Source organism: Oncorhynchus gorbuscha, linkage group LG18 (genome assembly GCF_021184085.1).
Source record: "Oncorhynchus gorbuscha isolate QuinsamMale2020 ecotype Even-year linkage group LG18, OgorEven_v1.0, whole genome shotgun sequence".
Taxonomy (NCBI): Eukaryota; Metazoa; Chordata; class Actinopteri; order Salmoniformes; family Salmonidae; genus Oncorhynchus; species Oncorhynchus gorbuscha.
The window spans coordinates 82,859,387-83,003,565 of record NC_060190.1 but is presented as its reverse complement, the minus strand read 5'-3'; the positions used below and the strand labels follow the sequence as shown (position 1 = coordinate 83,003,565).

At 43.7% G+C, this 144,179-nt stretch overlaps 2 protein-coding genes across 2 annotated transcripts in view; both read right to left on the bottom strand.

The window, feature by feature from the left end:
* Positions 1-31,964: 31,964 nt before the first annotated feature.
* LOC124003912 (phosphatase and actin regulator 3-like) lies at positions 31,965-125,973 on the bottom strand. Its single transcript, XM_046312562.1, has 12 exons — positions 125,572-125,973; positions 79,855-80,004; positions 79,601-79,774; positions 79,149-79,277; positions 76,150-76,368; positions 73,495-73,723; positions 72,482-72,696; positions 63,854-64,007; positions 40,953-41,008; positions 36,947-37,149; positions 36,740-36,816; positions 31,965-33,550 (listed from the first exon to the last, which is right to left on the bottom strand). Exons 1-12 carry the CDS (start codon positions 125,696-125,698, stop codon positions 33,535-33,537), a joined length of 1,749 nt encoding a protein of 582 aa, XP_046168518.1. The 5' UTR covers positions 125,699-125,973; the 3' UTR covers positions 31,965-33,534.
* An 8,647-nt stretch (positions 125,974-134,620) lies between these two features.
* Positions 134,621-144,179, bottom strand: part of acot8 (acyl-CoA thioesterase 8) — a 12,609-nt gene continuing 3,050 nt past the window's right edge. Inside the window, 5 exon segments of the mRNA XM_046311716.1 lie at positions 134,621-136,128; positions 136,550-136,741; positions 138,222-138,379; positions 138,671-138,723; positions 138,725-138,897. Coding sequence (XP_046167672.1) covers positions 135,995-136,128; positions 136,550-136,741; positions 138,222-138,379; positions 138,671-138,723; positions 138,725-138,897 — 710 coding nt within the window. The 3' untranslated portion in view covers positions 134,621-135,994.

Genomic DNA, 144,179 nt, shown 5'->3' with positions numbered 1-144,179 from the left:
TTATATTATGACAGACCAGCTAGATCTATTATATTATGACAGACCAGCTAGATCTAGATCTAGATCTATTATATTATGACAGACCAGCTAGATCTATTATATTATGACAGACCAGCTAGATCTACTGTCTCTATTATATTATGACAGACCAGCTAGATCTATTATATTATGACAGACCAGCTAGATCTATTATATTATGACAGACCAGCTAGATCTACTGTCTCTATTATATTATGACAGACCAGCTAGATCTACTGTCTCTATTATATTATGACAGACCAGCTAGATCTATTATATTATGACAGACCAGCTAGATCTATTATATTATGACAGACCAGCTAGATCTACTGTCTCTATTATATTATGACAGACCAGCTAGATCTACTGTCTCTATTATATTATGACAGACCAGCTAGATCTATTATATTATGACAGACCAGCTAGATCTACTGTCTCTATTATATTATGACAGACCAGCTAGATCTATTATATTATGACAGACCAGCTAGATCTATTATATTATGACAGACCAGCTAGATCTATTATATTATGACAGACCAGCTAGATCTACTGTCTCTATTATATTATGACAGACCAGCTAGATCTACTGTCTTTATTATATTATGACAGACCAGCTACTGTCTTTATTATATTATGACAGTCTTTATTATATTATGACAGACCAGCTAGATCTATTATATTATGACAGACCAGTTACATCTACTGTCTTTATTATATTATGACAGACCAGCTATTATGACAGACCAGCTAGACCTACTGTCTCTATTATATTATGACAGACCAGCTAGATCTACTGTCTATTATTTTATGACAGACCAGCTAGATCTATTATATTATGACAGACCAGCTACATCTACTGTCTTTATTATATTCTGACAGACCAGCTAGATCTACTGTCTCTATTGTATTATGACAGACCAGGTAGATATACTGTCTCTATTATATTATGACAGACCAGCTAGATCTACTGTCTCTATTATATTATGACAGACCAGCTAGATCTATTATATTATGACAGACCAGCTAGATCTATTATATTATGACAGACCAGCTAGATCTATTATATTATGACAGACCAGCTAGATCTATTATATTATGACAGACCAGCTAGATCTATTATATTATGACAGACCAGCTAGATCTACTGTCTCTATTATATTATGACAGACCAGCTAGATCTATTATATTATGACAGACCAGCTAGATCTACTGTCTTATTATATTATGACAGACCAGCTAGATCTACTGTCTATTATATTATGACAGACCAGCTAGATCTATTATATTATGACAGACCAGCTAGATCTATTATATTATGACAGACCAGCTATATGACAGACCAGCTACTGTCTCTATTATATTATAGACCAGCTAGATCTACTGTCTACTATTATTTATGACAGACCAGCTAGATCTACTGTCTATTATATTATGACAGACCAGCTAGATCTACTGTCTTTATTATATTATGACAGACCAGCTAGATCTACTGTCTCTATTATATTATGACAGACCAGCTAGATCTATTATATTATGACAGACCAGCTAGATCTATTATATTATGACAGACCAGCTAGATCTATTATATTATGACAGACCAGCTAGATCTACTGTCTCTATTATATTATGACAGACCAGCTAGATCTATTATATTATGACAGACCAGCTAGATCTATTATATTATGACAGACCAGCTAGATATACTGTCTCTATTATATTATGACAGACCAGCTAGATCTATCTCTATTATATTATGACAGACCCAGCTAGATCTATTATATTATGACAGACCAGCTAGATCTATTATATTATGACAGACCAGCTAGATCTACTGTTATTATATTATGACAGACCAGCTAGATCTACTGTCTTTATTATATTATGACAGACCAGCTAGACTGTCTATTATATCTGACTGTCTTTATTATATTATGACAGACCAGCTAGATCTATTATATTATGACAGACCAGCTATATCGACTATTATATACTATGACAGACCAGCTAGATCAACTGTCTACTATTTTATGACAGACCAGCTAGATCTATTATATTATGACAGACCAGTTACATCTACTGTCTTTATTATATTATGACAGACCAGCTAGATCTACTGTCTCTATTATATTATGACAGACCAGCTAGATATACTGTCTCTATTATATTATGACAGACCAGCTAGATCTACTGTCTCTATTATATTATGACAGACCAGCTAGATCTATTATATTATGACAGACCAGCTAGATCTATTATATTATGACAGACCAGCTAGATCTATTATATTATGACAGACCAGCTAGATATACTGTCTCTATTATATTATGACAGACCAGCTAGATCTATTATATTATGACAGACCAGCTAGATCTATTATATTATGACAGACCAGCTAGATTATGACAGACCAGCTATCTGTCTCTATTATATTATGACAGACCAGCTAGATCTACTGTCTTTATTATATTATGACAGACCAGCTAGATCTATTATATTATGACAGACCAGCTAGATCTACTGTCTCTATTATATTATGACAGACCAGCTAGATCTATTATATTATGACAGACCAGCTAGATCTACTGTCTTTATTATATTATGACAGACCAGCTAGATCTACTGTCTTTATTATATTATGACAGACCAGCTAGATCTACTGTCTATATTATATTATGACAGACCAGCTAGATCTATTATATTATGACAGACCAGCTAGATCTACTGTCTTTATTATATTATGACAGACCAGCTAGATCTACTGTCTCTATTATATTATGACAGACCAGCTAGATCTACTGTCTCTATTATATTATGACAGACCAGCTAGATCTATTATATTATGACAGACCAGCTAGATCTATTATATTATGACAGACCAGCTAGATCTATTATATTATGACAGACCAGCTAGATATACTGTCTCTATTATATTATGACAGACCAGCTAGATCTATTATATTATGACAGACCAGCTAGATCTATTATATTATGACAGACCAGCTAGATCTACTGTCTCTATTATATTATGACAGACCAGCTAGATCTACTGTCTCTATTATATTATGACAGACCAGCTAGATCTATTATATTATGACAGACCAGCTAGATCTATTATATTATGACAGACCAGCTAGATCTATTATATTATGACAGACCAGCTAGATCTATTATATTATGACAGACCAGCTAGATCTACTGTCTCTATTATATTATGACAGACCAGCTAGATCTATTATATTATGACAGACCAGCTAGATCTATTATATTATGACAGACCAGCTAGATCTATTATATTATGACAGACCAGCTAGATCTATTATATTATGACAGACCAGCTAGATCTATTATATTATGACAGACCAGCTAGATCTACTGTCTCTATTATATTATGACAGACCAGCTAGATCTATTATATTATGACAGACCAGCTAGATCTATTATATTATGACAGACCAGCTAGATCTACTGTCTCTATTATATTATGACAGACCAGCTAGATCTATTATATTATGACAGACCAGCTAGATCTATTATATTATGACAGACCAGCTAGATCTATTATATTATGACAGACCAGCTAGATATACTGTCTCTATTATATTATGACAGACCAGCTAGATCTATTATATTATGACAGACCAGCTAGATCTACTGTCTCTATTATATTATGACAGACCAGCTAGATCTATTATATTATGACAGACCAGCTAGATCTACTGTCTCTATTATATTATGACAGACCAGCTAGATCTACTGTCTATATTATGACAGACCAGCTAGATCTATTATATTATGACAGACCCAGCTAGATCTATTATATTATGACAGACCAGCTAGATCTACTGTCTCTATTATATTATGACAGACCAGCTAGATCTATTATATTATGACATCTAGTCTATTATATTATGACAGACCAGCTAGATCTAATAGCTTCTATTATATTATGACAGACCAGCTAGATCTACTGTCTCTATTATATTATGACAGACCAGCTAGATCTATTATATTATGACAGACCAGCTAGATCTCTCTATTATATTATGACAGACCAGCTAGATCTACTGTCTCTATTATATTATGACAGACCAGCTAGATCTATTATTATATTATGACAGACCATTATATTATGACAGACCAGCTACATCTACTGTCTTTATTATATTATGACAGACCAGCTAGATCTACTGTCTCTATTATTATGACAGACCAGCCAGCTCTATTATATTATGACAGATCTACTGTCTCTATTATATTATGACAGACCAGCTAGATCTGTCTCTATTATATTATGACAGACCAGCTAGATCTATGACAGACCAGCTAGATTATGACAGACCAGCTAGATTATACTGACAGTCTAGATCTATTATATTATGACAGACCAGCTACTGTCTATTATATTATGACAGACCAGCTAGATCTATATATATTATGACAGACCAGCTAGATCTACTGTCTCTATTATATTATGACAGACCAGCTAGATCTACTGTCTTTATTATATTATGACAGACCAGCTAGATCTATCTACTGTCTCTATTATATTATGACAGACCAGCTAGATCTATTATATTATGACAGACCAGCTAGATCTACTGTCTTATTATATTATGACAGACCAGCTAGATCTACTGTCTATTATATTATGACAGACCAGACCAGTCTCTATTATACTAGACAGACCAGCTAGATCTATGTATTATATTATGACAGACCAGCTAGATCTACTGTCTTCTATTATATTATGACAGACCAGCTAGATCTGTCTTTATTATATTATGACAGACCAGCATCTACTGTCTTTATTATATTATGACAGACCAGCTAGATCTACTGTCTTTATTATATTATGACAGACCAGCTAGATCTATTATATTATGACAGACCAGCTAGATCTACTGTCTTTATTATATTATGACAGACCAGCTACATCTACTGTCTCTATTATATTATGACAGACCTATTATATTATGACAGACCAGCTAGATCTATTATATTATGACAGACCAGCTAGACTGTCTCTATTATATTATGACAGACCAGCTAGATCTATTATATTATGACAGACCAGCTAGATCTATTATAGACCAGCTAGATCTATTATATTATGACAGACCAGCTAGATCTACTGTCTCTATTATATTATGACAGACCAGCTAGATCTATTATATTATGACAGACCAGCTAGATCTATTATATTATGACAGACCAGCTAGATCTATTATATTATGACAGACCAGCTAGATCTATTATATTATGACAGACCAGCTAGATCTATCTAGATCTATTATATTATGACAGACCAGCTAGATCTACTGTCTCTATTATATTATGACAGACCAGCTAGATCTACTGTCTCTATTATATTATGACAGACCAGCTAGATCTATTATATTATGACAGACCAGCTAGATCTATTATATTATGACAGACCAGCTAGATCTAGATCTATTATATTATGACAGACCAGCTAGATCTCTATTATATTATATTATGACAGACCAGCTAGATCTATTATATTATGACAGACCAGCTAGATCTACTGTCTTTATTATATTATGACAGACCAGCTAGCTGTCTTTATTATATTATGACAGACCAGCTAGATCTACTGTCTTTATTATATTATGACAGACCAGCTAGATCTGCTGTCTTTATTATATTATGACAGACCAGCTAGATCTACTGTCTTTATTATATTATGACAGACCAGCTAGATCTGCTGTCTATTATATTATGACAGACCAGCTAGATCTACTGTCTCTATTATATTATGACAGACCAGCTAGATCTACTGTCTATTATATTATGACAGACCAGCTAGATCTATTATATTATGACAGACCAGCTAGATCTACTGTCTTTATTATATTATGACAGACCAGCTAGATCTACTGTCTCTATTATATTATGACAGACCAGCTAGATCTACTGTCTCTATTATATTATGACAGACCAGCTAGATCTATTATATTATGACAGACCAGCTAGATCTACTGTCTCTGACAGACCAGCTAGATTATTATATTATGACAGACCCAGCTAGATCTACTGTCTTTATTATATTATGACAGACCAGCTAGATCTACTGTCTTTATTATATTATGACAGACCAGCTAGATCTACTGTCTATTATATTATGACAGACCAGCTAGATCTACTGTCTTTATTATATTATGACAGACCAGCTAGATCTACTGTCTCTATTATATTATGACAGACCAGCTAGATCTATGTCTTTATTATATTATGACAGACCAGCTAGATCTATTATATTATGACAGACCAGCTAGATCCTTATGACAGACCAGCTAGATCTATTATATTATGACAGACCAGCTAGATCTATTATATTATGACAGACCAGCTAGATCTACTGTCTCTATTATATTATGACAGACCAGCTAGATCTATTATATTATGACAGACCAGCTATTATTATATTATGACAGACCAGCTAGATCTATTATATTATGACAGACCAGCTAGATCTATTATATTATGACAGACCAGCTAGATCTATCTATTATATTATGACAGACCAGCTAGATCTATTATATTATGACAGACCAGCTAGATCTATTATATTATGACAGACCAGCTAGATCTACTGTCTCTATTATATTATGACAGACCAGCTAGATCTACTGATGTAGATCTATTATATTATGACAGACCTATTATATTATGACAGACCAGCTAGACTCTGACAGACCAGCTAGATCTACTGTCTTATATTATGAGACCAGCTAGACTATTATATTATGACAGACCAGCTAGATGACAGACCACTGTCTCTATTATATTATGACAGACCAGCTAGATCTATTATATTATGACAGACCAGCTATCTACCTATTATATTATGACAGACCAGCTAGATCTATTATATTATGACAGACCAGCTAGATCTATTATATTATGACAGACCAGCTAGCTATTATATTATGACAGACCAGCTAGATCTATTATATTATGACAGACCAGCTAGTACTGTCTCTATTATATTATGACAGACCAGCTAGATCTGTTATATTATGACAGACCACTAGATCTATTATATTATGACAGACCAGCTAGATCTACTGTCTTTATTATATTATGACAGACCAGCTAGATCTACTGTCTCTATTATATTATGACAGACCAGCTAGTCTTTATTATATTATGACAGACCAGCTAGATCTACTGTCTCTATTATATTATGACAGACCAGCTAGATCTAGCTGTCTCTATTATATTATGACAGACCAGCTAGATCTGTCTCTATTATATTATGACAGACCAGCTAGATCTATTATATTATGACAGACCAGCTAGATCTATACTGTCAGACCTATTATATTATGACAGACCAGCTAGATCTATTATATTATGACAGACCAGCTAGATCTATTATATTATGACAGACCAGCTGTCTCTATTATATTATGACAGACCAGCTAGATATACTGTCTCTATTATATTATGACAGACCAGCTAGATAGATCTATTATATTATGACAGACCAGCTAGATCTGACAGACCTGTAGATTATTATATTAGATCTATTATATTATGACAGTCTAGATCTATTATATTATATTATATTATGACAGACCAGCTAGATGACAGACCAGTTACATCTACTGTCTATTATATTATGACAGACCAGCTAGATCTACTATTATATTATCAGACCAGCTAGATCTATTATATTATGACAGACCTATTATATTATGACAGACCAGCTAGATGTCTATTTATTATGACAGACCAGCTTATTATTATATTATGACAGACCAGCTAGATCTACTGTCTCTATTATATTATGACACAGACCAGCTAGATCTACTGTCTCTATTATATTATGACAGACCAGCTAGCTAGATCTATTATATTATGACAGACCAGCTAGATCTACTGTCTTTATTATATTATGACAGACCAGCTAGATCTACTGTCTTTATTATATTATGACAGACCAGCTATTATGACAGACCAGCTAGATCTATTATATTATGACAGACCAGCCAGCTAGATCTCTTATTATATTATGACAGACCAGCTAGATCTATTATATTATGACTGACCTTCTATTATATTATGACAGACCAGCTAGATCTACTGTCTCTATTATATTATGACAGACCAGCTAGATCTACTGTCTCTATTATATTATGACAGACCAGCTAGTCTATTATATTATGACAGACCAGCTAGACTGTCTCTATTATATTGTATATTATGACATTATATTACTGTCTATTATATTATGACAGACCAGCTAGATCTATTATATTATGACAGACCAGCCATCTACTGTCTTTATTATATTATGACAGACCAGCTAGATCTACTGTCTATTATATTATGACAGACCAGCTCTATCTATTATATTATGACAGACCAGCTATTATATTATGACAGACCAGCTAGATGTCTCTATTATATTATGACAGACCAGCTAGATCTACTGTCTCTATTATATTATGACAGACCAGCTAGATCTCTATTATATTATGACAGACCAGCTAGATCTACTGTCTCTATTATATGACAGACCAGCTAGATCTAGATCTATTATATTATGACAGACCAGCTAGATCTACTGTCTCTATTATATTATGACAGACCAGCTAGTCTCTATCTATCTATTATATTATGACAGACCAGCTAGATCTATTATATTATGACAGACCAGCTAGATATACTGTCTCTATTATATTATGACAGACCAGCTAGATCTATTATATTATGACAGACCAGCTAGATCTATTATATTATGACAGACCAGCTAGATCTATTATATTATGACAGACCAGCTAGATCTACTGTCTATTATTATATTATGACAGACCAGCTAGATCTATTATATTATGACAGACCATCTAGATCTATTATATTATGACAGACCAGCTAGATCTATTATATTATGACAGACCAGCTAGATCTATTATATTATGACAGACCAGCTAGATCTATTATATTATGACAGACCAGCTAGATCTACTGTCTATTATATTATGACAGACCAGCTAGATCTGACAGATCTATTATATTATGACAGACCAGCTAGATCTACTGTCTCTATTATATTATGACAGACCAGCTAGATCTACTGTCTCTATTATATTATGACAGACCAGCTAGATCTATTATATTATGACAGACCAGCTAGATCTATTATATTATGACAGACCAGCTAGATCTATTATATTATGACAGACCAGCTTTATTATATTATGACAGACCAGCTAGATCTACTGTCTCTATTATATTATGACAGACCAGCTAGATCTACTGTCTCTATTATATTATGACAGACCAGCTAGATCTACTGTCTCTATTATATTATGACAGACCAGCTAGATCTATTATATTATGACAGACCAGCTAGATCTATTATATTATGACAGACCAGCTAGATCTATTATATTATGACAGACCAGCTAGATCTACTGTCTCTATTATATTATGACAGACCAGCTAGATCTATTATATTATGACAGACCAGCTAGATCTATTATATTATGACAGACCAGCTAGATCTACTGTCTTTATTATATTATGACAGACCAGCTACATCTGCTGTCTTTATTATATTATGACAGACCAGCTAGATCTATTATATTATGACAGACCAGATCTATTATATTATGACAGACCAGCTCGATCTACTGTCTCTATTATATTATGACAGACCAGCTAGATCAACTGTCTACTATTTTATGACAGACCAGCTAGATCTATTATATTATGACAGACCAGTTACATCTACTGTCTCTATTATATTATGACAGACCAGCTAGATCTATTATATTATGACAGACTAGCTAGATCTATTATATTATGACAGACCAGCTAGATCTATTATATTATGACAGACCAGCTAGATCTACTGTCTCTATTATATTATGACAGACCAGCTAGATCTACTGTCTATTATATTATGACAGACCAGCTAGATCTATTATATTATGACAGACCAGCTAGATCTATTATATTATGACAGACCAGCTAGATCTACTGTCTCTATTATATTATGACAGACCAGCTAGATACTGTCTCTATTATATTATGACAGACCAGCTAGATCTATTATATTATGACAGACCAGCTAGATCTATTATATTATGACAGACCAGCTAGATCTATTATATTATGACAGACCAGCTAGATCTACTGTCTCTATTATATTATGACAGACCAGCTAGATCTACTGTCTCTATTATATTATGACAGACCAGCTAGATCTACTGTCTCTATTATATTATGACAGACCAGCTAGATCTATTATATTATGACAGACCAGCTAGATCTATTATATTATGACAGACCAGCTAGATCTACTGTCTCTATTATATTATGACAGACCAGCTAGATCTATTATATTATGACAGACCAGCTAGATCTATTATATTATGACAGACCAGCTAGATCTACTGTCTCTATTATATTATGACAGACCAGCTAGATCTACTGTCTTTATTATATTATGACAGACCAGCTAGATCTACTGTCTTTATTATATTATGACAGACCAGCTAGATCTACTGTCTTTATTATATTATGACAGACCAGCTAGATCTAGCTGTCTTTATTATATTATGACAGACCAGCTAGATCATCTACTGTCTTTATTATATTATGACAGACCAGCTAGATCTACTGTCTTTATTATATTATGACAGACCAGCTAGATCTACTGTCTTCTATTATATTATGACAGACCAGCTAGATCTATTATATTATGACAGACCAGCTAGATCTATTATATTATGACAGACCAGCTAGATCTATTATATTATGACAGACCAGCTAGATCTATTATATTATGACAGACCAGCTAGATCTATTATATTATGACAGACCAGCTAGATCTATTATATTATGACAGACCAGCTAGATCTATTATATATTATGACAGACCAGCTAGATCTATTATATTATGACAGACCAGCTAGATCTATTATATTATGACAGACCAGCTAGTCTCTATTATATTATGACAGACCAGCTACTGTCTCTATTATATTATGACAGACCAGCTAGATCTATATTATATTATGACAGACAGACCAGCTAGATCTATTATATTATGACAGACCAGCTAGTCTCTATTATATTATGACAGACCACTAGATCTACTGTCTCTATTATATTATGACAGACCAGCTAGATCTATTATATTATGACAGACCAGCTAGATATACTGTCTATTATATTATGACAGACCAGCTAGATCTACTGTCTCTATTATATTATGACAGACCAGCTAGATCTATTATATTATGACAGACCAGCTAGATCTATTATATTATGACAGACCAGCTAGATCTACTGTCTCTATTATATTATGACAGACCAGCTAGATCTACTGTCTTTATTATATTATGACAGACCAGCTAGATCTACTGTCTTTATTATATTATGACAGACCAGCTAGATCTACTGTCTTTATTATATTATGACAGACCAGCTACATCTGCTGTCTTTATTATATTATGACAGACCAGCTAGATCTATTATATTATGACAGACCCATCTACTGTCTTTATTATATTATCTACTGTCTCTATTATATTATGACAGACCAGCTAGATCTACTGTCTCTATTATATTATGACAGACCAGCTAGATCTATTATATTATGACAGACCAGCTAGTCTCTATTATATTATGACAGACCAGCTAGATATACTGTCTCTATTATATTATGACAGACCAGCTAGATACTGTCTCTATTATATTATGACAGACCAGCTAGATCTATTATATTATGACAGACCAGCTAGATCTACTGTCTCTATTATATTATGACAGACCAGCTAGATCTATTATATTATGACAGACCAGCTAGATCTATTATATTATGACAGACCAGCTAGATCTATTATATTATGACAGACCAGCTAGATCTACTGTCTCTATTATATTATGACAGACCAGCTAGATCTACTGACAGACCTCTATTATATTATATTATGACAGACCAGCTAGATCTATTATATTATGACAGACCAGCTAGATCTATTATATTATGACAGACCAGCTAGATATACTGTCTACTGTCTCTATTATATTATGACAGACCAGCTAGATCTACTGTCTCTATTATATTATGACAGACCAGCTAGATCTATTATATTATGACAGACCAGCTAGATCTACTGTCTTTATTATATTATGACAGACCAGCTAGATCTACTGTCTCTATTATATTATGACAGACCAGCTAGATCTACTGTCTTTATTATATTATGACAGACCAGCTACATCTACTGTCTTTATTATATTATGACAGACCAGCCAGTCTATTATATTATGACAGACCAGCTATCTCTATTATATTATGACAGACCAGCTAGATCAACTGTCTATTATATTATGACAGACCAGCTAGATCTATTATATTATGACAGACCAGCTAGATCTACTGTCTTTATTATATTATGACAGACCAGATCTAGATCTACTGTCTCTATTATATTATGACAGACCAGCTAGATCTACTGTCTCTATTAGATATACTGTCTATTATATTATCTAGATATACTGTCTCTATTATATTATGACAGACCAGCTAGATCTACTGTCTCTATTATATTATGACAGACCAGCTAGATCTATTATATTATGACAGACCAGCTAGATCTATTATATTATGACAGACCAGCTAGATCTATTATATTATGACAGACCAGCTAGATCTACTGTCTTTATTATATTATGACAGACCAGCTAGATCTACTGTCTTTATTATATTATGACAGACCAGCTAGATCTACTGTCTTTATTATATTATGACAGACCAGCTAGATCTGCTGTCTTTATTATATTATGACAGACCAGCTAGATCTACTGTCTTTATTATATTATGACAGACCAGCTACATCTGCTGTCTTTATTATATTATGACAGACCAGCTAGATCTAGCTGTCTTTATTATATTATGACAGACCAGCTAGATCTACTGTCTTTATTATATTATGACAGACCAGACCAGTATACATCTACTGTCTATTATATTATGACAGACCAGCTAGATCTACTGTCTCTATTATATTATGACAGACCAGCTAGATCTATTATATTATGACAGACCAGCCAGTCTAGATCTATTATATTATGACAGACCAGCTAGATCTATTATATTATGACAGACCAGCTAGATCTACTGTCTCTATTATATTATGACAGACCAGCTAGATCTATTATATTATGACAGACCAGCTAGACTGTCTCTATTATATTATGACAGACTAGATCTAGATCTATTATATTATGACAGACCAGCTAGATCTATTATATTATGACAGACCAGCTAGATCTATTATATTATGACAGACCAGCTAGATCTACTGTCTCTATTATATTATGACAGACCAGCTAGATCTATTATATTATGACAGACCAGCTAGTCTCTATTATATTATGACAGACCAGCTAGATCTATTATATTATGACAGACCAGCTAGATCTATTATATTATGACAGACCAGCTAGAGTCTTTATTATATTATGACAGACCAGCTAGTCTGTCTATTATATTATGACAGACCAGCTAGATCTACTGTCTCTATTATATTATGACAGACCAGCTAGATCTATTATATTATGACAGACCAGCTAGATCTACTGTCTTTATTATATTATGACAGACCAGCTACATCTGCTGTCTTTATTATATTATAACAGACCAGCTAGATCTATTATATTATGACAGACCAGCTATATCGACTACCTCTACTATACTATGAGACCAGCTAGATCAACTGTCTCTATTATATTATGACAGACCAGCTAGATCTATTATATTATGACAGACCAGCTAGATCTACTGTCTTTATTATATTATGACAGACCAGCTATATTATATATTATGACAGACCAGCTAGATATACTGTCTCTATTATATTATGACAGACCAGCTAGATCTACTGTCTCTATTATATTATGACAGACCAGCTAGATCTATTATATTATGACAGACCAGCTAGATCTATTATATTATGACAGACCAGCTAGATCTACTGTCTTTATTATATTATGACAGACCAGCTAGATCTACTGTCTTTATTATATTATGACAGACCAGCTAGATCTACTGTCTTTATTATATTATGACAGACCAGCTAGATCTACTGTCTTTATTATATTATGACAGACCAGCTAGATCTACTGTCTTTATTATATTATGACAGACCAGCTACATCTGCTGTCTTTATTATATTATGACAGACCTGCTAGATCTATTATTATGTCAGACCAGTTACAACTACTGTCATTATTATACTACGACATACCATCTCTTTTTTTCTGTCTCCATGTCACAACACACAAACTAGATCTACTGTCTCCATATTATGACAGACCAGCTAGATCTTGATATGACAGACCAGCAGATCTAGGTCTTTATTATATTATGACAGACCAGCTGGATCACTGTCTCTATTATATTATCAAAGATAATTGCGTAATTATTATATTATGACAGACCAGCTAACGTAGTCTTCATTATATTATGACAGACCACTGATTAGCTGCACTGGATTATATATGACAGACTCAGCTGATCGACTTGATTAGTGTAGTGTTAGCTAGCTACATAGCTGTCTTTGCTGTCTTTATCAGACCAGCTAGATTCCAAGATAATTGTGTTGTTTAGGTTTAGTGTGACAGAGTGTTAGAGTGATTATCTTAATTTATGACAGACCAGCTAGCCAGCTATTTGTCGTCCTTAACGTAGGAGACCAGCTGCTAGCTAGCCAACAGCTATCTATATGACAGACAGCTAGCCAACGTCTACTATTATATGACTCACAGACCAGGTCGCATTCACAGGTAGTATCACATTTTCATTTCATTTCATTACAGTACAACGGTTTGATTTGTTTGATCGCAGATCTATTATATTATGACAGCTACATAGCAGTCTTTGTATCAAAGATAATTGTGTAGTCTAGAGCGATTTTATATTATGACCAGCCAGCTATTGTCGTTCTTTTATTACGACAGACCAACGTAAACAACACTACCAGCTAGCTAGCCAGCTATTATGAGATAGCAGCACTGCAGAAACTATTATACTTATGACAGACCAGACTTGATTAGTGTAGTGTTAATTATGACAGACCCACTGCCAGCTAGCCTACAAAGTCAACAACGCAGCCACTGCCAGCTAGCCTACTTCAGCAGTACTGTATCATTTTAATCATTTTAGTCAATAAGATTCTTGCTATGTAGCTTAACTTTCTGAACAGACCAGCTAGATCTACGTGTAGTCCACTTGTCATTCAATCTCCTTTGCATTAGCGTAGCCTCTTCTGTAGCCTGTCAGCTATGTGTCTGTCTATCCCTGTTCTCTCCTCTCTGCACAGACCATACAAACGCTCCACACCGCGACAGACCAGCGGCCACTGTCCTATTATATGGTGGTCCCAGCGCGCACGACCCACGTGGAGTTCAGGTCTCCAGTAGCCTCTGGAACTGCCGATCTATTATGTCAACAAGGCAGAGTTCATCTCATTATATGCCTCCCTCCAGTCCCTCGACTTCTTGGCACTAATTAAACATGGATCACAGACAGTTACACTGCTACTCCTACTATATTATGACTCTTCGTCCGCCCACTATTATATTATGACAGACCTGAGAGCTTCTGGTCAGCGGGGTGGTGGCATTATATTATGGATCCTCATCTCTCCCAAGTGGTCATTCTTCTTTTCCCCTTACCATCTGTCTATCGCCTCCTTTGAATTCCATGCTGTCACAGTTACCAGCCCTTTCAAGCTTAACATCCTTATCATTTATCGCCCCCAGACCAGCTTCTATCTGCTGTCTCTCGGAGATTATCATGACAGACCAGCTTGATGCCTTGATAAGCTCCTTTCCTGAGGACGGCTCACCTCTCACAGTTCTGACAGGCTAGATCTATTATACCTGACCCCACGTCTATATTTGACTCATTCCTCTCTGCCTCCTTCTTTCCACTCCTCTCCTCTTTTGACCTCACCCTCTTATATTTGACAGACCCCCTACTATTATATTAGACAGGCAATACGCTATTATATTATGACAGACCTCATCTTTACTAGATGCTGTTCTTCCACTAACCTCACCAGCAGACTCCCCTCCATTATATTCTCAGACCACTAGTATCCTATTTCCCTCTCGCTCTCATGACAGACCACCTATTATACTGACCCCTAGATCTCGGATGGTATGACAGACCAGCCGTCCCAGACCCTAGATCTATATTATGACAGACCAGCTACTCTCTCCTCTTCCATCCTATCATCTCTTCCCTCCGCTCAAACCTTCTCCAACCTATCTCCTGATTCTGCCTCCTCAACCCTCCTCTCCTATTATATTCTGACAGACCTTTGACTCTCTATGTCCCCTATTATATAGGGTCAGACAGACCAGCTCGGTCCTATTCCCGCTCCGTGGCTCGATGACTCATTGCGAGCTCACAGAACAGGGCTCCGACAGCAGCCGATCGGAAATATGACAGACCAAAACTCGCCTCCCTGCGGATTATGGCATCCTTTCGCTCCCTCCTCTCTACATTTTCCTCCTCTGTCTCTGCTGCTAAATTACTTTCTACCACGCTAAATTCCAAGCATCTGCCTCTAACCCTAGGAAGCTCTTTGCCACCTTCTCCTCCCTCCTGAATCTCCTCCCCCTTATGACCCTCTCTGCAGATCTACTGTCGTCATTACCATTTTGACAGACCAGGTCGACGACATCCAATCCTCGTTTGCTAAGTCAAAGACCGACACTGTCGCTGGTTCTGCAGACCACTGTCCTACCCTGTGCTCTGACCTCTTTCAGACCCCTCTCTCTCCAGATGAAATCTGCGTCTCTATTATATTATGACAGCCGCCCAACAACCTGCCCGCTTGACCCTATCCCCTCCTCTCTTCTCCAGACCATTTCGGAGACCTTCTCCCTTACCTCACCTCGCTCATCAACTCATCCCTGACCACTGGCTACGTCCCTTCCGTCTTTATATTATGACGAGAGTTGCACCCCTTCTGAAAAAACCTATTATACTGACAGATCCCTCCGATGTCAACAATTACAGACCAGTATCCCTTCTTTCTTTTCTCTCCAAAACTCTTGAACGTGCCTATTATCCTTGGCCAGCTCTCTAGCTATCTGTCTCTGAATGACCTTCTTGATCCAAATCAGTCAGGTTTCAAGACTAGTCATTCAGACCAGAGACTGCTCTCCTCTATATCACGGAGGCAGCTCCGCACTGCTAAAGCTAACTCTCTCTCCTCTGCTCTCATCCTTCTAGATCTATCGGCTGCCTTCGATATATTGTGAGACCATCAGATCCTCCTCTCCACCCTCTGACAGACCAGTTGGGCATCTATTATGACAGACCAGCTAGATTGCATCCTACCTGACAGACGCTCCTACCAGGTGGCGTGGCGAGAATCTGTCTCCTCACCACTAGCGCTCTCACCACTGGTGACCCCCAGCTCTGTTCTAGGCCCTCTCCTATTATATTATGACAGACCAAGTCACTTGACTCTGTCATAATCTCACATGGTCTCTCCTATCATTGCTATGCAGACAGACACAACTAATCTTCTCCTTTCCCCCTTCTGATGACCAGGTGGCTAGAATCGCATCTCTGCATGTCTGACAGACCAGACATATCAGTGTGGATGACGGATCACCACCTCAAGCTGAACCTCGGCAAGACAGACCAGCTGCTCTTCCTATATTAGGACAGACCAGTTCCATGATCTCGCCATCACGGTTGACAACTCCATTGTGTCCTCCTCCCAGACCAGCTAGAACCTTGGTGTGATCCTGGACAACACCCTGTCGTTCTCTACCAACATTATGACAGGCCCGTTCCTGTAGGTTCATGCTCTACAACATCCGACAGACCAGCTAGACCCTGCCTTACACATGACAGACCAGCTAGGTCCTAATGACAGGCACTTGTCATCTCCCGTCTGGATTACTGCATACTTGCTGTTGGCTGGGCTGACCCTGCCTGTGCCATTAAACCCCTTCATTACTCATCCAGAACGCCGACAGCCCGTCTGGTGTTCAACCTTCCCAAGTTCTCTCAGTCACCCCGCTCCTCCGTTCTCTCCACTGGCTCTATTATAGTTGACAGACCAGCATCCGCTACAAGACCATGGTGCTTGCTCTATTATATTATGACGGAGCTGTGAGACAGACGGCACCTCAGTACCAGACCAGGCTCTATATTATGACAGACCCTACACCCAAACAAGGGCTGTCTGACGTTCATCCATATTCTGACAGACCCTGCTCGCCTCCAGACCACTGAGGAAGTACAGCTCCCGCTCAGCCCAGTCAAAACTGTTATTGCTCTGGCCCCCAATGGTGGAACAAACTCCTCATTATGACAGGACAGCGGAGTCAATCACCACCTTATGACAGACACCTGAAACCCCACCTCTTGACAGAATACCTAGGATAGGATAAGTATTCCCTCTCACCCCCCTTTAAGATTTAGATAAACTATTGTAAAGTGACTGACCACTGGATGTATAAGGTGAATGCACCAATTTGTAAGTCGCTCTGGATATTAGAGCGTCTGCTAAATGACTTAAATGTAAATGTAATGGATCAGCTAGACACCGTCACCATTATGACAGACCAGCTATATTATGACGTCTTGAGTGGGGGCTATTATATAGACAGACCAGGGGATGCCTTATATTCGGGCAGACCAGCTAGATCAACTGTCCCTAGAATGACAGACCAGTGGGTCATCAACGGAATGAGAAAGAGTTAGACTAGCAGTATAATTTGAATGGGTTAAACTGATTCATGAGTTGGGGATAGAGGATGCATCTGTCATTAGGAATGTTTCATAGTAACATGTCAAACTGACCCTTTACAGAAATAGCTCGCCACAAGGTTAGAATATGACTCAGCGCTAAAGCTGACCTGTTCCTGAAAAGAGTATATAAGCAGAATGCCTCCCTTAAAATAAATCCTCTTAGGGATAGGCGGGACACAAATGTCTCTATCTCTATTATATATTATGACAGTCTAGCTATACCTACTGTCTCTATTATAATATGACAGACCAGCTAGATCTACTGTCTCTATTATAATATGACAGACCAGCTAGATCTACTGTCTATTATATTATGACAGACCAGCTAGATCCACTGTCTCTATTATATTATGACAGAGCATCTAGATCTACTGTCTCTTATATTATGGCAGACCAGCTAGAACTGCTGTCTCTATTATAATTTGACAGACAAGCTAGATCTACTCTCTCTATAACATGACATACCAGCTAGATCTACTGTCTCTATTATATTATGACAGACCAGCTAGATCTACTGTCTCTATTATATTATGACAGACCAGCTAGATCTACTGTCTCTATTGTATTATGACAGACCAGCTAGATCTACTGTCTCTATTGTATTATGACAGACCAGCTAGATCTACTGCCACTAATATAATATGACAGACCAGCTAGATCTACTGTCTCTATTATATTATTACAGACCAGCTAGATCTATTATATTATGACAGACCAGCTAGATCTATTATATTATGACAGACCAGCTAGATCTATTATATTATGACAGACCAGCTAGATCTATTATATTATGACAGACCAGCTAGATCTATTATATTATGACAGACCAGTTACATCTACTGTCTCTATTATATTATGACAGAACATCTAGATCTGTCTCATTATATTATGACAGACCAGCTAGATCTACTGTCTCATTATATTATGACAGACCAGCTAGATCTACTGTCTCTTTATTATGACAGACCAGCTAGATCTACTGTCTCTTATATTAAGACAGGCCAGCTAGATATCCTGGCTCAATTATATTATGACAAATCAGCTCAATCTACAGTCTCTATATTATGACAGAGCAGCTAGATCCACTGTCTCTATTATATTATGACAGAGCATCTAGATCTACTGTCTCTTATATTATGGCAGACCAGCTAGAACTGCTGTCTCTATTATAATTTGACAGACAAGCTAGATCTACTCTCTCTATAATATGACATACCAGCTAGATCTACTGTCTCTATTATATTATGACAGACCAGCTAGATCTACTGTCTCTATTGTATTATGACAGACCAGCTAGATCTACTGCCACTAATATAATATGACAGACCAGCTAGATCTACTGTCTCTATTATATTATTACAGACCAGCTAGATCTACTGTCTCTATATTATGACAGACCAGCTAGATCTACTGTCTATATTATATTATTACAGACCAGCTAGATCTACTGTCTCTATTATATTATGACAGCCAGCTAGATCTACTGTCTCTATTATATTATGACAGACCAGCTAGATCTACTGTCTCTATTATAGTGACAGACCAGCTAGAGTGTCTGTATGTTTCTATTATATTATGACAGACCAGCTAGATCGACTGTCTCTATTATATTATGACAGACCAGCTAGATCTACTGTCTCATTATATTATGACAGACCAGCTAGATCTACTGTCTCTTTATTATGACAGACCAGCTAGATCTACTGTCCTTATTGTATTTAGGCAGACCAGCTCGATCTACTGTCTATTATATTATGACAGACCAGCTAGATCTACTGTCTCTATTATAATATGACAGACCAGCTAGATCTACTGTCTCTATTATATTATGACAGACCAGCAGGTTCTACTTTCTACCTGTTGTTGTTATGGTGATATTATTTATCAACCCTTCTACCTGCTGTTATGGTGATACTTGGCCAGGTCGATGAAGACGGCTGCACGGTACTGTCTTTTATCGATGGTGGTTATATTGTTTAGTACCTTGAGCGTGGCTGAGGTGCACCCGTGACCGGCTCGGAAACCAGATTGCACAGCAGAGAAGGTACGGTGGGATTTGAGATGGTCAGTGACCTGTTTGTTGACTTGGCTTTCGAAGACCTTTGATAGGCAGGGCAGGATGGATATAGGTCTGTAACAGTTTGGGGCCAGGGTGTCTCCCCTTTGAAGAGGGGGATGACTGCGGTAGCTTTCCAGTCCTTGGGGATCTCAGACGAAATGAAAGAGAGGTTGAACAGGCTGGTAATAGGGGTTGTGACAATGGCGGCGGATAGTTTCAGAAATAGAGGGTCCAGATTGTCAAGCCCAGCTGATTTGTACGGGTCCAGGTGTTGCAGCTCTTTCAGAACATCTGCTATCTGGATTTGGGGAAAGGAGAAGCTTGGGCGAGTAGCTGCGGGGGGGGGGTGGCGGAGCTGTTTCCGAGGTTGGAGTAGCCAGGATGAAGTCATGGCCAGCCGTTGAGAAATGCTTGTTGAAGTTTTCGGTTACCATGGATTTATCGGTGGTGACCGTGTTACCTAGCCTCAGTGCAGTGGGCAGCTGGGAGGAGGTGCTCTTGTTCTCCATGGACTTTACAGTGTCCCAGAACTTTTGGGAGTTAGTGCTATAGGATGCACATTTCTGCCTGAAAAAGCTGGCCTTTGCTTTCCTGACTGACTGCGTGTATTGGTTCCTGACTTCCCTGAACAGTTGCATATCGCGGGGGCTGTTCGATGCTATTGCAGTCCGCCACAGGATGTTTTTGTGCTGGTCGAGGTCAGTCAGGTCTGGAGTGAACCAAGGGCTATATCTGTTCTTAGTTCTGCATTTTTTTTAACAGAGCATGCTTATCTAAGATTGTGAGGAAGTTACTTTTAAAGAATGACCAGGCATCCTCAACTGATGGATCAATATCCTTCCAGGATACCCGGGCCAGGTCGATTAGAAAGGCCTGCTCGCAGAAGTTTTTTTGTTGAGCGATTGACAGTGACGAGGGGGTAACCTTAACACACTGCGGCTCCGTAGCGGATACAGGCAATGAGGCAGTGATCGCTGAGATCCTGGTTGAAGACAGCGGAGGTGTATTTGGAGGGCCAGTTGGTCAGGATAACGTCTACAGACCTGGTCGGTTCCTTGATGATTTGTGTGAGATTGAGGGCATCTAGCTTAGAGCTTTGTCAGCTCGGGGGTTTGAACTTGCAACCTTCTGGTTACTAGTCCAACGCTCTAACCACTAGGCTACCCTGCCGCCCTGGTGTCCAGGGCACAGCTGGGGGCTGAGAGGGGTCGGTACTATGTATCAACCTTTCTACCTGTTTTTATGTTGATAGCCTCAGATATGAGGTTTACATCTAATTGTTGTATAAGATGAATGAGTGAGGATGATACTGTTTATAAAATTGTGTAATGTGATTTTTGGACTGTTTAATGAAGGAAACTAATTCCCTTTAGAGGATACCAATGGACGACAGCAAGTTGTAAGAAATGTTCAGTTCAACTGAAGAAAGGTAACGAGTGGAGGACAGAGGAGCCTCTTAAAGAAGAAGTAAGTTACAGGTCTGTGAGAGCCAGAAATCTTGTTTGTAGGTTACCAAATACTTATTTTCCACCATAATTTGCAAATTCATTAAAAATCCTACAATGTGAATTTTTTTTCTCATTTTGTCTGTCATCGTTGAAGTGTACCTATGATGAAAATTACAGGCCTCTCAACTTTTTTGCACAATTGGTGGCTGACTAAATACTTTTTTGCCCCACTGTATATTGATTGCAATTGTTCCCGAATGAGTGTTCATGTGCAAAGGATTAGCATTTCAATTGTTATAATTATCAACTCTAGTGACTTCTCAGCTGACCCCTCTCCCCCTTTTGTCCGATGCCGGTTTAGCCCACTAGGGCACATTCTCCTATAATTTCTTGTAACCATATTTCCTTTGTTTGTGTGTGCACTTCTGTGATTGTTTAGTTAGTAAATAAATAAATAAATAAATAAATGATTTAAGACAACTGATGTATGGATGACTCATAGTGAAGACTGGGTTTGTGCAGATAACCAACAATTTACAACGTTTGGAATGAAGCTAACGTGAGGTAAAGTAAATAATTAATTAATCAGAAGACTATTGATCAGATATGAAAATATCTGAAAGGTTATATTAGGAAATTATAACTATGTAATCTGAATATTTTCCTTGGTGCCCCGACTTCCTATTTAATTAAAGTTACATGATTAATCAGTTTAATCGCGTAATACTAATTACAGAGAATCTTTGGTAAAAACGAAGTCTTATTGATAGTAAAGACATGACAACATTATATTAAGTGGCATTGTCTATAGTGGCTATTGATACATGTATTACATAAAGATGGCAATATGCAGTAGATGGTATAGAGTACAGTATATAAATATGAGATGAGTAATGTAGGGTATGTAAACATTATATTAAGTGGCATTGTTTAAAGTGGCTCGTGATAATGTTTTTATATGTATGGCAGCAGCCACTCAATGTTAGTGGTGGCTGTTTAATAACCTGTTGAGTGTAGGTGGCAGTATTTGGATTTTTGGATGAAAAACGTACCCAAATTTAACTGCGTATTTATCAGGCCTAGAATCTAGAATATGCATATAATTGTCAGATTAGAATAGAAAACACCATAAAGTTTCCAAAACTGTCAAACTATTGTCTGTGAGTATAACAGAACTGATATTGCAGGCGAAAACCTGAGGAAAATTCAACCAGGAAGTGGCCTCTATTTTGAAAGCTCCATGTTCCATTGAATGCCTTCCCTCCATTTTAAGGGATATCAACCAGATTCCTTTTCCTATGGCTTCCCCATGTTGTGAACCGTCTTTGGACATAGTTTCAGGCTTTTATTTGGAAAAATGAGTAAGAAAGATCACATTGCGTCAGTGTATAGCTGGGTGTCCCCAGAATGTTGCTTGTGCAACAGTTTTGAGCAGCCATTGTGTCTCTCTCCTATTGACGAAGCTAAAGTATATTATCGATGATATATTGAAAAAACAGCCTGAGGCTTGATTATAAAAAACGTTTGACATGTTTCTGTGGAGATTACGGATACTATTTGGAAATTTCGTGAGCGTTCGCGCCTAACGCGCCAAACAAATGGAGGTATTTTGGATGTAAAAATAATCTTTATGGAACGAAAGGAACATTTAATATTTATTGTGTAACAGAGTCTCGTGAGTGCAAACATCCGAAGATCATCAAAGGTAAGCAATTTAATTTGTTGCTTTTCTGACTTTCGTGACAATCTACTTGGCGGCTAGCTGTTTGTAATATTTTGACTACTGAGAGAGATGTTCTTACATAAACGCTTGGATAGCTTTCGCCGAAAAGCTTTATTGAAATCTGATACGCCAGGTGGATTAAAAACAAGCTAAGCTGTGTTTTGCTATATTGCACTTGTGATTTCATGAAAATTAAATATTTTTAGTTTGAAGTTGGCACTCTGCAATCCAGCTGATGTTGACATAAATGATTTGTTTTAAGTCTGATGGCCTTGAGATAGAAGCTGTTTTTCAGTACCAGCTTTGATGCACCTGTACTGTTTTCGCCTTCTAGATGATAGCGGGGTGAACAGGCAGTGGCTCGGGTGGTTGTTGTCCTTGATGATCTTTATGGCCTTCCTGTGACATCGGGTGGTGTAGGTGTCCTGGAGGGCAGGTAGTTTGCCTCCGGTGATGCATTGTGCAGACCTCACTACCCTCTGGAGAGCCTTACGGCTGTGGGCGGAGCAGTTGTCGTACCAGGCGGTGATACAGCCCGTCAGGATGCTCTCGATTGTGCATCTGTAAAAGTTTGAGTGCTTTTGGTGACAAGCCACATTTCTTCAGCCTCCTGAGGTTGAAGAGGCGCTGCTGCGCCTTCTTCCCCACGCTGTTTGTGTGGGTGGACCAATTCAGTTTGTCCGTGATGTGTACGCCGAGGAACTTAAAACATTCTACCCTCTCCACTACTGTCCCGTCGATGTGGATAGGGGGGTGCTCCCTCTTTCCTGAAGTCCACAATCATCTCCTTTGTTTTGTTGATGTTGAGTGTGAGGTTATTTTCCTGACACCACACTCCGAGGGCCTCTTCCCTGTAGGCCGTCTCATCGTTGTTGGTAATCAAGCCTACCACTGTAGTGTTGTCTGCAAACTTGATGATTGAGCTGGAGGCGTGCATGGCCACGCAGTCGTGGGTGAATTAGGAGCAAAGGAGAGGGCTCAGAACGCACTCTTGTGGGGCCCCTGTGTTGAGGATCAGCGGGGTGGAGATGTTGTTACCTACCCTCACCACCTGGGGGCGGCCCATCAGGAAGTCCTGTACCCAGTTGCACAAGGCGAAGTTGAGACCCAGGGTCTCGAGCTTGATGACGAGTTTGGAGGGTACTATGGTGTTAAATGCTGAGCTGTAGTCGATGAACAGCATTCTCACGAAGGTATTCCTCTTGTCCAGATGGGTTAGGGCAGTGTGGTTGCGATTGCATCATCTGTGGACCAATTGGGGCAGTAAGCAAATTGGAGTGGGTCTAGGGTGTCAGGTAGGGTGGAGGTGATATGGTCCTTGACTAGTCTCTCAAAGCACTTCATGATGACGGAAGTGAGTGCTACGGGCGGTAGTCGTTTAGCGCAGTTAGCTTGCTTGGGAACCGGAACAATGGTGGCCCTCTTGAAGCCCTGGTTAAAATCAGTGGTCCGCGCGAATGCTGCCATCTAAATAAAGACACCTTGGTCTCAGCATTGACTCCCTGTCTAAATAAAGACACCTTGGTCTCAGCATTGACTCCCTGTCTAAATAAAGACACCCTGGTCTCAGCATTGACTCCCTGTCTAAATAAAGACACCTTGGTCTCAGCATTGACTCCCTGTCTAAATAAAGACACCTTATTACTGCACTATAAACACAAGCATTTCACTACACTCACATTAACATCTGCTTACCATGTGTTTGGGACAAATAAAATTTGGTCTCAGCATCGACTCTGTCAAAATAAAGGAAACATTTTTTTAAAATAAATATTTGGGGTTTTAGGCTGGATTTCTGTATATGCACTCTGTGACAATTGCTGATGTAGAAGGTCTTTATAAATAAATACATTTGTTTGATTGATTCCAAAACAAATCTTTTTCGATCCCTACCTCACATCCACTCAACTCCCAGTCATTACTGCAAGCAATCAGGGTTCTTGGTTTGTGTTGGACACGTTAGAGAGCATCTTTCCCTCCATCCCACTCACCTCTCTGGTCCAGGCTGCTCCATATACAGGCCTAGCTAGTCATGACTGTGAGCAGTGAGGGGTCTGTGTGTGTTGGTGAACAGGGAAACTGCTGGACAGTACACAGATGATTGGTCTGACACATTCTGTTGATCTAATAAGAAACGTAATGAAAAACAAACCATGGACTAAAATAAGTTCCAGTACTGGTGCTGTTTATATTTAGTAGCCGGAACTACACCTTTATTCTATCATAGACAGTAGAAAATCTGAGGTATTCTGTACTGGTGAGTTCCGGCCCAATTCAACACTGGGTTAGAGAGTACCTGTTTGTTCCGGCCCAATTCAACATTGGGTTAGAGAGTACTGATGTGTTCCGGCCCAATTTAACACTGGGTTAGAGAGTACCTGTGTGTTCCGGCCTAATACAACACTACGTTAGAGAGTACCTGTTTGTTCCGGCCCAATTTAACACTGGGTTAGAGAGTACCGGTGTGTTCCGGCCCAATTCAACACTGGGTTAGAGAGTACCTGTTTGTTCCGGCCCAATTCAACACTAGGTTAGAGAGTACCTGTTTGTTCCGGCCCAATTCAACACTGGGTTAGAGAGTACCTGTTTGTTCCGGCCCAATTTAACACTGGGTTAGAGAGTACCTGTTTGTTCCGGCCCGATTCAACACTGGGTTAGAGAGTACCTGTGTGTTCCGGCCCAATTCAACACTGGGTTAGAGAGTACCTGTTTGTTCCGGCCCAATTCAACACTGGGTTAGAGAGTACCTGTGTGTTCCGGCCCAATTCAACACTAGGTTAGAGAGTACCTGTTTGTTCCGGCCCAATTCAACACTAGGTTAGAGAGTACCTGTTTGTTCCGGCCCAATTCAACACTGGTTAGAGAGTAAACTGCTCTGAGACTGTAATTAGGGATTAAAGACTAATATATTAGGTGTGTGTTATGTTGGACAGGGAAGCTGCCATCTGTCGTTCTGTAACAGGCTACATACACAGCGTATTGTCTACAAACTACTTCTGCTAACATTCTCAGCCAACCAGTGCAGAGACAAACAACAACCAAGGAGAATAGTAGGTAGCTAGCTAAGATCTTCAGTCAGCAGTCAAACTGTCTAGTAATATACGCCGTGAAAAACAGTAACACCGCACCTAACCTGCTATAAGGTGCTGAAGACTAGTGGAGGCTGGTGAGGGGAGGACGACTCATAATAATGAGAGGAATGAAACACATAGAAACTACGTTGTTTGACAAATTCAGACAGTTCTGAATATATGATTGTTTTGGTGTCCTGTCCAGCCATGGTTTAGAGACGTCATGCTTAGTGACAGGCGTTCAGAAAGAGAATTATATAATAAAGTTATAACTCTCAATTTCCATTAAAGAACCATCACCACTACAGGTACTATTCAACAGCCCAACCATTGATGTAGTGGTAAAAAGATAGATGGGTAAACATTGATTGGCGTTAGCGGTGAATAAAGTAACGTTCCCTATATTTACAGAGAGAACAGCATTAATCCTCCAATAAACCACTGAGATCCACTCACCTTATTAAAGACCCCTCCAACCACCTTAATGAAGACCATCCACCCACCTTATTAAAGACCCTCCAACCAACCACCTTATTAAAGACCCCTCCAACCAACCACCTTATTAAAGACCCCTCCAACCAACCACCTTATTAAAGACCCCTCCAACCACCTTAATGAAGACCCTCCAACCAACCACCTTAATGAAGACCCTCCAACCACCTTAATGAAGACCCTCCAACCAACCACCTTAATGAAGACCCTCCAACCAACCACCTTATTAAAGACCCCTCCAACCACCTTAATGAAGACCCTCCAACCAACCACCTTATTAAAGACCCCTCCAACCACCTTAATGAAGACCCTCCAACCAACCACCTTAATGAAGACCCTCCAACCACCTTAATGAAGACCCTCCAACCAACCACCTTAATGAAGACCCTCCAACCAACCACCTTATTAAAGACCCCTCCAACCAACCACCGTATTAAAGACCCTCCAACCAACCACCTTATTAAAGACCCCTCCAACCACCTTAATGAAGACCCTCCAACCAACCACCTTAATGAAGACCCTCCAACCAACCACCTTATTGAAGACCCTCCAACCAACCACCTTATTAAAGACCCTCCAACCAACCACCTTATTAAAGACCCCTCCAACCAACCACCTTATTAAAGACCCCTCCAACCACCTTATTAAAGACCCTCCAACCAACCACCTTATTAAAGACGCTCCAACCAACCACCTTATTAAAGACCCTCCAACCACCTTATTAAAGACCCCTCCAACCAACCACCTTAATGAAGACCCTCCTACCAACCACCTTAATGAAGACCCCTCCAACCAACCACCTTATTAAAGACCCTCCAACCACCTTAATGAAGACCCTCCAACCAACCACCTTATTAAAGACCCCTCCAACCAACCACCGTATTAAAGACCCTCCAACCAACCACCTTATTAAAGACCCCTCCAACCACCTTAATGAAGACCCTCCAACCAACCACCTTAATGAAGACCCTCCAACCAACCACCTTATTGAAGACCCTCCAACCAACCACCTTATTAAAGACCCTCCAACCAACCACCTTATTAAAGACCCCTCCAACCAACCACCTTATTAAAGACCCTCCAACCACCTTATTAAAGACCCTCCAACCAACCACCCTCCAACCAACCACCTTATTAAAGACCCTCCAACCACCTTATTAAAGACCCCTCCAACCAACCACCTTAATGAAGACCCTCCTACCAACCACCTTAATGAAGACCCCTCCAACCAACCACCTTATTAAAGACCCTCCAACCACCTTAATGAAGACCCTCCAACCAACCACCTTATTAAAGACCCCTCCAACCACCTTAATGAAGACCCTCCAACCAACCACCTTATTAAAGACCCCTCCAACCACCTTATTAAAGACCCCTCCAACCACCTTATTAAAGACCCCTCCAACCACCTTATTAAAGACCCCTCCAACCACCTTAATGAAGAGCCTCCAACCAACCACCTTATTAAAGACCCCTCCAACCAACCACCTTATTAAAGACCCCTCCAACCACCTTAATGAAGACCCTCCAACCAACCACCTTAATGAAGACCCTCCAACCAACCACCTTAATGAAGACCCTCCAATCACCTTAATGAAGACCCTCCAACCAACCACCTTATTAAAGACCCCTCCAACCACCTTAATGAAGACCCTCCAACCAACCACCTTATTAAAGACCCCTCCAACCAACCACCTTATTAAAGACCCCTCCAACCAACCACCTTATTAAAGACCCTCCAACCACCTTAATGAAGACCCTCCAACCAACCACCTGAAGACCCTCCAACCACCTTAATGAAGACCCTCCAACCAACCACCTTAATGAAGACCCTCCAACCAACCACCTTATTAAAGACCCTCCAACCACCTTAATGAAGACCCTCCAACCAACCACCTTATTAAAGACCCCTCCAACCACCTTAATGAAGACCCTCCAACCAACCACCTTAATGAAGCCCTCCAACCACCTTAATGAAGACCCTCCAACCAACCACCTTAATGAAGACCCTCCAACCAACCACCTTATTAAAGACCCCTCCAACCAACCACCGTATTAAAGACCCTCCAACCAACCACCTTATTAAAGACCCCTCCAACCACCTTAATGAAGACCCTCCAACCAACCACCTTAATGAAGACCCTCCAACCAACCACCTTATTGAAGACCCTCCAACCAACCACCTTATTAAAGACCCTCCAACCAACCACCTTATTAAAGACCCCTCCAACCAACCACCTTAATGAAGACCCTCCAACCAACCACCTTATTGAAGACCCTCCAACCAACCACCTTATTAAAGACCCTCCAACCAACCACCTTATTAAAGACCCCTCCAACCACCTTATTAAAGACCCCTCCAACCACCTTAATGAAGAGCCTCCAACCAACCACCTTATTAAAGACCCTCCAACCAACCACCTTATTAAAGACCCTCCAACCAACCACCTTAATGAAGACCCTCCAATCACCTTAATGAAGACCCTCCAACCAACCACCTTATTAAAGACCCTCCAACCAACCACCTTATTAAAGACCCCTCCAACCACCTTAATGAAGACCCTCCAACCAACCACCTTAATGAAGACCCTCCAACCAACCACCTTATTAAAGACCCTCCAACCAACCACCTTATTAAAGACCCTCCAACCAACCACCTTATTAAAGACCCCTCCAACCAACCACCTTATTAAAGACCCCTCCAACCACCTTATTAAAGACCCTCCAACCAACCACCTTATTAAAGACGCTCCAACCAACCACCTTATTAAAGACCCTCCAACCACCTTATTAAAGACCCTCCAACCAACCACCTTAATGAAGACCCTCCTACCAACCACCTTAATGAAGACCCTCCAACCAACCACCTTATTAAAGACCCTCCAACCACCTTAATGAAGACCCTCCAACCAACCACCTTATTAAAGACCCTCCAACCACCTTAATAAAGACCCTCCAACCAACCACCTTATTAAAGACCCTCCAACCACCTTATTAAAGACCCCTCCAACCACCTTATTAAAGACCCTCCAACCACCTTATTAAAGACCCTCCAACCACCTTATTAAAGACCCTCCAACCACCCCTCCAACCAACCACCTTATTAAAGACCCTCCAACCAACCACCTTATTAAAGACCCTCCAACCAACCACCTTATTAAAGACCCCTCCAACCACCTTATTAAAGACCCCTCCAACCACCTTATTAAAGACCCCTCCAACCACCTTAATGAAGACCCTCCAACCACCTTAATGAAGACCCTCCAACCAACCACCTTATTAAAGACCCCTCCAACCACCTTAATGAAGACCCTCCAACCAACCACCTTAATGAAGACCCTCCAACCAACCACCTTATTAAAGACCCTCCAACCAACCACCTTATTAAAGACCCCTCCAACCACCTTATTAAAGACCCCTCCAACCACCTTAATGAAGACCCTCCAACCAACCACCTTATTAAAGACCCCTCCAACCACCTTATTAAAGACCCCTCCAACCACCTTAATGAAGACCCTCCAACCAACCACCTTAATGAAGACCCTCCAACCAACCACCTTATTAAAGACCCTCCAACCAACCACCTTATTAAAGACCCCTCCAACCACCTTATTAAAGACCCCTCCAACCACCTTAATGAAGACCCTCCAACCAACCACCTTATTAAAGACCCTCCAACCAACCACCTTATTAAAGACCCCTCCAACCACCTTATTAAAGACCCCTCCAACCACCTTAATGAAGACCCTCCAACCAACCACCTTATTAAAGACCCTCCAACCAACCACCTTATTAAAGACCCCTCCAACCACCTTAATGAAGACCCTCCAACCAACCACCTTATTAAAGACCCCTCCAACCACCTTAATGAAGACCCTCCAACCAACCACCTTATTAAAGACCCTCCAACCAACCACCTTATTAAAGACCCTCCAACCAACCACCTTATTAAAGACCCCTCCAACCACCTTAATGAAGACCCTCCAACCAACCACCTTATTAAAGACCCCTCCAACCAACCACCTTATTAAAGACCCCTCCAACCACCTTAATGAAGACCCTCCAACCAACCACCTTATTAAAGACCCCTCCAACCACCTTAATGAAGACCCTCCAACCAACCACCTTATTAAAGACCCTCCAACCAACCACCTTATTAAAGACCCTCCAACCAACCACCTTATTAAAGACCCTCCAACCAACCACCTTATTAAAGACCCTCCAACCAACCACCTTATTAAAGACCCTCCAACCAACCACCTTATTAAAGACCCTCCAACCAACCACCTTATTAAAGACTCTACAACAACAGCAGTTCTTAAAAAGTCAACTTGTATTGTGCAGACGATAAATAGTGCTTACAAAGGTGCTTTAGACCACGTGTTAAACTCATTCCACGGGTGGCTGTGTCTCTGAAGGTTCTCTCTCCACCCTTGGACTTGATTGATGAATTAAGGTCACTATTTAGGTCTTAATTGAAAGGAAAAAAACTAAAACCTGCAGACACTCGGCCCACCGTGGAATGAGCTTGATACCCCTGCTTTAGACAGACATGGTTACCAACAACATTAATAACACTGTCAGCCCATAGAGAGAGATGCCTGGGTGCTGGAGGGGAGACTAGCGTTTAGGGTCGCAAAATCCTGTCACTTTCCCAAAATCCCCAGGTTTTTCAGAAATCCTGGTTAGAGATTCCTGGAATCAGGAGAGAATAAATGAAGCATAAAATCCTGAAACCCTTCAACTGGAATTTTCTGGAATTTTGCAACCTTTTAACTAGTGTTTCTGAAGAGGAGAGGAAAGGGTTCGTTGGTCACATGCACCACATCCTTTGTCTGCCATCGTTCTTTCAGCTTTCAAAGAGTCTGTTATAAAATAAGGAATAAGGTGACATTTCGGACGCATTCCAATGTGTCTCCTCCGTCCTCTAACATGGAGAAACAAGGTGTTGAGGAAAATGTTCAGATGGTCCTCTGAAGGAGATGTGCTGTTTCCTCTGAGCAGGTTGGAGGAGGAGCCAGCCTGATCTCTGTCTCACTGCACTTTCCGTCGAGTCTTTATCCATTTGGTGTTTGGAATACATCGGAAAATGACTGATCCAATCAGATTCCTCTCAGAAACAGTGATTGGTTGAAGGTGATGCAATCGCTGATAAGTACGTTTTGAATACTGCCTCTCGTCACAGACATAGGCTCAAACTGAGGAGGAATGTGAGATTGGTGCGTGAAGGTAAATAGAATGGTGAATGCAGCGATCAGGCTGGTTCCTCCAGGTTGGAGGCTCCTCGTAGTTCCTCCTGTGGCTGTTCCAAGGATCCACTATGAAACTAGACCCCAAGCACTCACAGTCAACGTTATTTATTTCAGTTTATTCCACAGCGGCAGTCTCAGGGATGTACTCTTTCATCCTTTAGCCTTCTTCGTAGGTTTATTTTTAACCTTCACCACACCAAGAGAAAGTCTGAGAAACATTTGTTGCATGGCAATAGTTTTCTGATTCTTTTAGACTGCTGGTATGGAGTGAAAAGAGAAACAACTCTAACAACTAACAAGTGCTGTCATCTTTTTCATTCATCTTTTTCTCATTGGTTGACGTCTAGGAGAAAGCGACCAGAGACGTTTTGATAGCTCCTTTAAGAGAATATCAGTCTGATGTCTCCTGTGATCTTTCCTGGGCGCCAGCTCTAGAGACATAGCCTCCATGGTGACACACAGAGAGACAGCCTCCAAGTTGACACAAAGACAGACAGATATCTGTAGGTCGAACATCCGGGAACTAGCCCACATATCAAGACAGGACAGTCTGGGGCCGTGGGTAGGAGCCTGGGAACACTGTCATATGGTCTTCACTGATAATTGGACCACCCAGCTTCTGCAGAAGAAACCACCACTACACTACGGCCGATGGAACCTAGAAACAGGAGAGAGGAGAGAGAGAGGAAAGAGAGAGAGAGAAGAGGAGAAGAAAGAGCGGGCAGTCAGTGTTAGATGAACTGATCCATTCCCAGAAATACATCAATCAGACACCTATTAATAACTGAACGGACTGAAGGTGATCTATTAACTGAACGGACTGAAGGTGATCTATTAACTGAACGGACTGAAGGTGATTTATTAATAACTGAACGGACTGAAGGTGATCTATTAATAACTGAATGGACTGAAGGTGATCTATTAACTGAACGGACTGAAGGTGATCTATTAATGACTGAACGGACTGAAGGTGATCTATGAATAACTGAACGGACTGAAGGTGATCTATTAACAACTGAACAGACTGAAGGTGATCTATTAATAACTGAACGGACTGAAGGTGATCTATTAATAACTGAATGGACTGAAGGTGATCTACTAATAACTGAACGTGATCTATTAATAACTGAACGGACTGAAGGTGATCTATGAATAACTGAACGGACTGAAGGTGATCTATTAACAACTGAACAGACTGAAGGTGATCTATTAATAACTGAACGGACTGAAGGTGATCTATTAATAACTGAATGGACTGAAGGTGATCTACTAATAACTGAACGTGATCTATTAATAACTGAACGGACTGAAGGTGATCTATGAATAACTGAACGGACTGAAGGTGATCTATTAACAACTGAACAGACTGAAGGTGATCTATTAATAACTGAACGGACTGAAGGTGATCTATTAATAACTGAATGGACTGAAGGTGATCTACTAATAACTGAACGTGATCTATTAATAACTGAACGGACTGAAGGTGATCTATTAATAACTGAATGGACTGAAGGTGATCTACTAATAACTGAACGTGATCTATTAATAACTGAATGGACTGAAGGTGATCTATTAATAACTGAACGGACTGAAGGTGATCTATTAATAACTGAACGGACTGAAGGTGATCTATTAACAACTGAATGGACTGAAGGTGATCTATTAACAACTGAATGGACTGAAGGTGATCTATTAATAACTGAACGGACTGAAGGTGATTTATTAATAACTGAACGGACTGAAGGTGATCTATTAATAACTGAACGGACTGAAGGTGATCTATTAATAACTGAACGGACTGAAGGTGATCTATTAACAACGGAACAGACTGAAGGTGATCTATTAATAACTGAACGGACTGAAGGTGATCTATTAACAACGGAACAGACTGAAGGTGATCTATTAATAACTGAACGGACTGAAGGTGATCTATTAATAACTGAATGGACTGAAGGTGATCTATTAACGACTGAATGGACTGAAGGTGATCTATTAACGACTGAACGGACTGAAGGTGATCTATTAACGACTGAACGGACTGAAGGTGATCTATTAATAACTGAACAGACTGAAGGTGATCTATTAACTGAACGGACTGAAGGTGATTTATTAACGACTGAACGGACTGAAGGTGATCTATTAATAACTGAACGGACTGAAGGTGATCTATTAATAACTGAATGGACTGAAGGTGATCTATTAATAACTGAATGGACTGAAGGTGATCTATTAATGACTGAACGGACTGAAGGTGATCTATTAATGACTGAACGGACTGAAGGTGATCTATTAATGACTGAACGGACTGAAGGTGATCTATTAACGACTGAACGGACTGAAGGTGATCTATTAATAACTGAACGTGATCTATTAATAACTGAACGGACTGAAGGTGATCTATTAATAACTGAACGGACTGAAGGTGATCTATTAACGACTGAACGGACTGAAGGTGATCTATTAATAACTGTACGGACTGAAGGTGATCTATTAATAACTGAACGGACTGAAGGTGATCTATTAACGGAACAGACTGAAGGTGATCTATTAATAACTGAACGGACTGAAGGTGATCTATTAACAACGGAACAGACTGAAGGTGATCTATTAATAACTGAATGGACTGAAGGTGATCTATTAACGACTGAATGGACTGAAGGTGATCTATTAACGACTGAACGGACTGAAGGTGATCTATTAACGACTGAACGGACTGAAGGTGATCTATTAATAACTGAACAGACTGAAGGTGATCTATTAACTGAACGGACTGAAGGTGATTTATTAACGACTGAACGGACTGAAGGTGATCTATTAATAACTGAACGGACTGAAGGTGATCTATTAATAACTGAATGGACTGAAGGTGATCTATTAATGACTGAACGGACTGAAGGTGATCTATTAATGACTGAATGGACTGAAGGTGATCTATTAATGACTGAACGGACTGAAGGTGATCTATTAACGACTGAACGGACTGAAGGTGATCTATTAATAACTGAACGTGATCTATTAATAACTGAACGGACTGAAGGTGATCTATTAATAACTGAACGGACTGAAGGTGATCTATTAACGACTGAACGGACTGAAGGTGATCTATTAATAACTGTACGGACTGAAGGTGATCTATTAATAACTGAACGGACTGAAGGTGATCTATTAATAACTGAACGAACTGAAGGTGATCTATTAATGACTGAACGGACTGAAGGTGATCTATTAATGACTGAACGGACTGAAGGTGATCTATTAATGACTGAACGGACTGAAGGTGATCTATTAATAACTGAACAGACTGAAGGTGATCTATTAACTGAACGGACTGAAGGTGATTTATTAATAACTGAACGGACTGAAGGTGATCTATTAATAACTGAATGGACTGAAGGTGATCTATTAATAACTGAACGGACTGAAGGTGATCTATTAATAACTGAACGGACTGAAGGTGATCTATTAATAACTGAACGGACTGAAGGTGATCTATTAATAACTGAACGGACTGAAGGTGATCTATTAATAACTGAACGGACTGAAGGTGATCTATTAATAACTGAACGGACTGAAGGTGATCTATTAATAACTGAACGGACTGAAGGTGATCTGTCCTCAGTGCTGGACAGAAACTGAATAGAATAGTTAGGTAATGGTCATCTGTGGAGAGGCAATCCAGGATTTTGTAACTGTGTCAGATAGAAAGGGGGTATAGCGACGGCAGGGGAAGGGAGTGGAGAGCTCAGACTAACTCCCTCTGTAGAGGAGGGGAGCAGGCCAGACCCTAAACAGTCTAGGATAGTAAAACCAAAAGCACACACACACACACAAAACCACCCTCACATACCTTGTCAGGTGCTTGCTGGAATTGTGAACCTCCATCTCGTTACTCTTGAACTCATTCAGCTCCTTTCTTATTGCTGCCTGGAGAACACATCAACAACAACCATGTCAACAACAACCACATCAACAACAACCATGTCAACAACAACAGGTGGTAGAGGTGAAAACAGGAGCTCAGCTGTTTATGTGTGTCTGTGCGAGTTGAGCTGACCTTGTCTGAAGCAGACAGCCTGGTCCAGGGTTTATCTGCCCTGCGGTCGTAGTCCTGAGCCTTGGCCACCTCAACATAGTCACTGAAACGAATCAGTATCTTCCTGTCCCTTAACTCATCTACTGTAGGACGCTGGTTCAACTTCCTGTTGAGTCTCAGTTTGATCTCCCTCCTCTCCTCCTGCTCTGACTGGTCATTCCTCTCTGGAGATGAAACAGGAAGAACAACAGGTCAGAAACACAGTGCAGGAGGAGAGAGATGGAGGGAGGAGAGAGATGAAGGGAGGACAGAGATGGAGAGAGATGGAGGGAGAGAAATTGAGAAGAGAGATGGAGGGAGGAGAGAGAGATGGAGGGAGGAGGGAGAGAGATGGAGAGAGGAGAGAGATGGAGAGAGCTGGAGGGAGGAGAGAGATGGGGAAGAGATGAAGGGAGGACAGAGATGGAGAGAGATGAAGGAGGGCGAGAAATTGAGAAGAGAGATGGAGGGAGGAGAGCGAGAGATGGAGGGAGGAGAGAGAGAGATGGAGAGAGGACAGAGATGGAGAGATGGAGGAGAGAGATGGAGATATGGAGGAGAGAGATGGATAGATGGAGGGAGGAGATAGATGGAGGGAGGAGGAAGATGGAGACAGATGGAGGGAGGAGGAAGATGGAGGAGACAGATGGAGATGGGAGGAGGAAGATGGAGGAGACAGATGGAGAGGAGATGGAGGAGACAGATGGAGAAGAGATGGAGGAGACTGATATAGAAGTGATGGAGGAGACAGATGGAGAAGAGATGGAGGAGACAGATGGAGGAGACAGATGGAGAAGAGATGGAGGAGACAGATGGAGAAGAGATGGAGACAGATGGAGAAGAGATGGAGGAGAGAGATGGAGAGAGCTGGAGGGAGGAGAGAGATGGGGAAGAGATGAAGGGAGGACAGAGATGGAGAGAGATGAAGGAGGGCGAGAAATTGAGAAGAGAGATGGAGGGAGGAGAGCGAGAGATGGAGGGAGGAGAGAGAGAGATGGAGAGAGGACAGAGATGGAGAGATGGAGGAGAGAGATGGAGATATGGAGGAGAGAGATGGATAGATGGAGGGAGGAGATAGATGGAGGGAGGAGGAAGATGGAGACAGATGGAGGGAGGAGGAAGATGGAGGAGACAGATGGAGATGGGAGGAGGAAGATGGAGGAGACAGATGGAGAGGAGATGGAGGAGACAGATGGAGAAGAGATGGAGGAGACTGATATAGAAGTGATGGAGGAGACAGATGGAGAAGAGATGGAGGAGACAGATGGAGGAGACAGATGGAGAAGAGATGGAGGAGACAGATGGAGAAGAGATGGAGACAGATGGAGAAGAGATGGAGGAGACAGATGGAGAAGAGATGGAGAAGAGATGGAGAAGAGATGGAGGAGACAGATGGAGAAGTGATGGAGGAGACAGATGGAGAAGTGATGGAGGAGACAGATGGAGGAGACAGATGGAGAAGTGATGGAGGAGACAGATGGAGAAGAGATGGAGGAGACAGATGGAGAAGTGATGGAGGAGAGCGATGGAGAAGAGAGAGATGGAGAAGAGAGAGAGATGGAAAAGAGAGATGGATAGAGGAGAGGTGGTGGAGAGAGAGAGAAGAGAAGGAGGAGACAGATGGAGGAGACAGATGGAGAAGTGATGGAGGAGACAGATGGAGGAGACAGATGGAGAAGAGATGGAGGAGACAGATGGAGAAGAGATGGAGGAGACAGATGGAGAAGTGATGGAGGAGAGAGATAGAGAAGAGAGAGAGAGATGGAGAAGAGAGAGAGATGGAAAAGAGAGATGGATAGAGGAGAGGTGGTGGAGAGAGAGAGAAGAGAAGGAGAGAGGAGAGAGAGGTGGAGGGAGGAGAAAGGGGAGTAGGATAGTCTACATTGACCCGTGCATTTCATCTTCTTGTCATGATGATGTAGTTATGATCATCCACACTGTCTGATCGCTGACATTGATCTGAGACTGGACCCTGACATTGATCTGAGACTGGACCCTGATCTGAGACTGGACCCTGACATTGATCTGAGACTGGACCCTGATCTGAGACTGGACCCTGACATTGATCTGAGACTGGACCCTGACATTGATCTGAGACTGGACCCTGACATTGATCTGAGACTGGACCCTGACATTGATCTGAGACTGGACCCTGACATTGATCTGAGACTGGACCCTGACATTGATCTGAGACTGGACCCTGACATTGATCTGAGACTGGACCCTGACATTGATCTGAGACTGGACCCTGACATTGATCTGAGACTGGACCCTGACATTGATCTGAGACTGGACCCTGATCTGAGACTGGACCCTGGCATTGATCTGAGACTGGACCCTGACATTGATCTGAGACTGGACCCTGACATTGATCTGAGACTGGACCCTGACATTGATCTGAGACTGGACCCTGACATTGATCTGAGACTGGACCCTGGCATTGATCTGAGACTGGACCCTGACATTGATCTGAGACTGGACCCTGGCATTGATCTGAGACTGGACCCTGACATTGATCTGAGACTGAACCCTGACATTGATCTGAGACTGGACCCTGACATTGATCTGAGACTGGACCCTGATCTGAGACTGGACCCTGATCTGAGACTGGACCCTGACATTGATCTGAGACTGGACCCTGATCTGAGACTGGACCCTGACATTGATCTGAGACTGGACCCTGACATTGATCTGAGACTGGACCCTGACATTGATCTGAGACTGGACCCTGACATTGATCTGAGACTGGACCCTGATCTGAGACTGGACCCTGACATTGATCTGAGACTGGACCCTGACATTGATCTGAGACTGGACCCTGACATTGATCTGAGACTGGACCCTGACATTGATCTGAGACTGGACCCTGACATTGATCTGAGACTGGACCCTAACATTGATCTGAGACTGGACCCTGATCTGAGACTGGACCCTGACATTGATCTGAGACTGGACCCTGACATTGATCTGAGACTGGACCCTAACATTGATCTGAGACTGGACCCTGACATTGATCTGAGACTGGACCCTGACATTGATCTGATCTGAGACTGGACCCTGACATTGATCTGAGACTGGACCCTGATCTGAGACTGGACCCTGATCTGAGACTGGACCCTGACATTGATCTGAGACTGGACCCTGACATTGATCTGAGACTGGACCCTGACATTGATCTGAGACTGGACCCTGGCATTGATCTGAGACTGGACCCTGACATTGATCTGAGACTGGACCCTGACATTGATCTGAGACTGGACCCTGACATTGATCTGAGACTGGACCCTGATCTGAGACTGGACCCTGATCTGAGACTGGACCCTGACATTGATCTGAGACTGGACCCTGACATTGATCTGAGACTGATCGCTGACATTGATCTGAGACTGGACCCTGACGCTAGGCCAATTGTACCCCGCTTCACGGTCGCGGCCAGCTGCAACACAGGCCGGGATCAAACCCGGGTCTTTAGTGACGCCTCATCGGGAGGCACTAACAAAGTTGTTTTAAATTGTTTCATTTAAAAAAAGAAACAAATGGAGTATAAACTTTAGTGTCGTAGTTCCATGCAACATGTATTCATCACCATGGCAATACATTCAACACTGAAGTCATTTAGAGATTTAGTCATGTTGCGTTGAAGTAATTTAGAGATTTAGTCATGTTGCGTTGAAGTAATTTAGAGATTTAGTCATGTTGCGTTGAAGTAATTTAGAGATTTAGTCATGTTGCGTTGAAGTAATTTAGAGATTTAGTCATGTTGATTTGAAGTAATTTAGAGATTTAGTCATGTTGATTTGAAGTAATTTAGAGATTTAGTCATGTTGCGTTGAAGCCCACCCGGCTCATCTGGAGAGTCGATACAGACAGTGGGACAGTTTCACTTATTAAAACTGATAATAAACTATGATCCCTTATAAAGTATCATGTTTGTTATATCCTCTCGTTTTAATCGATTATAAACGATGTATCATGATCCAATACTCACGTTTGAGGATGTTCCGACTCTCCAGCTCCTCTACCGCGGGTCTCTGGCTCAGCCGCCTGCGGAAAAACACTAGAATCACATTCTGAACCATGATGTTGTTGTCTGTTCCCCCCCACGGTCCTCCAGTCAGGTCACAGTCTCTGACAGACTCTACTAGCAGCAGCAGAGGTCAAAGATGTCTGAGTCGGCGTGCAGAACCGCTCCAGGATCCTCACTTCCTAGTTACCATCTGGAGTCTAGAAACCCTCTTCTGTGACTGAACCGAGAGCGCCTCCACATCGGGGTAGAATGCAAGGCGCGTTTTATCACGTTTCAAACACAAAGTCACGATTGCAGAATATTTGTCCAGTTTTAGAGCGTTCTTTTCCCTTCAATAAATATTTCCCAAGTGCAAGATAAAACAGTAAGGATAGTTTGAGCGTGACTGGAAAGTAAAACTATAAATCTGTATGATCCTGTCCAGGAAGATGAAGGACTGAGCTCAGTTAGTGTCTGTAGCAGAATGCGGAGTGTCCTGCTCGGTTCTCTCCTCTAACTATTCTGTCTGGCTACTGACGCTGTGCTGTCCGATGTAGTGGAGTAAAGTGCTTAGGCAAAAATACTTTAAAGTACTACTTATCTCATTTGTTTTGTCTGTACTTTACTATTTATATATTTTTGACATCTTTTACATTACATTTCTAAAGAAAATAATAATCCCTCTTCTGGTCCTGTCCCTGGTTCTGTCCCTCTTCTGGTCCTGTTCTGGTCCTGTCCTATTCAGGTCCTGTCCCTGGTTCTGTCCCTCTTCTGGTCCTGTTCTGGTCCTGTTCTGGTCCTGTCCCTGGTCCTGTCCCTCTTCTGGTCCTGTCCCTGGTCCTGTCCCTGGTTCTGTCCCTCTTCTGGTCCTGTCCCTGGTTCTGTCCCTGGTTCTGTCCCTCTTCTGGTCCTGTCCCTGGTCCTGTCCCTGGTTCTGTCCCTCTTCTGGTCCTGTCCCTGGTTCTGTCCCTGGTTCTGTCCCTCTTCTGGTCCTGTCCCTGGTTCTGTCCCTGGTTCTGTCCCTCTTCTGGTCCTGTCCTATTCAGGTCCTGTCCCTGGTTCTGTCCCTCTTCAGGTCCTGTCCCTGGTTCTGTCCCTATTCAGGTCCTGTCCCTGGTCCTGTCCCTCTTCTGGTCCTGTCCCTCTTCTGGTCCTGTCCCTGGTTCTGTCCCTCTTCTGGTCCTGTCCCTGGTTCTGTCCCTCTTCAGGTCCTGTTCTGGTCCTGTCCCTCTTCTGGTCCTGTCCCTGGTCCTGTCCCTCTTCTGGTGCTGTCCCTCTTCTGGTCCTGTCCCTGGTTCTGTCCCTCTTCTGGTCCTGTCCCTGGTTCTGTCCCTCTTCAGGTCCTGTTCTGGTCCTGTCCTATTCAGGTCCTGTCCCTGGTTCTGTCCCTCTTCTGGTCCTGTCCCTCTTCTGGTCCTGTCCCTCTTCTGGTCCTGTCCCTGGTCCTGTCCCTCTTCTGGTCCTGTCCCTGGTCCTGTCCCTGGTCCTGTCCCTCTTCTGGTCCTGTCCCTCTTCTGGTCCTGTCCCTGGTCCTGTCCCTCTTCTGGTCCTGTCCCTCTTCTGGTCCTGTCCCTGGTTCTGTCCCTCTTCTGGTCCTGTCCCTGGTTCTGTCCCTCTTCTGGTCCTGTCCCTCTTCTGGTCCTGTCCCTGGTTCTGTCCCTCTTCTGGTCCTGTCCCTGGTCCTGTCCCTGGTCCTGTCCCTCTTCTGGTCCTGTCCCTGGTCCTGTCCCTCTTCTGGTCCTGTCCCTCTTCAGGTCCGGTCCCTCTTCTGGTCCTGTCCCTGGTCCTGTCCCTCTTCTGGTCCTGTCCCTGGTCCTGTCCCTCTTCAGGTCCGGTCCCTCTTCTGGTTCTGTTCTGTCCTGTCCCTGTTCCATATGGGCCCTGGTCAAAAGTAGTGCGCTTTAAAGATAATACGTTACCATTTGGGATGCAAGTCCAGTCTATATAAAGCCCAGCATATGTCCCAGCCCAGCCCTGGCAGAGAGAGGTGGAGCAGAACACCTGGGTTACAGAACTGAAATAGAACAGCTATTCTGAACAGCTATTCTGAGGGCTCAGCTGTGACTAAGGCACTGCACGGTAGGGACCACTGAGACGTGTGTTTATGTGTGTGGGAGTGTGGACAGGATGTGTGTTTATGTGTGGGTGTGGACAGTAGGGACCACTGAGACGTGTGTTTATGTGTGTGGGAGTGTGGACAGTAGGGACCACTGAGACATGTGTTTATGTGTGTGGGAGTGTGGACAGTAGGGACCACTGAGATGTCTACACACAACAAGAGTACCATGTGCTGAATAGGACAACATGGTCTAACAAGAATATAAATCTTAATGGGACAACATTTCTACGCCCTAATTTTCATCCGCCTTCCATCCCCATGGGCTAGGTCAGTCTTCTGTATGCGACCCTGCAGCCCATCCCGTACCACCGGCCCTCGTGCCTTGAACCTTGCGCACTTTCAGTGGATACAGCTGGAGAACTGCAAGACAATCCCATTGTGTGCCACTCGGGAGCCATGACCAATATGACCAATATATATTGTCCTGCTAATAACAGGGTTGATAATATATCTGCGGGAATATCCAATGGCTTTTATATAATTCTAAATTAATAATAATAATAATAATCGCTTTGTTTAAAAAATAACAATATTTTGGAAATTATTTTGTTTTCAATTAACGCAAAACAAGCGAGGAAAAAAAGGCTGTTGTTGAACACGGGATGAGACATTGTTACTAATATTTACTGTTGGTTTATGTTGCCCTTCACTGTCAGTTAGAGACACAGTAGGACCCAAAAGCAGAATCAGTGCTCTAACTCCCTCTTGTGGTGGTCTGGAACAATGAAGTGGTGACGCAGGGTACCGTACTAAACCACAAATTACCTCTAAGTCCTGCAGCATAATCGCAAAACTTTTAGTGGAGCAACCATTGTACAACCGAGAATAACTATTGGATATCAGAGAGACGTCAACTTACCAGCACAACCAGTATTACTACCAGGAATACGACTTTCCCAAAGTGGATCCTTTATCTGCATCTCCCAGGGCATTCAAACTGATTCCAGAGGCCGACCCAAAACAATGGCGCCAGAGGAGAGGATGCCGGGGCGGTCTTGTATTGAGAGTTCGGATGCGCGCACACCACCCACCGCTCCCGAGTACATTACTCGCTAATAACCAGTTCCTAGTTAACAAAGTCGCCGAAATCAGGGCAATAGATGCTTTCCACATCACCAAGTCAACAATAGGCTACTATTTCCTGTCTCTTTCCATATCCAGGATTGTAACATACTCTGTTTCACGGAAACATGGCTAGCTGGGGACATGCTGTCGGAGTCAGTACAGCCAACGGGATTTTCAGTGCATCGCGCCGACAGGAATAAACATCTCACCAGTAAGAAGAAGGGCGGGTTGTATGTTTCATGATTAACCTCTTGCTCCTACCTGACACACAGGCGTCCCATCTAGACATCTGGAAATGCAAATGCGCTACGCTAAATGCTAATAGTACTAGTTAAAACTCAAACGTTCATTAAAATACACATGCAGGGTATTGAATTAAAGCTACACTCGTTGTGAATCCAGGCAACAAGTCAGAATTTTTCAAATGCTTTTCGGCGAAAGCATGAGAAGCTATTATCTGATAGCATGTAACCCCGAAATACCTGAAGGGGACGTAAACAAAATAATTAGCATAGTCGTCGCTACACAAAACGCAGAAATAAAATATAAAACATTCATTACCTTTGACCATCTTCTTTGTTGGCACTCCTAGATGTCCCATAATCACTATTGGGTCTTTTTAAATCGGTCCATATATAGCCTAGATATCGATCTATGAAGACTGTGTGATCAACGGAAAAAAATAGCGTCTTATAACGTAACGTCATTTTTTTTTATTAAAAAAGTTGACGATAAACTTTCACAAAACACTTCAAAATACTTTTGTAATGCAACTTTAGGTATTAGTACACGTTAATAAGCGACCAAATTGATCACGAGGCAATGTATATTCTTTAGCTGTCCATCTGGAAATAATGTTCGGGTAAATCTCAACCAAAATATCCGGTCGGAGACCTGAACAAATGGCTTGTCTCTTCTTCGTTTGACCAAGAAACAAAGCCTAGGCAAATGACAAGACTGTTGACATCGTGTGGAAGCTGTAGGTATTGCAACCTCAGCCCCATTTATTGTGGTTCGCCTTTATCAATGGGTTGAAGTGGCGGATGGATATATTTTTCCATTTTCAGTGATCAGATTTTCCTGCACTTTTCGATGAAACGCACGTTCTGTTATAGTCACAGCCATGATTTAACCAGTTTTATAAACATCTGAGTGTTTTCTATCCACACGTACTAATCATATGCATATACTATATTCCTGGCATGAGCAGCAGGGCGCTGAAATGTTGCGCGATTTTTAACAGAATGTTCGAAAAAGTCATGGTGTATTTGTAACAACATACATGAACTCAAGTCCACCTGACCTACAATTCCTCACAATCAAATGCCGACTGTATTATCTCCCAAGAGAACTCGGATTCAATGCTTCAAGATTGCGTCGATCACTTGGACTGGGAAATGTTCCGGGCAGCCTCAGAGAACAACATTGACATATACACTGACTCTGTGAGCAAATTTATAAGGAAGTGTATAGGAGATGTTGTACCCCACTGTGACTATTAAAACCTTCCCTAACCAGAATACAAACAGTGTAGTTATTCCCTCCATAAGCCAATCAAACAAGCAAAGTGTCAGTATAGAGACAAAGTAGAGTCGCAATTCAACGGCTCAAACACAAGACGTATGAGGCAGGGTCTAAAGATAAATCACGGATTACAAAAAGAACACCAGGCCCGTCGCGGACAGACGTCTTGCTTCCAGATCAATCAAACAACTTCTTTGCTCGCTTTGAGGATCATACCACTTTCACCTTATCTGACACCTGGACCCACTTCAGTTTGCTTACTGCCCGAATAGGTCCACAGCCAATGTAATTGCCATCACACTGCCCTATCCCATCTTGAGAAGAGGAATACCTATGTAAGAATGCTGTCCTTTGATTACAGCTCAGCATTCAACACCAGAGTACCCTCCAAACTCATCATTAAGCTTGAGTCTCTGGGTCTTGAACCCACCCTGTGTAACTGGATCATGGACTTCCTGACAGGCCGCCCCCAGGTGGTGAAGGTAGGAAACAACATCTCCACTCCGCTGATCCTCAACACTGGGGCCCCACAAGGGTGTGTTCTCAGCCCCCTCCTGTATTCCCTGTTCACCCACGACTGCGTGGCCATGCACGCCTCCAACTCAATCATCACGTTTGCAGATAACACAACAGTGGTAGGCTTGATTAACAACAACGACGAGACAGCCAGGAGGTGAGGACCCTCGGAGTGTGGTGTCAGGAAAATAACCTCTCACTCAATGTCAGCAAAACAAAATAGATGATCGTGGACTTCAGGAAACAGCACAGGGAGCAACCCCCTATCCACATCGACGGGACAGCAGTGGAGAAGGTGGAACGTTTTAAGTTCCTCTGTACATATCACCGACAAACTGAAACGGTCCACCCACACAGACAGTGTGGTGAAGAAGGTGCAACAGCGCCTCTTCAACCTCAGGAGGCTTAAAAAGATGGTAGAATAGATAGTATCTATTCTTTACTATCTATTCTACCATCTATTCTTTACTATCTATTCTATACCAACTATTCTTTACTATCTATTGTATCTATCTATTCTTTACTATCTATTATTTACTATCTATTCTTTACTATCTATTGTATCTATCTATTCTTTACCATCTATTCTATTATCTATTGTATCTATCTATTCTTTACTATCTATTCTATACCAACTATTCTTTACTATCTATTCTACTATCTATTCTTTATTATATATTCTTTACCATCTATTCTACTATCTATTGTATCTATCTATTCTTTACGATCTATTATTTACGATCTATTATTTACCATCTATTCTATACCATCTATTCTATACCAACTATTCTATACTATCTATTGTATCTATCTATTCTATACCAACTATTCTATACCATCTATTCTATACTATCAATTCTATACTATCAATTCTATACTATCAATTCTATACTATCAATTCTATACTGTCTATTCTATACTGTCTATTCTATACTATCAATTCTATACTGTCTATTCTATACTATCTATTCTATACTATCTATTCTATACTATCAATTCTATACTGTCTATTATTTACCATCTATTATTTACCATCTATTCTATACTATCTATTCTATACTATCTATTCTATACTATCTATTCTATACTATCAATTCTATACTGTCTATTCTATACTGTCTATTCTATACTGTCTATTCTATACTATCTATTCTATACTATCAATTCTATACTGTCTATTCTATACTGTCTATTCTATACTGTCTATTCTATACTGTCTATTCTATACTATCAATTCTATACTGTCTATTCTATACTATCTATTCTATACTATCTATTCTATACTATCAATTCTATACTGTCTGTTCTATACTGTCTATTCTATACTATCTATTCTTTACTATCTATTGTATCTATATATTATTTACCATCTATTCTATACCATCTATTCTATACTATCAATTCTATACTGTCTATTCTATACTGTCTATTCTATACTATCTATTCTTTACTATCTATTGTATCTATCTATTCTTTACCATCTACTCTATTATCTATTGTATCTATCTATTCTTTACTATCTATTCTATACCAACTATTCTTTACTATCTATTCTACTATCTATTCTTTATTATCTATTCTTTACCATCTATTCTATTATTTATTGTATCTATCTATTCTTTACTATCTATTCTATACTGTCTATTATTTACCATCTATTCTATACCATCTATTCTATACCAACTATTCTATACTATCTATTGTATCTATCTATTCTATACCAACTATTCTATACTATCTATTCTATACTATCAATTCTATACTATCAATTCTATACTGTCTATTATTTACCATCTATTATTTACCATCTATTCTATACCATCTATTCTATACTATCTATTCTATACTATCAATTCTATACTATCAATTCTATACTATCAATTCTATACTGTCTATTCTATACTATCAATTATATACTGTCAATTCTATACTATCTATTCTATACTATCTATTCTATACTGTCTATTCTATACTGTCTATTCTATACTATCTATCCTTTACTATCTATTGTATCTATCTATTATTTACCATCTATTCTATACCATCTATTCTATACTATCAATTCTATACTGTCTATTCTATACTGTCTATTCTATGCTATCTATTCTTTACTATCTATTGTATCTATCTATTCTTTACCATCTATTCTACTATCTATTGTATCTATCTATTCTTTACTATCTATTCTACTATCTATTGTATCTATCTATCTTAGCCTCCTGTCACTGCTCATCAATATATTTTCTATATATTCTCATCCCATTCCTTTACTAGATTGTGTGTGTATTGGGTTTTGTTAGATATTAGCTTTTGTTGTGGAATTGTTAGATATTACCTGTTAGATACTGCTGCACTGTCGGATCTAGAAGCATAAGCATTTCGCTACACTCACAATAACATCTGCTAACCATGTGTATGTGACCAATAACATCTGCTAACCATGTGTATGTGTCCAATAACATCTGCTAACCATGTGTCCAATAACATCTGCTAACCATGTGTATGTGACCATTAACATCTACTAACCATGTGTATGTGACCAATAACATCTACTAACCATGTGTATGTGTCCAATAACATCTGCTAACCATGTGTATGTGACCAATAACATCTGCTAACCATGTGTATGTGTCCAATAACATCTGCTGACCATGTGTATGTGACCAATAACATCTGCTAACCATGTGACCAATAACATCTGCTGACCATGTGTCCAATAACATCTGCTAACCATGTGTATGTGTCCAATAACATCTGCTAACCATGTGTCCAATAACATCTGCTAACCATGTGACCATTAACATCTGCTAACCATGTGTATGTGTCCAATAACATCTGCTGACCATGTGTATGTGACCAATAACATCTGCTGACCATGTGTCCAATAACATCTGCTAACCATGTGACCAATAACATCTGCTAACCATGTGACCAATAACATCTGCTGACCATGTGTATGTGACCAATAACATCTGCTGACCATGTGTCCAATAACATCTGCTAACCATGTGACCAATAACATCTGCTAACCATGTGACCAATAACATCTGCTAACCATGTGACCAATAACATCTGCTGACCATGTGACCAATAACATCTGCTAACCATGTGACCAATAACATCTGCTGACCATGTGTCCAATAACATCTGCTGACCATGTGACCAATAACATCTGCTAACCATGTGTATGTGACCATTAACATCTGCTAACCATGTGTATGTGACCATTAACATCTGCTGACCATGTGACCAATAACATCTGCTAACCATGTGTCCAATAACATCTGCTAACCATGTGTATGTGACCATTAACATCTGCTGACCATGTGACCAATAACATCTGCTAACCATGTGTCCAATAACATCTGCTAACCATGTGTATGTGTCCAATAACATCTGCTAACCACGTGTCCATTAACATCTGCTAACCATGTGTCCAATAACATCTGCTAACCATGTGTATGTGACCAATAACATCTGCTAACCATGTGTATGTGACCAATAACATCTGCTAACCATGTGTATGTGACCAATAACATCTGCTGACCATGTGTCCAATAACACCTGCTGACCATGTGACCATTAACATCTGCTAACCATGTGACCAATAACATATGCTAACCATGTGTATATGACCAATAACATCTGCTAACCATGTGTATGTGACCATTAACATCTGCTGACCATGTGACCAATAACATCTGCTAACCATGTGTGACCAATAACATCTGCTAACCATGTGTATGTGACCATTAACATCTGCTGACCATGTGACCAATAACATCTGCTAACCATGTGTCCAATAACATCTGCTAACCATGTGTATGTGTCCAATAACATCTGCTAACCATGTGTCCATTAACATCTGCTAACCATGTGTCCAATAACATCTGCTAACCATGTGTATGTGACCAATAACATCTGCTAACCATGTGTATGTGACCAATAACATCTGCTAACCATGTGTATGTGACCAATAACATCTGCTGACCATGTGTCCAATAACACCTGCTGACCATGTGACCATTAACATCTGCTAACCATGTGACCAATAACATATGCTAACCATGTGTATGTGACCAATAACATCTGCTAACCATGTGGCCAATAACATCTGCTAACCATGTCCAATAACATATGCTAACCATGTGAATGTGACCAATAACATCTGCTGACCATGTGACCAAAACATGTGAATGTGACCAATAACATCTGCTGACCATGTGACCATTAACATCTGCTAACCATGTGAATGTGACCAATAACATCTGCTAACCATGTTACCAATAACATCTGCTAACCATGTGTATGTGACCAATAACATCTGCTAACCATGTGTATGTGACCAATAACATCTGCTAACCATGTGTATGTGACCAATAACATCTGCTAACCATGTGTATGTGACCAATAACATCTGCTAACCATGTGTATGTGACCAATAACATCTGCTAACCATGTGTATGTGACCAATAACATCTGCTAACCATGTGTATGTGACCAATAACATCTGCTAACCATGTGTATGTGACCAATAACATCTGCTGACCATGTGTATGTGACCAACAACATCCGCTAACCATGTGTATGTGACCAATAAAATGTGATACCACTACTATAACCAGTCACTACCACCACTATAACCAGTCACTACCACTACTATAACCAGTCACTACCACTACTATAACCAGTCACTACCACTACTATAACCAGTCACTACCACTACTATAACCAGTCACTACCACTACTATAACCAGTCACTACCACTACTATAACTATAACCAGTCACTCCCACTAGTCTAACCAGTCACTACCACTACTATAACCAGTCACTACCACTACTATAACCAGTCACTACCACTACTATAACCAGTCACTACCACTACTATAACCAGTCACTACCACTACTATAACCAGTCACTACCACTACTATAACTATAACCAGTCACTACCACTACTATAACCAGTCACTACCACTACTATAACCAGTCACTACCACTACTATAACTATAACCAGTCACTACCATTACTATAACCAGTCACTACCACTACTACAACCAGTCACTACCACTACTATAACCAGTCACTACCACTACTACAACCAGTCACTACCACTACTACAACCAGTCACTACCACTACTACAACCAGTCACTACCACTACTATAACCAGTCACTACCACTACTATAACCAGTCACTACCACTACTATAACTATAACCAGTCACTCCCACTAGTCTAACCAGTCACTACCACTACTATAACCAGTCACTACCACTACTATAACCAGTCACTACCACTACTATAACCAGTCACTACCACTACTATAACCAGTCACTACCACTACTATAACTATAACCAGTCACTCCCACTAGTCTAACCAGTCACTACCACTACTATAACCAGTCACTACCACTACTATAACCAGTCACTACCACCACTATAACCAGTCACTACCACTACTACAACCAGTCACTACCATTACTATAACCAGGCACTACCATTACTACTGTAGTCACTACCACTACTATAACCAGTCACTACCACTACTATAACTATAACCAGACACTACCACTACTATAACCAGTCTCTACCACTACTATAACTATAACGAGTCACTACCACTACTATAACCAGTCACTACCACTACTATAACCAGTCACTACCACTACTATAACCAGTCACTACCACTACTATAACCAGTCACTACAACTAGTATAACCAGTCACTACCACTACTATAACCAGTCACTACCACTATAACTATAACCAGTCACTACCACTATAACTATAACCAGTCACTACCACTACTATAACCAGTCACTACCACTACTATAACGAGTCACTACCACTACTATAACCAGTCACTACCACTACTATAACCAGTCACTAACCAGTCACTACCACTACTATAACCAGTCACTACCACTACTATAAACCAGTCACTACCACTACTATAACCAGTCACTACCACTACTATAACCAGTCACTACCACCTATAACCAGTCACTACCACTACTATAACCAGTCACTACCACTACTATAACCAGTCACTACCACTACTATAACCAGTCACTACCACTACTATAACTATAACCAGTCACTACCACTACTATAACTATAACCAGTCACTACCACTATAACTATAACCAGTCACTACCACTACTATAACCAGTCACTACCACTACTATAACCAGTCACTACCACTACTATAACCAGTCACTACCACTACTATAACCAGTCACTACCACTACTATAACCAGTTACTACCACTACTATAACCAGTCACTACCACTACTATAACCAGTCACTACCACCACTATAACCAGTCACTACCACTACTATAACCAGTCACTACCACTACTATAACCAGTCACTACCACTACTATAACCAGTCACTACCACTACTATAACTATAACCAGTCACTACCACTACTATAACTATAACCAGTCACTACCACTACTATAACTATAACCAGTCCCTACCACTATAACTATAACCAGTCACTACCACTATAACTAAAACCAGTCACTACCACTACTATAACCAGTCACTACCACTACTATAACTATAACCAGTCACTACCACTACTATAACCAGTCACTAACATTACTAATTTAGTCACTACCACTACTATAACTATAACCAGTCACTACCACTACTATAACCAGTCACTAACATTACTAATTTAGTCACTACCACTACTATAACTTATTTCACAACCATAAATACTTTAAATCAAGCAAGCAAGCATACCACATTTTCTACAGGAAAAGTATTGTTGTAGTTATAGATAAAAATACAGACTGAACAAAAACATAAATGAAACATGCTGTTTCCATGTTTTATTAGTTGAAATAAAAGATCACAGAAATGTTCAATATGCACAAAAAGTCTCAAATTTTGTGCACAAATTAATTTACATCCCTGTTACTGAGCATTTCTCCTTTGCCAAGATAATCCATCCATCTGACAGGTGTGGAATATCTAGAAGCTGATTGAACAGCATGATCATTACACAGGTGCACCTTGTGCTGGGGACAATAAAAGTCTATTAGAAAATGTGAAGTTGTGTCACACTACACAATGCCACAGATGTCTCAAGTTATGAGGGAGTTATGAGGAATGCCCACCAGAGCTGTTGCCAGAGAATTTTGTTAATTTCTCTACCAAAAGTCGCCTCCAACATCATTTTAGAGAACTTGACGGTACGTGCAAAAGACCTTACAACCGCAGACCACGTGTAACCACACCAGGCCAGGACCACCACATCCGGCTTATTCAACTGCGGGATCATCTGAGACCAGCCACCCGGACAGCTGATGAAACTGTGGGTTTGAACAACCAATGAATTTCTGTACAAACTGTCAGAAGCTCATCTGCGTGCACGTCATCCTCACCAAGGTCTTAACCTGACTGCAGTTTGGCATTGTAACCAACTTCAATTAACAAATGCTCCTTCTATGGGCAATGGCACGCTGGAGAAGTGTGCTCTTCACGGATGAATTTGTTTTCAACTGCACCAGGCAGATGGCAAACAGCGTGTGTGGCGTCGTGTGGGCGAGTGGAGTACCCCATGGTGGAGGTGGGGTTATGGGAATAACCCATGGACAATGAACACAATTGCATTTCATCAATGGGAATTTCAAAACAGTACCTCAAAAAAATGCTCCTCCTCACCTCGACCCCCCCTCAAACTAGCCACTTTAACTATGCCACTTTGTTTACATACTCATATGTATATACTGTACTCGATATCATCTACTGTTTCTTGCCTATGCTGATCTGTACCATCACTCATTCATATATCTTTATGTACAAATTCTTTATCCCCTTACACTGTGTATAAGACAGTAGTTTTGGAATTGTTAGTTAGATTACTTGTTGGTTATTACTGCATTGTCGGAACTAGAAGCACAAGCATTTCGCTACACTCGCATTAACATCTGCTGACCATGTGTATGTGACAAATACAATTAGATTTGATTTGATTTGCAGCCCTGTTGATGAGAATGGGGGTGTGCTCAGTCCACTTTTTCCTGAAGTCCACAATTATCTCCTTTGAGATGATTGTGGATTGAGATTGCATCATCTGTGGATCTGTTGGGATGGTATGCGAATTGGAGTGGGTGTAGGGTTTCCGGGATGATGGTGTTGATGTGAGCCATGACCAGCGTTTCAAAGCACTTCATGGCTACGGACGTGAGTGCTACGCGGTGGTAGTCATTTAGGCAGGTTACACTTTCTTGGCCACAGGGACTATGGTAGTCTGCTTGAAACAGGTTGGTATTACAGGTCAGGGAGGAATTGAAAATGTCAGTGAAGTCACGTGCCAGTTGGTCGGCACATGCTCTGAGTACACGTCCTGGTAATTAATCTGTCCCGCAGCCTTGGGATTGTTGACCTGTCTAAAGGCTTGCTCACATCGGCTAAGGAGAGCATGATCACACAGTCTTCCGGAACAGCTGGTGCTCTCATGCATGCTTGAGTGTTGCTTGCCTCGAAGCGTGCGCAAAAGGCATTTAACTTGTCTGGTAGGTTCGCATCACTGGGCAGCTCACGGCTGGGTTTCCCTTTGTAGTCCGTAATAGTTTTCAAGCCCTGCCACATCCGACGAGCGTCAGAGCTGGTGTTGTAGGATTCAATCTTAGTTCTGTATTGGTGCTTTGCCTGTTTGATGGTTAGTCTGAGGGCATAGCGGGATTTCTCATAAGCATCCAGATTTGTGTCCAGCTCCTTGAAAACAGCAGCACTAGTCTTTATCTCAGTGCGGATGTTGCCTGTAATCCATGGCTTCTTGTTGGGATATGTGCGTACGGTCACTGTGGGACGACGTCGTCGATGCACTTATTGATTAAGTCAGTGACTGATGTGCTATACTCCTCAATGCCATTGGATGAATCCAAGAACATATTCCAGTCTGTGATGCAACACAGTCCTGTAGCGTTGCATCCGGGTCATCTGATCACTTCCGTATTGAGTGAGTCAATGCATTGGTTTACGCTTGTAAGCAGGAATCAGGACGATAGAATTGTGGTCAGGTTTGTCAAATGGAGGGCAAGGGAGAGCTTTGTATCCATCTCTGTGTGTTGAGTAAAGGTGGTCTAGAGTTGTTTTTCCTCTGTCTGCACATGTGACATGCTGGAAGAAATGATGTAATAAAACGGATTTAAGTTTCCCTGCATTAAAGTCCCCGGCCACTAGGAGCGCCACCTGGATGAGCATTTTCTTGTTTTCTTATGGCAGCTGAGTGCATTAGAGTTGGTTGAGTGAATTCATAGTGCCAGCATCAGTTTGTGGTGGTAAATAGACGGCTACGTAAAATATGGATGAAAACTGTCTGTGTAGATAGAGTACTTCATGAAAACTGTCTGTGTAGATAGAGTACTTCATGAAAACTGTCTGTGTAGATAGAGTACTTCATGAAAACTGTCTGTGTAGATAGAGTACCTCATGAAAACTGTCTGTGTAGATAGAGTACCTCATGAAAACTACCTCAGGCGAGCATCGATGATACTTTAATATTATACATCTTCTGCCGATCTACCATTCCAGTGTTTAATTGCTATATTGTAATTACTTCGCCACCATGGCCTATTTATTTCCTTAACTTACCTCATTTGCACTCACTGTATATAGACTTTTTGTTTTCTTTTGTTCTACTGTATTATTGACTGTATGTTTGTTTATTCCATGTTTAACTCTGTGTTGTTGTATGTGTCGAATTGCTACGCTTTATCTTGGCCAGATCGCAGTTGCAAATGAGAACTTGTTCTCAACTAGCCTACCTGGTTAAATAAAGGTGAAATAAAAAATAAAATAAATAATAGACTTAGCGCACCAGCTGTTTTTGACAAATAGACACCCCGACCCGTTTTCCCGACCCGTTTTCCCCGACCCGTTTTCCCCGGCCCGTTTTCCCCGACCCGTTTTCCCCGACCCGTTTTCCCCGACCCGTTTTCTTACCAGACGTAGCTGTTCTGTTCTGCCGATGAACGGAAAACCAACTGTCTGTGTTGAAAAAGTATTCTTCCAGTTCTAGGTGAGTATCCGCTGTTCTGATGTCCAGAAGCTCTTTTCGGTCATAAGAGATGGTAGCAGCAACATTATGTACAAAATAAGTTACAAACAATGCGGAAAAACCCCCCACAAAATAGCAGCCATCCCATCCGGCGCCAATATGATAGAATGTAAATGTAAGATAACGTGACGAGATTCTGAGGTCCACTGTCGTGCCATTCATCCAATGTTTTAGCACGATAATGCACAACCACATTTCACAAGGATCTGCACGGATCTGCACACAATTCTTGGAAGCTGAAAATGTCCTAGTTCTTCCATGGCCTGCATACTCAGACATGTCACCCATTGAGCATGTTCGGGGTGCTCTGTATTGACAAGTATGACAGCATGAGGCAAATGGTGGTCAAACCAGAAACGAACGGATTTCCTAATCCACGCTCCTAACTCTTTTTTTTAAGGTATCAGTGACCAACAGATGCATATCTGTATTCCCAGTCAAGTGAAATCCATAGATTAGGTGCTAACACATTTATTTCAATTGACTGATTTCCTTATTTGAACTGTAACTCTGTAAAATCTTTTAAATTCTTGCGTGTTGCATTTATATTTTGATCCAGTGTAGATAGTAAGGTCTAAACTTAAGGACACTTTGCCAGTCTCACATAGGACACGGTACATAGCCAAATAAGAGAGAGGAGACGGGGAGAGGAGAGGTCTGGTATTACTGAGACACAGCTATAGGAGAGGATACCTCTGGTATTACTGAGACACAGCTATAGGAGAGGATACCTCTGGTATTACTGAGACACAGCTATAGGAGAGGATACCTCTGGTATTACTGAGACACAGCTATAGGAGAGGATACCTCTGGTATTACTGAGACACAGCTATAGGAGAGGATACCTCTGGTATTACTGAGACACAGCTATAGGAGAGGATACCTCTGGTATTACTGAGACACAGCTATAGGAGAGGATACCTCTGGTATTACTGAGACACAGTCAGAGGAGAGGATACCTCTGGTATTACTGAAACACAGCTATAGGAGAGGATACCTCTGGTATTACTGAGACACAGCTATAGGAGAGGATACCTCTGGTATTACTGAGACACAGCTATAGGAGAGGATACCTCTGGTATTACTGAGGGTAGAGATGTAGATCACTGCGGTAACAGCAAGATTCCACAACAAAACAAGAATGAGAGAGTCAATCAGGGAGAAAATACAATCTACCACCCTGCATACCCGCCTCCATCTCCCTCCTTTTCAGCGAGGGGAGGAGAGCAGCGGTGCTGTGACATAGAGGAGACATTGATTAGGGCTGTGTGACATAGAGGAGACATTGATTAGGGCTGTGTGACTTAGAGGAGACATTGATTAGGGCTGTGTGACATAGAGCAGACATTGATTAGGGCTGTGTGATATAGAAGAGACATTGATTAGGGCTGTGTGACAGAGGAGACATTGATTAGGGCTGTGTGATATAGAGGAGACATTGATTAGGGCTGTGTGACATAGAGGAGACATTGATTAGGGCTGTGTGACAGAGGAGACATTGATTAGGGCTGTGTGACAGAGGAGACATTGATTAGGGCTGTGTGATATAGAGGAGACATTGATTGGGGCTGTGTGACATAGAGGAGACATTGATTAGGGCTGTGTGATATAGAGGAGACATTGATTAGGGCTGTGTGATATAGAGGATACATTGATTAGGGCTGTGTGATATAGAGGAGACATTGATTAGGGCTGTGTGATATAGAGGAGACATTGATTAGGGCTGTGTGATATAGAGGAGACATTGATTAGGGCTGTGTGACATAGAGGAGACATTGATTAGGGCTGTGTGATATAGAGGAGACATTGATTAGGGCTGTGTGATATAGAGGAGACATTGATTAGGGCTGTGTGATATAGAGGAGACATTGATTAGGGCTGTGTGACATAGAGGAGACATTGATTAGGGCTGTGTGACATAGAGGAGACATTGATTAGGGCTGTGTGATATAGAGGAGACATTGATTAGGGCTGTGTGATATAGAGGAGACATTGATTAGGGCTGTGTGACATAGAGGAGACATTGATTAGGGCTGTGTGATATAGAGGAGACATTGATTAGGGCTGTGTGATATAGAGGAGACATTGATTAGGGCTGTGTGATATAGAGGAGACATTGATTAGGGCTGTGTGATATAGAGGAGACATTGATTAGGGCTGTGTGATATAGAGGAGACATTGATTAGGGCTGTGTGACATAGAGGAGACATTGATTAGGGCTGTGTGATATAGAGGAGACATTGATTAGGGCTGTGTGACATAGAGGAGACATTGATTAGGGCTGTGTGACATAGAGGAGACATTGATTAGGGCTGTGTGATATAGAGGAGACATTGATTAGGGCTGTGTGATATAGAGGAGACATTGATTAGGGCTGTGTGATATAGAGGAGACATTGATTAGGGCTGTGTGATATAGAGGAGACATTGATTAGGGCTGTGTGATATAGAGGAGACATTGATTAGGGCTGTGTGATATAGAGGAGACATTGATTAGGGCTGTGTGACATAGAGGAGACATTGATTAGGGCTGTGTGACATAGAGGAGACATTGATTAGGGCTGTGTGATATAGAGGAGACATTGATTAGGGCTGTGTGATATAGAGGAGACATTGATTAGGGCTGTGTGACATAGAGGAGACATTGATTAGGGCTGTGTGACATAGAGGAGACATTGATTAGGGCTGTGTGATATAGAGGAGACATTGATTAGGGCTGTGTGATATAGAGGAGACATTGATTAGGGCTGTGTGACATAGAGGAGACATTGATTAGGGCTGTGTGACATAGAGGAGACATTGATTAGGGCTGTGTGATATAGAGGAGACATTGATTAGGGCTGTGTGATATAGAGGAGACATTGATTAGGGCTGTGTGACATAGAGGAGACATTGATTAGGGCTGTGTGATATAGAGGAGACATTGATTAGGGCTGTGTGACAGAGGAGACATTGATTAGGGCTGTGTGATATAGAGGAGACATTGATTAGGGCTGTGTGCCGCAGTATTTCAGCTGAGCTGACATCTACAAAGCTATATATAGCACACCAGGATTCCCTTCCCCTCTTCACTTCTCCCCTTGTCTCTGCAATACACTAAACTGTATTCCCCAGCCATACAGATGTTCTAACAGCATAGCAGATACAAAATACTGACATCTCCCAGGTGATGACGAGGACGCATGACATTTATCATGTCAATTTAATGCAGTCAAATATTTTTCCCCAGGTGATTTTGAACCAGACGAGTGTGGCTGACTGCATCTGTACACACACACACACACACACACACACACACACACACACACACACACACACACACACACACACACACACACACACACACACACACACACACACACACACACACACACACACACACACACACACACACACACACACACACACACACACACACACACACACACACACACACACACACACTAATGGTTTTGACTAGAGGTTATTGTTTTTTATGGAAGGGTTTTGACAGGAGTTCCAGGTAGGTTGTGCCTACTAGAGAAAATATTGATTTCTCCTTTTTGTTTGGAAGGGAATGAGTCGTCTCATCTGTCAAGTCTACACCAATAAAAAGGACTCATGTAAAGGTCAGGACATAAACCCTTAAAACATTGGAAATAACTTCAAAACAACTTCATTATTTTGCGTGGGTTGTATTACCAACATAAATGATCACACACATAATAATATAACAAACAACGAGCTCTGGTTTCTCAAGAAAAGTCTGTACCCCGGTAAAGGAGTTCAGTGGACTCAAGTGACCTTAGTCACGCAATGTTTGTCCATTCATGAAGAGGAGCATAAACCCAGTCTCAATCACACAATCAAAATATCAAACTCTTTTACAACACAACCATAAAGAGTATCAAATCTCAATAAATCTTCAACTACAACTGACCACATAACTCATCAAGGTACAGATCATACTAAAACAAATTAAATACCATATGCAAAATATATGTAGTCAATCGGTCAGTCAGACAATCCATTCCGCCAACAAATCTCCAGCAAGAAAGGCCCCGAAGAACCAGCAGAGACTAACAGATGTGTAATCCAAAAGGAAGCAATGAGTGGATCCGATGCTGGTTAAACTTGAGACAAGGCTACAAAGCAGACTTTTAAATACAACAAAACAAACGGAGTAAAGACGCTTCGGAACTGAGGGTTGAACACTTCCTCTTTCGCACCACCATCACAACCCCCTTTTGTGCAGCTGATGCTGGCCATTTAATTGGGAATTAAAGAGGAAGTGCCCTATTGGAAGGAGAAGCACTGAGACGGATCAGACAAATTCCGGGCCATCACACACCCCTTCCCCTGGAAAAAGCCAACCATTGCCCTGGAAGGCACATCATAGTCGCGGAAACCGAGAAAAGTCTCCTCACTTTCCTCTTCAAACATATCCAGGACCTTGTGGCGCTCCCGCTCCTCAGCTGAGGGGTCACAGGCCTTAAGGCGTGAGACTTCTGGGTCTGGGAATCCGGGGAAAAGTCTCCTCACTTTCCTCTTCAAACATATCCAGGACCTTGTGGCGCTCAATTTCCTCCAATTCCTCAGCCGAGGGATAACAGGCCTTAAGGCGTGAGACATCGTGCATATCTTCACCTGTGTCCTCTTTCACCACTCGGTAGTTCAGAGGGCCCATCTGCTCCACAATCCTATATGGTCCTTGCCATTTAGGAGCGAGCTTGGCCGAGAAGAATTGTTCAGCTTTTGAGTAAGGATGAGAGCGAAGTCACACCCGATCACTAACCTGGAACTGCATGTCTCGTCTGTTCTTAGAATTTCTCTTCTGCTTGAGTCGAGCCTGGATCATGTTCTTTGAGACAAGAGCTCTCAAGTCATGGAGATTGACTACCTGATCATAGCATGCAGAGTCTGGAGTAACCTCCTGGGGCTGTAGCACCATATCCAAGGGTCCTCCGAGGGGATGACTCAGGTTCAGCTCTGCGGAGGTGACTCCAGTGGACTAATGCACAGCAAAATTCAGGGCAAATCAAAACGTGAAGGTGCTTGTCCCAGTGTTTGTGCCGGGTCCCTACATCCGAAGCAACCATTGTCTTCAAGGTTCGATTAACCCTCTCGGTGAGGTTGGTTTGTGGGTGATAGGCTGTGGTCAACTTATGTCTCAGGTTCCATCTTTGGCAGGTCTCCTCAAAGAGATCAGATACTAATTGGGAACCTCGGTCAGACAGGATGTAATCAGGCACTCCAGCGAGTCAGGATCTATTTTGTGAGGATGTTAAAACCTCTTAAGCCCACCCGACACGCAGGCGTCCCATCTAGCCATCAGGAAATGCAAATGCGCCACGCCAAATGCTAATAGCACTCGTTAAAACTCAAACGTTCATTAAAACACACATGCAGGGTACTGAATTAAAGCTACACTCGTTGTGAATCCAGCCAACAAGTCAGATTTTTAAAATGCTTTTCGGTGAAAGCATGAGAAGCTATTATGTGATAGCATGCAACACTCCGAAATACCTGAAGGGGACGTAAACAAAATAATTAGCATAGCCGGCCCTACACAAAACGCAGAAATAAAATATAAAACATTCATTACCTTTGACGAGCTTCTTTGTTGGCACTCCTATATGTCCCATAAACATCACTATTGGGTATTTTTTCGATTAAATCGGTCCATATATACCCAAAATATCGATCTATGAAAAGTGTGTGATCCAGAAAAAAACACCGTTTTAAAACGCAACGTCATTTTTTTAAATTAAAAAAGTCGATGATAAACTTTCACAAAACACTTCGAGATACTTTTGTAATCCAACTTTAGGTATTAGTAAACTTTAATAATCTATCAAATTGATCACGGGGCGATGTGTATTCAATAGCTCCACGTCTTGAACTCGTGGTCGAAAATTTCTCCTCCAAAACATCCTGTCGGAGACCGGAAGGAATGGGGTCTGTCTTCCTCGTTTGACCAATGAACAACCTCCAGGAAATTGCCAAGACTGGTGACATCGTGTGGAAGCTGTAGGACTTGTAATCTCGGCGCCATCTAATTTGCTGTGCCATAGACAATACATGCAAGTGGCGCATTGATATTTTTTCCACTTTGGTGATCAGTATTCCTTGGGCTTTTCGACGAAACACACGTTCTGTTATAGTCACAGCCGTGATTTAACCAGTTTTAGAAACGTCAGAGTGTTTTCTATCCACACATACTAACCATATGCATATACTATATTCCTGGCATGAGTAGCAGGACGCTGAAATGTTGCGCGATTTTTAACAGAATGTTCGAAAAAGTAAGCCCTAAGCTTAAGTGGTTTTAAAGACGGTCCTCGCTGTGGCCTGACGAAGGGCAAAGAGCTCCACCCGCTTGGAATAGTAATCAACAAAAACAAGCATGTACACATTCTGATTGGCGCTTCTAGGAAACGGACCCATCAAATCCACTCCTAACATTTCCCAAGGTCGGGTAACCACAGGTTGCGGCAACTTGCCAGCAGGCTTTCTACCTTCTGGTTTGTACATTTGACAAACCTGACAGTTGTGTGACTTCACATCCATGCTCAGATGTGGCCAGTACAGTAATGCTTGCAACCTCTTGTAGGTTTTGAACCTGCCCAAATGACCAGCTAATGGTTCTTCATGGAAGTGTTGCAGCAGTTGAAGGCGTAGAGGTTCATGTATGTACATTTGGTAGAGTGTTCTGTAGTTGTACAAATCAGTACACTTTGTCTTCAATGTTGGTCAGCTTGGTGGTAGGATTTGACCATCTTTTCAATTCAATTCAATTCAATTCAAGGGCTTTATTGGCATGGGAAACATGTGTTAACATTGCCAAAGCAAGTGAGGTTGATAATATATAAAGTCAAATAAACAATAAAAATGAACAGTAAACATTACACATACAGAAGTTTCAAAACACACAGTGTCTATCTTCCAGGAAAGTCTGGTACAAAGCCTGTACTTCTGTACTTCTGGATCATCCTGTTGGGCTTCCATATGGCCTCATCAGAGTTTTGAGTTTTGAGTGAGTCTCGACTGCTAGACAGGACAGTAGCACATGTTGATTATTATTATTTAAATGATGTTAATATTGTAAATCTCATTACATTACATTACATTTAAGTCATTTAGCAGACGCTCTTATCCAGAGCGACTTACAAATTGGTGCATTCACCTTATGACATCCAGTGGAACAGTCACTTTACAATAGTGCATCTAAAACTTAAGGGGGGGGGGAGAGGGATTACTTATCCTATCCTAGGTATTCCTTAAAGAGGTGGGGTTTCAGGTGTCTCCGAATCTCCAAAGTAAGCTTTGACAGTATGTGTACATTATTGCTTTATGCCAATAAAGCAAACTGAATAGAGAGAGAGAGAGAGAGAGAGAGAGAGAGAGAGAGAGACTCTAGGTCACACTGTGTGTGTAAATAACTCACTTGGCCATGTGATAGATAGATAGATAGATAGATAGATAGATAGATAGATAGATAGATAGATAGATAGATAGATAGATAGATAGATAGATAGATAGATAGATAGATAGATAGATAGATAGATAGATAGATAGATAGATAGATAGATAGATGACTCACTTGGCCAGCTTGGTCTCTATGTGCTGTCGTGTCTCCTGTCTCTCCAGGTCTGAGCGAACAGGGAAGATGTTTCTGTCCTCCAGCTCCTGTTGACTGGGCCGGTTACGAAGCTTCACCGTTAACAACTCCTTACGCATCCGCCGCGGCAGGGTGCCTACATATACACACACACACACACACACACACACACACACACACACACACACACACACACACACACACACACACACACACACACACACACACACACACACACACACACACACACACACTGTAACTCTATTGATAAAGACAGTAAGTATCGGGGCTGGGTGCCCGTCAGTGTTATAACCAGTTATAACCATTTATTACCCATTATTACCACAGTAAGTACCGGGGCAGGGTGCCTGTCGGTGTTATAACCAGTTATAACCATTTATTACCCATTATTACCACAGTAAGTACCGGGGCAGGGTGTCTGTCGGTGTTATAACCAGTTATAACCATTTATTACCCATTATTACCACAGAAAGTACCGGGGAAGGGTGCCTGTCGGTGTTATAACCAGTTATAACCATTTATTACCCATTATTACCACAGTAAGTACCGGGGCAGGGTGCCTGTCGGTGTTATAACCAGTTATAACCATTTATTACTACAGTAAGTACAGGGGCAGGGTGCCTGTCGGTGTTATAACCAGTTATAACCATTTATTACCCATTATTACCACAGTAAGTACCGGGGCAGGGTGCCTGTCGGTGTTATAACCAGTTATAACCATTTATTACCCATTATTACCACAGTAAGTACCGGGGCAGGGTGCCTGTCGGTGTTATAACCAGTTATAACCATTTATTACCCATTATTACCACAGTAAGTACCGGGGCAGGGTGCCTGTCGGTGTTATAACCAGTTATAACCATTTATTGCCCATTATTACCACAGTAACTACCGGGGCAGGGTGCCTGTCGGTGTTATAACCAGTTATAACGATTTATTACCCATTATTACCACAGTAAGTACCGGGGCAGGGTGCCTGTCGGTGTTATAACCAGTTATAACCATTTATTACCCATTATTACCACAGTAAGTACCGGGGCAGGGTGCCTGTCGGTGTTATAACCAGTTATAACCATTTATTACCCATTATTACCACAGTAAGTACCGGGGCAGGGTGCCTGTCGGTGTTATAACCAGTTATAACCATTTATTACCCCTTATTACCACAGTAAGTACCGGGGCAGGGTGCCTGTCGGTGTTATAACCAGTTATAACCATTTATTACCCATTATTACGACAGTAAGTACCGGGGCAGGGTGCCTGTCGGTGTTATAACCAGTTATAACCATTTATTACCCATTATTACCACAGTAAGTACCGGGGCAGGGTGCCTGTCGGTGTTATAACCAGTTATAACCATTTATTACCCATTATTACCACAGTAAGTACCGGGGCAGGGTGCCTGTCGGTGTTATAACCAGTTATAACCATTTATTACCCATTATTACCACAGCAAGTGTCAGAACCATTATTCCAGCAGTCTGAGCTAACATAAGGTCTTTTAAACGTCTAGGGGATTGCTGTTAGCATGAGGTTGTAAGTAACAAGAACATTTCCCAGGACATAGACATATCTGATATTGGCAGAAAGTTTAATTCTTGTTAATCTAACTGCACTGTCCAATTACAGTGAAAGAATATGCTATTGCTTGAGACGAGTTATTATTAAAACTTATTAGGGCAGTCTTGATACAAAAATACAAAAATGTTGAGCGGAAATGCAATGGTTCATTGGATCAGTCTTAAACGTTGCACACACACACAAAATCTAAATTGCACATGAATTGAAATAATACATTATGGCCTTTCTCTTGCATATCAAAGATGATAGTACAAAAAAATACAAAAGAACGCCTGTTTTTTTACAGATCTATTGTCCAGATCTACCAGATCTATTGTCCAGATCTACCAGATCTATTGTCCAGATCTACCAGATCTATTGTTATGTTCTACTACATTCCTTTCACATTTACACAAACTTCAAAATGTTTCCTTTCAAATGGTACCAAGAATATGCATAATCGTTGCCAAATGTGCTTCATTTAAAGGTAAAATAATGGTTAAAATCCTGGGTAAAATCAAATCAAATCAAATGTATTTATATAGCCTTTCTTACATCAGCTGATATCTCAAAGTAATGTTCTAAAAACCAGCCTAAAAACCCAAACAGCAAGCAATGCAGGTGTAGAAGCACGATGGCTAGGAAAAACTCCCTAGAAAGGCCAAAACCTAGGAAGAAACCTAGAGAGGAACCAGGCTATGAGGGGTGGCCAGTCCTCTTCTGGCTGTGCCGGGTGGAGATTATAACAGAACATGGCCAAGATGTTCAAATGTTCATAAATGACCAGCATGGTCAAATAATAATAATCACAGTAGTTGTCGAGGGTGCTGCAAGTCAGCACCTCAGGAGTAAATGTCAGTTGGCTTTTCATAGCAGATCATTAAGAGTACCTCTACCACTCCTGCTGTATCTAGAGACAGAGACAGCAGGTCTGGGACAGGTAGTATGTCCGGTGAACAGGTCAGGATTCCATAGCCACAGGCAGAACAGTTGAAACTGGAACAGCAGCACGCCCGGGTGGACTGGGGACAGCAAGGAGCCATCATGTCAGGTAGTCTTGAGGCATGGTCCTAGGGCTCAGGTCAGATGAAACTGGAGCAGCAGCACACCCAGGTGGACTGGGGACAGCAAGGAGCCATCATGCCAGGTAGTCTTGAGGCATGGTCCTAGGGCTCAGGTCCTCAGAGAGAAAGAGACTTGCTGGGACCAAAATTGGCATAATGACCAGTTACCGAAGGAAATTTCAGAACGGCGTGAAGTCCTGTATCCCATTTTATCCCATTTTCAAGGAAAATAGATTAAAAGGGAAACGAGTAACTCTCGTCGTCAATAAACGATATATTGATAACCAGTTGTTCAGAGACACAAAGACTACTCCATGGTTATTTTAAACAGCCAGTTGTTCAGAGACACAAAGACTACTCCATGGTTATTTTAAACAGCCAGTTGTTCAGAGACACAGACTACTCCATGGTTATTTTAAACAGCCAGTTGTTCAGAGACACAGACTACTCCATGGTTATTTTAAACAGCCAGTTGTTCAGAGACACAGACTACTCCATGGTTATTTTAAACAGCCAGTTGTTCAGAGACACAAAGACTACTCCATGGTTATTTTAAACAGCCAGTTGTTCAGAGACACAAAGACTACTCCATGGTTATTTTAAACAGCCAGTTGTTCAGAGACACAAAGACTACTCCATGGTTATTTTAAACAGCCAGTTGTTCAGAGACACAAAGACTACTCCATGGTTATTTTAAACAGCCAGTTGTTCAGAGACACAAAGACTACTCCATGGTTATTTTAAACAGCCAGTTGTTCAGAGACACAAAGACTACTCCATGGTTATTTTAAACAGCCAGTTGTTCAGAGACACAGACTACTCCATGGTTATTTTAAACAGCCAGTTGTTCAGAGACACAAAGACTACTCCATGGTTATTTTAAACAGCCAGTTGTTCAGAGACACAAAGACTACTCCATGGCTATTTTAAACAGCCAGTTGTTCAGAGACACAAAGACGACTCCATGGCTATTTTAAAAATGACCAAGTTCTTATAGACCAGGAAAATAATGAAACACAATTCTAGCCCGGTTATGGACTGTAACAATACAATAAAACATATGGCTTTTCTATTTATCTTCACATATAACTAACTGGAACACAAAACCACTAATTCAACATGGTGAAGATAAAAACTCAGTAAACAGAAGGCACAGTATGTGTGGATGGTGTGGTGTGTGTTTTTTTATGTTTGGAAAAGTGTTGCGTTGAGTGAGAAAGGAAATGGTTGCATATCCCAGAACCAATGTATTATTGTGAGCGGGGGTGTGAGAGGGTTTCAATGTTGTTCAGATGATGGATATACTTTTTATAATGACTTATACGTCTTATTTATTGTCCTATCATAGTGGAACAGTGTTTTAAAATAAATTATACATTTGATTAATTTATTGTTCTATCATGGGGAACTACATTTTTAAAATATACTATATTTAAAATGTATTTATTTATGGTCCTATATTGATGGTACGGTCCACAGCCCTATACCCTAGACACCCACCTGAACGACCCAGATACTGAGGAGAAGTCCTAATGTAATGGTACGGTCCACAAACCTATACCATAGACACCCACCTGAACGACCCAGATACTGAGGAGAAGTCCCTAACTGTTTCATGGGCCTGCTATAAGCAGTCTGTATGCAGCCAAAATGCAGTCAGAGACCTAGAGCAGCACTGCCCCCTCAAGATTCTGAGCCTGCTTGGCAGAGTTGGTCCTGCCACTCCTATATAAATGGTAGATTATCAGACACGGAACAAGAAGGTCTGATATCAGTATTACTGAAACAGGACCCAAGTGGTATATAGAAAGATCCAGTCCATTTAAAAAATTGGAGACCTCTTACACTTCACTCCTAGCAAAATGCTTGGCCCATAGAATTTAAAAAGTATTGTCAGATATTATTCATCCTAATCAGACAGGTTATTTACATGGACGATACATTGGAGAAAATATAAGACAAGTACTGGAAACAATAGAATACTATGAAATATCGGGGACACCAGGCCTGGTTTTCATAGCTGCTTTTGAAAAGGCTTTTGATAAAGTACGACTGGAGAGTATATATAAATGCCTAGAATATTTTAATTTTGGGCAATCTCTTATAAAATTGGTTAAAGTTATGTATAGTAACCCTAGGTGTAAAATAGTAAATAATGCCTACATCTCAGAAAGTTTTAAACTATCTAGAGGAGTAAAACAAGGTTGTTTTTTTATTTCACCTTTATTTAACCAGGTAGGCTAGTTGAGAACACCTTTATTTAACCAGGTAGGCTAGTTGAGAACACCTTTATTTAACCAGGTAAGCTAGTTGAGAACACCTTTATTTAACCAGGTAGGCTAGTTGAGAACAAGTTCTCATTTGCAACTGTGACCTGGCCAAGATAAAGCATAGCAGTGTGAACAGACAACAACACAGAGTTACACATGGAGTAAACAATTAACAAGTCAATAACACAGTAGAAAAAAATAGTCTTTGTGCAAAAGGCATGAGGAGGTAGGCGAATAATTACAATTTAGCAGATTAACACTGGAGTGATAAATGATCAGATGGTCATGTGCAGGTAGAGATACTGGTGTGCAAAAGAGCAGAAAAGTAAATAAATAAAAACAGTATGGGGATGAGGTAGGTAAATTGGGTGGGCTATTTACCGATGGACTATGTTCCTGTACCCAAGAAAGCAAAGGTTACTGAACTAAATGACTATCGCCCCGTAGCACTGAAATCTGTCATCATGAAGTGCTTTGAGAGGCTAGTTAAGGATCATATCACCTCCACCTTACCGGTTACTCTAGACCCACTGCAGTTTACTTACCGCCCCAATAGATCCACATATGATGCTATCGCCACCACTCTGCACACTGCCCTATCCCATCTGGACAAGAAGAATACCTATGTAATAATGCTGTTCATTGACTACAGCTCAGCATTCAGCGCCATGATACCCTCCAAGCTCATCATTAAGCTTGAGGCACTGGGTCTCAACCCCGCCCTGTGAAATTGGGTCCTGGACTTCCTGACAGGCCGCCCCCAGGTGGTGAAGGTAGGAAACATCACCTCCACTTTGCTGATCCTCAACACAGGGGTGTGTGCTCAGCCCCCTGCTGTACTCCCTGTTCACCCATGATTGCGTGGCCTCCAACTCAATCATCAAGTTTGCAGACGACACAAGAGTGGTAGGCCAGGGCCTGCAGAGTGGCGCAGCGGTCTAAAGCACTAATCAGTGCTAGAGGTGTCACTACAGGTGCTTGTTCGATCCCGGGCTGTATTGCAGCCGGCCGCAACCAGGGGACCCATGAGGCGGCGCGCCATTGGCCCAGCATCACCTGGGTTAGAGGAGGGTTTGGCCGGCTGGAATGCCTTTGTCCCATCGCGCTCTAGTGACTCCTTGTGACGGCCTGGCACATGCATGTTGACTTCAGTCGCCAGCAGTATGGCGTTTCTTCTGACACATCCAAGTTAAGAGAGCAGTGTGTGAAGAAGCATTGCGGCTGGCGGGTACGTGTTTTCGAGCAGTTGCATGGCACTCGACCTTCGCCTCTCCCGAGTCCAGTACGTGGAGTTGCAGTGATGGGACAAGACTGTAACTACCAATTGGATATCACTAAATACAAATACAGAAAAAGATGATTACCAACAATGCCTACAGGGAGGAGATGAGGGTCGTGGCGGAGTGTGGTTCCAGGAAAACAACCTCTCACTCAATGTCAACAACAAGGAGCTGATTGTGGACTTCGGGAAACAGCGGAGGGAGCACGACCCAATGCGTTCCACATTGATGGGAACGCAGTGGAGAAGGTGGTAAGCTTCAAGTTCCTCGGCATAAAACATCACTCACAATCTGAAATGGTCCACCTACATAGACAGTGTGTTGAAGAAAGTGCAACAGCGCCTCTTCTTCACGAGGCTGAAGAAATTTAACTTGGCCCCTAAGACCTTCACAAACTTTTATAGATGCAGCATTGAAAGCATCCTGTCCGGCTGTATCACCGCCTGGTACGGCAACTGCACTGTCCGCAACCACAGTGCTCTCCAGAGGGCGGTGCGGTCTGCCCACCGGTTACTCATCCCTGCACCTTAGAGCCCTATCATGGGACACTGGTCACTTTAATAATGGAACACTGGCCACTTTAATGATGGAACACTGGCCACTTTAATGATGGAACACTGGCCACTTTAATAATGGAACACTGGTCACTTTAATAATGGAACACTGGTCACTTTAATAATGGAACACTGGCCACTTTAATAATGGAACACTGGCCACTTTAATAATGGAACACTGGCCACTTTAATAATGGAACACTGGCCACTTTAATAATGGAACACTGGTCACTTTAATAATGGAACACTGGTCACTTTAATAATGGAACACTGGCCACTTTAATAATGGAACATTGGCCACTTTAATGTTTCCAACCTGTGTTACTCATTTCATATGTATATACGGTATTCAAGTCCATCCTATTCAACCATTGCTGTATCTATACTATTCTATCCTACGTATTCTACAGATATACTACATATTATATCCACCTACTGTCCATAGTCTATACATCCTATCATATATATTATACAGTATATATACACTACATGATCCACGTATTCCACAGATATACTACATATTATAGAGATATACCATCTACAGATATACCATATATTCTATCCACCTACTGTCCATAGTCTATACATCCCATCATCAATGTTCCCTCAAAATCATGTCGCCACTGAGCTAATTTCAGGCCTGCTGAGCCCAAACTTGAACGTTGTGAAGATTCTTAGCAACTTCCAGCGCACATTTTGAAAAAACCTGCCGGGCTTGACATTAATAACCTGTTTCTCCACGTGTCCTTCAGACAAGGAGGTGACTGAACATGTTGTTTGGTGAAAGAAAATATTTTACAAAATACAATGCATTATTATTCCCTTACCATTATTACAGAGAATCAGACATGATGCTAAGACCTACTGACAATGCATTATTACAGAGAATCAGACATGATGCTAAGACCTACTGACAATGCATTATTACAGGGAATCAGACATGATGCTAAGACCTACTGACAATGCATTATTACAGAGAATCAGACATGATGCTAAGACCTACTGACAATGCATTATTACAGAGAATCAGACATGATGCTAAGACCTACTGACAATGCATTATTACAGAGAATCAGACATGATGCTAAGACCTACTGACAATGCATTATTACAGAGAATCAGACATGATGCTAAGACCTACTGACAATGTTCGTTTATGGAGATTGCATGGCTGTGTGCTCGATTTTATACACCTATCAGTAATGGGTATGGCTGAAATAGCCGAATCCACTAATTTGAAGGTATCTCCACATAACTCTGTATATATAGGAGAGGAGAGATACTCTGAGGACTCAGAGAGTTGAGGACACAATGCACTACAGCAGCACAGCCAAACACTGATTGGCTGAAGGTGTGTTTCTATGTGTGTGTGTTTGTGTGCTTCTATGTGTGTGTGTTTGTGTGTGTGTGCATGTGTGTGTGTTTGTGTGCGTGTGCGTGTGCATGTGTGTGTGTTTGTGTGCATGTGTTTGTGTGCATGTGAGCATGTGCGTGTGTTTCTGTGCGTGTGCGTGTGTTTCTGTGCGTGTGCATGTGTGTTTGTGTGTTTGTGTGTGTGTTTCTGTGCGTGTGCATGTGTGTGTGTTTGTGTGCATGTGTTTGTGTGCATGTGAGCATGTGCGTGTGTTTCTGTGCGTGTGCGTGTGTTTCTGTGCGTGTGCATGTGTGTTTGTGTGTATGTTTGTGTGCGTGTGTTTCTGTGCGTGTGTGTGTGTTTGAGTGTGTGTTTGTGTGTGTGTGCTTCTGTGCGTGTGCATGTGTGCGCGTTTGTGGGTGGGTGGGTAGGTGGGTGGGTGGGTGGGTAGGTGGGTGGGTGGGTGGGTGGGTGCGTGTGGGTGTGGGTGTGGGTGTGGGTGTTTACCGGAGATGACGGAGTCGTTCCAACGGTCAGGATCGTCTAGACGTCTGTTCTCCTTGTTCTCATCTGACTCTCTCTCTCTCTCCTTCTCCCTCTCCTTCTCTCTCTCCTTCTCTCTCTCCGAGGCTCCAAACAGCTCTTTCTCCACGCTGGCTGTATGCAACAGATGACCGTCGGACCGACGCTTCGGAGAAGAGTGTATCTCATTTGGTTGGAAACTGGAGGACAACAGAGCACATAGATCCCTTCAAATAAAAGGGGGGATTGATCTGGCAACTGAAGGGCTGCTGGGTTCACATCCTAACAATCCTCAACCGTTGTGGCCTTGAGCAAGGCACTTTACCCTACAACAACATGCTTTCCATCCATCTACCTGTCCTGTCTGTGTTTGGTGATTGATTGATTGATTGATTGGTGTCCTACCTGTGCTGTCTGTGTTTGGTGATTGATTGATTGATTGGTGTCCTACCTGTGCTGTCTGTGTTTGGTGATTGATTGATTGATTGGTGTCCTACCTGTGCTGTCTGTGTTTGGTGATTGATTGATTGATGTCCTACCTGTGCTGTCTGTGATTGGGGTCTTACCTGTGCTGTCTGTGTTTGGTGATTGATTGATTGATGTCCTACCTGTGCTGTCTGTGATTGGGGTCTTACCTGTGCTGTCTGTGTTTGGTGATTGATTGATTGGTGTCCTACCTGTGCTGTCTGTGTTTGGTGATTGATTGATTGGTGTCCTACCTGTGCTGTCTGTGTTTGGTGATTGATTGATTGGTGTCCTACCTGTGCTGTCTGTGTTTGGTGATTGATTGATTGGTGTCCTACCTGTGCTGTCTGTGTTTGGTGATTGATTGATTGATGTCCTACCTGTGCTGTCTGTGATTGGGGTCTTACCTGTGCTGTCTGTGTTTGGTGATTGATTGATTGGTGTCCTACCTGTGCTGTCTGTGTTTGGTGATTGATTGATTGGTGTCCTACCTGTGCTGTCTGTGTTTGGTGATTGATTGATTGGTGTCCTACCTGTGCTGTCTGTGTTTGGTGGCCTGGGCGCGATGGAGCTCCTCAATGATGCAGCTGGGTGGTGGTGGGGGGTGCAGCATCCCCAGGTGGGGAGAGCCAGTAGGCGTGGTGATCCGTCCTCTCAGCAAGGAATCCGGGGAGGTTCTGGGCAGAGTGAAGGTCCTGGGGAAAGTGGCTGGAGACTTCTTCCTCTCTGGGTTAGCACCCGACTTAGGGAAAGGGTGAGGACCTGGAGAGAGTATTATAATAATATAATGTTACTGTTACTCTGTTGGTAAATATAATGGTGAAGGTCCTGGGTAGAATGGTTGGAGATCTCTTCATGGGATATGACCTCTTATCAGACAGTGTTACTCTGTTAGTAAATATAATTGGTGAAGGTCCTGGGTAAAATGGTACAGACATTATGATTGGAGACCTCTTCATGGGTTGAGGACCTGTCTGTTATCAGACATCATGGTTGGAGACCTCTTCATGGGTTGAGGACCTGTCTGTTATCAGACATTATGGTTGGAGACCTCTTCATGGATTAGGTTGAGGACCTGTCTGTTATCAGACATTATGGTTGGAGACCTCTTCATGGATTAGGTTGAGGACCTGTCTGTTATCAGACATTATGGTTGGAGACCTCTTCATGGGTTAGGTTGAGGACCTGTCTGTTATCAGACATTATGGTTGGAGACCTCTTCATGGGGGTTGAGGACCTGTCTGTTATCAGACATTATGGTTGGAGACCTCTTCATGGATTAGGTTGAGGACCTGTCTGTTATCAGACATTATGGTTGGATTAATTATTATTTTAAAAATTCACTCATCAATCTAAACACTATTCTCCATAATGACAAAGCAAAAACAAGTACAATTTTTTGTGCAAATTTATACTAAACTGAAATACCTTATTAACATAAGTATTCAGACTCTTTGCTATGAGACTCAAAAATGAGCTCAGGTGCATACCACATTCCAGTGATCATGCTTGAGATGGAGTCCACATGTGTAAATTCAATTGATTGGACATGATTTGGGAAGGCACACACTTGTCTATATAAGGTCCCACAGTTGACAGTGCACGTCAGAGCAAAAACCAAACCATGAGGTCGAAGGAATTGTCTGTAGAACTACGAGACAGGATTGTGTCAAGGTACAAAAAAAAATATGCAGCATTGAAGGTCCCCAAGAACACAGTGGCCTTCATCATTGATAACTGGAAGATGTTTGGCCGCCAGGCCAAACTGAGCAATCGGGGGAGAACGGCCTTGGTCAGGGAGGTGACCAAGAACCTGATGTCACTCTGACAGAGCTCCAGAGTTCCTCTGTGGAGATGGGAGAATCTTCCAGAAGGAAGAAGGACAACCATCTCTGCAGCACTCCACCAATCAGGTCTTTATGGTAGAGTGGCCAGACGGAAGCCACTCCTCAGTAAAAGGCACGCCAGCCCACTTGCAGTTTGCCAAAAGGCACCTAAAGGACTCTCAGACCATGAAAAATAAGATTCTCTGGTCTCCTACATGTACAAATCCCTTTGACTAACCTGTACACCCCGCACATTGACTCGGTGACCCCTGTATACAGCCTCATTGTTGGTATTTTATTATTACCTTTTTCAATGTTTTATTTTTTACTTATATTTTTTAATAAACAATTACTTAGCTCTATTTTCTTAAAACTGCATTGTCGGTTAAGGGCTTGTAAGTAAGCATTTCACAGTACACCTGTTGTATTTGGCGCAAATGACAAATAAAATACATTTTTATGAAACCAAGATTGAACTCTTTGGCCTGAATGCCAAGTGTCACATCTGGAGGAAACCTCTTACCATTCCCTATGGTGAAGCATGGTGGTGGCAGCATCATGCTGTGGGGATGTTTTTCAGCGGAAGGGACTTGGAGACTGGTCAGCATCAAGGGAAAGATGAACGTACAAAGTACAGAGAGATCCTTAATAAAAACCTGCTCCAGAGTGCTCAGGACCTCAGACTGGGGCGAAGATTCACCTTCCAACAAGACAACAACCCTTCCTCACACAGCCAGGACAAGTCTCTGAATGTCCTTGAGTGGCCCAACCAGAGCCCGGACTTGAACCAGATCGAACATCTCTGGAGAGACCTGAAAAAAGCTGTGCAGCAACGCTCCCCATCCAACCTGACAGAGCTTGAGAGGATCTGCAGAGAAGAATGGGAGAAACTCCCCAATTACAGGTGTGCCAAGCTGGTAGCATCATACCCAAGAAGACTTGAGGCTGTAATCACTGCCAAAGGTGCTTCGACAATGTTTTGAGTAAAGGGTCTGAAAACTTATCTAAATGTGATTTTATTTATAATTTGTTTTTCAAAAATGATTTGCTTTGGCATTATGGGGTATTGTGTGTAGATTGATCATTTTAGAATAAGGCTGTAATGTAACAAAATGTGGACAGAGACAAGGGGTCTTAATACTTTCTGAATGCACTGTATACAGTATTTATATATATATATATAAATATATAACATACTAGCCTGGTGGAGAGGTATAAGATACTATGATGATCTGTGATAGTTCAACCCCCTGTCAGCCCAGCTTGGACCGTATTAAGCCAGCAGTATGAGGCTTCTTAGCGTTTGCTATCAGGCAAACAGGCCAGTAACAGAGGCTAGCTAGAAGCTGATATGAGACTTACCCTCTAGACTGCCCAGCCTGGTCAGTAGTTTGGGCCGGTTGGGGGGTGGCGGGGTGCCGGCCCGGCAGGATGGGGGGTCCATTGGGTGGGGTGTCTCCTGTCCCCCTCCTGTCTCAGCCTGTCCCAGAGTATTGTCCACACAGGAGTCGCAGAGGGACGCATCCTCCTCACTCTGGCTCGGGAGGGCCACCATCACAATATCCTCTGTCAGGTCCACCACTGAAACAAACAATATCATCATGTTGTTTCCTGCTTGGCCCTCCTATGTTGAACATAATAAACGGCTCTCTATCCACTGGATGTGTACCAAACTCACTAAAAGTGGCAGTAATAAAGCCTCTCTTGAAAAAGCCAAACCTTGACCCAGAAAATATAAAAAACTATCGGCCTATATCGAATCTTCCATTCCTCTCAAAAATTTTAGAGAAGGCTGTTGCGCAGCAACTCACTGCCTTCCTGAAGACAAACAATGTATACGAAATGCTTCAGTCTGGTTTTAGACCCCATCATAGCACTGAGACGGCACTTGTGAAGGTGGTAAATTACATTTTAATGGCATCGGACCGAGGCTCTGCATCTGTCCTCGTGCTCCTAGACCTTAGTGCTGCTTTTGATACCATCGATCACCACATTCTTTTGGAGAGATTGGAAACCCAAATTGGTCGACACGGACATGTTCTGGCCTGGTTTAGATCTTATCTGTCGGAAAGATATCAGTTTGTCTCTGTGAATGGTTTGTCCTCTGACAAATCAACTGTAAATTTCGGTGTTCCTCAAGGTTCCGTTTTAGGACCACTATTGTTTTCACTATATATTTTACCTCTTGGGGATGTTATTCGAAAACATAATGTTAACTTTCACTGCTATGCGGATGACACACAGCTGTACATTTCAATGAAACATGGTGAAGCCCCAAAATTGCCCTCGCTAGAAGCATGTGTTTCAGACATAAGGAAGTGGATGGCTGCAAACTTTCTACTATTAAACTCGGACAAAACAGAGATGCTTGTTCTAGGTCCCAAGAAACAAAGAGATCTTCTGTTGAATCTGACTGTGAAGGACCTCGGCGTTACTCTGGACCCTGATCTCTCTTTTGAAGAACATATCAAGACCATTTCGAGGACAGCTTTTTTCCATCTACGTAATATTGCAAAAATCAGAAACTTTCTGTCCAAAAATGATGCAGAAAAATGAATCCATGCTATTGTCACTTCTAGGTTAGATTACTGCAATGCTCTACTTTCCGGCTACCCGGATAAAGCACTAAATAAACTTCAGTTAGTGCTAAATACGGCTGCTAGAATCCTGACTAGAACCAAAATATTTGATCATATTACTCCAGTGCTAGCCTCTCTACACTGGCTTCCTGTCAAAGCAAGGGCTGATTTCAAGGTTTTACTGCTAACCTACAAAGCATTACATGGGCTTGCTCCTACCTATCTCTCTGATTTGGTCCTGCCGTACATACCTACACGTACGCTACGGTCACAAGACGCAGGCCTCCTAATTGTCTCTAGAATTTCTAAGCAAACAGCTGGAGGCAGGGCTTTCTCCTATAGAGCTCCATTTTTATGGAACGGTCTGCCTACCCATGTCAGAGACGCAAACTCGGTCTCAACCTTTAAGTCTTTACTGAAGACTCATCTCTTCAGTGGGTCATATGATTGAGTGTAGTCTGGCCCAGGAGTGGGAAGGTGAACGGAAAGGCTCTGGAGCAACGAACCGCCCTTGCTGTCTCTGCCTGGCCGGTTCCCCTCTTTCCACTGGGATTCTCTGCCTCTAACCTTATTACAGGGGCTGAGTCACTGGCTTACTGGGGCTCTCTCATGCCGTCCCTGCAGGGGGTGCATCACCTGAGTGCGTTGATTCACTGTTGTAGTCGGCCTGTCTGGGTTGGCGCCCCCCCCCCCCTTGGGTTGTGCCGTAGCGGAGATCTTTGTGGGCTATACTCAGCCTTGTCTCAGGATGGTAAGTTGGTGGTTGAAGATATCCCTCTAGTGGTGTGGGGGCTGTGCTTTGGCAAAGTGGGTGGGGTTATATCCTTCCTGTTTGGCCCTGTCCGGGGGTGTCCTCGGATGGGGCCACAGTGTCTCCTGTCCCCTCCTGTCTCAGCCTCCAGTATTTATGCTGCAGTAGTTTGTGTCGGGGGGCTAGGGTCAGTTTGTTATATCTGGAGTACTTCTCCTGTCCTATTCGGTGTCCTGTGTGAATCTAAGTGTGCGTTCTCTAATTCTCTCCTTCTTTCTTTCTCTCTCTCGGAGGACCTGAGCCCTAGGACCATGCCCCAGGACTACCTGACATGATGACTCCTTGCTGTCCCCAGTCCACCTAGCCATGCTGCTGCTCCAGTTTCAACTGTTCTGCCTTACTATTATTCGACCATGCTGGTCATTTATGAACATTTGAACATCTTGGCCATGTTCTGTTATAATCTCCACCCGGCACAGCCAGAAGAGGACTGGCCACCCCACATAGCCTGGTTCCTCTCTAGGTTTCTTCCTAGGTTTTGGCCTTTCTAGGGAGTTTTTCTAGCCACCGTGCTGCCTCTAATATTACAGGGGCTGAGTCACTGGCTTACTGGGGCTACTACACCTGCATTGCTTGCTGTTTGGGGTTTTAGGCTGTGTTTCTGTACAGCACTTTGAGGTATCAGCTGATGTACGAAGGGCTATATAAATACATTTGATTTGATTTGATCATCAACAACACAGTCCTCTGTCAGGTCCACCACGGAAACAAACAATATCATCATCAACAACACAGTCCTCTGTCAAATTATTGATATTAAAAGTTTTCTTGTAAATCTGAAATGAATCAGCTGGCTTACTGTGGTTCTGATCTCATATCATTGTGCCTTTATAAGATGCCATACATAATATGACTGCAGAGGTTCAAGAAAACAGCCGACACTGCACTGCAGTCCTAACTCAAAATTTGGGGGACATTTGTCCTACCTGTAGAGGGGTCAGAGGTTAGAGGTCGGAGGTCAGAGGTCGTACCTGTAGAGGGGTTGTCTTCGTCGCTGACCAGGTCCTCTGAGGTGGTTGCCAGGGGAGCCAGAGGTTCCTCCTCCTCTGTATCTGATTGGCTGGGAGGGTCCTCTACACCCCCACACGCCTCACAACACTCTAAACACACACACAGACACACAGACACAGGAGTTATACAGAAGTTTATCGGCATGAAAGTATTAACATTTTTATTACTACAGTGGGTTGTGTGTGGGAGTGTGTGTGTGTGTGTGTGTGTGTGTGTGTGTGTGTGGGAGTGGTGTTTTTATTATTAGTGGTGTGTGTGTGTGTGTGGTGTGTGTGTGTGTGTGTGTGTGTGTGTGTGTGTGTGAGTGTGAGTGTGTGTGTGTGTGTGTGTGTGTGTGTGTGTGTGTGTGTGTGTGTGTGTGTGTGTGTGTGTGTGTGTGTGTGTGTGTGTGTGTGTGTGTGTGTGTGTGTACCTGGCTCAGTCCCCTCTAGGCCCCTCCTAACCAGTTGGTCTGGGCTCTCCAGGCCCCTCCTAACCAGTTGGTCTGGGGTCTCCAGGCCCCTCCTAACCCGTTGGTCTGGGGTCTCCAGGCCCCTCCTAACCAGTTGGTCTGGGGTCTGTGGTACCGCTGCCTTCCTCTCTACAGCTGAAACACACAGAACAATATCAGCAGGTTCATCACACATACATTCCGTTAGATAAAAGTCAAGCGTCCATCTTGGTCACCTGAGGAGTTCTGCTGCTTCTTTTTCCTCCACTTCCAGGGTTTAAAGATCCGTCCCAGACTGGCCAGTTTACTGTTCATCCTTACCGGAGGGGTCCGCACCCCCGAGACCACACCCCCCAGAGCACCCTCCCCCTGCTGCTGTTCCATCACTGAGAGGTGAGAGGGAGGAGGAGAGGAGAGGAAGGGAAGAGAAGAGAGCTCAGATTTAACCCAGCATCACCTATAGGACTAACAGGGAACTGTTAGAGGGTAGTGCGAATGGCCCAGCACATCACTGGGGCCAAGCTTCCTGCCATCCAGGACCTCTATACCAGGCGGTGTCAGAGGAAGGCCCTCAAAAATTGCCAAAGATTCCAGCCACCCTACTGTAATCATAGAATGTTTTCTCTGCTACCACACGGCAGGCGGTACCAGATCGCCAAGTCTCGGTCCAAAAGGCTTCAGCTTCTACCCTCCAAGCTATAATACTGTTGAACAGCCAATCAAATGGCTACCTGTTTGCATTGTCCCCACTCCACCCCCCATTTTTACGCTGCTGCTCCTCTCTGTTAATTATCTATGCATAGTCCCTTTACCTATATCTACATATTACTTGAATTACCTCAACAAAAAAAAAAACTTAGAACATCCAACCAAAAGCACGGAGACCCAAATAATGGTGAATTACGCCTTCATTACTGTGAGACTTTGAAACTCTATAAACGTAACATTCGGAACCAAAAAAGCACAGTTCAACAGCAAGCAGCTGACACTAACTGAGGAGTCCATAAACACAACCTGAAGGAAAATTCAAACTAGAGGAATTAGCGATACAAAATGGGGACATATGGACAACCCATTTAAAAACCCTCTACAACATCGTTCAAATTGATGCAAACGCAGAACAATGTCAAATTCATGGGAAGTTCAATGTATTCGAAAAAGCTAGAAAGGACAATCAAAATCAATTGGATTCCCCAATTTACTGACCAGGAGCTCTATAACAAATTTCAGGCACTCACATTTTTTAAAGCATGCGGACCTGATGGTAACCTAAATAATTTCAGGTTCTGCCCCGAATCCAAAAGACTGCTGAACAGCTTGAACAGCTTCCCCCAATCCTTAACATTGTTGAACAGCTTCTACCCTCAATCCATAAGGCTGCTGAACAGCTAATCACATGGATACCCGGACTATCGTATAAATGGATACCCGGAATATCGTATAAACCCAAGATGGCTTAGCAGTAGGACGTGTGTATTTGTCTTTGTCTTATCCCGTGTCTTATCCCGTGTAAATAGCCAGTCTTTTTTGTATATAACTTAATCTCACTTTCTATCTACGAACTAAATATACTTTCCTGTAACCCGCCTCACCCAATGTGGTAGGGTTCTGCAATTTTTATTCCTTATAACTGGAACTTCCATCAGGATCAAGCCAGCTAACTAGCTATTAGTCTTTGTTAGCCACGGCTAGCGGTCTTCACCTTTTTCTCAGTCACCAGCCAGCCTTAGCTCGGACAAAACCTACCAGTCTGCACAGCGCGATATCAACCCAGAGCATATCAGACTGTTTCTCTCTACCACATCACCGGATTCCTGCCGCTCTGGATCATTACACCGGATCATCGCAGTTAGCTAGCTGCAAACGTCTGGCTACTGTTAGCTAACGGTCCCGAAGCAAGCACCAGCTAGCCTTGAGCTTTTCACCCTATGATCACTCGGCTACACAGCTGAAGCCTCCTGGACTGTTTCAATAACACGGTACCTCATTTTGTTCACCTGTCGGCCCCAGCCTCGAACTCAGGTCCTGTAGGTATCTAACTGACCCTCTCTGCCCATTCATCACCATTTACCTGTTGGCCCCAGCCTTAAACTCAGGTCCTGTATGTAGCTAACTGGCGTGCTCTGCCCAATCATCGCCATTTACCTGTCGGCCCCAGCCTCCAACTCAGGTCCTGTATGTACCTCACTGACCCTCTCTGCCCATTCATCACCATTTACCTGTTGGCCCCAGCCTCCACCTCAGGTCCTGTACGTATCTAACTGACCCTCTCTGCCCATTCATCACCATTTACCTGTTGTTGTCATAGCTCTCCTAAGCAACACCTGTGATTGCTTTATGCCTCTCTCTAATGTCAAAATGCCTTGTCTACTGCTGTCTTTGCTTGTTCTTATTGTTCTATTTCACTGTAGAGCCCCCAGGCCTGCTCAAAATGCCTTATAAAGCTCTTTTGTCCCACCCCACACATATGCGAAGACCTCACCTGTCTTAACTGACACCACCAGAGACAAAACCTCTCTCATCGTCACTCAACACTTAGGTTTACCTCCACTGTACTCACATCCTACTATACCATTGTCTGTACATTATGCCCTGAATCTATTCTACCACGCCCAGAAATCTGGTCCTTTTATTCTCTGTCCCCAATGCACTAGACGACCAGTTCTTATAGCCTTTAGCAGTACCCTTATCTGTTCCTCTGGCGATGTAGAGGTTAACCCAGACCCTGTAGCCCCCAGTTCCACTCCCATTCCCCAGGTGCTCTCATTTGTTGACTTCTGTAACCGTAAAAGCCTTGGTTTCATGCATGTTAACATCAGAAGCCTCCTCCCTAAGTTTGTTTTATTCACTGCTTTAACACACTCCGCCAACCCTGATGTCCTAGCCGTGTCTGAATCCCGGTTTAGGAAGGCAAAACAAAAATTCAGAAATGTCCATCCCCAACTACAACATGTTCCTCCAAGATAGAACTGCCAAAGGGGGTGGAGTTGCAAACTACTGCAGAGATAGCCTGCAGAGTTATGTCATGCTATACAGGTCTATGCCCAACAGTTCGAGCTTCTACTTTTTTTAAATCCACCTTTCCAGAAATAAGTCTCTCACTGTTGCCGCTTGTTATAGACCCCCCTCAGCCCCCAGCTGTGCCCTGGACACCATATGTGAATTAATTGCCCCCCATTTATCTTCAGAGTTTGTACTGTTAGGTGACCTAAACTGGGATATGCTTAACACCCAGGCCATCCTACAATCTAAACTAGATGCCCTCAATCACACACAAATTATCAAGGAACATACCAGGTACAACACCAAATCTGTAAACATACCTCTGCTGTCTTCAACCTGGATCTCAGCGATCACTGCCTCATTGACTGCGTCCGTAATGGGTCCGTGGTCAAACGACCACCATCACCGTCAAATGCTCCCTAAAACACTTCAGCGAGCAAGCCTTTCTAATCGACCTGGCCCGGGTATCCTCAAAAAATGTAGAACTAAGAACAGATATAGCCCTTGGTTCTCTCCAGACCTGACTGCCCTTGACCAGCACAAAAACATCATGTGGCATACTGCATAAGCATCGTATAGCCCCCGTGATATGCACATTTTCAGTGAAGTTAGGAAACAATATACCCACACAGTTAGGAAAGCAAAACCTAGCTTTTTCAAACAGAAATGCGCATCCTGTAGCACTAACTCCAAAAAGTTCTGGGACACTGTAAAGTCCATGGAGAATAAAAGCACCTCCTCCCAGCTGCCCACTACACTGAGGCTAGGAAACACTGTCACCACCGATAAATCTACGATAATCGATCATTTCAATAAGCATTTCTCTACGGCTGGCCATGCTTTCCTCCTGGCTACCCCAACCTCGGTCAACAGCTCTTTGCTCCCCCCACAGCAACTTGCCCATGCCTCCTCCATTTCTCCTTCATCCAAATCCAGAAAGCTGATGTTCTGAAAGAGCTGGAAAATCTGGACCCCTACAAATCAGCTGGGCTAGACAATCTGGACCCCTACAAATCAGCTGGGCTAGACAATCTGGAACCCCTACAAATCAGCTGGGCTAGACAATCTGGACCCCTACAAATCAGCTGGGCTAGACAATCTGGACCCCTACAAATCAGCTGGGCTAGACAATCTGGACCCCTACAAATCAGCTGGGCTAGACAATCTGGACCCCTACAAATCAGCTGGGCTAGACAATCTGGAACCCCTACAAATCAGCTGGGCTAGACAATCTGGACCCCTACAAATCAGCTGGGCTAGACAATCTGGACCCCTACAAATCAGCTGGGCTAGACAAGACAATCTGGACCCCTACAAATCAGCTGGGCTAGACAATCTGGACCCCTACAAATCAGCTGGGCTAGACAATCTGGACCCCTACAAATCAGCTGGGCTAGACAATCTGGACCCCTACAAATCAGCTGGGCTAGACAATCTGGACCCCTACAAATCAGCTGGGCTAGACAATCTGGACCCCTACAAATCAGCTGGGCTAGACAATCTGGACCCCTACAAATCAGCTGGGCTCAGACAATCTGGACCCCTACAAATCAGCTGGGCTAGACAATCTGGAACCCTACAAATCAGCTGGGCTAGACAATCTGGACCCCTACAAATCAGCTGGGCTAGACAATCTGGACCCCTACAAATCAGCTGGGCTAGACAATCTGGACCCCTACAAATCAGCTGGGCTAGACAATCTGGACCCCTACAAATCAGCTGGGCTAGACAATCTGGACCCCTACAAATCAGCTGGGCTAGACAATCTGGACCCCTACAAATCAGCTGGGGACAATCTGGACCCCTACAAATCAGCTGGGCTAGACAATCTGGAACCCCTACAAATCAGCTGGGCTAGACAATCTGGACCCCTACAAATCAGCTGGGCTAGACAATCTGGACCCCTACAAATCAGCTGGGCTAGACAATCTGGATCAGCCCTACAAATCAGCTGGGCTAGACAATCTGGACCCCTACAAATCAGCTGGGCTAGACAATCTGGACCCCTACAAATCAGCTGGGCTAGACAATCTGGACCCCTACAAATCAGCTGGGCTAGACAATCTGGACCCCTACAAATCAGCTGGGCTAGACAATCTGGAACCCCTACAAATCAGCTGGGCTAGACAATCTGGCCCCCTACAAATCAGCTGGGCTAGACAATCTGGAATCCCTATTACCAGCCTGTTCAACCTCTCTTTTGTATCATATGAAATCCCTAGACTGGAAAGCTGCCGCGGTCATCCCCCTCTTCAAAGGGGGAGACATTCTAGACCCAAACTGTTACACACCTATATCCTACCCTACCTTTCTAAAGTCTTCGAAAGCCAAATTAACAAACAGATCACCAACCATTTTGAATCCCATCGTACCTTCTCCGCTATGCAATCTGATTTCCAAGCTGGTCATGGGTGCACCTCAGCCACGCTCAAGGTCCTAAACGATATCATAACTGCCATCGATAAAAGACAATACTGTGCAGCGGTATTCTTTGACCTGGCCAAGACTTTCGACTCTGTCAATCATCGCATTCTTATCAGCAGACTCACCAACCTTGGTTTCTCAAATGAATGCCTCGCCTGATTCACCAACTACTTCTCAGATAGAGTTCAGTGTGTCAAATCGGAGACACGTGTTGGCCGGACCTCTGGAAGTCTCTATGGGGGTATCACAGGCTTCAATTCTCGGGCAGATTCTTTACTCTGTATACATTAAAGATGTCGCTCTTGCTTCTGATTCTCTGATACACCTCTACGCAGACGACACCATTCTGTATACTTCTGGCCCTTCTGTGGACACTGTGTTAACACACCTTCAGATGCGCTTCAATGCCATACACCACTCCTTCCATGGCCTCCAACTGCTGTTAAATGCAAGTAAAACTAAATGCATGTTCTTCAACCGATCGCTGCCCACACCCACCCGCCCGTCGAGCATCACTACTCTGGACGGTTCTGACTTAGAATATGTGGACAACTACAAATACCTAGGGGTCTGCTTAGACTGTAAACTCTCCTTCCAGACTCACATTAAGCATCTCCAATCCAAAATTAAATCTAGAATCGCAACAAAGCAGCCTTCACTCATGCTGCCAAACACACCCTCATAAAACTGACCATCCTACCGATCCTTGACTTGGGCGATGTCATTTACAAAATAGCCTCCAACACACTTCTCAGCAAATTGTATGCAGTCTATCACAGTGCCATCCATTTTGTCACCAAAGCTCCATATACTACCCACCACTGCAACCTGTATGCTTTCGTTGCCTGGCCCTCGCTTCATATTCGTCGCCAAACCCACTGGCTCCAGGTCATCTATAAAAGTCTTTGCTAGGTAAAACCCAGCCTTATCTTATGCTTATCTTATGCCTTATCTTATGCTTCTACACCTGCATTGTTTGCTGTTTGGGGTTTTAGGCTGGGTTTCTGTACAGCACTTTGAAATATCAGCTGATGTACGAAGGGCTATATAAAGAATTTTGATTTGATTTGATTTATCTCAGCTCACTGGTCACCATAGCAGCACCCACCCATAGCACACGCTCCAGCAGGTATATTTTACTGGTCATCCCCAAAGCCAACTCCTTCTTTGGCCGCCTTTACTTCCAGTTCTCTGCTGCAAATGACTGAAACGAACTGCAAAAATCCCTGAAGCTGGAGTCTTATGTCTCCCTCACTAACTTTAAGCATCAGCTGTCAGAGCAGCTTACCGATCATTGCACCTGTACATAGCCCATCTGTAAATAGCCCATCCAACTACATCATCCCCATATTGTTATTTTTTGTTGTTGTTGCTCTTTTGCACCCTGGTAGTAGTAGTACCCAGTGGTATTGCACATTCATCTTCTGCACATGTATCACTCCAGTGTTTAATTGTTAAATTGTAATTATTTTGCCACTATGGCCTATTTATTGCCTTACCTCCTTAATCTTACCACATATGCTCACACTGTATATAGATACTTTCTACTGTATTATTGGCTGTATGTTTGTTTACTCCATGTGTAACTCTGTGTTGTTGTATGTGTCGAACTGCTTTGCTTTATCTTGGCCAGGTCGCAGTTGCAAATGAGAACTTGTTCTCAACTAGCCTACCTGGTTAAATAAACTAGCCTACCTGGTTAAATAAAGGTGAAACTGTCTGCATCTGGGTCTTCTCCTGAGCCTTGACAAGCAGGACATAATTAGGCCAATAACCACTAATAATGAAAACTCAAAAAATAGCAATTCAGTTTTGGAAACATCTAAAATACAGTGGCCCCCTCTCATATCATTACCATGCCCTGCAATACCAAGAGCTGAGCAAAGAAAAGACTCCCCCTATCCAGCTAGTCCTGGGCTGACTAGAACATTGAATCAATCCGAATAAACCAAATTACAACACAGTCAAAACAAAACAACATTACCTTTTGGGAAACACAAGCACAAAGCAAAATGCAGTGCTATCTGGCCCTAAATTGACAGTACACCATGGCTAACTATTTGACCATGGTTACTGTTCAAAACCTTAGAAAAACCTTGACAAATTGACAAAAGCCTTGCCATTGAGAAGCCTGGTTCCCTGTAGAGGAATGGTTGTGCAACCACTGCTCCACAGCAGAACCTGAGACATAGCTGCATTTTCTGATCAATTTTTTTTTTAAATATAAAACAATTAGATTGTCATTTCCTCAAATTTGAAAGCATTATTCAAGGTTTCAAAGACCTCTCTGATGAGAATAGGCTACCCATCCTGTTGGGGGAAGATGCAGATAGCTGTGGGTTGGCAGCGCACTACATTGCTGCCTGACATAAGATGAGTAAGACAGACCAACCAACCTTATCATTATTGTCCATTCAGAGCCATTTGCATTGCTAGTTATAGCCTAATGTTAGCTAGGGAGCTAACATTGAACCTAGTTAGTTAGCTATAGCTACCTTCAGATTCATGCAGGGTAGTAATGTTTTGAGTTGGGATTATGATTCATTGTTAAGATAGATATATTTTTGTCTCAACAAAAGACTCTACTATGTAAGTAACCTTTCACTATATTGTTTACACTTTCTGTATCCTGGTGTTAAAATACAACACTTATGTTATTTTGGACCACCAGGCTGCTGATGTCACACAGCATTTGTCTCATTACTTTTCATAACAACAACAACAAGTTTTATGTTGGGCGACAATAGAATGTTCATGATGTCACTGCGACAATTTTATGCAGACATGTCGATAGACGTAGCATAAACTAGCCTTTAGTGTCGAAATCTTTGGTTGTTTAGTACACTACTGTACTCAAGAGATGGGTGGGGCTAAGGCTTAAGAGGGTGTAAACGATGATGAATGGGTGTAGACAAAAGAAGAGCTCTCCAGTAGGTACCAAAACATTCCAGGGACATTTTCTCAAAAGTGGGGTTACAAGGTTATCAACTTTCAAAGCAGAATGACTTTCCCATTGTTCCACAACTGTAGTGTATGACATACAATGTTTTATCTCTGAGTCCATACTTTTTTCCAATGTAAAAATAAAAATACAATTTGCTACATAAGACCAAATCGAGCCGGTCGGTCACATATGTACATTGTTTAGTCATGCAAATAAAGCTAATAGAATCTAATTTAATTGAGAGAGAGAGAGAGAGAGAGAGAGAGAGAGAGAGAGAGAGAGAGAGAGAGAGAGAGAGAGAGAGAGAGAGAGAGAGAGAGAGAGAGAGAGAGAGAGAGAGAGAGAGAGAGAGAGAGAGAGAGAATTCTCTCCTTCTCTCTTTCTTTCTCTCTTCGGAGGAGAGAGAGAGAGAGAGAGAGAGAGAGAGAGACAGAGATCTCACCTGCTTTGGCAATGTTAACACGTTTCCTATGCCAATAAAGCCCCTTGAATTAAATTGAATTGAGAAAGAGAGAGAGACCTTGTAATCTGTAATAGGAACATGTAGAATCTCTTCAGCGACAGGCTCTATAATGACCAATCAATATTCTGGGAATCATATCTGTCTCTGTGGTCCAGACCTGTTAGAGAACAGTCAACATGGGATGTGCCCTAAACCCTAATACTTATGAATAAAACAATTAGCTACCAAAGCTACTCGCAGGATTGGTTTTAACTCTTGAGGTCACTATGGTCTCGACCAATTTAGGAAAATTCTCCTTTAGTTTTAGTGCCACCCACTGTTGGAATAACCTACAAAAATCCTTATATCTTGATTCCCTGATGCCACTAGGGCAGTTTACGACTCTGGTGTTGAATGAATTCATTGAGAATTGCATTTTTTTTCCGATTGATTGTAGTGCAGTGGAGGCTCCTCAGAGGAGGAAGTGTAGGACCATAACAATACAAATTGTGAAACAAATAGATAAAGCTACACTAAATATAATCACGTCACTAAATAATTGATTAAAACACTATTTGGCGAAGAAGTTATACAGTAGTTCTACAGTAGCCTTAACAGCACTCTGTTTGGTAGCACCATGGTGAACAGCTAGCTTCCATCTTCCTCTGAGCACATTGACTTTGACACAAAACCGAGGAGGACCTCCTCCAACCTATCTGTCATGCAGGTGAAAGAGGACCCAAAAGCGACTTAACAGAAACAGAGTTTATTTAAGTCCAAACAGGGAATAACAGAAATCCTCTAGTCTGTAGAGGGGAATAACTGGAGAAGCGGCCACAGACTGCAGGTCGCTTCGGGTAGGCGCAGGCCGTAGTAGACAGAGACACCTGCTCACACGCAGCATCTGATGAAGGCAAAAACACGACAGGACAGGGCGATACACAATCACAGCAAAAACACGACAGGACAGGGCGAAACACGACAGGTTACAGGGCAATCACAGCATGGTGAATACTAAACAAGGAACCGACGGGACAGGAACGGAACACAAAGGAATAAATAGGGACTCTAATCAGGGGAAAGGATCGGGAACAGGTGTGGGAAGACTAAATGATGATTAGGGGAATAGGAACAGCTGGGAGCAGGAACGGAACGATAGAGAGAAGAGAGAGCGAGAGAGTGAGAGGGGGAGGGGGAGAGAGAGGGATAGAAAGAGGGAAAGAACCCAATAAGACCAGCAGAGGGAAACGAACAGAATGGGGAGCACAGGGACAAGACATGATAATAAATGACAAACATGACACTATCAGAGTTCTTGCAGCATGAACTGATTTGTTGTCCACCCAATCAGAGGATCAGAGAATTAATCTAGTAATGAAAGCGTAAGCTACAGCTAGCTAGCACTGCAATGCATAAAATATGGTGAGTAGTTGACTCAAAGAGAGAGAAAGTTGAACAGTTTTGAACAAATTCATTTCTTCCAAAATGAAGGAGAAGCAAGAGAGAAATAGAGAGATCTTGTTTTTTTCACTTTCAGTTTCCCTTCCACAGCTAGCTAGTTTAGCCTACTGAAACACCCTGCTCAAGCAGAGGGATGCTACTTCTCAGAAAGTTTTAACTAGGGCTAGGCCCCTTTTTTCTCAATTTCTGCCTGACTGACGTGCCCAAAGTAAACTGCCTGTTGCTCAGGCCCTGAAGCCAGGATATGCATATAATTTGTACCATTGGAAATAAAACACTCTGAAGTTTGTAGAAATGTTCAAATAATGTAGGAGACTACAACAGATATGGTAGGAGAAAATCCAAATAAAAACAAACCAGATATTTTTTGTTTGAGAGACCATGGTCTTACAATGGAAAGTATAGTGGCATACTGAATTCTAGCTCCCAGGATGCAATTCCTATGGCTTCCACAGGGTGTCAGCAGTCTATGTTCAAGGTTTCAGGCTTGTAACTTCCAAAACAAATAAGAAATATCAGTTTTAGTACAGGGACAATGTCTTGGAAATTCATGTTTGGGTGCGCAATATAGACAAGACGCAGCTGCTAAAATCGGTTTCCTATTGAACATACTTCTTTCCGTAAGAAATATTATAGTTTGATTACATTTTAGGGTGTCTGAGGAGTTTAGGGGTAGATTTTTGGAATCTTTTCTCTGCATGTTGAACGATTGGATTACTCAAATCGATGGCGCCAACTAAACTGACTTTTTGAGATATAAACAATTTTATCGAACAAAACAACACATTTACATTACATTTAAGTCATTTAGCAGACGCTCTTATCCAGAGCGACTTACAAATTGGTGCATTCACCTTATGACATCCAGTGGAACAGTCACTTTACAATAGTGCATCTAAATCTTAAAGGGGGGGGGTGAGAGGGATTACACTACATGTTATAGCTGGAACCTTAGGATGAAACACTGTTGTCTTGGAGGGTCTCTATCTATTGAAACACATTTATAGCTGGGACCTTAGGGTGACTATTCAGGGGAAGATTTTCTAATAAATTTTCATAAAGAAAGTGAATATTTTATTGCTATTTGTGAATTTATGAAACTTGTGCCGGTGGAAAAATATTTTGATTGGGGGCGCCATCCTGAAACAATCACATGGCATGTTTTGGCTGTAATAGTTACTGTAAATCAGACAGTGCAGTTAGATTTACAAGAATTTAAGCTTTCAACCGATATAAAACACTTGTATGTACCTAAATGTTTAATATCCATAATTTGAATGATTATTTTATTTGAATTTCACTCTAGTTTCACAGGAAGTTGTCCCACTAGTGGGACGCCAATCCCTTTAAACTGTCAAGAGGAGTAAACAAGGTTGTCCTCTATCGGCATATATATTTATTTTTTCCATTAAAAAAGTTAGCTATTAAAATCAGATCCAACAATAATATAATAATAGGAAATACAGGACTTAAAAACAAAGGTGTACGCTGTGGATTCATGTTTTCTTATGATCCACAATCTAAATCGCTCCACAGCCTCAACTCTCTGGATTACAACCAAATTATAAGTGCCTACTATATTACGTACTGGATCACTGGAAAAATACACATTTTACAGTACCGTGTAGTTTACCAATAAAATGGTCTGATGGTGATGTGTATATACTTGGTATACATATCCTGAAATAAATAAATGATCTTAGTCCAATATATTTTTAAATAAAAAATATGAATGACAGTCATCCAATATGCTATAATAGAAATAAGGTCATGCTCATAATTTTTTTTTAAATTGCCCTCCCTCATCTGAAACGGCACGTCAACGACCGGCATCAGTCAGTGGTTTATTGTTGAGGTTGTGCCTGGTGGTTAATTGTATTCTTCTTGTTTAGTTTTGATGTAAATTCTTCTTCCTGTTGTGACAAAATGTTTGTACTCAGGGCACAACTGGGAATGAGGCCCTGGTCTCAAATTGGGCTACCCTGAATAAATAAAAGTTAAAACATGTATCATTATGAGCACTCTTAAAAAATAGTAGGATGTGATTTAGAATGAACTCTGACTCTGCTCACAGCCTGGTGTCTGAGTGATGGAAGGGAGAGACAGGCTGGGTGGGTCCCTGGGGAACCAACAACAGTAACTACAGATCCATAACAAAACACAAGCGTCTGCTACTCTAAACATGGAATGGATTTCATTCAATATTTACTACAAATACTTTATTAGATAGGACCAATAAACCACTGAAAGGAATGAAGAGGGGAGGGAGCAGCATCTACATCAGCAGTAGTCTAAGTCTTGTCTACAGTACAGCAGGTGAACAGGGATTTGCAACAAAGTGCTTTAGCATTGATTCCCCTGCCTGCTGCAACCACAGGCTAACTGCATTATACAGGCCATATTGATAGGTTGGGGTGTCTACTTTACTATAGCATAGTGGAATATAGTGTACTATACTGTATAGTGTAATATACTGTACTATAGTGTAATATACTGTACTATAGCATAGTGTAGAGTGTACTATACTGTATAGTGTAATATAGTGTAATATACTGTACTATAGTGTAATATACTGTAGTATAGCATAGTGTAATATAATGTAATATACTGTACTATAGTTTAATATACTGTACTATAGCATAGTGTAATATAGTGTAATATACTGTACTATAGCATAGTGTAATATAGTGTAATATACTGTACTATAGCATAGTGTAATATAGTTTAATATACTGTACTATAGCATAGTGTAATATAGTGTAATATACTGTACTATAGCATAGTGTAATATAGTTTAATATACTGTACTATAGCATAGTGTAATATAGTGTAATATACTGTACTATAGCATAGTGTAATATAGTGTAATATACTGTAGTATAGTGTAGTGTAATATAGTGTAATATACTATACTTTAATATAGTGTACTATACTGTACTACAGTGTAATATACTGTACTATAGCATAGTGTAATATAGTGTACTATAGTGTAATATACTGTACTATAGCATAGTGTAATATACTGTAGTATAGTGTAGTGTAATATAGTGTAATATACTATACTTTAATATAGTGTACTATACTGTACTACAGTGTAATATACTGTACTATAGCATAGTGTAATATAGTGTAATATATTGTACTATAGCGTAGTGTAATATACTGTAATATACTGTAATATACTGTACTATAATATAGTGTACTATACTGTACTATAGCATAGTGTAATATAGTGTAATATACTGTAGTATAGTGTAGTGTAATATAGTGTAATATACTGTAATATACTGTACTATAGCATAGTGTAATATAGTGTAATATATTGTACTATAGTGTAGTGTAATATAGTGTAATATACTGTAATATACTGTACTATAGCATAGTGTAATATAGTGTAATATACTGTACTACAGTGTAATATACTGTACTATAGCATAGTGTAATATAGTGTAATATACTGTAGTATAGTGTAGTGTAATATAGTGTAATATACTGTAATATACTGTACTATAGCATAGTGTAATATACTGTAATATACTGTACTATAGCATAGTGTAATATAGTGTAATATACTGTAGTATAGTGTAGTGTAATATAGTGTAATATACTGTACTATAATATAGTGTACTATACTGTACTACAGTGTAATATACTGTACTATAGCATAGTGTAATATACTGTACTATAATATAGTGTACTATACTGTACTATAGTGTAATATACTGTACTATAACATAGTGTAATATACTGTACTATAGTGTAATATACTGTACTATAGCATAGTGTAATATAGTGTACTATAGTGTAATATACTGTACTATAGCAGGATGTAATATAGTGTACTATACTGTACTATAGTGTAGTGTAATATAGTGTACTATACTGTACTATAGCATAGTGTAATATAGTGTACTATACTGTACTATAGCATAGTGTAATATAGTGTACTATACTGTAATATACTGTACTATAGCATAGTGTAATATACTGTACTATAGTGTAGTGTAATATAGTGTACTATACTGTACTATAGCATAGTGTAATATAGTGTACTATACTGTAAGTTATACTGTAAGTTGGTGGTTGAAGATATCCCTCTAGTGGTGTGGGGGCTGTGCTTTGGCAAAGTGGGTGGGGTTATATCCTTCCTGTTTGGCCCTGTCCGGGGGTGTCCTCGAATGGGGCCACAGTGTCTCCTGACCCCTCCTGTCTCAGCCTCCAGTATTTATGCTGCAGTAGTTTATGTGTCGGGGGGCTAGGGTCAGTTTGTTATATCTGGGGTACTTCTCCTGTCCTATTCGGTGTCCTGTGTGAATTTAAGTGTGCTCTCTCTAATTCTCTCTTTCTTTCTCTCTCTCGAGGACCTGAGCCCTAGGACCATGCCCCAGGACTACCTGACATGATGACTCCTTGCTGTCCCCAGTCCACCTGACCGTGCTGCTGCTCCAGTTTCAACAGTTCAGCACCTGAGGTGCTGACTTGCTGCACCCTCGACAACTACTGTGATTATTATTATTTGACCATGCTGGTCATTTGTGAACATTTGAACATCTTGGCCATGTTCTGTTATAATCTCCACCTGGCACAGCCAGAAGAGGACTGCCACCCCTCATAGCCTGGTTCCTCTCTAGGTTTCTTCCTAGGTTTTGGCCTTTCTAGGGAGTTTTTCCTAGCCACCGTGCTTCTACACCTGCATTGCTTGCTGTTTGGGGTTTTAGGCTGGGTTTCTGTACAGCATTTTGAGATATCAGCTGATGTAAGAAGGGCTATATAAATACATTTGATTTGATTTACTATAGTGTAGTCTACTGTACTATAATGTAGTGTACTGCACTATAATGCAGTGTACTATACCATAATGTAGTGTACTGCACTATAATGGAGTGTACTGTACTATAATGTAGTGTACTGTACTATAATGTAGTGTACTGTAGTGTACTATAATGTAGTGTACTGTACCATAATGTAGTGTACTGTACTATAATGTAGTGTACTGTACTATACTGTAGTCTACTGTACTATAATGTAGTGTACTATACCATAATGTAGTGTACTGTACTATAATGTAGTGTACTGTACTATAATGTAGTCTACTGTACTATAATGTAGTGTACTGTAGTCTACTATACCATAATGTAGTGTACTGTACCATAATGTAGTGTACTGTACTATAATGTAGTGTACTGTACTATACTGTAGTCTACTGTACTATAATGTAGTGTACTGTACTATACTGTAGTCTACTGTACTATAATGCAGTGTACTGTACCATAATGTAGTGTACTGTACTATAATGTAGTGTACTGTACTATAATGTAGTGTACTGTACTATAATGTAGTCTACTGTACTATAATGTAGTGTACTGTAGTCTACTATACCATAATGTAGTGTACTGTACCATAATGTAGTGTACTGTACTATAATGTAGTGTACTGTACTATACTGTAGTCTACTGTACTATAATGTAGTGTACTGTACTATACTGTAGTCTACTGTACTATAATGCAGTGTACTGTACCATAATGTAGTGTACTGTACTATAATGTAGTGTACTGTAGTATAATGTAGTGTACTGTACTATAATGTAGTATACTGTAGTCTACTGTACTATAATGTAGTGTACTGTAGTCTACTGTACTATAATGTAGTGTACTGTACTGTACTGTAGTCTACTGTACTATAATGTAGTGTACTGTACTATAATGCAGTGTACTGTAGTCTACTATACCATAATGTAGTGTACTGTACTATAATGCAGTGTACTGTAGTCTACTATACCATAATGTAGTGTACTGTACTATAATGTAGTGTACTGTACTATAATGTAGTCTACTGTACCATAATGTAGTGTACTGTACAATAATGTAGTGTACTGTACTATAATGTAGTCTACTGTAGTGCTGTACTATAATGCAGTGTACTGTACTATAATGTAGTGTACTGTACCATAATGTAGTCTACTGTACTATAATGTAGTGTACTGTACCATAATGTAGTGCTGTACTATAATGCAGTCTACTGTACTATAATGTAGTCTACTGTACTATAATGCAGTGTACTGTAGTCTACTATACTATAATGTAGTGTACTGTACCATAATGTAGTGCTGTACTATAATGCAGTGTACTGTACTATAATGTAGTGTACTGTACTATAATGTAGTCTACTGTACTATAATGTAGTGTACTGTACCATAATGTAGTGCTGTACTATAATGCAGTCTACTGTACTATAATGTAGTGTACTGTACTATAATGCAGTGTACTGTAGTCTACTATACCATAATGTAGTGTACTGTACTATAATGTAGTCTACTGTACCATAATGTAGTGTACTGTACTATAATGTAGTCTACTGTAGTCTACTGTACTATAATGCAGTGTACTGTAGTCTACTATACTATAATGTAGTGTACTGTACCATAATGTAGTGTACTGTACTATAATGTAGTGTACTGTACTATAATGTAGTGTACTGTACTATAATGTAGTGCTGTACTATAATGCAGTGTACTGTACTATAATGTAGTGCTGTACTATAATGTAGTGCTGTACTATAATGTAGTGTACTGTACTATAATGTAGTGTACTGTACTATAATGTAGTGTACTGTACTATAATGTAGTGTACTGTAGTCTACTGTACTATAATGTAGTGTACTGTAGTCTACTGTACTATAATGTAGTGTACTGTACTGTAGTCTACTATACCATAATGTAGTGTACTGTACTATAATGTAGTGTACTGTACTATAATGTAGTGTACTGTACTATAATGTAGTGTACTGTAGTCTACTGTACTATAATGTAGTGTACTGTAGTCTACTGTACTATAATGTACTGTACTGTAGTCTACTGTACTATAATGTAGTGTACTGTACTATAATGCAGTGTACTGTAGTCTACTATACCATAATGTAGTGTACTGTACTATAATGTAGTGTACTGTACTATAATGTAGTGTACTGTACTATAATGTAGTGTACTGTACTACAATGTAGTGCTGTACTATAATGTAGTCTACTGTACTATAATGTAGTGTACTGTACTATAATGTAGTGCTGTACTATAATGTAGTCTACTGTACTATAATGTAGTGCTGTACTATAATGTAGTCTAATGTACTATAATGTAGTGTACTGTACTATAATGTAGTGCTGTACTATAATGTAGTCTACTGTACTATAATGTAGTGTACTGTACTATAATGTAGTACTGTACTATAATGTAGTGTACTGTACTATAATGTAGTGCTGTACTATAATGTAGTGCTGTACTATAATGTAGTCTACTGTACTATAATGTAGTCTACTGTACTATAATGTAGTGTACTGTACTATACTGTAGTCTACTGTACTATAATGCAGTGTACTGTACCATAATGTAGTGTACTGTACTATAATGTAGTGTACTGTACTATAATGTAGTGTACTGTACTATAATGTAGTGCTGTACTATAATGTAGTGCTGTACTATAATGCAGTGTACTGTACTATAACGTAGTGTACTGCAGTGTACTGTACTGTACTATAGAACCTTGGTGTGACCCTGGCCAACATCCTGTCGTTCCCTGCAAACTCCCTAGAGCAGGACCCTACCTCACACAGGAAGAGGAATATCCGTAGAGAAGGACTCTACCTCACACAGGAAGAGGAACATCCATAGTGTACGACCCTACCTCACACAGGAAGAGGAACATCCATAGAGTACGACCCTACCTCACACGGGAAGAGGAACATACGCAGAGTACGACCCTGCCTCACACAGGAAGAGGAACATCCGTAGAGAAGGACCCTACCTCACACAGGAAGAGGAACATCCATAGAGTACGACCCTACCTCACACAGGAAGAGGAACATCCGTAGAGTACGACCCTACCTCACACAGGACGAGGAACATCCGTAGAGTACGACCTTTCCTCACACAGGAAGTGGAGCAGGTTCTAATCTAGGCACTTGTCATCTCCCGTCTGGACTACTGCAACTCTCTGTTGGATGGGCTCCCCGCTTGTCCCATACAACCCCTGCAATTTATCCAGAATCCTATGTGACCCCACTCTTCCTCACAATCCACTGGCTTCCAATCGAAGATTGCATCATCTTCAAGACCATGGTACTTGCCTACGGAGCGTCAAGAGAAACTGCCCCTCCCTTCCCTTCAGCCTATGCTCAAACCCTACATCCCAACCTGAGCACTCCGTTCCGCCACGGGTCTCTTAGTAACTACGTTGTGACCTGGTCTCAGTGTCTCCGTATCCCAGGCTGATAGTTCAGTCGGTTCCCAGATGTACAAGTAACTACGTTGTGTCCTGGTCTCAGTATCTCCGTATCCCAGGCTGATAGTTCAGTCGGTTCCCACTACGTTGTGTCCTGGTCTCAGTGTCTCCGTATCCCAGGCTGATAGTTCAGTCGGTTCCCACTACGTTGTGTCCTGGTCTCAGTATCTCCGTATCCCAGGCTGATAGTTCAGTCGGTTCCCACTACGTTGTGTCCTGGTCTCAGTATCTCCGTATCCCAGGCTGATAGTTCAGTCGGTTCCCACTACGTTGTGTCCTGGTCTCAGTATCTCCGTATCCCAGGCTGATAGTTCAGTCGGTTCCCACTACGTTGTGACCTGGTCTCAGTATCTCCGTATCAGTCGGTTCCCACTACGTTGTGTCCTGGTCTCAGTGTCTCCGTACTACCAGCAGTACTCCAGCCCTCCTAGCATAAGATTTAAATACCACTTCCCTATAAAGTGCACTACTTTGGGCTCCATAGGTGTGTAGAAACTGAACATATTGGGCTCTTCCTCCTCTATGCAGGCAGTATTGTAGAACCTCTCTAAGTAACCCGTTATTTTAATAGACCAGTGTGTTTCTGCATTGCATCACATGAATCATTCCCTCCCCATCCACACACACAGCAACTGATGCCCTTAGTCACAGCTGTGTGTGTGTGTGTGTGTGTGTGTGTGTGTGTGTGTGTGTGTGTGTGTGTGTGTGTGTGTGTGTGTGTGTGTGTGTGTGTGTGTGTGTGTGTGTGTGTGTGTGTGTGTGTGTGTGTGTGTGTGTGTGTGTGTGTGTGTGTGTGTGTGTGTGTGTGTGTGTGTGTGTGTGTGTGTGTGTGTGTGTGTGTGTGTGTGTGTGTGTGTGTGTGTTTCAATACCTTCTAACAGCAGCATTTACTCACTGTCTCAAGTCCCAAACTGAACTTCATCCCTATTTAGACCCTTTTGACCAGAGCCTTATGGGACCTACAATATAATTGGAAAAGGGACATAGACACCATGTCCTTCAACAAAGGGACGTCCTGTTTCCAACTTTCTTCTAATGTCCTCCCCTCCTCTCTCCTGTCCTCTCCCCTCCTCTCTCCTGTCCTCTCCCCTCCTCTCCTCTCTCCTGTCCTCTCCCCTACACTCTGCTGTCCTCTCCCTTCCTCTCTCCTGTCCTCTCCCCTCCTCTCTCCTGTCCTCTCCCCTCCTCTCTCCTGTCCTCTCCCCTCCTCTCTCCTGTCCTCTCCCCTCCTCTCTCCTGTCCTCTCCCCTCCTCTCTCCTGTCCTCTCCCCTCCTCTCTCCTGTCCTTTCCCCTCCTCTCTCTTGTCCTCTCCCCTCCTCTCTCCTGTCCTCTCCCCTCCTCTCTCCTGTCCTCTCCTGTCCTCTTTCCTGTCCTCTCCTCTCCCCTCCTCTCCTCTCCTCTCCTCTCCCCTCCTCTCTGCTGTCCTCTCCCCTCCTCTCTCCTGTCCTCTCCCCTCCTCTCTCCTGCCCTCTCCTCTTCTCTCTGCTGTCCTCTCCCCTCCTCTCTCTCCTCCTCTCTCCTGTCCTCTCCCCTCCTCTCTCCTGTCCTCTCTCCTGTCCTCTCCCCTCCTCTCTCCTGTCCTCTCCCCTCCTCTTTCCTGTCCTCTCTGCTGTCCTCTCCCCTCCTCTCTCCTGTCCCCTCCCCTCCTCTCTCCTGTCCTCTCCCCTCCTCTCTTCTGCCCTCTCCTCTTCTCTCTGCTGTCCTCTCCCCTCCTCTCTCTCCTCCTCTCTCCTGTCCTCTCCCCTCCCCTCTCCTGTCCCCTCCCCTCCTCTCTCCTGTCCTCTCCCCTCCTCTCTTCTGCCCTCTCCTCTTCTCTCTGCTGTCCTCTCCCTCCTCTCTCCCCTCCCCTCTCCTGTCCTCTCCCCTCCCCTCTCCTGTCCTCTCCCCTCATCTCTCCTGTTCTCTCCTCTCATCCTCTCTCCTGTCCTCTCCTCTCATCCTCTGTCCTGTCCTCTCCTCCCCTCCTCTCTGCTGTCCTCTCCCCTCCTCTCCCCTGTCCTCTCCCCTCCTCTCTCTCCTCCTCTGTCCTGTCCTCTCCCCTCCCCTCTCCTGTCCTCTCCCCTCCTCCTCTCTCCTGTCCTCTCCTCTCATCCTCTCTCCTGTCCTCTCCTCCCCTCCTCTCTGCTGTCCTCTCCCCTGTCCTCTCCCCTCCTCTCTCCTGTCCTCTCCCCTCCTCTCTGCTGTCCTCTCCCCTCCTCTCTGCTGTCCTCTCCCCTCCTCTCTGCTGTCCTCTCCCCTCCTCTCTGCTGTACTCTCCCCTCCTCTCTCCTGTCCTCTCCTCCCGTCATCTCTGCTGTCCTCTCCTCCCCTCCCCTCCTCTCTGCTGTCCTCACCCCCCCTCCTCTTAAAGGGGGGGGGGGGGGGTGAGAGGGAATACTTATCCTATCCTAGGTATTCCTTAAAGAGGTGGGGTTTCAGGTGTCTCCGGAAGGTGGTGATTGACTCCGCTGTCCTGGCGTCGTGAGGGAGTTTGTCCTCTTCTCTCTGCTGTCCTCTCCCCTCCTCTCTCTCCTCCTCTCTCCTGTCCTCTCCCCTCCTCTCTCCTGTCCTCTCCCCTCCTCTTTCCTGTCCTCTCTCCTGTCCTCTCCCCTCCTCTCTCCTGTCCTCTCCCCTCCTCTTTCCTGTCCTCTCTGCTGTCCTCTCCCCTCCTCTCTCCTGTCCCCTCCCCTCCTCTCTCCTGTCCTCTCCCCTCCTCTTTCCTGTCCTCTCCTGTCCTCTCCCCTCCTCTCTCCTGTCCTCTCCCCTCCTCTCTCCTGTCCTCTCCTCTTCTCTCTTCTGCCCCCTCCTCTCTCTCCTCCTCTCTCCTGTCCTCTCCCCTCCCCTCTCCTGTCCCCTCCCTCTCCTGTCCTCCCCTCCCCTCTCCTGTCCTCTCCCCTCCTCTCTCCTCCTCCTCTCTCCTGTCCCCTCTCTCCTCCCTCCCCTCTCCTGTCCTCTCCCCTCCTCTCTCCTGTTCTCTCCTCTCATCCTCTCTCCTGTCCCTCCTCCCCTCTCTCCTCTCCCCTGTCCTCTCCTCCTCTCTCCTGTCCTCTCCCCTCCCTCTCTGCTGTCCTCTCCCTCCTCTCTCCTGTCCCCTCCCTCCTCTCTCCTGTCCTCTCCCCTCCTCCCTGTCCTCTCCTGTCCTCTCCCCTCCTCTCTCCTGTCCTCTCCCCTCCTCTCTCCTGTCCTCTCTCTTCTCTCCCTCTCTCCTCCCCTCCCTCTCCTCCTCTCCTCCCCTCTCCTGTCCCTCTCCCTCCCCTCCCTGTCCTCTCCCCTCCCCTCTCTCTACCCTCCCCTCTCCTGTCCTCTCCTCCTCCCTCTCTGTCCTCTCCCCCTCCTCCTCTCTCCTGTCCTCTCCTCTCTCCTCTCTCCTGTCCCTCTCCCCTCCTCTCTGCTGTCCTCTCCCCTCTCCTCTCCTCCTCTCTCCTGTCCTCTCCCCTCCTCTCTGCTGTCCTCTCCCCTCCTCTCTCCTGTCCCCTCCCCTCTCTCCTGTCCTCTCCCTCCTCTTTCCTGTCCTCTCCTGTCCTCCCCTCCCTCTCCTGTCCTCTCCCCTCCTCTCTCCTGTCCTCTCCTCTTCTCTCTTCTGCCTCCCTCTCTGTCCTCTCCTCCCTCTCCTGTCCCTCTCCCCCCCCTCTCCTGTCCTCTCCCCTCCTCTCCTGTCCTCTCCCCTCCCTCTCCTGTCCTCTCCCCCTCCCCTCTCCTGTCCTCTCCCCTCCTCCCTCTCCTGTCCTCTCCCTCCTCCTCTCTCCTGTCCCTCCCTCCCTCCCTCCTCTCTCTGTCTCTCCTCTCCTCCCCTCTCCCCTGTCCCTCTCTCTCTCTCCTCTCTCCTGTCCCTCCTCCTCTCCCTGTCCCTCCCCTCCTCTCTGCTGTCCCTCCCCTCCTCTCCTGTCCTCTCCCCTCCTCTCTGCTGTCCTCCTCCCCTCCCTCTCTGCTGTCCTCCCCTCCCCTCCTCTCTGCTGTCCTCTCCCCTCCTCTCTCCTGTCCCTCCCCTCCCTCCTCTCCTGTCCCTCTCCTCCTCTTTCCTGTCCCCTCTCCTGTCCTCTCCCCTCCTCTCTCCTGTCCTCTCCCCTCCTCTCTCCTGTCCTCTCCCTCTCCTGTCCTCTCCTCCCTCCTCTCCCTCCTCTCTCTCTCTGTCCTCTCCCTCCTCTCCCTCTCCCCCTCCTCCTCTCCCTGTCCCTCCTCCTCCCTCTCTCCTGTCCTCTCCCCTCCCCTCTCCTGTCCTCTCCCCTCCTCTCTCCTGTCCTCTCCTCTCATCCCCTCTCCTGTCCTCTCCTCCCCTCCTCTCTGCTGTCCTCTCTCCCTCCTCTCCCCTCCTCTCTCCTGTCCTCTCCCCTCCTCTCCTGTCCTCTCCCCTCCTCTCTCCTGTCCTCCCCTCCTCTCTCCTGTCCTCCCCTCCCCTCCTGTCCTGTCCTCTCCTGTCCTCTCTCTCTCCTCCTCTCCTCTCCCCTCCTCTCTCCTGTCCCTCTCCTCCTCTCCTCTTCTGCCCTCTCCTCTCTCTCCTCCTCTCTCCTGTCCTCTCCCCTCCCCTCTCCTGTCCTCCCCTCCCCTCTCTCTCCCCTCCCCCTCCTGTCCTCTCCCCTCCCCCTCTCCTGTCCCTCTCCTCCCCTCCTCTCTCCTGTCCTCTCTCTCTCTCCTGTCCCTCTCCCCTCCTCTCTGCTGTCCTCTCCCCTCCCTGTCTCTCCCCTCCTCCTCTCCCTCTCTCTCTCCTGTCCTCTCCCCTCCCCTCTCCTGTCCTCTCCTCCCCTCCTCTCTGCTGTCCTCTCCCCTCCCCCCCTCCCCTGTCCTCTCCCCTCCTCTCTCCTGTCCTCTCCCCTCCTCTCTGCTGTCCTCTCCCCTCCTCTCTGCTGTCCTCTCCCCTCCTCTCTGCTGTCCTCTCCCCTCCTCTCTCCCTGTCCTCTCCTCCCCTCCTCTCCTGTCCTCTCCTCCCCTCCCCTCCCCTCTCTCTGCTGTCCCTCCTCCTCCTCTCTGCTGTCCTCTCCCCTCCTCTCTACTGTCCTCTCCCCTCCTCTCTACTGTCCTCTCCCCTCCTCTCTACTGTCCTCTCCCCTCCTCTCTACTGTCCTCTCCCCTCCTCTCTCTTGTCCTCTCCCCTGCTCTCTGCTGTCCTCTCCTCCCCTCCTCTCTCCTGTCCTCTCCTCTCTCCTGTCCTCTTCCCTCCTCTCTCCTTCCTCTCCTCTCCTTTATTCTCTCGCTTCCTTTCCTGTCCTCTCCCTTCTTCTCGTCTCTGACTCCATCCCAATATAATAGAATTATGAATATTAGCAGCAGAGAGAGAAAATAGTGAGCTAGTTAATAAAATATGAAGCATGTATTAAAATCTACATCATCATTAGGTCACCATCTCTTCTCCCCCTTCCCCCCTCTCCTCTCCACCCCCCCTCCTCTCCCTCTCCGCTCCCCCTCCTCTCCCTCCCCCTCCTCTCCTCTCCATCGCCTCCTCCCCAACACTTCCTATCCTCCCATCCGCCTCCTCCCTCCTCCACCTCCTCCTCTCCAACGCTTCCTCTCCTCTTCCACTCTCTCCCCCTCTCCTCTCCACACTCCTCCTCTCCTCTCCAGTCCTCCTCCTCTCCTCTTCAGTCCTCCTCTACTCTCCACTCCTCCTTCTCTCCTCTCCAGTCCTCCTCCTCTCCAACGCTTCCTCTCCTCTTCCACTCTCCTCCCCTCTCCTCTCCACTCCTCCTCCTCTCCTCTCCAGTCCTCCTCCTCTCCACCACCTCCTCCCCTCCATCGCCTCTTCCCCTCCTCTCCATCACCTCCCCAACACTTCCTATCCTCCCATCCGCCTCCTCCCCTCCTCCCCTCCTCCGCCTCCTCCTCTCCAACGCTTCCTCTCCTCTTCCACTCTCCTCCCCTCTCCTCTCCAGTCCTCCTCCTCTCCTCTCCAGTCCTCCTCCTCTCCTCCAGTCCTCCTCCTCTCCTCTCCACCACCTCCTCCCCTCCATCGCCTCTTCCCCTCCTCTCCACCGCCTCCCCAACACTTCCTCTCCTCCCCTTCACTGCCCCTCCACGGCCCCCCTTCTTCTCTCTTCTACCTCTCCTCTCCACCACCTCCCCTGTACTCCCTCCCCCTGTATCTCAATGTACAGTGTGGTATAAGAACTGCTTTTCCAGAGCCAGGAGATCAAAGCTACAGAAGGGACTCAGGAGGAGAGAGAGATGGAGGGAGGAGTGGAGGATGGTGAGAGTAGTGGAGGAGAGCGAGAGGAGTGGATAGGAGAAGTGGAGACTGAGGGAGGAGTGGGGGAGAGAGGGATGGAAGAGAGAGATAGAAGAGAGAGGTATGGAAGAAAGGAGTGGGGGAGAGAGAGATGGAAGAGAGAGGTAGGGAAGGGAGAGGTATGGAAGAGAGGAGTGGGGGAGAGAGAGATGGAAGAGAGAGGTATGGAAGAGAGGAGTGGGGGAGAGAGAGATGGGAGAGGGAGGTATGGAAGAGAGAGGTATGGAAGAGAGAGGTATGGAAGAGAGGAGTGGGGGAGCGAGGGATGGGAGAGAGAGATGGAAGAGAGAGAGATGGAAGAGAGGAGTGGGGGAGCGAGGGATGGAAGAGAGGTATGGAAGAGAGAGGTATGGAAGAGAGGAGTGGGGGAGAGAGAGATGGAAGAGAGAGAGATGGAAGAGAGGAGTGGGGGAGTGGGGGAGAGAGAGATGGAAGAGAGAGAGATGGAAGAGAGAGAGATGGAAGAGAGAGAGATGGAAGAGAGAGAGATGGAAGAGAGAGAGATGGAAGAGAGAGAGATGGAAGAGAGGAGTGGGGAGAGAGAGATGGAAGAGAGAGAGATGGAAGAGAGAGAGATGGAAGAGAGGAGTGGGGAGAGAGAGATGGAAGAGAGAGAGATGGAAGAGAGGAGTGGGGGAGAGGAGTGGGGGAGAGAGAGATGGAAGAGAGGAGTGGGGGAGCGAGGGATGGGAGAGAGAGATGGAAGAGAGAGGTATGGAAGAGAGAGGTATGGAAGAGAGAGGTATGGAAGAGAGAGGTATGGAAGAAAGGAGTGGGGGAGCGAGGGATGGAAGAGAGAGGTATGGAAGAGAGAGGTATGGAAGAGAGGAGTGGGGGAGAGAGATGGAAGAGAGAGGTATGGAAGAGAGAGGTATGGAAGAGAGAGGTATGGAAGAGAGGAGTGGGGGAGCGAGGGATGGAAGAGAGAGGTATGGAAGAGAGGAGTGGGGGAGAGAGAGATGGAAGAGAGAGGTATGGAAGAGAGAGGTATGGAAGAGAGAGGGATGGAAGAGAGAGGGATGGAAGAGAGAGGTATGGAAGAGAGAGGTATGGAAGAGAGAGGTATGGAAGAGAGAGGTATGGAAGAGAGAGGTATGGAAGAGAGAGGTATGGAAGAGAGAGGTATGGAAGAGAGAGGTATGGAGAGAGGTATGGAAGAGAAGATGGAGAGGTATGGAAGAGAGAGATGGAAGAGAGAGGTATGGAAGAGAGGAGTGGGGGAGAGAGAGATGGAAGAGAGAGGTATGGAAGAGAGGAGTGGGGGAGCGAGGGATGGAAGAGAGAGAGATGGAAGAGAGAGGTATGGAAGAGAGAGAGATGGAAGAGAGGAGTGGGGGAGAGAGAGATGGAAGAAAGAGATGGAACAGAGAGGTATGGAAGAGAGAGTGGGGAAGAGAGAGGTATGGAAGAGAGGAGTGGGGGAGCGAGAGATGGAAGAGAGAGGTATGGAAGAGAGAGGTATGGAAGAGAGGAGTGGGGGAGAGAGAGATGGAAGAGAGAGGTATGGAAGAGAGCGAGATGGAAGAGAGGATTGGGGGAGAGAGAGATGGAAGAGAGAGGTATGGAAGAGAGAGAGATGGAAGAGAGGAGTGGGGGAGAGAGAGATGGAAGAGAGAGGTATGGAAGAGAGAGGTATGGAAGAGAGAGGTATGGAAGAGAGGAGTGGGGGAGAGAGAGATGGAAGAGAGAGGTATGGAAGAGAGCGAGATGGAAGAGAGGAGTGGGGGAGAGAGAGATGGAAGAGAGAGGTATGGAAGAGAGAGAGATGGAAGAGAGAGGTATGGAAGAGAGAGGTATGGAAGAGAGGAGTGGGGGAGAGAGAGATGGAAGAGAGAGGTATGGAAGAGAGAGGTATGGAGGAGAGGAGTGGGGGGAGAGAGAGGTATGGAAGAGAGAGGTATGGAAGAGAGGAGTGGGGGAGCGAGGGATGGAAGAGAGGAGTGGGGGAGAGAGAGGTATGGAAGAGAGAGGTATGGAAGAGAGGAGTGGGGGAGAGAGATGGGAGAGAGAGGTATGGAAGAGAGGAGTGGGGGAGCGAGGGATGGAAGAGAGGAGTGGGGGAGCGAGAGATTGAAGAGAGAGAGATGGAAGAGAGAGGTATGGAAGAGAGGAGTGGGGAGAGAGAGATGGAAGAGAGAGGTGGAAGAGAGAGGTATGGAAGAGAGGAGTGGGGAAGAGAGAGGTATGGAAGAGAGAGGTATGGAAGAGAGGAGTGGGGGAGAGAGAGATGGAAGGAGGAGTGGGGGGAGAGAGATGGAAGAGAGGAGTGGGGGAGAGAGAGATGGAAGAGAGAGGGATGGAAGAGAGAGGTATGGAAGAGAGGAGTGGGGGAGAGAGAGATGGAAGAGAGGGATGGAAGAGAGAGGTATGGAAGAGAGGAGTGGGGGAGAGAGAGATGGAAGAGAGGAGTGGGGGAGAGAGAGATGGAAGAGAGAGGGATGGAAGAGAGAGGTATGGAAGAGAGAGGTATGGAAGAGAGGAGTGGGGGAGCAAGGGATGGAAGAGAGAGGGATGACTTCCTTACCAACTCACCATAGCCACTGCCCAAGCATGAAGAGGGGTCATTTAGAACACATACTGTCACGATCGCTGTCGTCATGGAAATGACCGGACCGAGGTGCAGCATGGTGAGCGTACATTTCTTTCATTGATAAATGTCGCCAACAAGGAACAAGGAAACGACCGTGAAGATTACTTAGGCTATAATGCCACTAACAAAGACAACTACCCACAAATACAAAAGGAAAAAAGGCGGCCTAAGTATGATTCCCAATCAGAGACAACGATAGACAGCTGTCCCTGATTGAGAACCATACCTGGCCAAAACATAGAAGCAAAGAACATAGAGTTTCCCACCCAAGTCAAACCCTGACCAACCGAGAGAGAATAAAAAGATCTCTACGGTCAGGGTGTGACAGTACCCCCCCCAATGGCGCGGACTCCGGACGCAAACCTGACACTATATAGGAGGGTCCGTGTGGGCATCTATCCGCGTGACACATACAGTCCACATTTGAAGTTCCCAAAAGCCAAACGGCCAAAACATTCAATGAGATCCAGGGATATGGTGCAAAAAAATATATTTTAAAAAATAATCTCTTATCTAACAAAAAATGTTCTCCAGTCAACTTAAGGCATAGATTACTTGACATGAAAAGACATAATATGGTCAGAATGTACCTAAAACACTGAGCACGAAGGTGCACAAATAAAAAGGAATATCTCAATCAGTTAAATATCAATCATAAAGGTACAAGCCTCATATTTCATCATATATACAGTTGAACAACTTCCTCACAGAACACAGAGCCGGTCAGACACACACACAGCAGGCATGTGGGCAGCTCTGGAGACACAGAACACAGAGCCGGTCAGACACACACACAGCAGGCATGTGGGCAGCTCTGGAGACACAGAACACACATGATGGATGGATGGATGGATTGACTGACTGACTGACAGATTTTTGTGTCATTAAAGGGTCTTGAATCTTACAGATGTCCAACCTACAGTTGAAGTCGGAACTTTAGATGTCGGAGCCATCATCGACTCAGTGGGTTTTGTCCAACATGTCTCTGGACCCACTCACTGTCACAGTCACAAGCTGGACCTAGTTTTGTCCCATGGAATAAATGTTGTGGATCTTAATGTTTTTCCTCATAATCCTGGACTATCGGACCACCATTTTATTACGTTTGCAATTGCAACAACTGCTCAGACCCCAACCAAGAACCATCAAAAGTCGTGCTATAAATTCACAGACAACACAAAGATTCCTTGATGCCCTTCCAGACTCCCTCTGCCTACCCAAGGACGCCAGAGGACAGAAATCAGTTAACCACCTAACTGAGGATCTCAATTTAACCTTGCGCAATACCCTAGATGCAGTTGCACCCCTAAAAACGAAAAACATTTCTCATAAGAAACTAGCTCCCTGGTACACAGAAAATACCCGAAAATTGGAACGGAAATGCCGCCACACCAAACTGGAAGTCTTCCGACTAGCTTCGAAAGACGGTACCGTGCAGTACCGAAGAGCTCTTACTGCTGCTCGATCATCCTATTTTTCTAACTTAATTGAGGAAAATAAGAACAATTCGAAATTCCTTTTTGTGGCAAAGCTAACTAAAAAGCAGCATTCCCCAACAGAGGATGACTTTCACTTTAGCAGTGATAAATTCATGAATTCATTCTTTGAGGAAAAGATTATGATTATTAGAAAGCAAATTACGGACTCCTCTTTAAATCTGCATATTCCTCCAAACCTCAGTTGTCCTGAGTCTGCACAACACTGCTAGGACCTAGGATCAAGAGAGACGCTCAAGTGTTTTAGTACTATATCTCTTGACACAATAATGAAAATAATCATGGCCTCTAAACCTTCAAGCTGTATACTGGACCCTATTCCAACTGAACTACTGAAAGAGCTGCTTCCTGTGCTTGGCCCTCCTATGTTGAACATAATAAACGGCTCTCTATCCACCGGATGTGTACCAAACTCACTAAACGTGGCAGTAATAAAGCCTCTCTTGAAAAAGCCAAACCTTGACCCAGAAAATATAAAAAACTATCGGCTTATATCGAATCTTCCATTCCTCTGAAGATTTTTAGAAAAGGCTGTTGCGCAGCAACTCACTGCCTTCCTGAAGACAAACAATGTATACGAAATGCTTCAGTCTGGTTTTAGACCCCATCATAGCACTGAGACGGCACTTGTGAAGGTGGTAAATGACATTTTAATGGCATCGGACCGAGGCTCTGCATCTGTCCTCGTGCTCCTAGACCTTAGTGCTGCTTTTGATACCATCGATCACCACATTCTTTTGGAGAGATTGGAAACCCAAATTGGTCTACACGGACAAGTTCTGGCCTGGTTTAGATCTTATCTGTCGGAAAGATATCAGTTTATCTCTGTGAATGGTTTGTCCTCTGACAAATCAACTGTAAATTTCGGTGTTCCTCAAGGTTCCGTTTTAGGACCACTATTGTTTTCACTATATATTTTACCTCTTGGGGATGTTATTCAAAAACATAATGTTAACTTTCACTGCTATGCGGATGACACACAGCTGTACATTTCAATGAAACATGGTGAAGCCCCAAAATTGCCCTCGCTAGAAGCATGTGTTTCAGACATAAGGAAGTGGATGGCTGCAAACTTTCTACTATTAAACTCAGACAAAACAGAGATGCTTGTACTAGGTCCCAAGAAACAAAGAGATCTTCTATTGAATCTGAAAATTAATCTTAATGGTTGTACTGTCGTCTCAAATAAAACTGTGAAGGACCTCGGCGTTACTCTGGACCCTGATCTCTCTTTTGAAGAACATATCAAGACCATTTCAAGGACAGATTTTTTCCATCTACATAACATTGCAAAAATCTGAAACTTTCCGTCCAAAAATGATGCAGAAAAATTAATCCATGCTTTTGTCACTTCAAGGTTAGACGACTGCAATGCTCTACTTTCCGGCTACCCGGATAAAGCACTAAATAAACTTCAGTTACTGCTAAATACGGCAGCTAGAATCCTGACTAGAACCAAAAAATTTGATCATCAATCTACGTGTGCGTTCTCTAATTCTCTCCTTCTCTCTGTCTTTCTCTCTCTCGGAGGACCAGAGCCCTAGGACCATGCCCCAGGACTACCTGACATGATGACTCCTTGCTGTCCCCAGTCCACCTGGCCATGCTGCTGCTCCAGTTTCAACTGTTCTGCCTTACTATTATTCGACCATGCTGGTCATTTATGAACATTTGAACATCTTGGCCATGTTCTGTTATAATCTCCACCCGGCACAGCCAGAAGAGGACTGGCCACCCCACATAGCCTGGTTCCTATCTAGGTTTCTTCCTAGGTTTTGGCCTTTCTAGGGAGTTTTTCCTAGCCACCGTGCTTCTACACCTGTATTGCTTGCTGTGTGGGGTTTTAGGCTGGGTTTCTGTACAGCACTTTGAGATATCTGCTGATGTACGAAGGGCTATATAAATCAATTTGATTTGATTTGATTTAGATACATCCCAGCCAAATACATTTAATAAATCCTGTTAGAGATAGGGGGCAGTATTTCCCCTTTGGATGAATTGCGTGCCCATAGTGAACTGCATCAAAATCTGTCCTAAATTGCTAATATATGCATATTATTCATATTGGATAGAAAACACTCTGAAGTTTCTTAAACCGTTTTAATTATGTCTGTGAGTATAACAGAATTCACAGGGCAGGCAATCTTCCAAACTAGTTTTGAAATCCTGAAAGTTGGGGCAACTTTGACGTCATCGCCCCCTCCCTTCCCAACCAGTTATGGATCTGGAAACACTTCCTCCTATTTCCACTAGATGTTCAGTAGAAAGTGTATTGGAGCATTTGCTGTGAACTTTGACCTAACGGGAAGGAAAGTAGTAGGTGTCGCAAAAGATTTCCATTTTGTTGAGGCGCGTTTGCCTTTGAGTGCTTCGGCTGTTCCAATCAGCCCCAGATGAAAATGAATGATCCGGTTGGAATGCTATTGGTTCTATATGATTATAACATCTTGAAGATTGATTCTGCACTTAGTTTGACCAGTTTCTTGGACCTGTAATATGTCATTTGGAAGTTTTGATGCAAACTTATCCTGGACCAGAAGTCATTTTTGGGGCATTTGAGCTGAAAGTGGTAGCAAATGCTGCTACTTGGACACTAGAATTGAACATTATGAAACAAAACGATTTATTGTTGAACGAGGACTCCTTGCACTACATTCTGATGAAAGATCATCAAAGGTAAGGGAATATTTATGTTGTAATTTTGTATTTCTGTTGACTTTCTGTTGACCACCTGCTCTGATTCTAACAGGACTGACCACCTGCTCTGATTGTAACAGGACTGACCACCTGCTCTGATTCTAACCCTAACAGGACTGACCACCTGTTCTGATTCTAACCCTAACAGGACTGACCACCTGCTCTGATTCTAACCCTAACAGGACTGACCACCTGCTCTGATTCTAACCCTAACAGGACTGACCACCTGTTCTGATTCTAACAGGACTGACCACCTGCTCTGATTCTAACCCTAACAGGACTGACCACCTGTTCTGATTCTAACCCTAACAGGACTGACCACCTGCTCTGATTCTAACCCTAACAGGACTGACCACCTGTTCTGATTCTAACCCCTAACAGGACTGACCACCTGCTCTGATTCTAACAGGACTGATCACCTGCTCTGATTCTAACCCTAACAGGACTGACCACCTGTTCTGATTCTAACCCTAACAGGACTGACCACCTGCTCTGATTCTAACCCTAACAGGACTGACCACCTGCTCTGATTCTAACAGGACTGACCACCTGTTCTGATTCTAACAGGCCTGACCACCTGCTCTGATTCTAACCCTAACAGAACTGACTACCTGTTCTGATTCTAACCCTAACAGGACTGACCACCTGCTCTGATTCTAACCCTAACAGGACTGACCACCTGCTCTGATTCTAACAGCACTGATCACCTGCTCTGATTCTAACAGGACTGACCACCTGCTCTGATTCTAACAGGACTGACCACCTGCTCTGATTCTAACAGACGGATCACCACCTCAAGCTGAACTTCGGCAAGACGGAGCTGCTCTTCCTCCCGGGGAAGGACTGCCCGTTCCATGATCTCGCCATCACGGTTGACAACTCCATTGTGTCCTCCTCCCAGAGCGCTAAGAAGCTTGGCGTGATCCTGGACAACAAACTGTCGTTCTCAACTAATATCAAGGCGGTGGCCCGTTCCTGTAGGTTCATGCTCTACAACATCCGCAGAGTACGACCCTGCCTCACACAGGAAGCGGCGCAGGTCCTAATCCAGGCACTTGTCATCTCCCGTCTGGATTACTGCAACTCGCTGTTGGCTGGGCTCCCTGCCTGTGCCATTAAACCCCTACAACTCATCCAGAACGCCGCAGCCCGTCTAGTGTTCAACCTTCCCAAGTTCTCTCACGTCACCCCGCTCCTCCGCTCTCTCCACTGGCTTCCAGTTGAAGCTCGCATCCGCTACAAGACCATGGTGCTTGCCTACGGAGCTGTGAGGGGAACGGCACCTCAGTACCTCCAGGCTCTGATCAGGCCCTACACCCAAATAAGGGCACTGCGTTCATCCACCTCTGGCCTGCTCGCCTCCCTACCACTGAGGAAGTACAGTTCCCGCTCAGCTCAGTCAAAACTGTTCGCTGCTCTGGCTCCCCAATGGTGGAACAAACTCCCTCACGACGCCAGGACAGCGGAGTCAATCACCACCTTCCGGAGACACCTGAAACCCCACCTCTTTAAGGAATACCTAGGATAGGATAAAGTAATCCTTCTCACCCCCCCCTTAAAATATTTAGATGCACTATTGTAAAGTGGTTGTTCCACTGGATGTCATAAGGTGAATGCACCAATTTGTAAGTCGCTCTGGATAAGAGCGTCTGCTAAATGACTTAAATGTAAATGTAAATGTAACAGGACTGACCACCTGCTCTGATTCTAACAGGACTGACCTCCTACTCTGATTCTAACCCTAACAGGACTGACCACCTGCTCTGATTCTAACAGGACTGACCACCTGCTCTGATTCTAACAGGACTGACCACCTGCTCTGATTCTAACCCTAACAGGACTGACCACCTGCTCTGATTCTAACAGCACTGACCACCTGCTCTGATTCTAACAGGACTGACCACCTGCTCTGATTCTAACAGGACTGACCACCTGCTCTGATTCTAACAGGACTGACTACCTGCTCTGATTCTAACAGGACTGACCACCTGCTCTGATTCTAACCCTAACAGGACTGACCACCTGCTCTGATTCTAACAGGACTGACCACCTGTTCTGATTCTAACAGGACTGACCACCTGCTCTGATTCTAACCCTAACAGAACTGACCACCTGTTCTGATTATAACCCTAACAGGACTGACCACCTGCTCTGATTCTAACCCTAACAGGACTGACCACCTGCTCTGATTCTAACAGGACTGACCACCTGCTCTGATTGTAACAGGACTGACCACCTGCTCTGATTCTAACAGGACTGACCACCTGCTCTGATTCTAACAGGACTGACCTCCTACTCTGATTCTAACCCTAACAGGACTGACCACCTGCTCTGATTCTAACAGGACTGATCACCTGCTCTGATTCTAACAGGACTGACCACCTGCTCTGATTCTAACAGCACTGATCACCTGCTCTGATTCCAACAGGACTGACCACCTGCTCTGATTCTAACAGGACTGACCACCTGCTCTGATTCTAACAGGACTGACCACCTGCTCTGATTCTAACAGGACTGCCCTCCTACTCTGATTCTAACCCTAACAGGACTGACCACCTGCTCTGATTCTAACAGGACTGATCACCTGCTCTGATTCTAACAGGACTGACCACCTGCTCTGATTCTAACCCTAACAGGACTGACCACCTGCTCTGATTGTAACAGGACTGACCACCTGCTCTGATTCTAACAGGACTGACCACCTGTTCTGATTCTAACAGGACTGACTACCTGCTCTGATTCTAACAGGACTGACCACCTGCTCTGATTCTAACCCTAACAGGACTGGCCACCTGTTCTGATTCTAACCCTAACAGGACTGACCACCTGCTCTGATTCTAACAGCACTGATCACCTGCTCTGATTCTAACAGGACTGACCACCTGCTCTGATTCTAACAGGACTGACCACCTGCTCTGATTCTAACAGCACTGACCACCTGCTCTGATTCTAACAGGACTGACCACCTGCTCTGATTCTAACAGGACTGACCTCCTACTCTGATTCTAACCCTAACAGGACTGACCACCTGCTCTGATTCTAACAGGACTGATCACCTGCTCTGATTCTAACAGGACTGACCACCTGCTCTGATTCTAACCCTAACAGAACTGACCACCTGCTCTGATTGTAACAGGACTGACCACCTGCTCTGATTTTAACCCTAACAGGACTGACCACCTGTTCTGATTCTAACAGGACTGACCACCTGCTCTGATTATAACAGGACTGACCACCTGCTCTGATTCTAACAGGACTGACCACCTGTTCTGATTCTAACAGGACTGACTACCTGCTCTGATTCTAACAGGACTGACCACCTGCTCTGATTCTAACCCTAACAGGACTGGCCACCTGTTCTGATTCTAACCCTAACAGGACTGACCACCTGCTCTGATTCTAACAGCACTGATCACCTGCTCTGATTCTAACAGGACTGACCACCTGCTCTGATTCTAACAGGACTGACCACCTGCTCTGATTCTAACAGCACTGACCACCTGCTCTGATTCTAACAGGACTGACCACCTGCTCTGATTCTAACAGGACTGACCACCTGCTCTGATTGTAACAGGACTGACCACCTGCTCTGATTCTAACAGGACTGACCACCTGCTCTGATTCTAACAGGACTGGCCTCCTGCTCTGATTCTAACAGGACTGACCACCTGCTCTGATTCTAACAGGACTGACCACCTGCTCTGATTCTAACAGGACTGACCACCTGCTCTGATTCTAACAGGACTGACCACCTGCTCTGATTCTAACAGGACTGACCACCTGCTCTGATTCTAACAGGACTGACCACCTGCTCTGATTCTAACAGGACTGACCTCCTACTCTGATTCTAACCCTAACAGGACTGACCACCTGCTCTGATTCTAACAGGACTGACCACCTGCTCTGATTCTAACCCTAACAGGACTGACCACCTGCTCTGATTCTAACAGGACTGATCACCTGCTCTGATTCTAACAGGACTGATCACCTGCTCTGATTCTAACAGGACTGACCACCTGCTCTGATTCTAACCCTAACAGGACTGACCACCTGTTCTGATTGTAACAGGACTGACCACCTGCTCTGATTTTAACCCTAACAGGACTGACCACCTGTTCTGATTCTAACAGCACTGACCACCTGTTCTGATTCTAACAGGACTGACCACCTGCTCTGATTCTAACCCTAACAGGACTGACCACCTGCTCTGATTCTAACAGGACTGACCACCTGCTCTGATTCTAACAGGACTGACCACCTGCTCTGATTCTAACAGGACTGACCACCTGCTCTGATTCTAACCCTAACAGGACTGACCACCTGTTCTGATTCTAACAGGACTGGCCACCTGCTCTGATTCTAACCCTAACAGGACTGACCACCTGTTCTGATTCTAACAGGACTGACCACCTGCTCTGATTCTAACAGGACTGACCACCTGCTCTGATTTTAACCCTAACAGGACTGACCACCTGTTCTGATTCTAACAGGACTGACCACCTGCTCTGATTCTAACAGGACTGACCACCTGCTCTGATTCTAACCCTAACAGGACTGACCACCTGCTCTGATTCTAACAGGACTGACCACCTGCTCTGATTCTAACCCTAACAGGACTGACCACCTGCACTGATTCTAACAGGACTGACCACCTGTTCTGATTCTAACAGGACTGACCACCTGCTCTGATTCTAACCCTAACAGGACTGACCACCTGCTCTGATTCTAACCCTAACAGGACTGACCACCTGCTCTGATTCTAACAGGACTGACCACCTGCTCTGATTCTAACCCTAACAGGACTGACCACCTGCACTGATTCTAACAGGACTGACCACCTGTTCTGATTCTAACAGGACTGACCACCTGCTCTGATTCTAACCCTAACAGGACTACTCTGATTCTCTGCACCTTAGCACACATAAAATCTAAAAAATAAATCATATTTAACTAGGCAAGTCAGTTAAGAAATATTCTTATTTACATTGACCGCCTACCCCGACCAAACCCAGACGACGCTGGGCCAATTGTGTGTCGCCCTATGGGACTCCCAATCACAGCCGGATGTGATACAGCCTGGAATAAAACCAGGGTCTGTAGTGACGCCTCTAGCACTGATATGCAGTGACTTAGACCGCTGCGCCACTCAGGAGCCCCCATGCACACACATTCATGCTACACACGCCCACACACACACATTCATGAACAAGATGGCGCAGACAGAGATGGTCGTTCATAGGCATTATGGCCGTTCATGGGCAAGATAGGCGTTCATTGGAAAGATGGGCGTTCATAGGCAAGATGGTGCCGACAGAGATGGTCGCCTCGCTTCGAGTCCTTAGGAAACTATGCAGTATTTTTTTATGTGCTCAAATGTATACACCTGTCAGCAACAGGTGTGGTTGAAACAGCCGAATCCACTTATTTGAAGGTGTATCCACATACTTATGTAATAACATGTATAAAGTACCAGTCAAAAGTTTAGACACACCTACTCATTCAAGGGTTTTTCTTTATTTTTACTTTTTTCTACATTGTAGAACAATAGTGAAGACATCAAAACTATGAAATGACACATATGGAACCATGTTGTAAACAAAAAAAGTGTTAACTTCTCTAGGATAGGTGACAGCATTTGGAATTTTGGATGAAAAGCATGCCCAAATTCAACTGCCTGCTACTCATCCCCAGAATATAAGATATGCATATTATTAGTAGTAGATCTGGATAGAAAACACTCTGAAGTTTCTAAAACTGTTTGAATCATGTCTGTGAGTATAACAAAACTTATGTAGCAGGCGAAACCCCGAGGACAAACCATTCAGATTAATTTTTTTGTGGTCACCCTCTTTTCAATGGGTTTTCATTGGGAATCCAGATTTCTAAGGGACTTGGCTTGCGGTTCCTACCACTTCATGTCACCAGTCTTTAGAAATTGGTTGAGGTTATTCCTTTGTGTAATGAAGAAGTACGGCCATCTTGAATGAGGGTCACTTCATGTGTACTGTTTGATAGAGGAGAAATAATTTTATCGATTATTTACTTTAGAAAATACTAAAGTTGTATTACAAAAGTAGTTTGAAATGTTTTGGCAAAGTTTACAGGTAACTTTTGAGATATTTTGTAGTCACGTTGCGCAAGTTGGAACCGGTGTTTTTCTGGATCAAACGCGCCAAATAAATGGACATTTTGGATATATATCGACGGAATTAACCGAACAAAAGGACCATTTGTGATGTTTGTGGGACGTATTGGAGTGCCAACAAAAGAAGCTCGTCAAAGGTAAGGCATGATTTATATTTTTATTTCTGCGTTTTGTCGCGCCTGCAGGGTTGAAATGTTTTCTCTCTTTTGTTTATGGAGGTGCTATCCTCAGATAATAGCATCGTTTGCTTTCGGGAAAAAGCCTTTTTAAAATCTGACATGTTGGCTATCACAACACGTGTAGCTTTAATTTGCTATCTTGCATGTGTGATTTCATGAAAGTTTGATTTTTAGAGGAATTTATTTGAATTTGTACGCCCACTTCTGTTACGCCCACTTCTGACCTGAGGGTATAAGACCTGTGAGTTAAGAATTAGCAGACTAAGTGACCCAAGCTGCAGCCAAGGTCTAAAAAGTCAACAAACCCAAAACGCAACACAAGGTTGAAGACAAAGAAATGTTTTCTACCCAAGCTACGGATGAGTAGCTTTGTCTAAGCGGGTGAATTCAAGCCGGACCACCTATACTCCACTCTCCATCGAATCGTGGTATCTACACTGTTTCATTCCTACGCTGTGAGCTCTGAGCTACAGAGCTGTCTGTCCTCAGAAGACCCCTTCCAGAACAAGGGCGAGGAATCAGACCATTAAGTCAAAAGGACACTGACATCGTGAGGACAACCAGAGAGTTGCGCCGTAGAAGTGCGTCATTGAGAAGCCTAAACGGTCCACGCGGAGCTTCCCATTTGAGACCTCCCACACATGATTACATCATTATATTCTGACCCATAAGAGCGGCAGTTCGGGGCAAGGCTAGGGTTCAAATAAACATAGCTGACTAATGCACCCACATGTATATTTCTCTTGTGTACTTTCTCTTTTTCTCTCTCTTATAAATCCCCATTGTCGGTAAGACGCCATAGTGTGTTGGCCCGTTATACTAAGTTCTAATCAATAGCCTAGACTGTGTTGTGTATGTGTATATTGTATTATCATTTTAGCTTTCTAGTAAATAAAATTTCCCCATGGGGACATTAAAGTCAGTAAGTAAGAAATTGGCTTCATTTCAAGTGTACAGTTAGCTAGCTAATGTTAGCTGGCTGGGTGGGTAGCTAGTTAACGTTAGCTGGCTGGGTGGGTAGCTAGTTAATGTTAGCTGGCTGGGTGGGTAGCTAGTTAATGTTAGCTGGCTGGGTGGGTAGCTAGCTAATGTTAGCTGGCTGGGTGGGTAGCTAGCTAATGTTAGCTGGCTGGGTGGGTAGCTAGCTAATGTTAGCTGGCTGGGTGGGTAGCTAGTTAACGTTAGCTGGCTGGGTGGGTAGCTAGTTAACGTTAGCTGGCTGGGTGGGTAGCTAGTTAATGTTAGCTGGCTGGGTGGGTAGCTAGTTAATGTTAGCTGGCTGGGTGGGTAGCTAGTTAATGTTAGCTGGCTGGGTGGGTAGCTAGTTAATGTTAGCTGGCTGGGTGGGTAGCTAGTTAATGTTAGCTGGCTGGGTGGGTAGCTAGTTAACGTTAGCTGGCTGGGTGGGTAGCTAGTTAACGTTAACTGGCTGGGTGGGTAGCTAGTTAATGTTAGCTGGCTGGGTGGGTAGCTAGTTAACGTTAGCTGGCTGGGTGGGTAGCTAGTTAATGTTAGCTGGCTGGGTGGGTAGCTAGTTAACGTTAGCTGGCTGAGTGGGTAGCTAGTTAATGTTAGCTGGCTGAGTGGGTAGCTCGTTAACGTTAGCTGGCTGGGTGGGTAGCTAGTTAACGTTAGCTGGCTGAGTGGGTAGCTAGTTAACGTTAGCTGGCTGAGTGGGTAGCTAGTTAACGTTAGCTGGCTGAGTGGGTAGCTAGTTAACGTTAGCTGGCTGAGTGGGTAGCTAGTTAACGTTAGCTGGCTGGGTGGGTAGCTAGTTAACGTTAGCTGGCTGAGTGGGTAGCTAGTTAATGTTAGCTGGCTGGGTGGGTAGCTAGTTAACGTTAGCTGGCTGGGTGGGTAGCTAGTTAACGTTAGCTGGCTGGGTGGGTAGCTAGTTAATGTTAGCTGGCTGGGTGGGTAGCTAGTTAACGTTAGCTGGCTGGGTGGGTAGCTAGTTAACGTTAGCTGGCTGAGTGGGTAGCTAGTTAATGTTAGCTGGCTGGGTGGGTAGCTCGTTAACGTTAGCTGGCTGGGTGGGTAGCTAGTTAACGTTAGCTGGCTGAGTGGGTAGCTAGTTAACGTTAGCTGGCTGAGTGGGTAGCTAGTTAACGTTAGCTGGCTGAGTGGGTAGCTAGTTAACGTTAGCTGGCTGGGTGGGTAGCTAGTTAATGTTAGCTGGCTGGGTGGGTAGCTCGTTAACGTTAGCTGGCTGGGTGGGTAGCTAGTTAACGTTAGCTGGCTGAGTGGGTAGCTAGTTAACGTTAGCTGGCTGAGTGGGTAGCTAGTTAACGTTAGCTGGCTGGGTGGGTAGCTAGTTAACGTTAGCTGGCTGGGTGGGTAGCTAGTTAATGTTAGCTGGCTGGGTGGGTAGCTAGTTAACGTTAGCTGGCTGGGTGGGTAGCTAGTTAACGTTAGCTGGCTGAGTGGGTAGCTAGTTAACGTTAGCTGGCTGAGTGGGTAGCTAGTTAACGTTAGCTGGCTGAGTGGGTAGCTAGTTAACGTTAGCTGGCTGAGTGGGTAGCTAGTTAACGTTAGCTGGCTGAGTGGGTAGCTAGTTAACGTTAGCTGGCTGAGTGGGTAGCTAGTTAATGTTAGCTGGCTGAGTGGGTAGCTAGTTAATGTTAGCTGGCTGAGTGGGTAGCTAGTTAACGTTAGCTGGCTGAGTGGGTAGCTAGTTAACGTTAGCTGGCTGAGTGGGTAGCTAGTTAACGTTAGCTGGCTGAGTGGGTAGCTAGTTAACGTTAGCTGGCTGAGTGGGTAGCTAGTTAACGTTAGCTGGCTGAGTGGGTAGCTAGTTAACGTTAGCTGGCTGAGTGGGTAGCTAGTTAACGTTAGCTGGCTGAGTGGGTAGCTAGTTAACGTTAGCTGGCTGAGTGGGTAGCTAGTTAACGTTAGCTGGCTGAGTGGGTAGCTAGTTAACGTTAGCTGGCTGAGTGGGTAGCTAGTTAACGTTAGCTGGCTGGTGGGTAGCTAGTTAACGTTAGCTGGCTGAGTGGGTAGCTAGTTAACGTTAGCTGGCTGAGTGGGTAGCTAGTTAACGTTAGCTGGCTGGGTGGGTAGCTAGTTAACGTTAGCTGGCTGAGTGGGTAGCTAGTTAACGTTAGCTGGCTGAGTGGGTAGCTCGTTAACGTTATATGTATGATCTTCTTCTTCTTATCTCAGACACATTTGCTTGACTAGTTATAGCCATAGAACCTGGTTGGCTAGCTACCTGCAGATTCATGCAGGGTAGTAACATCATGAGTTGTGATTATGGTTCATTGTTTAGCTAGCTACATCTCTTAGCAAAAGACGTGTCTTAGTGTGCCAGAGTGCAGAATAACTGATGAATTTTGGAAAGCTCAACACCCGTTGAATATGTCCGGTGTCAGTAAACGTCAGCAACTTACAGCGTAATTCAATTGTTGCCAGCAGCACAGTTACAGTCACCAACGCTCTGGATAACATGAAAACTGCCTAACCAGCTCTGCTAGGATCAGTAAAATGGTCAGAGTGAGGTGTTCTCTCATTATGTGTCTGGAAGTAGCTAGCCAATGTTAGCCAGTTAGCTTGCGTGCTTGACTGTCGTTGTGAGGTCAGAGCTTTCGGAACAACCCTACTTATTAGCCAGAGCTTTCGGAACAACCCTACTTATTAGTCAGAGCTTTCGGAACAACCCTACTTATTAGTCAGAGCTTTCGGAACAACCCTACTTATTAGTCAGAGCTTTCGGAACAACCCTACTTATTAGCCAGAGCGTCCAGTGTGCGCTCTGAACGTGAAACGCTCTGAATTTACGAACGGACAATCCGACAGCACAGTTGCAGTCACCAACACTCTGGAAAACATACTGTAACAGCCTAACCAGCTCTGCTAGGGCGAGTAATGTTCAGTAAGCTGTTCTCTCTCACTTAGATGTCTGGAAGTAGCTGGCAAGTTAGTACAGAACGGTTGGATCAACCGTGAAAGAGATGAGTGGGGCTAAGGCTTAAAAGGGTGTGTAAAATGTTGAATGGGTGGGGCTAAGGCTTAAAAGGGTGTGTAAAATGCTGAATGGGTGGGGCTAAGGCTTAAGAGAGTGTGAACCATGCTGAATGGGTGGGGCTAAGGCTTAAAAGGGTGTGTATTTTTTTTTATCCAATGTAAAAAACTGATTCAAATGTGGCTACATAAGACCGAATCCAGGTGGTGAGTCACGTCTTGGTCTTTTACCAAATAGGGCTATGTTCTGTATACCACCCCTACCTTGTCACAACACAACTGATTTGCTCAAACGTATTAAGAATGAAAGAAATTGCACAAATGAACTTTTGACAAGGCACACCTGTTAATTGAAATGCATTCCAGGTGACTACCTCATGAAGCTGGTTGAGAGAATGCCAAGAGTGTGCAAAGCTGTTATCAAGGAAAAGGGTGGCTACTTTGAAGAATATCAAATAGAAAATATATTTTGATTTATTTAACCCTCTTAAGGTTACTACATGATTCCATATGTGTTATTTGTTGTCTCAGGATGGTAAGTTGGTGGTTGAAGATTTCCCTCTAGTGGTGTGGGGGCTGTGCTTTGGCAAAGTGGGTGGGGTTATATCCTTCCTGTTTGGCCCTGTCCGGGGGGTGTCCTCGGATGGGGCCACAGTGTCTCCTGACCCCTCCTGTCTCAGCCTCCAGTATTTATGCTGCAGTAGTTTATGTGTCGGGGGGGCTAGGGTCAGTTTGTTTATCTGGAGTACTTCTCCTGTCCTATTCGGTGTCCTGTGTAAATCTAAGTGTGCGTTCTCTAATTCTCTCCTTCTCTCTTTCTTTCTCTCTCTCGGAGGACCTGAGCCCTAGAACCATGCCCCAGGACTACCTGACATGATGACTCCTTGCTGTCCCCAGTCCACCTGGCCATGCTGCTGCTCCAGTTTCAACTGGCCTGGGCCCTAGGACCATGTCCCAGGACTACCTGACATGAGGACTCCTTGCTGTCCCCAGTCCACCTGGCCATGCTCCTGCTCCAGTTTCAACTGTTCTGCCTTACTATTATTCAACCATGCTGGTCATTTATGAACATTTGAACATCTTGGCCACGTTCTGTTATAATCTCCACCTGGCACAGCCAGAAGAGGACTGGCCACCCCACATATGCTCTCTCTAATTCTCTCTTTCTTTCTCTCTCTCGGAGGACCTGAGCCCTAGGACCGTGCCCCAGGACTACCTGACATGATGGCTCCTTGCTGTCCCCAGTCCATCTGACTGTGCTGCTGCTCCAGTTTCAACTGTTCTGCCTTATTATTATTTGACCATGCTGGTCATTTATGAACATTTGAACATCTTGGTCATGTTCTGTTTTCTCTACCCGGCACAGCCAGAAGAGGACTGGCCACCCCACATAGCCCGGTTCCTCTCTAGGTTTCTTCCTAGGTTTTGGCCTTTCTAGGGAGTTTTTCCTAGCCACCGTGCTTTTACACCTGCATTGTTTGCTGTTTGGGGTTTTAGGCTGGGTTTCTGTACAGCACTTTGAGATATCAGCTGATGTACGAAGGGCTATATAAATAAATTTGATTTGATTTGATTTGATTTGATTTGATTTGATTTGATATTTCATAATTTCGATATCTTCACTATTATTCTACAATAGAAAGTAGTAAAAAATAAAGAAAAACCCTTGAATGAGTAGGTGTGTCCAAGCTTTTGACTGGTACTATATATATATATATATATATATATATATATATATATATATATATATATATATATATATAGTGACATATAGTAGTGTTACTAGTTCAACTGGGGGCCTACTGTATGTACTGTTGCTCTATAGCAAAACACTGAGCTGTTAACACTATTCTATTACTACACCACCTGGGGTGTGTGTGTGTGTGTGTGTGTGTGTGTGTGTGTGTGTGTGTGTGTGTGTGTGTGTGTGTGTGTGTGTGTGTGTGTGTGTGTGTGTGTGTGTGTGTGTGTGTGTGTGTGTGTGTGTGTGTGTGTGTGTGTGTGTGTGTGTGTGTTTCAATACCTTCTAACAGCAGCATTTACTCACTGTCTCAGTGTTTAGTTTAAATAAGAGTACAATAGTCTGGAACAACTGTCAGGGACAGGAAATGAAAACATATCACACCAGGTTTACCCCCACAATATGTTTGATTGAATCCCCTTTCTGTGGCTCTACTGGATCATGGGTTCTGCTCCATTTCCTTTATTTAACTAGGCATGTCAGATAAGAACAAATTCTCATTTACAATGACGGTCTAGGAACAGTGGGTTAACTGCCTTGTTCAGGGGTCAAATGACAGATTTTTACCTTGTCAGCTTGGGGATTCGATATAGCAACCTTTCAGTTACTGGCCCAACGCTCTAACCACTAGGCTACCTGCCGCCCAAACCAGCTCTTCACAGGTTCTGTTGTCATTGTTGTCACTGAATTGACTGGAATTGAAATATAATTGACCCAAACCCTGGTTTCATTTGACCTCAGATGTTGATGCTGCCACCACCTTGCTTCACCGTAGGGATGGTGCCACCACCTTGCTTCACCGTAGGGATGGTGCCACCACCTTGCTTCACCGTAGGGATGGTGCCACCACCTTGCTTCACCGTAGGGATGGTGCCACCACCTTGCTTCACCGTAGGGATGGTGCCACCACCTTGCTTCACCGTAGGGATGGTGCCACCACCTTGCTTCACCGTAGGGATGGTGCCAGGTTTCCTCCAGATATGAGGTTGGCATTCAGGCCAAAGAGTTCCATAAGTAATCCCTCTCACCCCCCCCCCCCCCCCTTAAGTTTTAGATGCACTATTGTTAAGTGACTGTCCCACTGGATGTCATAAGGTGAATGCACCAATTTGTAAGTCGCTCTGGATAAGAGCGTCTGCTAAATGACTTAAATGTAATGTAAATGTAATCTTGGTTTCATCACACCAGATAATCTTGTTTCTGTGGTCTGCGAGTCCTTTGGGTGCCTTTTGCAAACTCCAAGAAGGCTGTTATATGCCTTTTTCTGAGGAGTGGCTTCCGTCTTGCCACTTTACCACAAAGGCCTGATTTGTGGACTGCCGCAGAGATGGTTGTCCTTCTAGAAGGTTCTCCCATTTCCACAGAGGAACTCTGGAGCTCTGTCAGAGTGACCATCATCCCTTTCCCCCTGATATCTCGGTTTGGCCGTGCGAAAAGCTCTAGGAAGAGTCTTTGTGGTTCCAAACTTCTTCCATTTAAGAATGTTGGAGGCCACTGTGTTCTTGGGGACCTTCAATGCTGCAGAAATGTGTTGGTACCCTTCCCCAGATCTGTGCCTCGACACCATTCTGTCTCGGAGCACTACGGACAATTCCTTCGACCTCAAGTCTTGGTTTTTGCTCTGACATGTACTGTCAACTGTGGGACCTTTATATAGACAGATGTGTGCCTTTCCAAATCAATTGAATTTACCACAGGTGGACTCCAATCAAGTTGTAGAAACATCTCAATGAAACAGGATGCACCTGAGCTCAATTTCATGTCTCATAGCAAAGGGTCTGAATGCTTATGGAAATAAGTTATTTCAGTTTTGCTAACATTTCTAAAAACCTGTTTTCACTTTGTCATTATGGGGTATTGTGTGTAGATTGATGAAGAAAATAAACAATTGAATACATTTTTGAATAAGGCAATAATGGAACAAAACGTGAAAGGGGGAATGGGTCTGAATGCACTGTATATTAAAACAAGTATCTATAGGTGAAATGCTGTAGTGGCCTAAACAATCCCCACAAAATCCTGGAGGGACTCTTTTCCACTGTCGTTTCCTGCTCTCTCATGCAAACACTCCAATACATTACTAGGCTCCTGTATTCACAGCTTGTCTGTGGAGGCTTGTATAGCCTATAGTTTATATAAATAACACGTTACTATTCATGGTTAATAATGCATGTTTTTCAGGAAAAATGAATGTATTTATGAGGCTACATGAACACGATTGATGTTCGCAGTGTGCCGCGGACACCGTCACTCAACCGGGAGGGGAAAAAAACACAACTCATGTTGCAACACACAGCCTACATCCAACACAACACGGCCAGGATATTCTGAAATGTAGAATCAGGGACGGACTACTATAGAAATCAGACAGACAAGCCGTGATGAGTGATAGTCACCAACCTGCCGCAGTACGCTGTGCTCCGGTAGCTCCTGCAGCACGAGGTTCCACGATGATGCTGCTCGGGTCGCTGTGAGATCTGACTCTCTGCAGCAGGCAGGACTCCTCCAGCACATTCGAGGTAGCCATGGAGATGGAGACAGACTACAGACTGGAGACAGGCAGGCTAAAACGGTCGGGAAAGAAAATACAATATTGAGAATGTTCTCAACGTCGGAGAGATACAAGGTCACCACGAGCAGAACATCCAGCGGTAGTCGGTAATGGGTAGTAACGGATAATTAATTCGGTTTGACAACCAACCGCATCTTCGTTGAGTAGGCGACCCGAGAGGCAACGGGAAGAAGATAATATATCCCTCAGTGACGCGTCTCTCTCTCTCCGTCCCCCTCTCTCCGTCCCCCTCTCTCTGTCCCCCTCTCTCTGTCCACCTCTCTCCGTCCACCTCTATCTCCCTCTCTGCGTCCCCCTCTCTCCGTCCCCCTCTCTGCGTCCCCCTCTATCTCCCTCTCTGCGTCCCCCTCTCTCCGTCCCCCTCTCTCTCTCCGTCCCTCTCTCTGTCCCCCTCTCTCTCTCTGTCCCCCTCTCTCTGTCCACCTCTCTCCGTCCACCTCTCTCTCTCCGTCCACCTCTCTCCGTCCCCCTCTCTCCGTCCCCCTCTCTGTCCCCCTCTCTCCGTCCCCCTCTCTCCGTCCACCTCTCTCCGTCCACCTCTCTCCGTCCCCCTCTCTCTGTCCCCCTCTCTCTGTCCCCCTCTCTCCGTCCCCCTCTCTCTGTCCCCCTCTCTCCGTCCCCCTCTGCGTCTCTCTCTCTCTCAGTCCCCCTCTGCGTCTCTCTCTCTCCGTCTCTCTCTCTCCGTCTCTCTCTCTCTCCGTCTCTCTCTCTCCGTCTCTCTCTCTCCGTCCCCCTCTCTCTGTCCATCTCTCTCCGTCTCTCTCTCTCCGTCCCCCTCTCTCCATCCCCCTCTCTCTGTCCACCTCTGTCTCTCTCTCTCCGTCCCCTCTCTCTGTCCCCCTCTCTCCGTCCCCCTCTCTCTGTCCACCTCTCTCCGTCCCTCTCTCCGTCCCCCTCTCTCCATCCCCCTCTCTCTGTCCACCTCTGTCTCTCTCTCTCCGTCCCCCTCTCTCTGTCCCCCTCTCTCCGTCCCCCTCTCTCTGTCCACCTCTCTCCGTCCACCTCTCTCCGTCCCCCTCTCTCCGTCCACCTCTCTCCGTCCCCCTCTCTCCGTCCACCTCTATCTCCCTCTCTCTGTCCACCTCTATCTCCCTCTCTCTGTCCACCTCTCTCCGTCCCCCTCTCCGTCCCCCTCTCTCCGTCCCCCTCTCTCTGTCCACCTCTCTCCGTCCCCCTCTCTCCGTCCCCCTCTCTCTCTCTATCCACCTCTCTCCGTCCCCCTCTCTCCGTCCACCTCTCTCCGTCCCCCTCTCTCCGTCTCTCTCTCTCCGTCCCCCTCTCTCTGTCCCCTCTCTCTGTCCACCTCTCTCGGTCCACCTCTCTCCGTCCCCCTCTCTCCGTCCACCTCTCTCCGTCCCCCTCTCTCCGTCCACCTCTATCTCCCTCTCTCTGTCCACCTCTCTCCGTCCCCCTCTCTCTGTCCACCTCTGTCTCTCTCTCTCCGTCCCCCTCTCTCTGTCCCCCTCTCTCCGTCCCCCTCTCTGTCCCCCTCTCTCTGTCCACCTCTCTCTGTCCACCTCTCTCCGTCCCCCTCTCTCTGTCCACCTCTTTCCGTCCCCCTCTCCGTCCCCTCTCCGTCCCCCTCTCTCTGTCCACCTCTCTCCGTCCCCCTCTCTCCGTCCCCCTCTCTCCGTCCCCCTCTCTCTGTCCACCTCTCTCCGTCCCCCTCTCTCTCTCTATCCACCTCTCTCCGTCCCCCTCTCTCCGTCCCCCCTCTCTCCGTCCCCTCTCTCCGTCCACCTCTCTCCGTCCCCCTCTCTCCGTCTCTCTCTCTCCGTCCCCCTCTCTCCGTCCCCCTCTCTCTGTCCACCTCTCTCCGTCTCTCTCTGTCCGTCCCCTCTCTCTTTCCCCCTCTCTCCGTCCCCCTCTCTCTGTCCACCTCTATCTCCCTCTCTGCGTGAGCATATGTGCCAAAGTAGAGGAGATGGATGGTGTTCGTAGGATACAGTGACATGTTTGTCTGATATTATGGCAAAATTCATATAAAATGCGACCTTTTTTACATTTTAGCTGAGCTCATACAAGATTAAGGACATTAAAGGGGCAATCTGCGAATGATTTCTATATTTGCCCATTAATTATATATACCCATGGATTCTTGAAGAATGTAATTTATACATGCCTCATGAGTTTAGTTCAACTGTTGTACCCCATCAGAACCCAAAAACAATCAGCTGGTTTTACCCCATGGTTTATAAACAATACAAGTGTCAACACAAGGCATGGTTAAAACTATGTCTATCATTGACAGTCATTCGTGGCATCCATAGCTCTGTCTTTGAGTTTGATAAAGGTGGTTATCTCTCCAACCCCTCCCCTAAACTATTCCCAAAACAGCTGCTTTGAACTGCAGATTTCCCCTTTAAGGATAGGGCTGGTTTCCCTGACACAGATTAGGCCTGAAGTTAGTCCTGGGCTAAAACACTAGATTATCTTTGGGGACAAACAGAAGTGTTCACTGACATACAACACTACATCTATATCATGACAATAAGAGCATCCCAAATGGCACCCTATTCCCTATATGTAGTGCACTACGGTTGACCATAGCCCTATTCCCTATATGTAGTGCACTACGGTTGACCAGAGCCCTGTTCCCTATATAGAGCACTACTGTTAACCAGAGCCCTATTCCCTATATAGTACCCTACTGTTGACCAGAGCCCTATTCCCTATATAGAACACTACTGTTGACCAGAGCCCTATTCCCTATATAGAACACTACTGTTGACCAGAGCCCTATTCCCTATATAGAACACTACTGTTGACCAGGGCCCTATTCCCTATATATAGAACACTACTGTTGACCAGGGCCCTATTCCCTATATATAGAACACTACTGTTGACCAGAGCCCTATTCCCTATATAAAACACTACTGTTGACCAGAGCCCTGTTTCCTATATAGAACACTACTGTTGACCAGGGCCCTATTCCCTATATAGTGCACTACTGCTGACCAGAGCCCTATTCCCTATATAGTGCACTACTGTTGACCAGAGCCCTATTCCCTATATAGAACACTACTGTTGACCAGGGCCCTATTCCCTATATAGTGCACTACTGCTGACCAGAGCCCTATTCCCTATATAGAACACTACTGTTGACCAGGGCCCTATTCCCTATATAGAACACTACTGTTGACCAGGGCCCTATTCCCTATATAGAACACTACTGTTGACCAGAGCCCTATTCCCTATATAGAACACTACTGTTGACCAGAGCCCTATTCCCTATATAGAACACTACTGTTGACCAGGGCCCTATTCCCTATATAGTGCACTACTGCTGACCAGAGCCCTATTCCCTATATAGTGCACTACTGTTGACCAGAGCCCTATTTCCTATATAGAACACTACTGTTGACCAGGGCCCTATTCCCTATATAGAACACTACTGCTGACCAGAGCCCTATTCCCTATATAGAACACTACTGTTGACCAGGACCCAGGCACCCTATTCCCTATATAGAACACTACTGTTGACCAGAGCCCTATTCCCTATATAGAACACTACTGTTGACCAGGGCCCTATTCCCTATATATAGAACACTACTGTTGACCAGAGCCCTATTCCCTATATAGTGCACTACTGCTGACCAGAGCCCTATTCCCTATATAGTGCACTACTGTTGACCAGAGTCCTATTCCCTATATAGAACACTACTGTTGACCAGGGCCCTATTCCCTATATAGTGCACTACTGCTGACCAGAGCCCTGTGAGAATAGGATGCCATTTGGGATGCTCACATTATCAGATGCTGTTGTAGTCTACATCACATGTCAAACTCATTCCGCGGAGGGCCGAGCGTCTGCTGGTTCGCTAAGTCATAAACAACTCCCCTCACCTGGTTGTCTACGTCTTAATTGAAAGGGAAAAATCTAAAACCTGCAGACACTCGACCCTTCGTGGAATGAGTTTGACACCCTTGTTCCACACTGGACAAAAATATAGAGGCAACATGTAAAGTGTTGGTCCCATGTTTCATGAGCTGAAATAAAAGATCCCAGAAATGTTTCATACACACAAAAAGCTTATTTCTCTCAAATTTGGTTCACATCCCTGTTCATGAGCATTTATCTTTTGCCAAGATAATCCATTCACTTGACAGGTGTGGCATATCAAGAACCTGATTAAACAGCATGATCATTACACAGGTGCACCTTGTGCTGGGGAAAATAAAAGGCCACTCTAAAATGTGCAGTTTTGTCACACAACACAATGCCACAGATGTCTCAAGTTTTGAGGGAGCGTGCATTTGGTATGTTGACTGCAAATCAAATCCAATTTTATTTGTCGCATACACATGGTTAGCAGATGTTAATGCGAGTGTAGAGAAATGCTTGTGCTTCTAGTTCCGACAATGCAGTAATAACCAACTGTCACGCCTTGGTCTTAGTATTTTGTGTTTTCTTTAATTATTTGGTCAGGCCAGGGTGTGACATGGGTTTATGTTGTTGTATTTCGTATTGGGGTTTTTGTATTATTGGGATTGCGGCTGAGTAGGGGTGTTGTATGGGCTTGGCTGCCTGAGGCAGTTCTCAATCAGAGTCAGGTGATTCTCGTTGTCTCTGATTGGGAACCGTATTTAGGTAGCCTGGGTTTCACTGTGTATTTCGTGGGTGATTGTTCCTGTCTCTGTGTAGTTTCCCCAGATAGGCTGTAATTAGATTTCACGTTCCGTTTGTTGTTTTGTATTTGTAGAAGTTATTTCATGTGTCACTTTCTTCATTAAAGTCATGAGTAACCACCACGCTGCATTTCGGTCCGACTCTCTTTCTACAAACGAAGAACGCCGTCACACCAACGCGTAATCTAACCTAACAATTCCACAACTACTACCTTATACACACAAGTGTAAAGGGATAAAGAATATGTACATAAAGATATATGAATGAGTGATGGTACAGAGCAGCATAGGCAAGATGCAGTAGATGGTATCGAGTACAGTATATACATATGAGATGAGTAATGTAGGGTATGTAAACAAAGTGGCATAGTTTAGTGGCTAGTGATACATGTATTACATAAAGATGCAGTAGATGGTATCGAGTACAGTATATACATATGAGGTGAGTATGTAGACAAAGTAAACAAAGTGGCATAGTTAAAGTGGCTAGTGATACATGTATTACATAAGGATGCAGTCGATGATGTAGAGTACAGTATATACGTATGCATATGAGATGAATAATGTAGGGTAAGTAACATTATAAGGTAGCATTGTTTAAAGTGGCTAGTGATATATTTACATAATTTCCCATCAATTCCCATTATTAAAGTGGCTGGAGTTGGGTCAGTGTCAATGACAGTGTGTTGGCAGCAGCCACTCAATGTTAGTGGTGGCTGTTTAGCAGTCTGATGGCCTTGAGATAGAAGCTGTTTTACAGTTTGATGGCCTTGAGATAGAAGCTGTTTTTCAGTCTCTCGGTCCCAGCTTTGATGCACCTGTACTGACCTCGCCTTCTGGATGATAGCGGGGTGAACAGGCAGTGGTTCGGGTGGTTGATGTCCTTGATGATCTTTATGGCCTTCCTGTAACATCGGGTGGTGTAGGTGTCCTGGAGGGCAGGTAGTTTGCCCCCGGTGATGCGTTCTGCAGACCTCACTACCCTCTGGAGAGCCTTACGGTTGAGGGCAGAGCAGTTGCCGTACCAGGCGGTGATACAGCCCGCCAGGATGCTCTCGATTGTGCATCTGTAGAAGTTTGTGAGTGCTTTTGGTGACAAGCCGAATTTCTTCAGCCTCCTGAGGTTGAAGAGGCGCTGCTGCGCCTTCTTCACGACGCTGTCAGTGTGAGTGGACCAATTCAGTTTGTCTGTGATGTGTATGCCGAGGAACTTAAAACTTGCTACCCTCTCCACTACTGTTCCATCGATGTGGATAGGGGGGGTGTTCCCTCTGCTGTTTCCTGAAGTCCACAATCATCTCCTTAGTTTTGTTGACGTTGAGTGTGAGGTTATTTTCCTGACACCACACTCCGAGGGCCCTCACCTCCTCCCTGTAGGCCGTCTCGTCGTTGTTGGTAATCAAGCCTACCACTGTTGTGTCGTCCGCAAACTTGATGATTGAGTTGGAGGCGTGCGTGGCCACGCAGTCATGGGTGAACAGGGAGTACAGGAGAGGGCTCAGAACGCACCCTTGTGGGGCCCCCCGTGTTGAGGATCAGCGGGGAGGAGATGTTGTTGCCTACCCTCACCACCTGGGGGCGGCCCGTCAGGAAGTCCAGTATCCAGTTGCACAGGGCGGGGTCGAGACCCAGGGTCTCGAGCTTGATGACGAGCTTGGAGGGTACTATGGTGTTGAATGCCGAGCTGTAGTCGATGAACAGCATTCTCACATAGGTATTCCTCTTGTCCAGGTGGGTTAGGGCAGTGTGCAGTGTGGTTGAGATTGCGTCGTCTGTGGACCTATTTGGGCGGTAAGCAAATTGGAGTGGGTCTAGGGTGTCAGGTAGGATGGAGGTGATATGGTCCTTGACTAGTCTCTCAAAGCACTTCATGATGACGGAAGTGAGTGCTACGGGGCGGTAGTCGTTTAGCTAAGTTACCTTAGCTTTCTTGGGAACAGGAACAATGGTGGCCCTCTTGAAGCATGTGGGAACAGCAGACAGGTATAGGGATTGATTGAATATGTCCGTAAACACACCGGCCAGCTGGTCTGCGCATGCTCTGAGGACGCGGCTGGGGATGCCGTCTGGGCCTGCAGCCTTGCGAGGGTTAACACGTTTAAATGTCTTACTCACCTCGGCTGCAGTGAAGGAGAGACCGCATGTTTTCGTTGCAGGCCATGTCAGTGGCACTGTATTGTCCTCAAAGCGGGAAAAAAAGTGATTTAGTCTGCCTGGGAGCAAGACATCCTGGTCCGTGACTGTGCTGGGTTTCTTCTTGTAGTCCGTGATTGACTGTAGACCCTGCCACATGCCTCTTGTGTCTGAGCCGTTGAATTGAGATTCCACTTTGTCTCTGTACTGATGCTTAGCTTGTTTGATAGCCTTGCGGAGGGAATAGCTGCATTGTTTATATTCGGTCATGTTGCCAGACACCTTGCCCTGATTAAAAGCAGTGGTTCGCGCTTTCAGTTTCACGCGAATGCTGCCATCAATCCACGGTTTCTGGTTAGGGAATGTTTTTATCGTTGCTATGGGAACAACATCTTCAACGCACTTTCTAATGAACTCGTCAATATTTTTATCTGACGCAATACGAAACATGTTTAACAGTCTGATGGCCTGGAGATAGAAGCTGTTTAACAGTCTGATTGCCTTGAGATAGAAGCTGTTTAACAGTCTGATGGCCTTGAGATAGAAGCTGTTTAACAGTCTGATGGCCTTGAGATAGAAGCTGTTTAACAGTCTGATGGCCTTGAGATAGAAGCTGTTTAACAGTCTGATGGCATTGAGATAGAAGCTGTTTAACAGTCTGATGGAGATAGAAGCTGTTTAACAGTCTGATGGCCTTGAGATAGAAGCTGTTTAACAGTCTGATGGCCTTGAGATAGAAGCTGTTTAACAGTCTGATGGCCTTGAGATAGAAGCTGTTTATCAGTCTGATGGCCTTGAGATAGAAGCTGTTTAACAGTCTGATGGTCTTGAGATAGAAGCTGTTTAACAGTCTGATGGTCTTGAGATAGAAGCAGACCACGTGTAACCACGCCAACACAGGACCTTCTCAACCACAGACCACGTGTAACCACGCCAACCCAGGACCTCCACATCTGGCATCTTCACGTCAGACCAAGTGTAACCACGCCAACCCAGGACCTCCTCAACCACAGACCACATATAACCACGCCAACCCAGGACCTCCTCAACCGCAGACCACGTGTAACCACGCCAACCCAGGACCTCCTCAACCACAGACCACATGTAACCACGCCAACCCAGGACCTCCTCAACCACAGACCACGTGTAACCACGCCAGCCCAGGACCTACACATCTGGCATCTTCACATCAGACCACATATAACCACACCAGCCCAGGACCTCTACATCTGGCATCTTCTTCTGCAGGATCGTCTGAGGGGGGATGGGAGGGTGTTGAGGAGTATTTGTCTGTAAGAAAGCCCTTTTGTGTGGAAAAACTCATTCTGATTGTCTGGGCCTGGCTCCCCTGCCCAGTGAAATCTATAGATTAGGGTCAAATGGATGTATTTAAATTGACTAATTTCCTTTTATGAACTGGAACTCAGTAAAATCATTGTTGCATTTATATTTTTTTAAATCATTGAAAAAAATAGTTTGTATTTTTGTTCAGTTTACATCCATTCCATCCACACAGATCCACTTGGAGTGAAAACCTACAGCAGGGTAAAAAAAGCCTGTCAACCAGGCTAGAATGTCCTGGTACAGGATAAAGTTCATGATGCCGTTGACCTTAACAAGAGCCCCCGGGACCAGTGGAAGCTAAATAGCCCCATAACATCAATGCCAAACTCACCACTGGTGTGCGTGGCCAAATGTTTTTATTTTCATGCCATCTGACCACAGCACTGGCTGGAGTTTGATAAACAACATTCTGCACTTGGATTGGAACCGGTGCTGTGATCAGATGACAAGAGAATGGAGCTCTTTGGCCAGGCACACCAGTGGTGGGTTTTACACCCCAAAGCGCTAATCAAAATCTATAAAGAAATGGTTCATTGACCACAAATTAACATTTTGCAATGATCAACGCAGTCTCCAGACTTGAACCTGCGGTTTGGATTGAAGAGAGCAGTCAATAAGCACAGACGAAGATCCCTCCCAATGTGTTCTCCAATCAGAATGGTTTATTCCTCTATACAGAATCTGATTGGAGAACACATTGAGAGGGATCTTAGACCATTCCTCCATACAGAATCTGATTGGAGAACACATTGGGAGGGATCTTAGACCATTCCTCCATACAGAATCTGATTGGAGAACACATTGGGAGGGATCTTAGACCATTCCGCCATACAGAATCTGATTGGAGAACACGTGTTCTACAGTCTCATAAAACATGTTCGAGAAAAGCTCAGTGTCATTATCCTCACAAGGGGAGGGTGCTAGAGTATTGAAAACATGGGTGCCAATCATTTCAACCCCTATCTTTTTGAGATTTTTTATTACTTTTAAACAAAATCTCTAGGATAAAATAACAATTTACATTTTGTGCATACAATATAGCTAAATATTTCAATGATTTATTTTATACAGTCTTTGTTGCTCATCTTTATCAAGGATGTCAATCATTACTGGACCTGACTGTAGATTTCCTGTACGTTCCTGAAAAGATAGACATTATTGAAATATGAACAATTAATAAGGGAAGCTTATGGAACCACAATGGACACAACAATTCTCAAATCATTTAAAAAGGTAAAATAATTCAATATAAAATAGTTAATATATATGGAAATCTTTATCTTGGTCAGAAAATCTATTCAGTCAGAATCAAGTCATTATAATCATCACCACATGGTTCAGTAGATTGTAGATGCATAATAAGGGGGTGAAGACTGGAGATGGAGGCTGGAGATGGAGGCTGGAGATGAAGGCTGGGGATGGAGGCTGGGGATGGAGGCTGAAGTTGAAGACTGGGGATGTAGGCAAGGGATGAAGGCTGGGGATGGAGGCTGGGGATGAATGCTGGGGATGGAGGCTGGAGATGAAGGCTGGGGATAGAGGCTGGAGATGGAGGCTGGGGATGGAGGCTGGGGATGGAGGCTGGGGATGGAGGCTGAAGTTGAAGGCTGGGGATGTAGGCAAGGGATGAAGGCTGGGGATGGAGGCTGGGGATGAATGCTGGGGATGGAGGCTGGAGATGAAGACTGGGGATGGAGGCTGGAGATGAAGGCTGGGGATGGAGGCTGGGGATGAAGGCTGGGGATGGAGGCTGGGGATGGAGGCTGGGGATGGAGGCTGGGGATGAAGGCTGAAGTTGAAGACTGGGGATGGAGGCTGGGGATGAAGTTGAACCGTTCATCAACACCCAGCAGGTGATCACTAACACACCGTGGCCACCAGCCGTTCATCAACACCCAGCAGGTGATCACTAACACACCGTGGCCACCAGCCATTTGTCAGCAGGGTGTCTCTATTTAGACTTGTTTTCACTAATTGGTCTTTTGACCAATTATATTAGCTCTGACAAATATATGTGAAGAGATCTGATGTGATTGGTCAAAAAAACAATTGGCGGAAAAGAGATCATATTTGGGCTGCCTGTATAAACGCAGCCAGTCTCCTGACTCTACATGGCTTCATTAGCCATTTAAAAGGTTGTCATGGTTATAGCTTGCTCTCGTTCGTCACGGCGCTGGTCGTCAAGGCCTTGACCCTGATTACCCCCTCCTGGGCACAGCTGGCAGCCAGCACCCCGTCTCGCCTCCACAGACGTCCCTGAACCAGCCCTCTGCTGCCCCCTGGTGGACACACACACACGTACGTTAGCATGTGGGAAGACTTAACACAGAGAACCAGTTGGAATGCTGCTGCCCGTAACATTGGGTGTCCACGTGCGTGAGTATATGTGTCTCTGTGTGTCCATACCTGTCTCTCTCTGTGTGTGTGTGGGTGTGTGAGTGGGTGGGAAGTGTGTGTGGGTGAGAAGTGTGTGTGTGTGTGTGTGTGTGTGGGTGTGTGAGTGGGTGGGAAGTGTGTGTGGGTGAGAAGTGTGTGTGTGTGTGTGTGTGTGTGTGTGTGTGTGTGTGTGTGTGTGTGTGTGTGTGTGTGTGTGTGTGTGTGTGTGTGTGTGTGTGTGTGTGTGTGTGTGTGTGTGTGTGTGTGTGTGTGTGTGTGTAGTGAGTGTGTGTGTAGTGAGTGTGTGTGTATGTGTGTCCATACCAGTCCAAGAGCTCTCAGTCTCGTAGAGCATCCATTCGTCTGCCCTGAAGGTGTTGTGGAACCACATGGCGTGATCCAGAGAGGCTAAGAAAGTGGCACGCTGCCCGGGGTAGGGCAGGAGAGCAGTGTCCAGGAACGAATAGTCTGACACATAGGCTGCCACACAGCAGTGGAGCTTCATATCACCTTTACCTGGGGCAACACACACAGCTTACTGCATCTCCGTCGGGCAGAGTGGTTAGAGCAGGGAGGGTCAGAGCAGGGCTGGTTTCAGCAGGGAAGATCTGAGCAGGGAGGGTCAGAGCAGGGAGGGTCAGAGCAGGGAGGGTCAGAGCCGGGAGGGTCAGAGCAGGGAGGGTCTGAGCAGGGCTGGTTAGAGCAGGTCGGGTTAGTGCAGGGAGGGTCTGAGCAGGGAGGGTTTGAGCAGGGAGGATCTGAGCAGGGAGGGTCAGAGGAGGGAGGGTCAGAGCAGGGAGGGTCAGAGCAGGGAGGGTCAGAGCAGGGAGGGTCAGAGCGGGGAGGGTCAGAGCGGGGAGGGTCTGAGCGGGGCTGGTCAGAGCAGGGAGGGTCTGAGCAGGGAGGGTCAGAGCAGGGAGGGTCAGAGCAGGGAGGGTCAGAGCAGGGAGGGTCTGAGCAGGGCTGGTTAGAGCAGGTCGGGTTAGTGCAGGGAGGGTCTGAGCAGGGAGGGTCAGAGCAGGGAGGGTCTAAGCAGGGCTGGTTTGAGCAGGGAGGATCTGAGCAGGGAGGGTCAGAGCAGGGAGGGTAAGAGCAGGGAGGGTCAGAGCAGGGAGGGTTAGAGCGGGGAGGGTCAGAGCGGGGAGGGTCAGAGCAGGGGTCTGAGCAGGGCTGGTTAGAGCAGGTCGGGTTAGTGCAGGGAGGGTCTGAGCAGGGAGGGTCAGAGCAGGGAGGGTCAGAGCAGGGAGGGTCAGAGCAGGGAGGGTCTGAGCAGGGCTGGTTAGAGCAGGTCGGGTTAGTGCAGGGAGGGTCTGAGCAGGGAGGGTCAGAGCAGGGAGGGTCTAAGCAGGGCTGGTTTGAGCAGGGAGGATCTGAGCAGGGAGGGTCAGAGCAGGGAGAGTAAGAGCAGGGAGGGTCAGAGCAGGGAGGGTCAGAGCGGGGAGGGTCAGAGCGGGGAGGGTCTGAGCGGGGCTGATCAGAGCAGGGAGGGTCTGAGCAGGGAGGGTCAGAGCAGGGAGGGTCAGAGCGGGGAGGGTCTGAGCGGGGAGGGTCTGAGCGGGGAGGGTCTGAGCGGGGAGGGTCTGAGCGGGGAGGGTCTGAGCAGGGCTGGTCAGAGCAGGGAGGGTCTGAGCGGGGCTGGTCAGAGCAGGGAGGGTCAGAGCAGGGAGGGTCAGAGCAGGGCTAGTTTGAGCAGGGAGGGTCTGAGCAGGGCTGGTTAGAGCAGGTCGGGTTAGTGCAGGTCGGGTCTGAGCAGGGAGGGTCAGAGCAGGGTCGGTTAGAGCAGGACTGCCCAACTCTCTTCCTGCTGAGCTACCCTCCTGTAGATTCACGCCAACCCTAATTTGGAGTAAATAATTAGCTGCTTAATTAGCTGCTTACCAATACCTGAACCAGGTATGGTAGGTTAGGGTTGGACTGAAAACCACAGGACTGTAGATCTCCAGGAAGAGGGAAGGGCAGCCCTGGGTTAGAGTCATACACAGGCTCTTTATCTTACCGATGTGGCCTCTAGCGCGCACCCAGTACAGCTTCTTGGGTTCCATGGCAACGCCGCGGTAGAAGTCTGGAGGATTGACAGGTTTAATCTCTATGGGAACCTCGTCAGCTAGCAGCTTGTTCAGGCCCTGTTTGGCTTTCTCAGCCAAGTCTGGTTTACTGGAACACACACACACACAGAATGTGGATAGGATCAGTTCAGAGTGAACCCTTGGCATTGCCATGTCCTACCAACTGAGTTACACAGAACCAGGACCATTATAAATATATGTTTCAGAGGTTTAAAAAGGAACATAAAGGAACGATATAAAACAACTTTGATTGTTTGAACGGTTCAGAACTTTATTTTGCTGGTCGGAACTGTGGAACGAAAAAAAAGAATAGTGGTTCTGATCAGAACGAAAGGAAAATGATTTTGTTTCCAACCCCTGGTTATTACACTGTTATTACCTGAGGTAGAGCTGTATGAGTTCCTCCCCCGTCAGCAGGTCTTCAGGAGGGGGGGACAGAGGGCATGGTGAACTGGTGCTGCAGAGGAGAGGGCTGGTTACTGTGGAAGGAGGCCTGGCAGATGAGGATGGGCTGACCGTATTGGATGGCCTTCACTGACCGCACGCTGAAACTACGACCGTCCCTGGTCCTCTCCACCTGGTACAGCACTGGCACCTTGGGGTCTCCTGGCACAGAGGTAGGGCTATATGTTAGGAAGGTTTAGGTCAGAGGTTATAGGTTAGGCTGACCACCTCCTCCAGGCCTGCCGAGCCGAAGAAACGCCATGCCGAAAAGCAGACGCATGACATTGAACTCCACGGAGTTCGCCCCATTACCTTTGCACGAGATACAGTGTATTCACAAAGTATTTACACTGTTTACTGTTAGGAATTTTTATGAATAATGACTAAACAATATCTACATTTAAATAGAACTATAACTAATTAAACTCTACCCTGTTTCATTATATCTGATTAATAAAGTTAGTTCATCAGGAAGAGATTAAGTCGCCTGAACAAGGAGTAATTAAACATAATAAACACCATTCCAACTCGGTTGGGGAGGAATGGGTTGTAAGTAAGCAAAAAGGATCATTAACCTATGTTTGAACCGACTCAACTATAACTCTGGGGCGTTTAGATAAGACAGCGAGAGCCCCTCCAGGGTTTCCCTATCTGGAACTGTCTGCTAGATAGTGATAGATAATGGTGAGACTTCAGAAGTTAATCTTGATATATAGTGTGTGGGTCATGAGTGTGCGCTAGAGGGTTGGAATAAACTTTTGAACCTGCTTTGTCTTGGTCGAGAGGAGGAGATTCATTCTATAACAAATGACGTCATATTTTATACAGTATATAAACTGTTGTTCGTGGTTCAATGGCAGCGCTCTCCGAGAATAAATACTATTATCTCCTTTTAATAAGATGCTAGAAACAGACAGAGTGATTACAAATTGAATTGGTTAATTAACACATATAGGAATTATGAAATTCCCATGATAACCCCATTATGGGGTATTCTGTCATTATGGGGTAGTGTGTCATTATGGGGTATTGAGTCATTATGGGGTATTGTGAAGTCATTATAGGGTATTGGGTCATTATGGGGTATTGGGTCATTATGGGGTATTGTGAAGTCTTTATGGGGTATTGTGATGTCTTTATGGGGTATTGTGATGTCATTATGAGGTAGTGTGATGTCATTATGGGGTATTGTGGTGTCATTATGGGGTATTGTGATGTCATTATGGGGTATTGTGGTGTCATTATGGGGTATTGTGGTGTCATTATGGGGTATTGAGTCATTATGGGGTATTGTGGTGTCATTATGAGGTATTGTGTCATTATGGGTATTGAGTCATTATGGGGTATTGTGGTGTCATTATGAGGTATTGTGGTGTCATTATGAGGTATTGTGTCATTATGGGTATTGAGTCATTATGGGGTATTGTGGTGTCTATGAGGTATCGTGTCATTATGGGGCATTGAGTCATTATGGGGTATTGTGGTGTCATTATGAGGTTTCGTGTCATTATAGGGTATTGAGTCATTATGGGGTATTGTGGTGTCATTATGAGGTTTCGTGTCATTATAGGGTATTGAGTCATTATGGGGTATTGTGGTGTCATTATGGGGTATTGTGGTGTCATTATGGGGTATTGTGGTGTCATTATGGGGTATTGTGGTGTCATGGGTTATTGAGTCATTATGGGGTATTGAGTCATTATGGGGTATTGTGAAGTCTTTATGGGGTATTGTGAAGTCTTTATGGGGTATTGAGTCTTTATGGGGTATTGTGATGTCATTATGGGGTATTGTGATGTCATTATTGTAGGGTGGCAGCGTAGCCAAATGGTTTGAGCGTTAGACTAGTAACCGGAAGGTTGCAAGATCGAATCCCCGAGCTGACAAGGTACAAAGTCTGTCGTTCTGTCCCTGAACAAGACAGTTAACCCACTGTTCCTAGGCTGTCATTGTAAATAAGAATTTGTTCTTAACTGACTTACCTAGTTAAATAAAGGTAATTTAAAAATGGTGTCATTATGGGGCATAGTGCCATTATATGGGGTAGTGTGAAGTCTTTATGGGGTATTGTGATGTCATGGTGTCATTATGGGGTATTGTGCCATTATAGTGTGTTATTATGGGGTAGTGTGTCATTATGGGGTAGTGTGTATTTATGGGGTAGTGTGTATTTATGGGGTAAATCAAATCAAAATCAAATCAAATTTATTTATATAGCCCTTCGTACATCAGCTGATATCTCAAAGTGCTGTACAGAAACCCTGCCTAAAACCCCAAACAGCAAACAATGCAGGTGTAAAAGCACGGTGGCTAGGAAAAACTCCCTAGAAAGGCCAAAACCTAGGAAGAAACCTAGAGAGGAACCAGGCGATGTGGGGTGGCCAGTCCTCTTCTGGCTGTGCCGGGTGGAGATTATAACAGAACATGGCCAAGATGTTCAAATGTTCATAAATGACCAGCATGGTCGAATAATAATAAGGCAGAACAGTTGAAACTGGAGCAGCAGCACAGTCAGGTGGACTGGGGACAGCAAGGAGCCATCATGTCAGGTAGTCCTGGGGCACGGTCCTAGGGCTCAGGTCCTCCGAGAGAGATAGTAATGTGTATTTATGGGGTATCGAGTCATTATGGGGTATTGTGTCATTATGGGGTATTGTGTCATTATGGGGTATTGTGTCACTATGTCATTATGGGGTATTGTGTCATTATGGGGTATTGAGTCATTATGGGGTATTGTGTCATTATGTCATTATGGGGTATTGTGTCATTATGGGGTATTGTGTCATTATGGGGTATTGTGTCATTATGGGGTATTGTGTCATTATGGGGTATTGTGTCATTATGGGGTATTGTGTCATTATGGGGTATTGTGTCATTATGTCATTATGGGGTATTGTGTCATTATGGGGTATTGTGTCATTATGGGGTATTGTGTCATTATGGGGTATTGTGTCATTATGTCATTATGGGGTATTGTGTCATTATGCCATTATGGGGTATTGTGTCATTATGTCATTATGGGGTATTGTGTCATTATGTCATTATGGGGTAGTGTGTCATTATGGGGTAGTGTGTCTTTATGGGATATTTTGATGTCATTATGGGGTATTGTGTCATTATGGGGTATTGTGTCATTATGGGATATTTTGATGTCATTATGGGGTATTGTGATGTCATTATGGGGTATTGTGATGTCATTATGGGGTATTGTGATGTCATTATGGGGTATTGTGATGTCATTATGGGGTATTGTGATGTCATTATGGGGTATTGTGATGTCATTATGGCATATTGTGATGTCATTATGGCGTATTGTGATGTCATAATGGCGTATTGTGATGTCATTATGGGGTATTTTGATGTCATTATGGGGTATTGTGATGTCATTATGGGGTATTGTGATGTCATTATGGGGTATTGTGATGTCATTATGGGGTAGTGTGTATTTATGGGGTATTGTGTATTTATGGGGTAGTGTGTCTTTATGGGGTATTGAGTCATTAAGGGTTAGTAGTCAGTATAGGGTAGGTTAGTTGGAGCAGGGCAAATTCAATCTGGACCTTGACTGTATAATCTGTGGGATGTTGTGGAAACGGTGACTGTATAATCTGTGGGATGTTGTGGTAATGTTGCCTGTATAATCTGTGGTAATGTTGACTGTATAATCGGTGGCATGTTGTGGTAATGTTGCCTGTATAATCTGTGGCATGTTGTGGTAATGTTGAGTGTATAATCTGTGGCAATGTTGCCTGTATAATCTGTGGCATGTTGTGGTAATGTTGAGTGTATAATCTGTGGTAATGTTGAGTGTATAATCTGTGGTAATGTTGAGTGTATTAATCTGTGGTAATGTTGAGTGTATTAATCTGTGGTAATGTTGACTGTATAATCTGTGGCATGTTGTGGTAATATTGAGTGTATAATCTGTGGCATGTTGTGGTAATGTTGAGTGTATAATCTGTGGCATGTTGTGGTAATGTTGAGTGTATAATCTGTGGTAATGTTGCCTGTATAATCTGTGGCATGATGTGGTAATGTTGACTGTATAATCTGTGGTAATGTTGCCTGTATAATCTGTGGCATGTTGTGGTAATGTTGAGTGTATTAATCTGTGGTAATGTTGACTGTATAATCTGTGGCATGTTGTGGTAATGTTGAGTGTATTAATCTGTGGTAATGTTGACTGTATAATCTGTGGCATGTTGTGGTAATATTGAGTGTATAATCTGTGGCATGTTGTGGTAATGTTGACTGTATAATCTGTGGCATGTTGTGGTAATGTTAAATGATGATCAGTTCCTCACTGGCCCCGTAAAAAGTTGCTGTTCAATCGATTACATTTATAATGGCCTTTTTCCAATCGGCAGATGTCACAAAGTGCTTACACAGAAACACAGTCTAAAACCCCAAACAGGAAGCAATGCAGAAGCATGTGTTATATGTATAACCTGTGGGGTGTTGTGGTAATGCTATGATGGAGTTGTGGTAGTGTTGTAATATTATGGTAATGCTGTGGTAGTGTTGTGGTAGTGTTGTAATATTATGGTAATGCTATGGTAGTGTGTTGTGGTATTGTTGTAATGTTATGGTAATGCTATGGTGGAGTTGTGGTAGTGTTGTAATATTATGGTAATGCTATGGTGGAGTTGTGGTAGTGTTGTAATATTATGGTAGTGTTGTGGTAGTGTTGTAATATTATGGTAATGCTGTGGTAGTGTTGTAATATTATGGTAATGCTGTGGTAGTGTTGTAATATTATGGTAATGCTATGGTAGTGTGTTGTGGTATTGTTGTAATGTTATGGTAATGCTGTGGTAGTGTTGTGGTAGTGTTGTAATATTATGGTAATGCTATGGTAGTGTGTTGTGGTATTGTTGTAATATTATGGTAATGCTGTGGTAGTGTTGTAATATTATGGTAGTGTTGTGGTAGTGTTGTAATATTATGGTAGTGTTGTGGTAGTGTTGTAATATTATGGTAGTGTTGTGGTAGTGTTGTAATATTATGGTAATGCTATGGTAGTGTTGTGGTAGTGTTGTAATATTATGGTAATGCTGTGGTAGTGTTGTAATATTATGGTAGTGTTGTGGTAGTGTTGTAATATTATGGTAATGCTGTGGTAGTGTTGTAATATTATGGTAATGCTGTGGTAGTGTTGTGGTAGTGTTGTAATATTATGGTAGTGTTGTGGTAGTGTTGTAATATTATGGTGGTGTTGTGGTAGTGTTGTAATATTATGGTAGTGTTGTAATATTATGGTAATGCTGTGGTAGTGTTGTAATATTATGGTAATGCTGTGGTAGTGTTGTAATATTATGGTAATGCTGTGGTAGTGTTGTAATATTATGGTAATGCTGTGGTAGTGTTGTGGTATTGTTGTAATATTATGGTAATGCTATGGTAGTGTGTTGTGGTATTGTTGTACTGTTATGGTAATGCTGTGG

Bases quoted from the DNA above. Each gene is read 5' to 3' on its own strand.
- LOC124003912 (XM_046312562.1), bottom strand. From the start codon at position 125,698: ATGGCTACCTCGAATGTGCTGGAGGAGTCCTGCCTGCTGCAGAGAGTC. The intron at 79,278-79,600 runs GTACACACACAC...GTGTGTGTTTAG, and splicing joins CCTAGAGGGGACTGAGCCAG to AGTGTTGTGAGGCGTGTGGG. The intron at 41,009-63,853 runs GTGAGTCATCTA...GTTTTTCCGCAG, and splicing joins ATAGAGACCAAGCTGGCCAA to GCGGCTGAGCCAGAGACCCG.